The 121896-nt window shown below is 42.4% G+C and overlaps 1 protein-coding gene and 1 long non-coding RNA gene across 2 annotated transcripts; both read left to right on the forward strand.

The window, feature by feature from the left end:
- Nucleotides 1–44462: 44462 nt before the first annotated feature.
- On the forward strand, nt 44463–118168 carry LOC128360053 (NLR family CARD domain-containing protein 3-like; the record flags this gene model as incomplete). Its single annotated transcript, XM_053320366.1, has 7 exons — nt 44463–44498; nt 47047–47112; nt 47304–47529; nt 47780–49577; nt 49678–49843; nt 50046–50227; nt 118111–118168. Coding segments are annotated over exons 1-7 (2532 nt in total), but the record flags the coding sequence as incomplete, so codon positions are not given.
- Nucleotides 86247–88989, forward strand: LOC128361035 (uncharacterized). The gene is made up of 3 exons (XR_008321542.1): nt 86247–86363; nt 86812–86874; nt 88890–88989. It is a non-coding gene; the product is annotated as an uncharacterized LOC128361035 (long non-coding RNA).
- Nucleotides 118169–121896: the final 3728 nt, after the last annotated feature.

Genomic DNA, 121896 nt, shown 5'->3' on the forward strand with positions numbered 1-121896 from the left:
ACACACCCAACAACCATTTTTCTTTGTTCCTAAAACAAATAAAGAATTCAGTAGACGGGCTTTTAAATTTAAAGCCCCATCGGACTGGAACATTTTACCCAACAATATACGAATTATCAACTCATTTTGCATTTTCAAGAATTCACTATTTTATTTTCTTAAAAAATCATGCAATTGCTTTTAATGGTAATGTCTTCTTCACCCCTATTATTAACATTGCTATTTTATGTATTTATACATAATGTATGTATAATGATGATCATTACTATTGTTACTATTGCTACTATTATTATTGTTATTGTTGTCCATAGTACATTATTATTACTGTTACTGTACTGTGGATAATAATGGTATGATATAGTGGTGCTGCATTTGTTATATGGTGACATATATTGTATCATGTTGTATATATTAAGATTGATAACATTACTTAGTACTACTACTGTTATTACTCAAATTATTATTACTATTGTAACTGTTATTGATATTAATATCACTATGATTGGCATTACATGATATGCTTTGTGGTATTTAGTTTGTGTGGGTACTGTGGGTTTACAGGGATGATATGTGGGTTGGTTGGTAATTGAGAGCCTTATGCATGCTGTATGTGATTGTGATTGCGTTGTTGTGTTGTAATATATGTTTTATGTTGGACCCCCTTGAAAACGAGATGGTTCATCTCAAGGGGCTATCCATTAATAAATTTAATTTTTTTATTTCTTGTTTTGTTTTTCTTCATATTTCCAGGTTGAGTGGCTGTAACCTCTCACAGAGAAGCTGTGCAGCTCTGTCTTCAGTTCTCAGCTCCCAGTCCTCTCGTCTGAGAGATCTGGACCTGAGTAACAACAAACTGCAGGATTCAGGAGTGAAGCAGCTTTCTGCTGGACTGGAGAGTCCACACTGTGGACTGGACACCCTCGGGTCAGAATTCAACTGTCTATAAAAGATAACCCACCAGGCTTTTATTGTCTTTATATATTGGATCTGTGAATTGACTTATTAAAATTCTTCTCCAGGTTGAGTGACTGTAACCTCTCAGAGAGAAGCTGTGCAGCTCTGTCCTCAGTTCTCAGCTCCCAGTCCTCTTGTCTGAGAGATCTGGACCTGAGTAACAACAACCTGCAGGATTCAGGAGTGAAGCAGCTTTCTGCTGGACTGGACAGTCCACACTGTGGACTGGACACCCTCGGGTCAGAATTCAACTGTCTATAAAAGTTTACCCACCAAGCTTTTATTGTCTTTATATATTGGATCTGTGAATTGACTTATTAAAATTCTTCTCCAGGTTGAGTGGCTGTAACCTCTCAGAGAGAAGTTGTGCAACTCTGTCCTCAGTTCTCAGCTCCCAGTCCTCTAGTCTGAGAGATCTGGACCTGAGTAACAACAACCTGCCAGATTCAGGAGTGAAGCAGCTGTGTGCTGCACTAGAGAGTCCACACTGTACACTTGAAACTCTCCTATTGCCATCAGAAAAAGATCTGGACGTGTTTGACCTGAAAAAATACTCTGCTTCAGAGGCGGCTCTTCTGAGGCTGTTGCCAATGGTCAAAGCCTCCAACAAAGCTCTGTAAGTACTCAGATAGTTTGCTTTATTTATTATTATTTAGATACTCTGCTGTCTTTTTAAAATGAATTAAATAAGTAACCTATGTCTTGTTTTGTTTTTCTTCATATTTCCAGGTTGAGTGGCTGTAACCTCTCAGAGAGAAGCTGTGTAGCTCTGTCCTCAGTTCTTAGCTCCCAGTCCTCTCGTCTGAGAGATCTGGACCTGAGTAACAACAACCTGCAGGTATCAGGAGTGAAGCAGCTTTCTGCTGGACTGGAGAGTCCACACTGTGGATTGGAAACTTTCAGGTCAGGAGTCAACTGTTTGTTTAACTACCAAGCTTTTATTGTCTTTATACACTGCCTGGCGAAAAAAAAGCCACAGAAGAAAAAAGTCACACGCCAATATTTTGTTGGACCACCTTTAGCTTTGATTATAGCAGCATTCACTGTAGATTTGTTTCGGTAAGGTTTTGCAATGTCACAAGATTTATTTCCGTCTTGTTTTGCATTAATTTTTCACCAAGATCTTGTATTGATGATGGGAGAGTCGGACCACTGCGCAAAGCCTTCTCCAGCACATCCCAAAGATTCTTTATGGGGTTCAGGTCTGGACTCTGTCTCATGCTCCCTGAACCACTCTGTCACAGTTTGAGCCCGATGAATCCTGGCATTGTTATCTTGGAATATGCCCATGCAATCAGGGAAGAAACAATCCATTGATGGAATAACCTGGACATTCAGTATATTCAGGTAGTCAGCTGATAATTTGATTTGGGATGTGCTGGAGAAGGCTTTGTGCAGTGGTCAGACTCTCCCATCAATACAAGATCCTGGTGAAAAATAAATGCAACACTAGATGGAAATAAATCTTGTGACATTGCAGAAGCTTATCGAAACAAAGCTACAGTGAATGCTGCTGTAATCAAAGCTAAAGGTGGTACAATGAAATATTAGCGTGTGTGACCTTTTTTTTGGGTAGCGACTTTTTTTTTTGGCCAGGCCGCGTACATTTGATCTTTGAATTAACTTATTAAAATTCTTCTCCAGGTTGAGTGGCTGTAACCTCTCAGAGAGAAGCTGTGCAGCTTTGTCCTCAGTTCTCAGCTCCCAGTCCTCTAGTCTGAGAGATCTGGACCTGAGTAACAACAACCTGCATGATTCAGAACTGAAGCACCTGTGTGCTGGACTGGAGAGTCCACAGTGTGAACTGGAAACTCTCAGGTCAGTTTTATTACTGTGTCTATAAAGTAATATTTAAGTATATTTAAGTTGCCTAATTAAATTATTGTGATCACACAGTGAACATTGTTGGAATGAAAAATAAGAACTAAGTTAAAACATCAGTACATTTCTCTGAAATATTTAACTTTAAAGGCATTTCTTCTGCCAACATACATCAGAATGCAGCCTCCACGAGGAACATGTGCTTTCTCTCCTTCTACTAACTTAAAATGTATCTGCATGACACCAACATACAGCAGGGGGCGCTGAGTGTGAACATAGAGGACAAAATCCTGTTTATTGAGTTGTTGAATGTTTTTAAGGTCATTAGATGAACTGTTGTGTGTGTTCAGTCTGTCAGGATGTCTGATCACAGAGGAAGGCTGTGCTTCTCTGGCCTCAGCTCTGAGCCACAACCCCTCCCATCTGAGAGAGCTGGACCTGAGCTACAATCATCCAGGAGTCTCAGGAGAGAAGCTACTGTCTGCTGTACTGGAGGATCCACACTGGAGATTGGACACTCTCAGGTATGGACAGACAGATGGACACTCTCAGGTATGGACAGACAGGTGGACACTCTCAGGTATGGACAGACAGGTGGACACTCTTAGGTATGGACAGACACTCTGACTAACTGAGGGACTCTGGTTCATGTTTAATGGTGGATATGAGTGAAGGTGTATGAAGCTGATTGTGTCTTTGTCTCTTCCTCCAGGATGGACCATGGTGGACTGCAGAGACTGAAACCTGGTCTGAGGAAGTGTGAGTGTGTTTTCAGTTCGATTCATGAGAACTTTTAGAAAAACTGGATGAAAAATGTAAAAGAAGTGAAAAAAATCAGAAATGGGCGTGGCCTAAACTGACATTTATCTTGAACCAATGAATCCATGAAACAGAAATGTCCTTCTGTTGGTCACAGTTCAGGAGTTAAAAGAGAAATGTCTTATAAATGTCCACATGGTGGCGCTACCTGCTCCAAAATGTGCCTCATGTCTCTCCTGCAGATAAAGTTCATTCATTCATACTGACTTCAGCTGTTTGGAGCATTTGGACTAAAATGTGTTTGTAACAGACGAAAGTTTGAGATGAAAATAATCAGTGGCGGGGGGGCAGTTTGGTGGGGTGGGGGGGGGTTCCTAGGTATAGTGTCAAACAAACCGTTGCTCAGTGCAATGTTCAAACCTGTCCCCCAGCAGCAAGGTGGCACTAACTAGGTAGTTTATAAAGGAGAAGTGTTCCCTGGTGTGTCCCTGTATGGTATCTCTGACCCACAGAGACAGGAATAAAACATTATAATCAGACATGACAAACTTTCCATTTCACTCACATCACCTAAAGTTACCCACAGTTAAAGTAAATAAGTTAATGTGCTTAAAAAGAGACATCACCAAATATATTTTAGTTAAATTAAAATGTTATCCAAAACTCATCTAGTTTTAAGATCTGTAAGAGGACAAACTTTGATTACAAGAATTGTTAATTTTGGACATTTTTCTGACATGCGTTGAACGAATGTAATTTCCACCTCATCTCAATATACAATTATTTAATTATAAATAATTTTACCACTCTAGAATTTTCTGAGAGCCTTTTTTGTAACTATTTTTACAAGTTTTTCTATAATGTACAATAATCATACATCTGTCCAATCACAGTAGATTAAAAACATAAAACAACAACAATTTGCTGCCAATAAAAGTGGGCGTGTCCTGGAAAACTGAAGGAAGCCAATCAGAGAGCAGCCTCAGGTCACGTGCTTGTGAAGGGTTTACATTGACTCTCATTGGAATCAATTAATAATGAATGCTGACAGGTGCTGAGAGACTAACAGGTGCATTTTACAAGCTAATACGTTTGATTTCAGCATTTTATGTTTTTTATGTTAATGTTTATTTCAGACATAAACGAACAATTTCAATTCCAAAAGGAAAAAAGAAAATCAACCAAGAATGAAACAAATAAAAGAAGCAAACAATGACATTCTTCTGGCAGTAACTGTGCCTGAAAAGGAGCAGGATGAAGTTTACACTTATTTAATTCCTGCCCCTAATTCACAATCAACTTACATTTCTGTACCTGTGTTCCTGTGTAGTATATAGAAATATATTATCATTAATATTATTATCACTATCATTACCGTCTATATCACCATTATTATTTTTACTATTATTATGTAGTCGTAGTATTATATCTTTATCATCATTATTACCATCATCATCATCATCACTACATTGCCACCATTGTCACTATCATAAATATTATCAGCATTAACTCAAAGTAATACAAATAATAGTACACAAAGTACCAAGTCCAATGTCATCCACTCATTTTTGGACACAACCAAATCACATATAATACACATACATATAATATAAATACATATATAATAATAGCATCTTAACCACTTAACACACGCCCCTGTTTTTTATGCTGTTAGCCTAAACGACATGCCCAAGTTGTGAGCAGCACAGATCCCACATAGTTTGAGACTCAGAGATGTGTCTGGTATCATTGGAAAGGAAACACTCTCAGGATTCTTGTAAAAGTGTCTGTGTGATTCTGTGACTTACTGACAAAGAGTGGCAGAGGTTACAATGATGGGGTTGTTTACTCGCCCATAGGTTTGCCTTTACAATGACATGTGTACAGACATTCAGGGACCTCTCAGCAGGATATAGACACAATGAGGCCACAGCCACATGTCTTGGCTTCATGCAGTCCAAATTTGGAGTCAAAAGACCAAAAGATGAATTTTTCAGAATTATTTTTCAACAGGTATGTCCATGCGTTTTCCTCAGGTCCTTTTTGGAGACTCCAAATGGACACTTGGTTACCAAAGCTGTAAAACCACAATCAAACACCTATAACGTCACATCCCCTTTGCCTACAATCAAAATCTTGGTCTCTAATGAAAGCTGACGCCATATTATTATTATTATTAATATTATTATTATTATTATTATTACATATAACCATATATTTTTTGTTTGGCCATATCTATCTATCTATCTATCTGTTTATTTTGCTATAAGTCATATGTTAAGTCGAAGAAGAACCAACCGTGTACCAAAATGCCGAGTGCGTAATGATATATGGTTCAACTCTTTTACGCACAGGGCGCACGCCGGTTACGCTTGGAGTTTGTTTATGGACAGCCAAACCTGATAGCTTAGTGTCATACACCGTTGGAAACCTCAGACTATTGGCTAAAAGGTTATCAACTTCATTTCACCGAATATTTCCATAGGCTGGAACAGCTGTCAATCAAAGCCATGTCGTCATTGTTGTCGGTCACATGTCCTCATTGGCTTTGGAGACATGTACTGCCTAATCCTAAACACCGATTGGCTTGTGTGTGGTGTCGTCAGAAGCAGGAGGAGCTCACGGTCGTAAACATCTAGTCACGTGTACTCTGAGATGGACGTGCAGGTCAGGAAATGACGTAAACGGACCGCATATGGTTTGTTATTTGTGTTATTACGTTAAGTGTTGGACTAAATTCATGGACATATTGAGGAAAATATTTCGGTTTTATGGAAACGGATTTCATATTTCACAAGAATGGATACTTGGCGAGCTGTACAGAAAGTCCTGAGTCATAAGATGATCGTTGTGGATAAAGGGAAGACTTTGAAGGTATGTAGGCATTATAGCTTTTCTTACTTAGCTCAGGGGCTAGCCGAGCTAATCGCTAATACTATTACGGCTGTGAGCAACCATATAAGTCGTGAGTGGTCTTGAATGAATCAGGAGAATCTAAGCTTTCCAACAATGTACGGCATGAATATATATGTTTAAGGGTTGGTGTTTAAAACATTCAGAAGAATGTGTGGCTACCTCCTAACTTCCGTCCCGTCCCGTAGGAGGAACAGCGTGCGTTAAGTGGTTAATTCCTATACCTACTGAAGATCATTTCTTTGTACCTCTTTATAAAAAACGTAATGTAATGATCTCAGGCGGAAAGATGAGTTTCTGGTCTAGGTCAACCTGCATCCTCCAGTCCCGGGCTGAGTCCAGAAGGGTTGCCTCCACTCTTGCAGGTGGTTTTGCTGGGAGTTGTCCTGCTCTTACGAACGGGGTGGTGTTTGAGCGTCTAGGCATTGGGGGAGGGAGGGCATTGTTGGTAGTTCTCCTTCTTTCCAGGGTGATCGCCAGTTGTCTTAGGACCTGGTTATGTCTCCAGGTGTAGCGGCCTTGAGACAAACTGGTTTTGCAGCCGGTGAGGATGTGCCTCAGTGTTGCAGGGGTTTGACAGAGTCCACAAGAAGGATCTTCTCCAAACCATTGGTTTAGGTTCTTGGGCGTGGGAAGAACATCGTAGGTGGCTTTGATGATGAAGCTGATTTGGCTTCCTTCCATTTCCCAAAGATCCTTCCATGTGAGTTTACGATGCTCCAGGTTTTCCCAGCTAGTCCACTGTCCCTGTTTGGACTGTGCCACTGCTGTCGCGCATCTCTCTGCCTCCTCTTGTTGCCGAACCTGAGCCACCACCAGCTTTCTCCTCTGGTTTAAAGTTGCCTTGTGCCATGTGGGTCGGCTTGTCCCAAGTCCAAACCCACCTCTCCCATGCTGCACCTGTCCCACAATGTCTCCATGCCTGAGAGCAGATTTGGCTTGCTGTACAGCCTCAGATGGGATCCATTTCCTCCCAGTTGCTAGTCTGGGAGCAGCCGCTCGGATCACTTCATCTTGAGACTCAGTCAGGGTCATGTTCAGCCTCACCTTGGTGCATTTAAACTCCTCTGTGAGGCTAGAGATGGGCAGTTCCAGGGCACCATGTCCATACAGGCCGATGTTGCTGAGGCTACGCGGGATGCCAAGCCACTTCTTGATGTAAAAACTGACTGTTCTCTCCAGCTTCTCGACTTTAGTCATGGGGATCTCGTAAACTGTTAGAGGCCACATCAGGTGGGGGAGCAATCCAAACTGCAGGCACCACAGTTTCAACTTGCCAGGAAGCAAGGTCTTGTCTATGCTGACAAGGCCTTTGATGGTTTCTTCCCTCAGCTGCTCACTCTGGTCTGAGTCTTTGAGACGTGCGTTGTACGATCTAGACTTTTGACTGGCAGTTCTGACACCAACGGGATGGGTGTATCCTTGATGTGGAACCTCTGGTCTGTGAGTTTCCCCTTGACGATGGATATACTCCTGGATTTGCTGGGTTTGAACTTCATCCGTGCCCATGTAATGGTTGCATGAAGCTTTCCTAGCAGATGTTTGGTGCATGCAATGGTTGAGGTCAAGGTGGTCATGTCATCCATGTAGGCGCGGATGGGTGGTAGCCGCTGCCCACACTTCAGACGTTCTCCACCCACAACCCATTTGGAAGCTCGAATGATCACTTCCATTGCCATGGTGAAGGCTAGTGGGGAGATCGTACATCCTGCCATTATTCCCACTTCCAAAGATTGCCATGATGTTGTGTATTCTGTTGTTTTGACACAGAATTGCAAGTCTCGGAAGTAGTTTCTCACCAGGTTTGTGATGGTATTTGGGATGTGGAAGAAGTTGAAGGCTGTCCAGATGAGAGAATGAGGGACGGATCCGAAAGCGTTGGCTAGGTCTAGCAATAAGACGTGCAGGTCTCTTCCTTCCCTTTTGGCAGATTGGATTTGGTGCCATATCATGCTTGTATGTTCCAAGCACCCTGAAAAACCAGGAATTCCAGCTTTCTGCACGGATGTATTAATCAAGTTGTTTTGCTTCAGGTACACCGTCATCCTTTTAGCAATGATGCTAAAGAAGACCTTTCCTTCAACGTTCAACAGGTTGATCTGCCGGAATTGGTCGATGTTCGAGGCATCCTTCTCCTTAGGGATTACCACTCCCCCTGCTCTTCGCCATGCTTTTGGGATGGTTTGCTTTGTCCACATCACCTTCATTTGCCTCCACAGAAAGCGTAAGATGTTTGGGGAGTTTTTATACAGCCGATATGGAACTCCATTTGGTCCTGGAGCAGAAGCTGCCCTTGCCTTCCTCACGATTTCCTCAACCTCGCTCAACCTTGGAGGACTGTCATCCAGCTGGTGTTCTGGTTGAGGAATTGGTGGCATGTCTGATGGTATTTCCCTCTGTTCAAATCTTTGGCTGTCTGTGTGAGTGGTTTTCAGGTGATCTTCCAACTCCCTCTTTGGCACCTTAAGCGACCCGCTCTTTTCCTTTGTGAAGAGTCCTTTCACAAATCTGAAGGGGTCCTTGTAGAAGGATGTTCTCGCCCTTTCCTTCCTCTTGCGTCGAGTCGTGAGGTTTTCAGTCTTCCCAAGCGTCCCTTCAGGTCTGATTGCAGGAGGTCAATGCCCACTCTTTCCTCCAGTGTGACTTTCTTCCATTGCTTCCTCAAGTCCCTTCTCTCTTTGACCAGGCGCTCAATTTCTTTCTGCCTTCTGGACTTGGGAGGAGTTGTTGGTGGCATGTCCTTTTTCCCTGTCTCTTTTGTTCCAAATCTTTCTGCTCCATAGGAGTAGATCAGATCTCCCATTTTCTCCAGTTTCTTCTCCACTGTTCCTTTGAGTCCGTCCAGGATCTTGATCAGGTCTGCATCAATTGTTTCCCACTCTTTTTTGCTGCTGGACTTCACTCGCCTGACTTGACCTTTCTCTCAGAAGATAATGATCAATGCGAGGTCCTGGCCTCATTTTCTTCAAGCACTTCATCCGCCCTTGATGTATTTTTAGGCCTCTGGTGGATGTTACTTTGGACCAGCCACAGCTACATACTTGGAGCTCTTGTCCAGCTGATGTTGCTTGTTCTGTGCCGATTATCTGGTTCGTCGTCGTGTTCATTCCAGGGTCAGTTACCGGGTTGTCAGCCGATGAGTCATCTTCCGCCCCCGCTCTCGCAGACTCTAGGGGTGTTTTCCTCTTTGGACTTTTCGTAGCAATGAGGGGTGGCCTTTGTCTACTTGTCAAGTGACGGAGCCTGCCATCATGGATAGCTAGTCCATGACAGCCCCGTTGGGGTCTTTTCCTCCTGTCAGCTGTCTTTCCAAGCCGTCACATGGTCTTTCCCTAGTTGTCAGCTGCCCTTTCACAGCAGTCACTGGATTTCTCCAGCTTATCAGTTGAGCTCATAGGACTAGATAGTACAATCCCTTAGATAGATCAGCACTTGGTATTGAGTGGGGAGGGGGGAATGTTTGGACATTCCCTCAGTTCCACATTTAGACTGATCCATAGCCTCACACCACAAACACAAATACTAAAGTTCCTCCTCATCGTTGGCACGCTAACACTTTTGAAATAAGTATGACCTCTTAGATTGTAGCCCTCCTCTCTTACACTGAACATTTGTTGGATATTTGCAGGTAGTTGGTTGTTTTTTGCTTTGTACATAGTTTGAGCTATTTGAAATTCCACCAGATCAGCAAACTTCAGTAAATGAAACCGTAAGAATAATGGATTTGAATGATCCCTGTACTCTGGATTAACATTATGGATGTTACAAATTGCTCTTTTCTGAAGAATAAACAATGACGTTTATCCCTAGGGACATTTTGCAGCCCAGTTGGGGTCCTTTCTCTTGATCCATAGCCATCTGCTGCTTCGTTCGGCAGCCTCTGACAGTGATTTGACGGCTTGTCGGAATGCCTGTCCTCGCACTCCCATTCCCTTCAGAAGCTTGGTTGTGGACATGGCAACGAAGCCTCTACACCCGACCTCAACCGGAAGCACCCGGGCACGCCAGCCGTGTTGCTCTGCCTCAGCTGCTATTTCCGCATACTTCAGCCATTTGCGCTCATATGCTTCACCAACTGCTGCCTCCCATGGTACAGTTAATTCCACAATGAACACAGCCTTCTGGGAGGTTGACCACAAGACCAGGTCCGGCCTGAGGCTAGTTGTAATGATCTCAGGCGGAAAGATGAGTTTCTGGTCTAGGTCAACCTGCATCCTCCAGTCCCGGGCTGAGTCCAGAAGGGTTGCCTCCACTCTTGCAGGTGGTTAGATTTGTAATTATTGCCCCAAACTTCAGAGCAGTAACTTCAGTATGGTGAGCAAGGGCGTAGGAATGAGTTTAACATTGACACATATGGGAAACCTGACAGATTCGTTAATGGTTTGAACAGAAATATGTCATAAATTAACTACACTGCAAAACATTCACAAATATATTTTATTCTACTAAAAAGATAGATTAGTAAAGGTAAAGGAAAACACATTTTGAATGGAAGTAATGAACTGATAAATATCAAATATCAATTCTTTAATTGCAGGCCTAATCATCCAGTTTTGTAGATGAATAAATAACATGGGAAGAATATTGATCAAAGTTTGAATTCAAATGTTGTGAATAAATGTTCTTTTCCTAGTTGTATCTTATGGCTCAATGAACAGACACAGATACAGGTAAAGGTTCAAGTGAAAGGCAAAAACAGTATCAAAATGTTAACATATAAAGCAACTTGTTTTTACTCCCGAGTGTGATATCCTTCCACATTTCCACTAACTGGCTGATATGACTCTGTCCTCTGTCCCCTGACTTCAGTGTCTCTCAGCTGTCTGTCCCTGCTCTGAACACCCTAAAAGGAAAACAGTCACAATGTCACATGATTTACATGTGTTTCCTATGTATTTTATTAGTATACAGAAATATATAAAGTAGCACAGATCTTATAGTCCCATACAGGTACAGATCAGTGATAAATACTAAAGACTGACACTAAAAATATTCACTGATCTAAAAGTATGAATGCATGTATTCAAATACATGACTTCCACTCTTATCTATATGCACAACATACAAACATATTTTATAAATGATACTGAGATTTGGTGGTTTATTTCTACCAATGACTCCTTTTATATCTCCCTCTTAATTCATTACAAAATGTAAAAGAAAATACTTTGACTTTTCATCATCAATGACGATGATGTCACTGATCACTTTCAAATGGATTCATTTATTTAACAAGTCACTGACAATAACATAAGTTTTTAATATATCACCTAGCTAGTGCAATATTAAAATCATGTTTGTTATATTATTATTTAAATTCAAGCGTGTTCAAACCTTCCTCTCATTATCAACAAAGTAAAATGAGCTGAGCTACCTGCAGCTCTGCAGTGCTGCCTCTCCCTGCATCACCACTGTTAGCTTCCAGCTCAACTTCATCTCATCTCTAATATGAAAGCAGTGGACATGAATAAGAAACATACTGATGGGAATGTCAAGAACAAGCCAAGAACACACAGACAGACTAACTCCTTTCTAGATGTGGAACGTTACTGGTTTAAGTTACATGAGTTAAGTTGATAGAAAAATCCTGTTCTTTAACCATCTTAAATACTTCATTAATTACATTCAGACAAACATCAGACGCAGCTGGAATCAAGTTTCACTTTGAAAAACATTCTCATCTAAAGGTCCACTTACTCTGTATGTCCAAAGCTTTCAGTCACATCTCATGGTCTTCCTCAGTGATGGAGTGTCTCAGTTGTCATGGAGATGGTTTAAGTTTGAATGGTTTCAGTAAAGTAGTTAATAAATCAACAGATGATAAACTGCAGCTGTATTGTGTCTTGTTCTCTCCATCAGATGCCTGTGAACTGGAACTGGATCCAAACACAATGAACAGAAAACTCAAACTGTCTGATAACAACAGGAAGGTGACATATGTGGAGGAGGTTCAGTCATATCCTGATCATCCAGACAGATTTGATTACTGGCCTCAGCTGCTGTGTAGAAATGATCTGACTGGTCGCTGTTACTGGGAGGTCGAGTGGAGAGGAAACATTGATATATCAGTGAGTTACAGAAGAATCAGAAGGAAAGGAGGCAGTGATGACTGTGTGTTTGGATGGAATGATCAGTCCTGGAGACTGAGATGCTCTGATGGTCGTTACTCTGTCTGGCACAATAAGAGAGAAACACCCATCTACATCTCTGTCTCTAACAGAGTAGCAGTGTATGTGGACTGTTCTGCTGGCACTCTGTCCTTCTACAGAGTCTCCTCTCACACACTGATCCACCTCCACACCTTCAACACCACATTCACTGAACCTCTGTATGCTGGGTTTAGAGTGTGTCCTGGTTCCTCAGTGTCTCTGTAGGAGGAGCAGTGAGGAGCAGAGAGGAGCAAAGAGTAGCAGAGAGGAACAAATGTACTTTTTTAAAACTTTATATCATATCAATTATTCCTGAAACATTTGGACTAATAAAGTATTTTCAGTGTTTAATAAACACCCTGATCATATTCTGGGTTATTAAATAAAGCATTCACAATCAGAATATCAATGAATACAGACGTTAATAATCAATAAATAACATTGTGCCAGCAGGAATGCTTCATATTTCCTTGTTAATGATTTTCAACCCTCGTCTCTGAATGGAAGTGATTTCATGTCATAAAACAATAAACAATAATAACAATAACAAACACGGTCATTTTTAACTGACAGTGTGAGATTATCAGCTTCAGAGGGAACACAAGGAATAACAATTCAAATATATCCTTAAAATAAGATAAATAATATAACATACAAGGGGAATACAGCATTAATTCAGCTTTATAAATCATCAGGAAGATTTCTCATAATATCATCATTTCTGGGCTTTAGATCCATTAACACCTTTTAAAGATTTTAAATATCATTTGAATTCATTTCTAAACTAAACAAAGTTGGAGGAAACATTTTTTATATTTTTCTAATTTTGTGTTTAAAAACCTTTAAAGCCAGAAACAACATGAACAGAATTCATTGTTATGTTTGATGTTAAAACTTGGTGTCAGTAATTCTTTAGAGGGATAAATGTTATTCATTTAGGGAGTGTAGGGAATTTAATATATATAGTTCTGAGTTTATCATATTTATTTAATATATCACTTTTATTTTGGCGTCCAGAGAATCATTTTCCTGTTAAACATTTTCTAAAAAAAATAGTTTTTGCATTTCTTGTCCAGATTTAAAGTTCCTTGGATTGATAGTGGGGACAGTTGCTGTATAATTTGGTGTGTCGTTATGTTTTTGGTCAGAAATACAAATTCTTGGGGAAGTGTGTTTCATAAGTTCATGAAATCTGAAATGAAAGCGTTAAAACTGACGTTAGCTTCCATTAAGTCAGTTATAGACCAAATATTTCTCTAAAACCAGTCTTTATAAAATAAGGATTTGTTGCATATCTGTTGTTCCATTACAGTAGAATAGGGTGAGATGTTATGTATATAGAACATTTTCCAATATAATAATATTAGTTTAGTGAACTCTGATAATAACACAGGAAGCTTATTAACATCAAAACCAGTAATAAGCAGAGACTGAATGTTACTGTACAACTGTATGTGTGACTAATAAAAACAACCTTTACCTTTAGTTTGTATGGTTTGATGTGAGAATGTTAAAATATCTTTAAAGGGGTTATAGAATGTAAAACTGTCAACCTGTCTCCACCATCCTTGCACTAAAATGTTTTCTATAGATGTCAGGAGTAATTGTGGGGTCGCCAGCAGGGGGCAGTGTGGCGCTTATTGTGCTCCGGGGGGGCTTTACGTCAGTTTGGTCTGCTTTGCAGCTTTCCTCTTTCTGCTGAGCGAGATGAAAAAGGGACGCAGAGTTTGTCTCACTTATTTCTCTGTTTCCAGGTTGGTGGAATAGTAAATGAAGCTAAGTAACTGAAGTGTAATATGTTGACATGTCGCTGAATGTTTTAATGTCCGCTAATAAGGCTGTTTTATGAATATGCGGACATATATGCCAGAAAAAAGACATTAGGTGTGCTCCAGCAAATAATGGGTGTGCCAAATTTATTTTCAACAGAGTGCTACACCTCCACAGACATTCAAAAGAATGTATCTCTCTTGAATACAACATTATTAACACAAAACATATCCACAAGTTGTGTGCGTTCTATCAGTAAAAGTCAACAGTAGTTCACAGCAGGTCTAAACATTGCGCATACGTATTCATCCACTCTCATAGCGCTATAACGTATCCACATTACACATGGTCAACAAAGCTATTTAACCATCTGAACACAACTATTGGGCTTAGCAGCAAAGTAAAGGACACAACGATATTGCTGCTTACCTGTGCGCACTGCGCAGCTCTCAATTTAAAGGGCAAGACGCTGTGGCTTGGCCTTGAACGCATTTATTATTTCATCAGAGTCCAGTTTCTGCGCAAGCTCTTTTTCAAACATGAGCAGCGACATACTATTCAGTCTCTCTGTGAGCATTGTAGCTCTGCTGGTGGATTTTATCCTGTTCACAAGTGATATCAGAATATGCAGTAAACAGTTCATGTTGGGAAAAACATCTTTGTCACATGAGTCCAACACTTCAATAATGGACAGGAACTGATGTCCCCTGTCCACTTTCCGTTTGATCAGTTGCCCAAACACAGTGAATTACACAGCAGTTAGCGCTCCCGCAATGCTTGCTGGGCGAGGGGTCACAGTCAGGTCAGTAGGTTGCCAGGTGCAGGTGTCACAACGCATTGTCGACCGCAATTTTTTTGGGTGTGCCAGCTGCCTCTGTGGGTGGCACCAGCACACCCTGGCACACCCGTGGCTACGCCATTGGTATGTACATAGAGCAGCAGCTGCATTTTCGCGCCTGATGACGTCACGTGTTGCTGAGTCACGTCGGGCAGAGTTTTATTTTTAGCTGCTTGAACATTTTTGTAAAGTCTACTAGTTTTGAAATGTATGATATTGTGTAAAAAGGTTAAAAGCTAATGTTAAAAACAAATTTTATATATTTTAAAAGTGTTTAAAAACAAGTTAAAAATCTGTCAGCTCTTTTGAAAGAGTAAAATAATTTGAGTTGGAAATGGAAAATGCATTTAGGAACCAGATGTAAGTGGTAACAAGCTATGTTTTATATGTAAGTGGTAACAAGCTATGTTTTATATGTAAGTGGTAACAAGCTATGTTTTATATGTAAGTGGTAACAAGCTATGTTTTATTTGAAGTTGAAAAGAGACAACTTACAGGGTAACAGTGGTTATTGTCATTTTGATTTATTTAATCACACAAAACTTGTAACTCAGTATTTGCTGAAAGATGAGAAAAGACATAGTATTTTATTTTCAAGTGGTGTTTATTTCATAGAGAACATTGAGTGTTTGTAACAGAGGAGGATTTAAATAGTGAATGTTTTAATAAATCCTCTCCCTCTTTCTGCTGAGCCAGATGAAAAACGGACGCAGAGTTTGCCCCGTCTCACTTCTTTCTCCTGTTTCCAGAGAGAGCATATAAGCTGTTTACGTGGTGCCAGCCGGTACCTGTAACATGGTCATAGTGCTTCATTTTAGATACACCCCCAAAATGTGCACACACCAGCCGTGATACCAGCCCACTTTCTGGACCGGCAAGTACGGAGCGAGAGCGCTGAGAAAACAGCCAGGAAGAGGGAAAGGATGAAATCTAGCAGAAACATGGCGATGGCTCCATCATCCCCCAGCCGCAGAGGACAGGAGAGCTGACTGGACTATGTTTATTTTTGATGGCAACGTCCCAGCTACAGTTAAAACCTGAAAGATGAGAAAAGACAAATTGGAGGAAGGAAGTAGGAAGTCTTCAAAATAAAATCTCACTATTTAAAAACGGAACCATTATCTCCAAAACGGGTAAAAGTATATATAAAAGCAGATGAAATGACATTTTCTTAGAAGCAACCCAAATCATGAAATGTATACATGGGGAAATCATGTCAGAAATGCATCTAAAGCAGATATTTGTTTTTTCAGATGAACCTGCAAACAATGCAAGCTGCCCTCTGGTGGACAAAACCAGAAACAGCAAGCACAAAAAACCAAATGGGTTTGCTCCGCTGTGTGTTTCCTTTGCTGTTTAGCACTGGCTAAAAAGGTCAACAGGAAGTGTGAGTAAGCAGCAGGTGTGTTTGTCATATACAAGTTAAAATATGATCACATTACTCCTCTTTTTTATAATTGCTAATCAGAAATATTGTAGAAAAGGCCCCAAAGTGAAAAGTATTAGTAGTGTTGCCCATACAGGGCTTCTGTTCATTCAGTGCTGGTCATTTAGGGGCCGACCCATGTGATGGTGTTATATTGTGATGTCACACAGTCGGTAAGTTGATGTGCTTCAATAACTTTATTACAAGTGATCTGTGTGTGAATGAAAGGGTTTTGATTACTTCCTCTGTTTCTAATTATTGTTTACATTAGGTTGGTAATATTATGCATATATTTTTCTACCTTATTTAGTTATTGATGATTGATGTATGACATGTTATTATCACACAACACAAGCAATGTAAAGCAAGATTGCATAAAATCTTACATATTTGACTCAGAATCATTAGCTCTAATCATACAGATGCAATTATAATCACACTGCTCTAATCTCCTCAGGTGTAAAGACCCATAGTCAGCTTTGTAAACAGGATGGTCTACATACATGAAGCTGCTGCAGCAGTCCTGTAACCTAGTGAGCATTATATACAGTAAGTATCAAGGTATGTGGCAAATGTTATCTGCAGTCAGATGAATTAGAGTAGCTAATGAAGAAAAACAAGAATAAACAATATATAAAACAAGAAACCTGACAGACTGTGTCAGGCTGAGGTGGAGGAGCAGTGAGTTTCAAACAGGATGAAAAAGTCACTTGTTGCACGTTATGTGGACATGGAGCAAAATATAGTTTACAAAACACTGAAAATGAATTTGCATTTAAAGCTACAAACACAGAAACAGCCTGTTCTGAAATAGACTGAAACAGAGGGGTAATAGAGGTGCAAAATGTGTCATCTGAGGAGTATTCTCAGCAAGCAGCTTCAAACACATGCTTTATGGACCTAGGAAACCTAGATTAACTTGTTGAAAAAAAGCATATGGGCCCTTTAATTCCTCCACTAACACACTAAATAATAATAATAATAATATGTGCTTCTGTTGATCTATTTGTGAGAGCAGGACCTCAGTCTGAGAGCTCATAAAGCTTTTCTTCTTAGTCTTTAGTGTCATTCTCATGAATGGAGCTTCTCTACAACCTACCGGATTTCTGACCTCATGGTATTTTGAGAGCGTCGATCATGTTCATTTATTATATTAGGGATGGAACGGTTCACAAATTCCACAGTTCAGTTCATCAATCTCAAGCAATCAGTCTTTATTTGTATAGCACCAAATCACAACAAAGTCATCTCAAGGCACTTTCCACATAGAGCAGGTCTAAACTGAACTCTTCAGGTTTAATATAAAGAGACCCAACATTCCCACATGAGCAGCACCTTTTAACAGGAAGTAACCTCAGAACCAGACTCAAAGTGTGAGAACACCTTTTAACAGGAAGTAACCTCAGAACCAGACTGAGTGGGAGAACATCTGCCTCGACTGGTTGGTTCAGTTTACGTAGTTTTTTTTCATTTCACATTTTCTGAAACCAAATATCGTCATGAAGGCAAGAGTGCAATAAAAAAATTAAAAAATCCAGGGAAAAGCAGTCAAACCCTAATCGACAGACTGTCATGTGTCTCTATCAAAGAGAACGGCTGCAGGTGGTGCCAAATCATGAACATACAAAACAAAACACACTTCCTAACCCAACAGATCCCCACTGACTCACTATAGCTGAAATAAACAAAATAAAAACCTAATCTTACCTGAAATAAAACATACTCTGACCAGGCAGTCTAATTACTGGCCAGCAGAGATGGGAGTAAGTCCCATACATGCAAGTCTCAAGTAAGTCACAAGTCTTAGCCCTCAAGTCTCAAGCAAGTCCAAGTCATCTCTATAGGAGGATCAAGTAAGTCAAGTCCAAGCAGAGCTTTAGTCAAGCAAGTCAAGTCGAGTCATGAAGTCACTCGAGTCAAGTCGAGTCAAGTCATTCGTTTTTTCAAATGCCTGTATTCACCAAACCTGTTTTTCAGAGTCAATATCTTTTTTTTAATGAATCAGCTCACAATGAATGAATCTATAACAGCTTTTTATTACTTACACCACATGAATGAGTGAAGCATGTGTGTGTGAATGAGTGAAGCACTGTAGCTAAATGTGCACACATACTGAAATACTGGATTGCTCATTGCTCATTGTGTGGGTATCTGTGGCATTTATCACAAACTGTATATGAAAAGAAACATAGGAACAGTTGAAATGTGCTTAATTCAACAAAAGTGTGTGTTTGTGTGTGTGTGAGAGAGAGAGAGCAATGTGAAAAACAATGTGAGCCTACAGTAACAAAGCATCAGAATATCTTGAGTTGTGAGCCATTACCAGTGGCCATTACACTTGCAAAAAATCAAACTAGTTAAAACCTTTGCACTGAGTTGTGACCGATGGGGTCTCATGATTACACCACCATGGCTAAACACACGTTCAACCGGGGCACTGGATGCAGGGATATGCAACAGTCTTACCACAACCTTGAAGAGAGAAGGAAGGGTGTGTCTGTTCAGTGTCCAGAATTGGAGGCAGTCCTGTCCACTACAAATGTCCAGGAAGTGTGTGAGCTGCATATGAGGTGTTGATGCTGAGTCCTTCTTTTGTCTCTTGTTCTGGTAGGATGCAAAGAGGCTTGACTGCGGCTCTGTTGCCTGGGCCTCTTCTATGCGTGGGTTCGTTGGAGTGACTTTCACTGCTTCTTCCAGAATCAAGTCTTGAGCAAAAGCAAAAACAATATCACTCAATCACCAAATAATATCATAATGTGTATACCGCAATACTTTTTATACATGGATTAACTTGACATGTATTTACAATAAAGCTGTAACATACCTTTAATCATCTTTGACACCTCCTCCTTAGTGTTGTCAGGGACCAAAACATCATGTATGACCCACATGCTGCCAAAAGAAGGATCCAGCAGTTCACATTTTGTTTGCAGTTGTTTTTCTTCCCCTCTTGGCCTTATGTCATGTTAAATCTAATTTCGTGCCTCAACTAGCTCTTTCTTTGACCATAACTGTTTGCATCAATGAGCTTAAACACCAAAACTGCCATAACGTCTGAAAATAAAGTTCTGGTGTTACAGATAACTTAGTTAGCACTAACGTTAGCGCTGCTTGCAGCTATTTAGCCTACTGTTTTTTTAGCTATAGTAAAAAATCATTGATAAGAAAAATATTAACGTATCAAGCCACTAGCCTAGTAGTCTCTGTTGTAGTAGTCAGATGTCAGCAGCCAAGCAGCAAAATAATAATCATTAATCCATCTAGTTTTAACCTAAGTTACATCATGTTAACTTACTCACCTTTCTTTATGAGCTGTCCTGAAATGTCTGACGAAATTCGACGTAGTGCTTGCAGTATCAGAAACTGTAGCGTTGCAGATGTTGCATGTTGCTCCTCTTTTATGTAGTGTTGTCTGGTAGTTTTTAAATCCAAAATGTATAATTTTAGGGATGGTGGTGTTGGTCTGAGAGCTCTCCATCTCTCCTGCTGTCCTGCAGATGATCACACACCTAACTCGCGCAGGCACGTAGCGTTGGGAGGAGGAAGGGTTGCCAGGTTTGCTGATATGCAGCAGGTCAGGAGCACCCGCGCACAGTAAAGAAATATCGATCTAATAATTTATTTGTTCATTAAAAAAAAAAAAAAAACAAGACATGTTTTAATAAGACAGGTTTTTGTGACTTGCCAAGTCACATGACAAAAGTCAAGTCAAGTCGCAGGTCAGGAAAAGCAAGTCAAAGTCAAGTCAAGTCTTTTCTTAATGTTGATCAAGTAAGTCACAAGTCACAAATCTGGCGACTCGAGTCGGACTCGAGTCAAGTCATCGACTCGAGTCCCCCCATGTCTGCTGGCCAGGACCTGGAACCACTAAATTAGTGCCTCAAAATAATTCACATGATTTTACACTCACTGACGGAGGAAAAGACCATAACAATATAAAGAGCTGTTACCTGAAGACCAGAATGCATGCACCATAATACATTCATTAGTTTGATGAAGCTACTAAAAATGTCCTGTGTCATATCAAACACACATATTCAGGTAAAGTCATGGACTGAAAAGCTTCTAGTTTTTGTTTAAACTGAGTTATTAACATTATAAAAACTCAGTCTGTCAGACAGTTGTGGCGGTTCTAGTATTAAACTACTCCCCCTTCTTATGCTTTTACCTTGATGACGACATCCAGTCTCAGAATATGAAAAAAAATTGTCTTTTTTTTTGTCTATTTGCCAGTGATTATATTTTATTTTTCTGTTATTATATATGAAAATAAAATAAAACCAACTTTAAACATTCTGCTCGTCCCTTTTTGACCAGGACAAAGACAAACAGCTGGTTCATTTAGAACAGGTGGGATTCATCATGTTCACACAGCTCATTTACAACTGTTTCCAGGTGATACAAGTGTTTGGTGAATCCAACGTGACACACTCAGACAGATCCACCTCATGAATAAAATAGAAATAATAATAGGAACATGTTCTTGCATCTGGCCCAATGAGAGCTGTAAGGGGCATTAACGGGTTCTGCCACAAGAGGGAGGCATTGAGCTGTGATCTGGAGGGAGATAGAAACAGTCTGACTCAGCAGTATCTCTCCCACTACTGTTGAGCCTCTTTTATCTGAAGCAGCAACAGGTGGAAAGGAATGACAGGGCTGACCACAGTACCAGCAACTCTTAGCATTTATTCAGCTACACTGCAGACACAGGCATGACTTGATGAACTCTGGTTTATTCCTGCAGTGTAACCAGAGAGAGCAAAACACTGTTACATGCAGACTGCTGATGCACTTGAACTCAAAACATGTAACTGAAATAAAAATAAATAAAATATAAGTGAAAAACAAATGTTATTGCTTTGTTTTTCTAAATACATGACATCAAAGTACATTACACTATTAACTTTAGTACTCAAAACTCATTTTACAACTAATTTACACAACAGAAAACACCACAGTCACATCACTGAACCATATTAGAATGATTTTAGCCCTTCATTCAACATTCAAACTTAAAAATCTCATTTTTCAATCAGTCTTAAATAGTCTACAAACCTCTGCAGTCAAGTTCAGAGACTGAGAGACAGGAGCTACCACCACATATTCTCTAGCCTTCACAATAAAAACAAAACTACACAAATATTTTTATTTAAAAAATAATAATAAGAGCACAAAAATGCAAAGTTATAAAGGAACACTGGCCATAACTGTTACATGAGCTTGGCTCGACCAAGTTGCATAGGCTCGGTGTGGAAGAGACAGATGCAGTCGGGGAAGATAAAGGAGGTCAAGTAGAAGGTGTGATGAGGTTATCTAACCAGTTTTCTCCCTCTGACGCTCACGGTGGCTGTTGACGACACGGATGGAGGTCGATGAGCTGGTCCAACCTGTCCGGCTCCTCCTTTGACACCAGCTCATCTTTCACACCTTGGAGTGTTACCACATTCCAGACACTCCCAGCAGAGAGACTCCGTAACAAACTCTGCAGCAGTCTTTCAGGCAGATCAAACATCTTCCTCGTCTCACTCTGAAATCAGAAACGATCAGAGATTGCTTCTCCCACACCACCAGAGCCCATCTGCTGCAGACCACCAGAGGCCCCCATCAGGTAATCTACTTTAACCTCATCAGATAATCTACTTTAACCCCATCAGATAATCTACTTTCACCCCATCAGGTAAGATACATTAACTCAATGTTTGTTCTTTTGGTGTGTGCTCTGTGCCGTCCTGGGTGTCATATCAAAATCTGCTACTGGAAAGAAAGTCCAACAATGTGCAGACAGACTGTTAGACATCTTGCATTGGTTTAACTTGAGAATAAAAGTTCACCTGTTGTCTTGAAAATGCAAGTTAACTCAATTTTACAATTACGTTTGTTTCAACTAAGTAATGAAATGTATTAGAGTTGATTAGTTTAAGATATTATTACACTAGTATAGGTATGGGAGAGGAGGAGGAGGAGGAGAGAGATTTAGGAAGTGACTATTAAACACTGAATGTAGAGGGAGTGTCATCAGAGGCAGATATAACACTGTTAGTGGCTGCAGTGTAGATGTCATTCATTTCAATAGAACTAACATGTTGGTTTCATCCTCATGTTTTTACACATTTAAATCTATTTGCAACTAAGGTCTAATAATGGTCTAATTTCTGATTACTTCAGACAGCAGTGCAGACCTGTGTGATGTGCAGCTGGTTGTAATGAATGAGCATGTTGTTGTGTTTGTGTGAAGGTGTTTCTCTGCTATGGATCAGTGTGAGGACAGAGAGGAGGGAGTCCCTCCCTCTAAAAGCTCTCTGTGTGGGGAACATGACAGCCAGACCAAAGCTCAGAGGTGAGATGAGGATCTCTAACTGTCCATCACTGTTCTCCACTCACATCACTCCACCATCATTATTCACACTCACTGTCACATCTGACACTCAACTACTGAATAATAAGTCACAATAACTCAGAATGAACTACTAACTTTGTGAGTTAACAAAGACCTCAACCACTGATTAGTCAACTAATCAACTAAGATGAGACAGCATCTTTCATCAGATGACATTTTGATGAACAGGAGAACGTTTCTCATCCACTGTCTTATTACTGATTTTCATTCTGCTTCTAAAACTTCAGCTGCTGACAGTCTGCTCAAAATTCATCTTTTTAAACTCTTTGATTTGTTAATTGTTTGTTTGTATCAGGATGCAGCAGCAGAGAGCAGACTCTCCTGAACCCAGCTGTGTGTCCATGAAGAGTGACTTCTCTATGGATTATCCTATTAAGTTTAAAGATGGACAACCTGCTGATGGAAGGTAAGAAGTTAACATCCAGTAATCACATAAAGCACCAGGGCCAGTCTTTAAAAAGATGTTTGGATCACCTTGTAGCTGCTCTAACAGAGTCTGTACAGAGTAAAAGCTGCTTGATGCTGTGTTCATCCATCTGAAGGTGAACTGGGATGTTTATATTTCCATCTTTAGTTATTGAGGTTAACACAGATTGTTACTGAGCCATAGAACTGCTGTGGAACATCCTCACTTCCTTCTTCTTCTGTTGGCTCATGACCAAGTCGCTGCCATCCTCTTTTCATCACTGCAGCAATGCAATATGAACTCATCAGTCACTCTTTTCTGAAACATTTCTATTTAATTCTGACATTTAAACTGATGATTGATCCTTCAGTTCTTTGGTTTAAACTCCATGCTTTTGTCTGTTTTATTAGTATCAGGATGCAGCAGCAGAGAGCAGACTCTCCTGAACCCAGCTGTGTGTCCATGAAGAGTGACTGGTCTATAGATCGTCCTATTAAGTTTAAAGATGGACAACCTGCTGATGGAAGGTAAGAATTTAACATCCAGTAATCAGAGCAGAATTTACAGGAGTTCATTTAGTCATGGGAGAGGGGTGGGGGGGTGGGGGACTGGGGCACAGTCCGTTACTTACAGCAGCTTGGTCAGGGTCCTCTTTTCCACCACTGATGTGAGCGACTCAAAAGAGCCTGCCTCCCTCACCAGCCTGTCCAGTCTCCCAGCGTCCCTCTTCCTAGAGGTGTGCCCCCAGCACACCACAGCATAGGAGAGGACACTGGCCCCCAGCACACCACAGCATAGGAGAGGACACTGGCCCCCAGCACACCACAGCATAGGAGAGGACGCTGGCCCCCAGCACACCACAGCATAGGAGAGGACGCTGGCCCCCAGCTGTGGCCCCAGTTTTTTCTGTGTTTCCATCAGAGATAGTACCTGGTACCTGGTACTTTTTTAATATCTGCTCTGCCGAAGTTCAAAGCGAGCCGAGCCGATACTAAATGTGATGTCATCAGACTGCCGGCCTCTGATTGGACAGAGAGTCACTGGAAGAGAGTTCTTTGGCATTACTGTCCGTGTTATTGTCTACGTGAATGTTAAAATCCCCTGTTATGATAAAAAAGTTGTAGTTAGTGCAGATACCTGATGGCAGTTCAGCAAACTCATCAATGAATTTTCCTGAGTATCTTGGTCTATAAATGATAAAGGGAAAGTAGTTCAAATAAGGTTGAAACCAGCAGGAACAGGTAACAAGAGGAACAGGAACAGACAGGAACAGCATCACAATCTAGTGTCTAGAATGAAAGAAAATGAGTGAGAGCAGTATATGTAGTGAGGAGCTGATGAGGGAATTACACAGTGGCAGCAGGTGGGCAGGTGGGTTTGAAACTGAAGGCAGGGACAGAAACAGACAGGACAACACAAACAGAGCTTAAACAGGAATCATGACAGTCGCCCCCTCAAGGGACAGCTCCCAAATGTCCCTCCAGGCTGGTCAGGAGAGAGAAGACAAAGAGGAGAAAGAAGGCAGGACAGATGGGCAGGACCACTCTGGAGGCTGAAAGAGCTGCTCAGGACAGAAACTTTGGAGACCAAGGTGTCAACAAAACCACGTAGAAAGGAGACCAAGAGACATGAGGACCTCAACAGGGGAGCTGATGTTTTGGGAGCTGGCTGGGTGTCTGTGGAGGCACTGAGCATCAGAGACTCAGTGAAGCTGGACAGCAGAGACTCAGTGAAGCTGGGCAGCGGAGACTCAGTGAAGCTGGACAGCAGAGACTCAGTGAAGCTGAGCAGCAGAGACTCACTGAAGCTGAGCAGCAGCTTTTTTACTTCTTTATTCATATCAGGATGCAGCAGCAGAGAGCAGACTCTCCTGAACCCAGCTGTGTGTCCATGAAGAGTGACTTCTCTATGGATTGTCCTATTAAGTTTAAAGATGGACAACCTGCTGATGGAAGGTAAGAATTGAACATCCAGTAATTGACACTGGCCCCCAGTACAACACCGCATAGGAGAGGACACTGGCCATGACAGACTGATAAAACATCAGGAGGAGTTTGCTTCAGATGTTAAAGGACCCCAGCCTCCTGAGGAAATAGAGCCAGAGAGACTAGTCCAGTTTACTGTCCAGATGCAGCCCCAGGTTATTGTAGGTCCTGACTACCTCCACAGTAGCCCCCTCAATGGAGACTGGTAGCAAAGGGGGGCTGGACCTCCTGAAGTCCACAACCATCTCCTTAGTCTTGGTGGTGTTCAGCTGCAGGTGTACTCACCCTCCTGTCCGTCCCTGATACACCCCACTATTGTAGTATTATCAGAAAACTCAGAGTTGTACTTGAAGTCAGCAGTGTAGAGGTTGAACAACAGAGGGGAGAGCACAGTTCCCTGAGGTGTACAGGTGTACAGGTTCGGACGTTCAGTTCCTCAGTCTGACGAACTGAGCTCTTCCTGTGAGATAGTCTGTAATCCAGGACACCAGGAGAGGATCCACTCTCATCTGCAGTTTTTCTTACAATTTGTCTCTCAGTAGAAGGGGTTGGATGGTGTTGAAGGCGCTCACAGCTCTGCTCTCTTTTTCCAGGTGAGAGTATGGCCTGTGTAGCAGATAGAGGATGGCATCCTCCACGCCTGCATCCTCCTGGTAGACAAACTGCAGTGGGTCCGACCTGGACTCTGGATGGAGCAGCAGCTGTTCCAAGGTCTTCATTAGATGTGATGTGAGGGAAACAGGCCTGAAGTCGTTGAGCTTGAGTTTGGGTGTGCCTTCTTTGGGACCGGTATGAGGCATGATGTCTTCCACAGTGTTGGTACCCTCCGACAGTCGCAGACTCAAGTTGAAGACTTGCTGAAGTGGCTCCCTCAGTTCCAGAGCACAGGCCTTAACCATTGAGCATACTCTGTCATGGCCAGCTGCTTCCTGGGGCAAACTCTCCTCAACTCTCCTCTGACCTGGTCTGTGGTGATGGTTGGTGGTGGGGAAGCCCCAGCTGTGTCTGATGACTGAGGTGAGGAGGAGGAGGAGGAGGAGGAGGAGGAGGAGGAGGAGGAGGAGGAGGAGGAGGAGATGTGCAAAGTGGACAGTCACCAGCAGTTGGCAGGGGAGATGTGGGGGTCATAATAACTGTGCAGGCAGCAGTGGTGGTGATGGCAGAGGTAGCAGTAGCAGGGCGATAGAACCTGTTGTAATGAGCTGGTTTGTGACGCTACGCCTCCTGCAGCCCATAATAGTCTTCATACCAATCTCAGATCTCTCTCGGGTTACTCTACCTCTTCCAGTCTGACCCTGAGTTCCCCCTGTACACTTAAACTCTATCTGGTCTCCATCCTTGAACACCCTCTTCTTCTTAAACATGTCCTTGACGTCACTGGTAATCCAAGGTTTGTTATTTGGAAAGCAGTGTACAGTTTTTGTGGGAAGCACCACATCTAAACTGAAGTTGAGTCAGTGATGCAGTGTGTGACCCCTCAATGTCCTCACCTTGTGAATCTTGCAGCATGCTACAGTTAGTAGACTCCAAACAGTCCCTCAAAGCCTCCTCTGACTCAGGAGTCCACTTCCTGAAGGTGTGTGGTTGTGGGTTGCTTTTGCACTCGTGGTTTGTACTTTGGCTAGAGGCAGAGGGGTGGCACTGTATGCATCTCTCACATTTGCATACATAAGGTCTGTTGTCCTGTTTTTCCTTGTGGGACAGTCCGTAAATTGGTGAAAGTCAGAGAGGGTGAACTCCAGTGTGACATGATTGAAATCACCAGAGATTGCAGTGAAAGCCTCAGGATGTTGAATTTGAAGCCTTGCAACTGTAGAGTGACTGACATCACAAGCAGTTACTGCCAGCGCTCGTAGTGGGATGTAACACGTTCAGAGACCCACCATCAGTAACTCAATGTCCCTGCTGCATATAGTCTCCTTAACTGTGACATGCCCCGGATTACACCACCTGTTGTTGATGAAGAGTGTGAGTCCTCCACCCCTGCACTTTCCACTCAGTTTGCTGTCTCTGTCTGCTCTTATGGTAGCATTTCAATAAAGCACAACATGCTACACTCCCTGTAGATCTTTAGGTTCCTCATCAGGGCAGCCAGCTCATCAGTCTTGTTAGTCAGTGAGTTCACATTCTCCATCACCACCGAAGGAACAGAGGGCTTGTACCTCAGGTAAAGAGTAAACATCGCCAGCATTCCTTCTCAGTGCAGCTGATCTCTTCATTAATTGAAAAGAAAAAGTCATATCTTTAAGATACAGTCAATAAAATAAACAACGTGATGTCAGAAAGTAGAAAAAGGAGTAAGAAAAAAAAGATGCTGGACAGCAAAGACTCTGTGAAGCTGAGCATCAGAGACTCAGTGAATCTGGACAGCAGAGACTCAGTGAAGCTGGACAGCAGACACTCAGTGAAGCTGGACAGCAGAGACTCAGTGAAGATGGACAGCAGTTCTTTGGTGTTAACTACATGGTTTTTTCACTTCTTGATTCATATACCCAGCTGTGTGTCCATGAAGAGTGACGCGTCTATGGATCGTCCTATTAAGTTTAAAGACGGACAACCTGCTGATGGAAGGTAAGAATTTAACATCCAGTAGTCAGAGCAGCATTTACAGGAGTTCATTTAGTCATCATGACAGAACATCTTTAATAAGCTGAGTGCAGATTTGAGTCATTAAATGTCCTTAAACGTGATGTTTTCTCCACAGAGTTCAGCAGCAGAGCTCAGAGGTTCCCAGTGATCAGTCTGCACAGCAGCATCAAACACAGCTGGACTCCATATTTATGGTGTGTACATGTACAAACACACCTTTTACTATTAACTCCATCAACCACAGATGAAATAGTAAAGTAGCATTCAGGTCCTAACAGTGTCCATGCTGCTCTGTTTAGACCAGCAGGCCTTCAGACTGACACATGAATCACATGTTGTGTTCTACCAGTTTAAATGAAATGTTCACTTTATCTTTCTGTTCCAGCTGCTGGAGGAGAACATCCTCACTTTTGTGAAGAACGAGCTGAATAGAGTCCAGAGGGGTCTGAGTCCAGATGACCCAGAATGCTTAGAGAGTCAGAGTGAGGTTGAGGAGGTGTTGGACGGTGAGGAGGAAGAGCAGAGGAGGAGCAGCAGAGACGCATTTCTGAAGATCACACTGCACTTCCTGAGGAGAATGAAGCAGGAGGAGCTGGCTGAGCGTCTGCAGAGCAGTAAGAGGATTTTAACAGATTTAACATGATGGAGAGGAAATGGAGGCAACATGGGAGAGGTTTATATTTCAAACTCTGCTGTAAATATGCTGCACACATCTGCATCAGATCAGAGGCTGTTTGTCCTCCACTGATGAGCTGAATAAAACTGATGGAGGAGGACAAACTACACAGACACACTTACATGTTCAGATTTCTAGACTTTCTGTAGGATCCACTCATTGATTTCATTTGTTGTTTGTTCATTCAGGAAGTCGTGCTGGCAGGTGTCAACGTAAACTCAAGTCTAACCTGGAGAAGAAGTTCCAGTGTCTGTTTGAGGGGATCGCTAAAGCAGGAAACCCAACCCTTCTGAATCAGATCTACACACCGCTCTACATCACAGAGGCAGGGACTGCAGAGGTCAATGATGAACATGAGGTCAGACAGATTGAAACAGCATCCAGGAAACCAGACAGACCAGAAACAACAATCAGACAAGAAGACATCTTTAAAGCCTCACCTGGAAGAGATGAACCAATCAGAACAGTGATGACAAAGGGAGTGGCTGGCATTGGGAAAACAGTCTTAACACAGAAGTTCACTCTGGACTGGGCTGAAGACAAAGCCAACCAGGACATAGACTTCACATTTCCATTCACTTTCAGAGAGCTGAATGTGGTGAAAGAGAAAAAGTACAGCTTGGTGGAACTTGTTCATCACTTCTTTACTGAAACCAAAGAAGCAGGAATCTGCAGGTTTGAAGAGTTCCAGGTTGTGTTCATCTTTGACGGTCTGGATGAGTGTCGACTTCCTCTGGACTTCCACAACAATGAGATCCTGTCTGATGTTACAGAGTCCACCTCCGTGGATGTGCTGCTGACAAACCTCATCAGCGGGAAACTGCTTCCCTCTGCTCACCTCTGGATAACCACACGACCTGCAGCAGCCAATCAGATCCCTCCTGAGTGTGTCGGTATGGTGACAGAGGTCAGAGGGTTCACTGACCCACAGAAGGAGGAGTACTTCAGGAAGAGATTCAGAGATGAGGAGCAGGCCAGCACCATCATCTCCCACATCAAGACATCACGAAGCCTCCACATCATGTGCCACATCCCAGTCTTCTGCTGGATCACTGCTACAGTTCTGGAAGATAAGTTGAAAAGCAGAGAGGGAGGAGAGCTGCCCAAGACCCTGACTGAGATGTACATTCACTTCCTGGTGCTTCAGGTCAAACTGAAGAACATCAAGTATGATGGAGGAGCTGAGACAGATCCACACTGGAGTCCAGAGAGCAGGAAGATGATTGAGTCTCTGGGAAAACTGGCTTTTGAGCAGCTGCAGAAAGGCAACCTGATCTTCTATGAATCAGACCTGACAGAGTGTGGCATCAATATCAGAGCAGCCTCAGTGTGCTCAGGAGTGTTCACACAGGTCTTTAAAGAGGAGAGAGGGCTGTACCAGGACAAGGTGTTCTGCTTCGTCCATCTGAGCCTTCAGGAGTTTCTGGCTGCTCTTCATGTCCATCTGACATTCATCAAGTCTGGAGTCAATCTGCTGGAAGAACAACAAACAACAGCCCAGAAGCGACGTTTCTACCAGAGTGCTGTAGACGAGGCCTTAAAGAGTCCAAATGGACACCTGGACTTGTTCCTCCGCTTCCTCCTGGGTCTTTCACTGCAGACCAATCAGACTCTCCTACGAGGTCTGTTGACACAGACAGGAAGTAGCTCACCGACCAATCAGACTCTCATACAAGGTCTCATGAGACAGACTGGAAGTATCTCACCGATCAATCAGATTCTCTTACGAGGTCTGCTGACACATACAGGAAGTAGCTCACCGATCAGTCAGATTCTCCTACAAGGTCTGCTGACACAGACAGGAAGTAGCTCACTGACCAATCAGAAAACAGTCAAGTACATCAAGAAGAAGATCAGTGAGAATCTGTCTGCAGAGAGAAGCATCAATCTGTTCCACTGTCTGAATGAACTGAATGATCGTTCTCTAGAGGAGGAGATCCAATGGTACCTGAGATCAGGACGTCTCTCCACAGATAAACTTTCTTCTGGTCAGTGGTCAGCTCTGGTCTTCATCTTACTGTCATCAGAAAAAGATCTGGACGTGTTTGACCTGAAGAAATACTCTGCTTCAGAGGAGGCTCTTCTGAGGCTGCTGCCAGTGGTCAAAGCCTCCAACAAAGCTCTGTAGGTGCACACAGAACTATCCAGATTAATGTAGTTTCATCTTTGCTCAATGAAGAAAAGTAATGTTTGCTATTCTTTTGTTCTGCTGATTCTTCTCCAGGTTGAGTGGCTGCAACCTCTCAGAGATAAGCTGTGAAGCTCTGTCCTCAGTTCTCAGCTCCCAGTCCTCTAGTCTGAGAGATCTGGACCTGAGTAACAACAACCTGCAGGATTCAGGAGTGAAGCAGCTTTCTGCTGGACTGGAGAGTCCACACTGTGGACTGGAAACTCTCAGGTCAGTTTTATTAGTGTGTATATAAAGTCATATTTTTGGCTTCTCCTCAGTTTCTAATTTACATGAAGAATTTATGATACCAAAAAGATTTAGTGTACTGTCTGAGCTGAAGTGATGTAACATCAAATATACAGTAAGTAAAACTCCTTCCACACCAACATGTGAGTCAGGATTTATGTTTCTGTCATTTCATCTTCAATAAAGACTTGATGTGCATTAATTCATGAAAGTCTAATATAACTGAATTAATAACAGAAAATATACAACACTGAATTACTGTCATGTTCTCTACATGCAGGTTGTTGTGGATTTTTAATTAATTCATCTGTGAATAGCGAACAGGAGTTCAGGATGTCTTACGTGTTTGAGGCCAAGCACAATAACTTCAGTGTTTTCTGAGTTTAGTAACAGGAATTTGAGGTCATCCAGGCCTTTATGTCCTTAAGGCATGTTTGTTGCAGTAGTTAACTGGTTGCATTCATCTGCTTTTATTCAAAGATATAATTGAGTATCGTCTGCATTGTTTCTCATAGTATGACGGTAAATGAAGCATATATAAGGTGAATAGTATTGGTCCAAGCACTGAACCCTGAGGAACACCGTGTCTAACTTATGTTTACAGTGTGAGACAGCTGCCGAGAGAGACAGCTGCAAAGAGAGACAGCTTTAGAGTGAGACAGTTTTAGAGTGAGACAGCTACAGAGTGAGACAGCTGCAGAGTGAGACAGCTGTAGAGTGAGACAGCTGCAGAGTGAGACACCTGTAGAGAGAGACAGCTGCAGAGTGAGACAGATGACAGAATTAGAATTATTAGTTGATGAGCTACGTTCATAAGTCTTAAGTTTTGCTCTTGTATGGAGCAAAGACCTTGAGCGTTATATATGTTGATGGTTGATGAAATGGCTTGTTACCGCATAATAACCTCAGGTTATGCCATAGTGGTGTATTCTGGCAGAATTTAGAAGGGGCGCCCATCCAAATAAGTGTAAAGTTTGATGTCTCACTGCTCACTGTTACTGAATGATACCCAGTGTGATGTGTTACTACCTCCTCTGATTCTATCTGTTATTGTGACCAGTGTTCATGATGGAAGTTCTCCAGTTGGAGGTGCAACTAAGTTCACTCTTTTGGTCATATATTTAGACTCTCTTTCTGATTACACAGGTAATGTAAATCCCTACTTTGGGAATAAGGGGGTGGTGTGTTGTTCTGTGGATGCACAACATATCAGCAGTTTGGACAAATGCCTATACTGATGTCAATCCCCATTTAGATTTCCTTCTAATGCATTTCATTTTGACTCTCTGGCTAGAAGTATACTTTGTTTAACTGATAAATTAGAGTCAAAATGATACTGGATCAACACTGAGAATGATCTCTGCTCAGGAGATAGGTGTGTGTGTGTGTGTGTGTGTGTGTGTGTGTGTGTGTGTGTGTGTGTGTGATATTACTATGGAACTTCATCTAATCACTTATTCTTATCTTCATTAAGACTACTTAACCTTTCTAGAATCAGGCCATCAGAAGGTTTGGGAGGGACAGGAAGACTTTCCACCCTAGTGTTGCTATGGATACTATACTGGTCAGAAATAGCTGATGCATGATAATATAAATAATGATAGTAGAGTGATGAAAGGTTTCACATTCTCCAATTGGAATGTATGTGGAGTAAATAACCCAGTCAAGAGAGGGAAGGCTGTGACCCTCCTAAAGTCATCGGCCTCAGACATTATGTTCCTGCAGGAGACTGACTTGAAGAACAGCTGGCATGGCAAGTTAAGAGCAAAGTGAATAGGGGAAGTGTATCATTCCACCTTTTCATCCATAGTGAGAGATGCAGTCACTTTATGAAGTAAAGGTGCATCCTTCTAACAGGAAAAACAGCCACTGACAGAGACGGCTGTTACGTCATAGTAACTGGTGAATAATATATATGACCCCAACATAGATAATCCCTTTATTTTAGAATATATTTATTTATTTATTTGGGATGATTGTGTACCTTTTATATTCAGGCACAGCAAATTTAGTTGTAGTTCTTGTGCAATGACAATAAAGTCTATTCTATTCAGTCTGTCAGGATGTCTGATCACAGAGGAAGGCTGTGCTTCTCTGGCCTCAGCTCTGAGCTGCAACCCCTCCCATCTGAGAGAGCTGGACCTGAGCTACAATCATCCAGGAGACTCAGGAGAGAAGATCCTGTCTGCTGGACTGAAGGATCCACACTGGAGACTGGACACTCTCAGGTATGGATAGACAGGTGGACACTCTCAGGTATGGACAGACAGGTGGACACTCTCAGGTATGGACAGACAGATAGACACTCTCAGGTATGGACAAACAGGTGGACACTCTCAGGTATGGACAGACAGATGGACACTCTTAGGTACAGACAGACAGATGGACACTCTCAGGTATGGACAGACAGGTGGACACTCTCAGGTATGGGCACACAGATGGACACTCTCAGGTATGGACAGACAGGTGGACACTCTCAGATATGGACAGATGGACACTCTCAGGTATGGACAGACAGGTGGACACTCAGGTATGGGCACACAGATGGACACTCTCAGGTATGGACAGACAGGTGGACACTCATGTATGGACAGACAGGTGGACACTCTCAGGTATGGACAGACAGGTGGACACTCACAGATATGGACAGATGGACACTCTCAGGTATGGGCAGACAGGTGGACACTCTCAGGTGTGGACAGATAGGTGGACACTCTCAGGTATGGACAGACAGGTGGACACTCATGTATGGACAGACAGGTGGACACTCTCAGGTATGGACAGACAGGTGGACACTCTCAGGTATGGACAGACAGGTAGACACTCTCAGGTATGGACAGATTGACAGACACTCTGACTAACTGAGGGACTGTGGTTCATGTTTAATGGTGGATATGAGTGAAGGTGTATGAAGCTGATTGTGGTCTTTGTCTCTTCCTCCAGGATGGACCATGGTGGGCTGCAGACACTGAAACCTGGTCTGAGGAAGTGTGAGTGTGTTTTCAGTTTGATTCATGAGAACTTTGAGAAAAACTGGATGAAATATGTAAAAGAAGTGAAAAAAGTTCAAAATGATGGAAAATGTGTTTAGTCAGAAATGGGCGTGGCCTAAACTGACATTTATCTTGAACCAATAAATCCATGAAACAGAAATTTCCTTCTGTTGGTCACAGTTCAGGAGTTAAAAGAGAAATGTTTTATAAATGTCCACATGGTGGCGCTACCTGCTCCAAAATGTCCCTCATGTCTCTCCTGTAGATAAAGTTCATTCATTCATACTGACTTCAGCTGTTTGGAGCATTTGGACTAAAATGTGTTTTTAACAGACGACAGTTTGAGATGAAAATAACAGACTTGATGTGCAAAGACCTTCACTTTACACCAAACCTGATGAACAAACATGAATATTACTGAATATCACTGTCATGTTGACTGTTCATGTTCTGACTGAACTGTTAAAGGTTCACTTACTCTATATGTCCAAAGCTTTCAGTCACATCTCATGGTCTTCCTCAGTGATGGAGGGTCTCAGTTGTCTTGGAGATGGTTTAAGTTTGAATGGATTCAGTAAAGTAGTTAAAGCTAGGGTTGGTAATGTTGGAAAGCTAGCAAGATTTGAAAATAGCACCTCCTCCTGCCTCCACTAAGTTCAACCCCGCTGCTCCCCCTCCCATCAGTGAGTCTGTCCAAGCCACGCTCCCACAAACTGGAACGCGCACACTGCTGCAGGGAGGAGAGGAGAGCTAACCTAACGATCTAGCCATTTCGAAGTATTTTGGACAACAACCAAACAGACTCATGTCTCATTTACCTGTAAGTAAACTATATTATTATGGTTTTTTGGTTTGGTTTGTTTTATAGCACATCAGTCTGTGCAGATTCAGATTTGTTGGTCAAAGTCATATTCATAGCAGCAGCAGCAGCAGGTTGAACTCACCGGTCGGACAGAGACTCAGAAACAATAGTTGTGTAGCGGCTTTCTAGTACCTTTTAAAAAAGTCGCTGGTGAGGCGGAATAGGTTTTGTATGACACGCTGCTGCTGTTCCATGAGAAGCACACTGAGTCCAAAAGAAGTTTCAGAGTTTTAATGAGTGAAATGAATACTACAGCGGCTTTACACGCGCCCATAGGATGTTATATGTGTATCAAAGCAAACAAACAACAATAATAAAAATGCGGTCAACAAAAATTGTTGAATTTGCCTCCTTCCCCAGTGCAGGTGAAGCAGGTACTGATATAACCTACCGGCTGTGGCTACAGTGCCCACGTGACCCCAAACACTACTTATCACCATGGCAACAAGACAAAGCTAATTAAACACAGAATCACTAATAAACAAATCAATATATGGCTCCTACAAGTTGAACTGGCGGGAGAGGGGGTCTCATCAATCCGTGTTTAGACGGCGTTGAGGTTGATCGGTCGTTCTCATGGCTATGAAAACATAAATGAGCTACATCACCACAGTTGTAACGTGTAAAAGCCAATACACGTAGGTCTTTTTATCACAATAATAATGCAGACACTGACGACTAGGGTAGAGTAATATCTTTAAAAATGAATATACTATAATCTATTCAATACTAGGGTCACCGACCCACAGCAAAGCTAATATTAACATTACGCTAATACAAGCTACAAAAGTAGCTACGTTAGCATAACTTACATATATAACAAATCCTCCCCGAAGCAAAACAAATAATTACCTGTCCAACAGAAAGAGAGCAACCTCGGCATCACTTTTCAGGCCCTTCAGATCCCTCAGTTGTCTCCACCGCTCAAATGCTACTCCGATGTTTACTCTGGTTTGACCTCTTGCTTTATCCAGAGCCTTATTATTAGCAGTCGTTTCATTCTCCGGCTTTCTCTTTCTTGCCTTTTTCTCTGGACGAGCCGTTACAAGTAACCGTGGAAGTGGTAATTTCTGAGCCATTGCTCAGAAATGAGTATTAAATCTGTTCTTCTGTAACTCTGTAGTTCTGCAGAGAGGTGTGCTGTTTTTTTCCGGCAACAGCGACAGGTGTAGACTGCACGCGCGCAGTAGGCAGGGAGAGAGGGGGGCGGATGCAGAACTAGACATGAAGGCACCTGATTGGTTTTTGCTGTTCGCACCGAACAGCATGGATTGGTCGGAGTATCAGTGCTGTGGCTGCTACAGAGCTCTGATTTTTTCCGTTCCTTTTTCTAAAGACATAATGTATTAATACCTCTGATAATAGAAGGACCATTTCACCCAGTATAACAAAAAGTGCTTCTCAACAGGATTACCAACCCTACCTTTAATAAATCAACAGATGATAAACTGCAGCTGTATTGTGTCTCGTTCTCTACATCAGATGCCTGTGAACTGGAACTGGATCCAAACACAATGCACACAAACCTCAAACTGTCTGATAACAACAGGAAGGTGACACATGTGATGAAGGATCAGTCATATTCTGATCATCCAGACAGATTTGATTACCATCCTCAGCTGCTGTGTAGAAATGTTCTGACTGGTCGCTGTTACTGGGAGGTCGAGTGGAGAGGAAGCGTTTATATATCAGTGAGTTACAGAAGAATCAGCAGGAAAGGAGGCAGTAATGACTGTAGGTTTGGATATAATGATCAGTCCTGGAGTCTGAGCTGCTCTGATGATGGTTACTCTGTCTGGCACAATAACAGAGTAACACCCATCTCCTCCTCCTCCTCCTCCTCCTCCTCCTCCTCCTCTGTCTCTAACAGAGTAGCAGTGTATGTGGACTGTCCTGATGGCACTCTGTCCTTCTACAGAGTCTCCTCTGACACACTGATCCACCTCCACACCTTCAACACCACATTCACTGAACCTCTGTGTGCTGGGTTTTGGGTCTGCTATGGTTCCTCAATGGAGAGGAGCAGTGAGGAGACTCCTACCTGTTGAACATCATAACACTGATAATATTGTTTAACACATTTGATTTGAATCATAATAAAGAAACTTGAATTATGATATTAACTTCTTCTCATCAAACTCTAATCTACTCCTCCGTCATCTCCTCAAACCCTCACCCGAAAAATGTAATATTTCATGGTTTGTGAAAATGTGTGTTGTAAAATGGCTCAATAGCGCCCCCTAGGCACATGAAAGAGATGGAGCCCCTCACCCCAGATTGATGTAGATAAAGGAAATTTGGTACACATATAAAACATGTCAAGACAAACAAAAAAGTCTCTTGGACCCATACCCGTAAGCCTAACAGGAAGTCAGGGCGGGATCTTGAAAATGCGTTGCGGCTTTAATTATCATTATTATAATGACTGATGTTTTTACTTATTTACTTACTTACTTATTTTGTTTTATTACAGTGAAAATAACCCAACACACATACACACACATAAAGACACACACACAGACCTATAAACACACACAGACATATAAAATACACCTGTTTATCCGGGTCCCAGAAACTTAGACCTCCTTCTGTCCAGCCACACTCATCAGCTCCTCCTGAAGGATCCCAAGCTATTCCCAGACCAGCAGAGAAATGTAATCCCTCCAGTGTTGTCTGGGTCTCCTCCCAGTTGGACGTACCTGGAACTCCTCTAAAGGGGGGCGTCCAGGAGGATCCTGACCAGGAGCCCAAACCACCTCAGCTGGCTCCTTTCCATGTGAAGGAGCAGCGGCTCTACTCCTAGCCTCCCCCAGATGTCTGAACTCCTGACCCGATCTCTAAGGCTGAGCCCAGACTCTCTCTGCTTGGATCCAGCATCTCATTGTTTGGGTCACTACCCAAAGCTGGTGAACATAGGTGAGGGTTGGGACGTAGACTGACTGCTGAACTGAGAGCTTCACCTTCAGATTCAGCTCTTTCTCCACCAGGACGGTCATCACTGCTGATGCTGCACCCATCCACCTGCTGCTGCACCCTTCCACCTGATGCTGCACCCATCCACCTGTCGATCTCACGCTCTATCTTACCCTCACTGTGAACAAGACCCCCAGATACTTCAATTCCTCCACTTGGAGCAGCACCCCCCCCTCCCCCCCCCAATCCTGAGGGGGCAGTACACCTTGTTCCAGCAGAGCACCATGGTCTCAGATGTGGAGGTGCTGACTCTCATCCCGACCGCTTCACATTCAGCTGGAAACCGTCCCAGAGCCTGTTGGAGGACTTCACCTGTAGAGTCCAACAGAACAACATCAACCACAAAAAGCAGAGAGGTGATTCTGAGGTCCCCAAACTGGACTCTCCTCCCCCCAGGTGCACCTTGAGACTCAGCTCTCACAGCGGTTGTATAGGGACCCAATGGCTCGCAGCAGATCCTGGTACCCCAAACTCCCACAACACCTCCCACAAGGTGCCCCGAGGGACACGGTTGTACTGTCCCTGACCCCCATGACAGCCCCACAATGTCCAGAGCCTTAAGCATCTCAGGTTGAATTCCCCAGTCGCCCCCCTCCAGGTTTCTCCATCATGGCCCACTTGGGCGTTGAAGTTCCCCAGCAGGACTATGGACTCAGTGGGCCATTCGCTGCAGACACACAGACCTCAGTCGGAGCCTTTAGAGGGGGTCGGTTCCTACCAAATGTTTGTTGTACATTTTTAGGTCAAATTCATCGTTCTGGTTTCACTCTGAGAACAGTAAGAGGTTAGAACTATTAATGACCTTTAAGCTCTTAGTGGACTATTTAAACTAAACATCTGTTTCTACTTTGTGTTTCTATAATAACTAAACTAACTGTCACTCTGGATGAGGTCACTGCATGCTGCGTTTAAAGACACTGGGACACACCTGTATTTCACCTGTTTACTGTGATTGTACTGGTGAGTCTACAGTAGCACCTCTGTAGCCTGAGACCAGCTATGACATCACACAGTCCACCTCTGACACCAGCTATGGCATTGTTACTCATTGTTAAAAAGAAGAAGTAATAATCAGTCTATGCACACATGGATGAAACAGGTGAAGCCCACAAACCTCAGGGCAGTGGGCTCTTAATAAGGGCAGTGGGCTCCTAATAAGGGCAGTGGGCTCCTAATAAGGGCAGAGGGCTCCTAATAAGGGCAGTGGGCACCTAATAAGGGCAGGGGGGTCCTAATAAGGACACAGGGCTACTAATAAGGGCAGATGGCTCCTAATATGGGCAGTGGGCTCCTAATAAGGGCAGAGGGCTCTTAATAAGGGCAGATGGGTCTTGATAAGGGCAGAGGACTCCTAATAAGGGCAGAGGGCTCCTAATAAGGGCGTGGGCTCCTAATAAGGGCATAGGGCATCTAATATGGGCAGGGGGGTCCTAATAAGGACAGTTTGATCCTAATAAGAGCAAGGGGCTCCTAATAAGGGCAGGTGTTAGGTGTATTTTTAAAATGACAGTATGTATAGTTGTGTGATTTATTTGTATAAATATGTTTCGCTGTTACTTGTTGTATTGATCTTGTTTAACTTGAGTTTCCGTCTTCAGAAGCAGAGGAGCGTCACATCTCTCTCTCTTCCTGTCTGCAAACACGGAGGAGAGACGTTCAGGTGCTGTGGGACAAACTGATACTGGAGCTGTGTTTAAATGTTGATGGTGGACGAAGTCATTAAATGATCTCTGAGCTGAATTTATGTGTAAAAACTGTCGACTCTGATATTCACATAGCTAAATAAAGTTTTCTTGGAGCAGCATCTTATAGCTGTTAGTGTAGTAGTAGTTAGTTAGTACTATAATATAATATATGATATGATATACTAAAATATATAATATAATAATCATGAAAAGGAAAGGACTCTAACACACTTGTTTCTAATGACGAACTAGTAATGAAGCAGCTGAAGCTCGTTAAGACGTTTGATAATGAGTTTTAATAATATATAATAATTAGAATCAGTGGTTTATAGTCTCTCTCTGAGTCCATGGTGGGCGGGACTAAAACACAGGTGAGTGCTCTCTCTCTCTCTCACTTGTCTGCAAACACGGAAGAGAAGCAGCGCGAGGAAGAGGTAGACAGTATATTAATACAAATATGATGAATATGATGTAAAGTGAGAAATGTATTGAACCCTGTAGAAAGCAGAGAAATCTCTCCGTATCACTGTAATGAAGGTTTCCAGACAACTGATCGCAGATATAATGATCAGTCATTCACGATCGATATCTAAATATACATATTTCCATCCTAATGGTTCATCTTTAAATAATAATTACATCAGATTATTAAATGTAATATAACTTTCAGAGACCGGATGCAGTTAAACACACAGGAACAAACTCAGTGCTGGTTGCAGAAATGTACGACGGAGTATTATTGTTCCTTTTTTTATGATTTAAAGTTTTTAAGAAGTCTCCATATTGATGTCAGGACACTAAACTTACTGATTATAGCCTCATTTTATATTTATTGTTATAGGACCATCTCCAAGTGGAATATAGTTAGTCCCAGTTTGGTTAGAGTACGGGCCTTTGTTTCTAATCCTTTTTCTTTACTTTCACTTTGTTTTTCTTTTCTTGTCATTATTTAAAGCTGCTTGGTGCAGTTCTTGAGCTCTATCTAAATCATCCAGGAGTTATGAGCTCCATATAAATTCAGCTTCATTCAGATGATTTTCAGCATCTAAAGGAAACGTAGCCGACAGTTTTCATCATGTTTGTGTCAGCAGCTGTTAAAATGATCTGACAACAGTAGCGATGGTAGTTATAGTGATAAATATATATAATGATGAAATGAGTTATATGAGTATGAACATGTAATATACAGTATGCACTCCATATAATATAAAGACTAGACTCATCTTTTATGGTTCAGCACCCTACCCAACAACTGAACCTGTTTCAACAAACAGGTTCAGTTGGGTTTGAGAAGGATGAGTCATTTAATTGGTCGTATCAAAGGTCACCTCATTCAAGGCAAGGCAAGGCAAGGCAGTTTTATTTATATAGCGCATTTCATACACAATGGCAATTCAATGTGCTTTACATAAAACAGAAAAACTTAAAACATACAATTAACCCCCCCCCCCACCCCCCCATAATAAAAACAAAGTACAGAAAAATAGAAAGACATAAATAAAATGATTGCAGCATAAAATAATAAATTAGCTTTAAAATCATTAAAAGGACAAAGAGTGCAAATGAAAGATTAAAATGTAAGTGCTTTAAAAGAGCTCAATCGTAAGCACAGGAGAAGAGAAATGTTTTTAACCTGGATTTAAAAGTGTTCACTGTTGGGGCTGATTTCAATTCTGCTGGTAGTTTGTTCCAGTTGTGTGCAGCATAACAGCTAAAAGCTGCTTCACCATGTTTAGTTTGAACTCTGGGCTCAACTATCTGACCAGAGTCAGTTGATCTCAGAGCTCTACTGGGTTTATATTCTACTAACATGTCATTCATGTATTCTGGACCTAAACCATTCAGTGATTTGTAGACCAGTAGCAGAACTTTAAAATCTATTCTATAGCTGACTGGGAGCCAGTGTAAAGACTGTAGAACTGGAGTAATGTGCTCTGATCTCTTTGTTCTGGTCAAAACTCGAGCTGCAGCGTTCTGAATGAGCTGCAGCTGTTTAATGCTTTTTTGTGGGAGTCCAGTCAGAAGACCGTTACAGTAGTCGAGTCTACTTGAGATGAAAGCATGAATCAACTTCTCTTGGTCTGTTTGAGACATAAAACCCTTCACTCTGGATATGTTCTTAAGCTGATAGAAGGCTGTTTTGGTGACTGATTTGATGTGACTGCTGAAAGTCAGATCTGAGTCAATCAGCACGCCAAGGTTTCGGACTTGGTCCCTAGTTTTTAGAGAGAGTGACTCGAGATGTTTACTGACAGCAATCCTCTTCTCTTTATTGCCAAAAACAATGACCTCAGTTTTGTCCTGATTTAATTGAAGGAAATTTTGGTTCATCCAATTAGTTACTTGCTCTAAACAGTGACACAATGACTGTATTGGACTGTAGTCATCTGGGGACAGTGCCAGGTATATCTGTGTGTCATCTGCATAACTGTGATAGTCTACATTAGAGTTCTGCAGAATTTGACCCAAGGGCAGCATATATAGACTGAACAGTAGGGGTCCAAGAACTGACCCCTGAGGAACTCCACATGTCATAGCCACTCGATCAGATTCATAACTTCCAATGGTCACAAAATAACTCCGCTCTTCCAAGTAGGACCTGAACCAGTCTAGGACTGTTCCGCTGAGTCCTGCCCAAGTTTCCAACCTGTTCAACAGTATACTGTGGTCCACAGTGTCAAACGCAGCACTGAGATCCAACAGGACCAGAACTGACACCTTGCCTGAGTCAGTGTTCAACCTTATGTCATTTAACACTCTAATAAGAGCTGTTTCTGTACTGTGGTTAGGTCGGAAACCTGATTGAAATTTGTCAAAAAGGCCACTGGAGTTCAAGAAATGACTGAGTTGATTAAAAACCACTTTCTCAACGATCTTGGCTATAAAAGGAAGATTTGAGATAGGTCTGTAGTTGGTTAACATGGAAGCATCCAGCGTTCTCTTTTTTAAGAGTGGCTTAATGGCAGCTACTTTTAGGAGTTTAGGAAACACACCTGATTTAAGTGAGCTATTTATTACTTGTCGCAAATCTGTTTGGACAGAGTTCACAATAGTTTTAAAGAAATCTGATGGCATTGTGTCAAGACAGCATGTTGATGGTTTTAGATGCTGCACTGTTTCCTCAATGGTTTTTTGGTCAACTGTTTTAAATTCTGACATTGCAGTTGAGTTATTCCTGGGAGGTCTGAGGGATTGCATCATTTTATTGTTGTGTTGATTTGTGTTGATATTTAACCTTATGGACTGGATTTTTTCACTGAAAAAGCAAGCAAATTCATTGCATTTTTCTGTGGAAAGGAGTTCTGGAGCTATCTGTTGAGGGGGGTTTGTAAGCTTATCAACTGTAGCAAACAAAGTACGAGTGTTGTTGATGTTCTTATTAATTATTTCAGAAAAATGTTGCTGTCTAGCTTTGAGTAACTCATATTTAAAATTACAAAGACTTTGTTTGTAGAGGTCAAGGTGAATTTGAAGTTTAGTTTTTCTCCACTTACGCTCTGCCTTCCTGCATGCTGTTTTTAAAGCCTTTATCATCATAGTGTTCCTCCATGGTGTTTTCTTTCTGCTCAAGGTTGTCTTAGTTTTAATAGGTGCAACAGCATCCATGACATTTGAGATTTTCCAGTTAAATTTATCCAGGAGTTCATCAACTGACTCTGCACTCACAGTTGGTGACATAGCTATAGCCTCCATAAACTTTGCACTGGTATTCTCATTTATGTACCTTCTCCTAACAGACACAGAGGTTAACTGAACATTTGGACTGATCTGTAAGTCAAAGAACACACAGAAATGATCTGAAAGAGCCAAGTCCTTAACATCAACAGAAGAAATATCAACACCTTTAGAGATAACCAGATCCAGAGTGTGGCCTCGAGTGTGTGTGGGTCCTTTCACATGTTGCAAGAGGCCAAAAGTGTCAAGTAGAGCAGAGAGTTCTTTGGCGTTACTGTCCATGTTATTGTCTATATGAATGTTAAAATCCCCTGTTATGATAAAAAAGTTGTAGTCAGTGCAGATAACTGACAGCAGTTCAGCAAACTCATCAATGAATTTTCCTGAGTATCTTGGAGGTCTATAAATGATTAAAAAAAGAACTTTTGGATCACTTTTTAATAAAAAACAGAGATGTTCAAAAGAGCTAAAATCACCTAATGTAATTTCCTTGCACTGAAATACAGATTTAAAGATGGCAGCAACTCCTCCGCCTTTCTTACCAGTTCGACACTTGTTCATAAAACTAAAATTTGTTGGTGCTGCCTCATTGAGAATAGCACAACAGCTACATTCAGTCAGCCATGTTTCACTAAGAAGTAAAAAATCAAGATCATAGGTCATAATGACGTCATTAACTAGCAGTGATTTGTTGGCTAGCGATCTGATATTGAGTAGAGCTAACCTTGTGGAGATAACAGGAGACACTGGTATATTTTGAGGTTGACATGCTATACTTAGTAAATTAGCAGATTTAATTGAACTCTTGTTATTTCTCACCAGTTTAACCATTCTTCTGTTACCTGTCATCACAGGGATTGAGAAAACTACCTGAACTCCATAGGGCCCTGACTTTTCCTGGGGGAGAACATAATTGGTATCAGTATTGCAGCCTGGACCCGGCACATATCAGTCAGACTCACAGATGATCTGAGTCAAAGGAGGTGGGGGGGCTCTGTGACTCTTGGATGATGGTTGTTTCCAGCGTGGTGGAATGGGAGGGGCTTGACGATGGGGGAAGTTGAGGGGAGAAAAAATGGGATTTGTGCGTGGTGTGAGTTGGATTCCAACATTGACAAGGTCATTCATCCTGTCGGTGAAATCCAGAAGTGGGGAGTCCTGACTGAGTGGAGAGAATGAAAGGCTGGTGGGTGAAAGTTGGGAGTCTCCAGGTGGGGCTAGGGGAGACTCCACTTGTCGGGTTGTTGGGGCTGGGGGAGACTCCACTTGTCGGGTTGTCGGGGCTGGGGGAGACTCCACTTGTCGGGTTGTCAGGGCTGGGGGAGACTCCTTCTGGTGGGTTGTTGGGGCTGGGGGAGACTCCTCCTGTTGGGCTGTTGGGGCTGGGGGAGACTCCTCCTGTCGGGTTGTTGGGGCTGGGGGACACTCCTCCTGTCGGGTTGTTGGGGCTGGGGGAGACTCCTCCTGTTGGGCTGTTGGGGCTGGGGGAGACTCCTCCTGTTGGGTTGTTGGGGCTGGGGGAGACTCCTCCTGTTGGGCTGTTGGGGCTGGGGGAGACTCCTTGTGTTGGGGCAAGGATGATGACATTAAATCCTCTCTCTGGGTGTGTTGACTTTCATGGTCAGTCCTTATCTCAGGCGGTAACAATTCTTCTCCAGAACGCTGTCTTATCTGTTGTTTTGGATTGTCTCGCCTCTTGTCCTTGGCAGGGACTGCTGGTGACTGACGCACAAAATCAAAAATGTTGTAGCTTAACAGCTGTACTCCTGACTTGTTAAGGCAAAATCCATCTGCCTTAACAAGTCATCTTGAACCTGACAAACATTATGACAGTTATTATAATAACTAATCCACAGTTACAACAGAAAGAGTTTGTTTCACAGGTGGGACGGTTAGTGATGAACAGGTAATAAAAGCCATATAATAATATACTATGAAATGTGTTAAAAGAAGGTGACAGAAATACTGTTGAAAACATCTTTTCATTCATGATATTCAGTTATTTAATCAGGCAAATGAAAAGTCAGTGGAACATTCAGAAACTAAGTTATTAAACATTAAAGCTGAGTGAAAGTCTTTAGATAGTTTGTTAGTTTGGCTCCATCTGGTGGTGGAATGAATAATGACAGGATGTTAGACAGCAGTGCTGACCTGTGTGATGTGCAGCTGGTTGTAATGAATGAGCATGTTGTTGTGTTTGTGTGAAGGTGTTTCTCTGCTATGGATCAGTGTGAGGACAGAGAGGAGAGAGTCCCTCCCTCTAAAAGCTCTCTGTGTGGGGAACATGACAGCCAGACCAAAGCTCAGAGGTGAGATGAGGATCTCTAACTGTCCATCACTGTTCTCCACTCACATCACTCCACCATCATTATTCACACTCACTGTCACATCTGATACTCAACTACTGAATAATAAGTCACAATAACTCAGAATGAACTACTAACTTTGTGAGTTAACAAAGAGCTCAACCACTCATTAGTCAACTAATCAACTAAGATGAGACAGCATCTTTCATCAGATGACATTTTGATGAACAGGAGAACGTTTCTCATCCACTGTCTTCTTACTGATTTTCATTCTGCTTCTAAAACTTCAGCTGCTGACAGTCTGCTCAAAATTCATCTTTTTAAACTCTTTGATTTGTTGTTGGTTTGTATCAGGATGCAGCAGCAGAGAGCAGACTCTCCTGAACCCAGCTGTGTGTCCATGAAGAGTGACCGGTCTATGGATAAGCCTATGACGTTTAAAGATGGACAACCTGCTGATGGAAGGTAAGAATGTAAAAATGTTTGGTTGGCTGTTGGTGGGCTGAATAAACCTCCTGTGTTATGTGGGGCGGAGCAGGTGAACCAGGCACAAACACCACAGACAGGTTAAATGGAAACAGCTTTAATGCTCAGAAACCAACAGACAGGCTTACAGACCATGAAGGGAAAGCAGTTCAAATGAGGTTGAAGCCAGCAGGAACAGGTAAGAAGAGGAACAGGAACAGACAGGAACAGCATCACAATCTAGTGTCTAGAAAGAAAGAAAATGAGTGAGAGCAGTATATGTAGTGAGGAGCTGATGAGGGAATTACACAGTGGCAGCAGGTGAGCAGGTGGGTTTGAAACTGAAGGCAGGGACAGAAACAGACAGGACAACACAAACAGAGCTTAAACAGGAATCATGACAGTCGCCCCCTCAAGGGACAGCTCCCAAATGTCCCTCCAGGCTGGTCAGGAGGGAGAAAACAAAGAGGAGAAAGAAGGCAGGACAGATGGGCAGGACCACTCTGGAGGCTGAAAGAGCTGCTCAGGGCAGAAACAGGACAAAACCGTGTAGAAAGGAGACCAAGAGACAGGAGGACCTCAGCAGGGGCGCTGATGTTTTGGGATCTGGCTGGGTGTCTGTGGAGGCAGCAGAGACTTAATGAAGCTGGACAGCAGAGACTAAGTGAAGCTGGGCAGCAGTTCTTTGGTGTTAACTACATCGACTTTTTTCACTTCTTTATTCATATCAGGATGCAGCAGCAGAGAGCAGACTCTCCTGAACCCAGCTGTGTGTCCATGAAGAGTGACCAGTCTATGGTTCAGCCTATTACATTTAAAGATGAACTACCTGCTGATGGAAGGTAAGAATTTAACAGCCAATAATTAGAGCAGCATTTACAGGAGTTCATTTAGTCATCATGACAGAACATCTTTAATAAGCTGAGTGTAGATTTGAGTCATTAAATGTCCTTAAACGTGATGTTTTCTCCACAGAGTTCAGCAGCAGAGCTCAGAGGTTCCCAGTGATCAGTCTGCACAGCAGCATCAAACACAGCTGGACTCCATATTTATGGTGTGTATATGTACAAACACACCTTTTACTATTAACTCCATCAACCACAGATGAAATAGTGAAGTAGCATTCAGGTCCTAACAGTGTCCATGCTGCTCTGTTTAGACCAGCAGGCCTTCAGACTGACACATGAATCACATGTTGTGTTCTACCAGTTTAAATGAAATGTTCAATTTATCTTTCTGTTCCAGCTGCTGGAGGAGAACATCGTCACTTTTGTGAAGAATGAGCTGAAGAGAGTCCAGAGGGATCTGAGTCCAGATGACCCAGAATGCTTAGAGAGTCAGAGTGAGGATGAGGAGGTGTTGGATCGTGAGGAGGAAGAGCAGAGGAGGAGCAGCAGAGAGGCATTTCTGAAGATCACAGTGCACTTCCTGAGGAGAATGAAGCAGGAGGAGCTGGCTGAGCGTCTGCAGGGTAAGAGGATTTTAACAGATTTAACATGATGGGGAGGAAATGGAGGCAACATGGGAGAGGTTTATATTTCAAACGCTGCTGTAAATATGATGCACACATCTGCATCAGATCAGAGGCTGTTTGTCCTCCACTGATGAGCTGAATAAAACTGATGGAGGAGGAAAAACTACACAGACACACTTACATGTTCAGATTTCTAGACTTTCTGTAGGATCCACTCACTGATTTCATTTGTTGTTTGTTCATTTAGGAGCTCATGCTGCAAAGTGTCGACGTACACTCAAGTCTAACCTACAGAAGAAGTTCCAGTGTCTGTTTGAGGGGATCGCTAAAGCAGGAAACCCAACCCTTCTGAATCAGATCTACACACCGCTCTACATCACAGAGGCAGGGACTGCAGAGGTCAATGATGAACATGAGGTCAGACAGATTGAAACAGCATCCAGGAAACCAGACAGACCAGAAACAACAATCAGACAAGAAGACATCTTTAAAGCCTCACCTGGAAGAGATGAACCAATCAGAACAGTGATGACAAAGGGAGTGGCTGGCATTGGGAAAACAGTCTTAACACAGAAGTTCACTTTGGACTGGGCTGAAGACAAAGCCAACCAGGACATACACTTCACATTTCCATTCACTTTCAGAGAGCTGAATGTGGTGAAAGAGAAAAAGTACAGCTTGGTGGAACTTGTTCATCACTTCTTTACTGAAACCAAAGAAGCAGGAATCTGCAGGTTTGAAGAGTTCCAGGTTGTGTTCATCTTTGACGGTCTGGATGAGTGTCGACTTCCTCTGGACTTCCACAACACTGAGATCCTGACTGATGTTACAGAGTCCACCTCAGTGGATGTGCTGCTGACAAACCTCATCAGGGGGAAACTGCTTCCCTCTGCTCGTCTCTGGATAACCACACGACCTGCAGCAGCCAATCAGATCCCTCCTGAGTGTGTCGGCATGGTGACAGAGGTCAGAGGGTTCACTGACCCACAGAAGGAGGAGTACTTCAGGAAGAGATTCAGAGAAGAGGAGCAGGCCAGCACCATCATCTCCCACATCAAGACATCACGAAGCCTCCACATCATGTGCCACATCCCAGTCTTCTGCTGGATCACTGCTACAGTTCTGGAGGATGTGTTGAAAGGCAGAGAGGGAGGAGAGCTGCCCAAGACCCTGACTGAGATGTACATCCACTTCCTGGTGCTTCAGTCCAAACTGAAGAACATCAAGTATGATGGGGGAACTGAGACAGATCCACACTGGAGTCCAGAGAGCAGGAAGATGATTGAGTCTCTGGGAAAACTGGCTTTTGAGCAGCTGCAGAAAGGCAACCTGATCTTCTATGAATCAGACCTGACAGAGTGTGGCATTGATATCAGAGCAGCCTCAGTGTGCTCAGGAGTGTTCACACAGGTCTTTAAAGAGGAGAGAGGGCTGTACCAGCACAAGGTATTCTGCTTCGTCCATCTGAGCCTTCAGGAGTTTCTGGCTGCTCTTCATGTCCATCTGACATTCATCAAGTCTGGAGTCAATCTGCTGGAAGAAGAACAAACAACATCCAGGTGGTCCGAAGCCTTTGGAGACAAATCAACACGTTTCTACCAGAGTGCTGTGGACGAGGCCTTAAAGAGTCCAAATGGACACCTGGACTTGTTCCTCCGCTTCCTCCTGGGTCTTTCACTGCAGACCAATCAGACTCTCCTACGAGGTCTGCTGACACAGACAGGAAGTAGCTCACAGACCAATCAGAAAACAGTCAAGTACATCAAGAAAAAGATCAGTGAGAATGTGTCTGCAGAGAGAAGCATCAATCTGTTCCACTGTCTGAATGAACTGAATGATGGTTCTCTAGTGGAGGAGATCCAACAGTACCTGAGATCAGGAAGTCTCTCCACAGATAAACTGTCTCCTGCTCAGTGGTCAGCTCTGGTCTTCATCTTACTGTCATCAGAAAAAGATCTGGACGTGTTTGACCTGAAGAAATACTCTGCTTCAGAGGAGGCTCTTCTGAGGCTGCTGCCAGTGGTGAAAGCCTCCAACAAAGCTCTGTAGGTGCACACAGAACTATCCAGATGAATGTATTTTCATCTTTACTCAATGAAGACAAATAATGTTTGCAATTCTTTTGTTCTGCTGATTCTTCTCCAGGTTGAGTGGCTGTAATCTCTCAGAGAGAAGCTGTGCAGCTTTGTCCTCAGTTCTCAGCTCCCAGTCCTCTAGTCTGAGAGATCTGGACCTGAGTAACAACAACCTACCAGATTCAGGAGTGAAGCAGCTGTGTGCTGCACTGGAGAGTCCACACTGTACACTTGAAACTCTCCTACTACCATCAGAAAAAGATCTGGATGTGTTTGACCTGAAGAAATACTCTGCTTCAGAGGCGGTTCTTCTGAAGCTGCTGCCAATGGTCAAAGCCTCCAACAAAGCTCTGTAAGTACTCAGATTGATGGCTTTATTTATTATTATTTAAATGCTATGCTGTATTTTTTAAATAATTAAAAAAAAATGTTCTTCCTATTTCCAGACTGAGTCGCTGTAATCTCTCAGAGAGAAGTTGCTCAGCTCTGTCCTCAGTTCTCAGCTCCCAGTCCTCTAGTCTGAGAGATCTGGACCTGAGTAACAACAACCTGCAGGATTCAGGAGTGAAGCAGCTTTCTGCTGGACTGGAGAGTCCACACTGTGGACTGGAAACTCTCAGGTCAGTTTTATTACTGTGTATATAAAGTCATATTTTTGGCTTCTCCTCAGTTTCTAGTTTACATGAAGAGTTTATGATACCAAAAAGATGTAGTGTACTGTCTGAGCTGAAGTGATGTAACATCAAGTATACAGTAAGTAAAACTCCTTCCACACCAACATGTGAGTCAGGATTTATGTTTCTGTCATTTAATCTTCAATAAAACTTGATGTGCATTAAGTCATGAAAATCTAATCAAATTGAAGTAATAACAGAAAATATACAACACAGAATTACTGTCATGTTCTCTACATGCAGGTTGTTGTGGAGTTTTAATTAAGGAGCCCAATCATCAGTGAACAGAGAACAGGAGTTCAGGATGTCTTACGTGTTTGAGGCCAAGCACAATAACTTTAGAGTTTAGTAGCAGGAAGTTGCAGGTCATCCAGGCCTTTATGTCCTTAAGGCATGTTTGTTGTTTAGTTAACTGGTTGCATTCATCTGCTTTTATTGAAAGACTTAATTGAGTATCGTCTGCATTGTTTCTCATATTATGACGGTAAATGAAGCATATATAAGGTGAATAGTATTGGTCCAAGCACTGAACCCTGAGGAACACTGTGTCTAACTTATGTTTGCATGGAGGATTTATCATAAACGTATAAACTGAAATCGATCTGATAGATAGGACTTAAACCAGTTTAATACAGTTCCTTTGATTCCAACTGAATATTCAAGTCTCTGTAACAGGAAGGCTGTGTCCCTGTTCACCATTTGCTCAAATTTCTCATGTCTGACGCTGTCCTGTGCACATGAATGCATCATGCTCACTGCATGCCTGTACCTGCATAGTGAGACAGCTGCAGAGAGAGACAGCTGCAGAGTGAGACAGCTGCAGGGAGAGACAACTGTAGAGTGAGACAGCTGCAGAGTGAGACAGCTGCAGAGAGAGAGCTGCAGAATGAGACAGTTGCAGAGTGAGAGCTGCAGAGTGAGACAGTTGCAGATTGAGACAGTTGCAGAGTGAGACAACTGCAGAGAGAGGCAACTGCAGAGTGAGACAGCTGCAGGGTGAGACAGCTGCAGAGTGAGACAGCTGCAGAGTGAGACAACTGCAGAGTGAGACAGCTGCAGACAGAGACAGCTGCAGAGTGAGACAGCTGCAGAGTGAGACAGCTGCAGAGTGAGACAGTTGCAGAGAGAGACAGTTGCAGAGAGAGACAGCTGCAGAGTGAGACAGCTGCAGAGATAAACAGCTGTAGAGTGAGACAGCTGCAGAGTGAGACAACTGTAGAGTGAGACAGCTGCAGAGAGAGACAGCTGCAGAGAGAGACAGCTGCAGAGTGAGACAGCTGCAGAGAGAGACAGCTGCAGATTGAGACAGTTGCAGAGTGAGACAACTGCAGAGAGAGGCAACTGCAGAGTGAGACAGCTGCAGGGTGAGACAGCTGCAGAGTGAGACAGCTGCAGAGTGAGACAACTGCAGAGTGAGACAACTGCAGAGTGAGACAGCTGCAGACAGAGACAGCTGCAGAGTGAGACAGCTGCAGAGTGAGACAGCTGCAGAGAGAGACAGCTACAGAGAGAGACAGCTACAGAGTGAGACAGTTGCAGAGAGCAGGGGTAGATTGGCCATTGGGAGTACCGGGATTTTTCCCGGTGGGCTGATCAATAATGGGCTGATGGCTGCCCGTTTTTATGTTTTATTTGTTCATTTAGTTTTTGCTGTGTCTTGCCATGGTAACTCTCCTGACCCAGGGGCAGAGACATGCACCGGCCCACAGAGCTCCGCTGCAGCCTGCAGACACAGCAGAGGCCCATTGGCTTGTCTGTCTAAAGAATACCTGGCCCAATGGCCCTATGATAGGCTACAGAGACCCAGGAGTCCCACCCAAGCTCTCATGCGACCGACGCTGCTAAGAGCAAAAAACTGTAAGTGGGGGCCAGCGTGGCCAGAGCTAGCAGCAATGATGCTGCTGCTTCAGCAGCAGGTGTGTCAGAGTGAGGCTCCCGCTGTCATGGTGGTGCAGGAGCAGGTTGAGGAAGACTCTCCATGTGGAAATGGTGATACAGTCTTAAGCAGGTGTGAGCCTGCCAGCATGGTGTGAATAAACACTCATTAAATGTTCAGAACGGTTACTTAACTGTCTATGAACTTTACTTGACATAATAAACAGCAAACTCTGCATACCACTATTTTCATCAAAGGATGCCACATAATTGCAAATCTGCAAGCTTACAACTCACATGTTGCAATGTGATGTGGTTTGAGCATATCGATCTGCTATTTTCACAATTTTTGATCATTTCTACCTATAATGACATCCCCCTGTTTTAAGTGTCAACATGCACCTTTCTTTGTGCCCACAGTCCAATGTGTTCATGAAGGACATTGCTCTAACAACATAACACATATGTAGTCTATGATGCTTTACATATTTTTTTCAGTCAGTGTTTATGGTTCATTGCTCGTTCAACAGATTCACATTATACAGTTAAAACTAATTAAAGCCTGTTCAAGTCTCCAGAATATAATGGATATTGTTCAGTATACTACTGTTATTAAGGGCTTGTGTGTTTATATGTACATCAACGTGAGTTGGCACAGTATCTGCACACGGATTGTAGTGGGCCGATCTGGACCAAAAAGTCCAGGGCCGAAGTTTTGTCCCAGTCCAGGCCTGGTGGTGAGAGACAGCTGTGGAGAGAGACAGCAGCAGAGTGAGACAGTTGCAGAGAGAGACAGCTGCAGAGTGAGACAGCTGTAGAGTGAGACAGCTGCAGAGAGAGACAGCTGCAGAGAGCAGGGTGGCCGCGGGTCCTTAAAAAGTCTTAAAAAGTCGTAAATCAATTTTCATGAAAATAAGGCCTTAAAAAGTATTAAATTGTCTTAAATTCAGATTGCTTGGGTCTTAAATATGTGAGTCTCGTCGCCGCGAAAATGCGGGCAATCTGTTTTGTTAGGTCGAATATTTTTTCTCCGGTGCTGCGTTGTGCTGCGTTGTCTATGGTTAGGTCAGAGCGTAGTCTACTGCGCAGCTCGTATTGCGCAGCTCTTGATGGCGTAGGGTAAAGCATCTACAGGTGGGCCTAATTCAGCACTGATAGCCACTCGACTTAAACATGGGGAAATGCAAGTTCAATCACAAATGGCTAGACAGGAATGAATACTCTTGGTTACGATCGGTGCCTGGCAGTGTGTATGAAGCAGCTTCATACACACTGCCAGGCACCGATCAGGGCCTGAATTTCAGCGCGGGATTGCGGGTATTGCGCACAATTTAATTGATTCCCGCAAATCCAACACTTATAATGTGGGAAATTCCCGCACACATTTACAGCGATGTATTAATGTTCAACCAACGTCTGCAGCGGGCCAGAACCGCTGTGTCCGACTGTCTGACTGCGACCCTGAACACACCTGTAGCTCTCTGTACCTCCCGCTAGCATAACACAGACAAGCTAACAGTGATATTAAGTTTAAGGAAACAAACACAGACCGCTGGTTAAAACATAAATCTACATCATCTGAGGAAGAACCTGCTCAGAAAAAAACAGCGGAGTCCGCAAAACTAATGAAAACAGCTCCATGTGATGTCACCATTAACAACGTTAATCCTCAGACAGGTAACTGTGACGTTACTATAGCAACAAGCTTCAGGCTAACCGTGACGTTACTATACACTATGCTGTGATGCTGCGCGTTTTATCAGCTGATGTTACACAACATCAATTTTAAGTCACTCAGATGTTTCTCATTCAACAGACCTTAAGAGAGAGAGTGAGGCATTCAACAAGAACATGACGCTACTGAAGCTGAATATAACTACTTAACTGTATAATACTAGATAACTTGTAATTACTATAAAATATAGTTCAGAGAATAAGTTAACTACATAAAATAGACTCACTGGCTTCCAATCTAATTTAATCCAATACAGCAGCTCTGCTATAAATTCTACATTTATGAAGTTTATACATTTTTTGACAAGAAGGTGAAAATTCAGCTTTATGTTCATTATTGAGAGATTAGGGTGCATTATATTGAAAGGTGTTCCTAATATTTTGTCCACTCCATTAACATACATGAGGAGGTACACCACCACCACTTAGTACAGCCGCAGTAATTTAATTTAGGACAGTGATGACATTTTTGTGATCTTTTTGCATGACACACATTTAGCCGATGTTCTTAAACTCAACCGTCATTTGTCATTTTACCATACTGTCAGTGTGTTTACTTGGAAATATTACTGTATTTCCATTGTACGTTTGGTCTTAAATTTCATTTAGAAGTGGTATTAAAAGGTCTTAAAAAGTCTTAAATTTAACTTGTTTATACCTGTATACACCCTGAGAGAGAGACAGCTGCACAGTGAGACAGCTGCAGAGAGAGACAGCTACAGAGTGAGACAGCTGCACAGTGAGACAGCTGTAGAGAGAGACAGCTGTAGAGTGAGACATCTGTAGAGAGAGACAGCTGCAGAGTGAGACAGCTGTAGAGTGAGACAGCTGTAGAGTGAGACAGCTGCAGAGAGAGACAGCTGTAGATTGAGACAGCTGTAGAGAGACACAGCTGCAGAGAGACACAGCTGCAGAGTGAGACATCTGTAGAGTGAGACATCTGTAGATTGATATAGCTGCAGAGTGAGACATCTGCAGAGTGAGACAGCTGCAGAGAGAGACAGCTGCAGAGTGAGACAGCTGCATAGAGAGACAGCTGCAGAGTGAGACAGCTACAGAGTGAGACAGCTGCATAGAGAGACAGCTGCAGGGTGAGACAGCTGCAGAGTGAGACAGCTGTAGTGTGAGACAGATGACGGCAGAATGTTTAATGGACATTTCTTTTAGTGTGTGTTCATAAATATGAGTTAGTTGTGTTCTGTTAGAGTTTATATGTCTCCATGAGAGCTAGCTGCAATACTTTATGAATGTTAAGTTATTGTATCATGCTAGTTAACGCTTCTCTACAATCCTGTTTGCTTTTTTTTATTTTGCACATTTCTTCTACTCAGTAACGGATGTGATTTAAAATGTAACGTAGTACAATACTTCAAACTAAACATACTTAAGAAAAAGTAAAGTTACAGATTTTTAAAACTACTTTAAAAAGTACAAGTACACAAAAAACAACTCAATTACAGTAAAGTGAGTAAATGTAATGAGTTACTTTCCACCTCTGCTGTCACCTACAGAGTTACACACAGCTGGTGTCTTAGTACTTGACTGTAGAATGGCTCCTCTCAGAACATAAATAAGTGTAAAGTTTGATGTCCTGCCTTATACAGCATGAGGTCTGCACTGTTCATGTTTTTCACGTATCTTATTAGGGCCTTATTAGTTGTTCAGTTCTTTAAGGTGTAGAAGTGGCTCACTGTTACTGAATGATACCCAGTGTGACGTGTACTACCTCCTCTGATTCTATCTGTTATTGTGACCAGTGTTCATGATGGAAGTTCTCCAGTTGGAGGTGCAACTAAGTTCACTCTTTTGGTCATATATATTTAGACTCTCTTTCTTATTACACAGGTAATGTAAATCCCTACTTTGGGAATAAGGGGGTGGTGTGTTGTTCTGTGGATGCACAACATATCAGCAGTTTGGCCAAATGCCTATACTGATGTCAATCCCCATTTAGATTTCCTTCTAATGCATTTCATTTTGACTCTCTGGCTAGAAGTACACTTTGTTTAACTGGTAAATGAGAGTCAAAATGATACTGGATCAACACTGAGAATGATCTCTGCTCAGGAGATAGAAAACAAAAAACAAGAAATGTCAGCTTGGAATGTATGTGGAGTAAATAAGCCAGTCAAGAGAGGGAAGGTTGTGACCCTCCTAAAGTCATCGGCCTCAGACATTATGTTCCTGCAGGAGACTCACTTGAAGAACAGCTAGCATGGCAGCTTAAGAGCAAAGTGGATAGGGGAAGTGTATCATTCCACCTTTTCATCCATAGTGAGAGATGCAGTCATTTTATTAAGTAAAGGTGCGTCCTTCTAACAGGAAAAACAGTCACTGACAGAGACGGCTGTTATCTTATAGTAACTGATGAATAATATATGTGACCCCAACATAGATTATCCCTTTATTTTAGAAGGTTTTTGCACTAATAGTGGATATTCGCCTGTACACAGCAAATTTATTTGTACTTCTTGTGCAATAACCATGAAGTCTATTCTATTCAGTCTGTCAGCATGTCTGATCACAGAGGAAGGCTGTGCTTCTCTGGCCTCAGCTCTGAGCGCCAACCCCTCCCATTTGAGAGAGCTGGACCTGAGCTACAATCATCCAGGAGACTCAGGAGAGAAGCTGTTGTCTGCTGGACTGAAGGATCCACACTGGAGACTGGACACTCTCAGGTATGGACAGACAGGTAGACACTCAGGTATGGACAGACAGATGGACACTCTCAGGTATGGCCAGACAGGTGGACACTCTCAGGTATGGACAGATGGACAGACACTCTGACTAACTGAGGGACTCTGGTTCATGTTTAATGGTGGATATGACTGAAGGTGTATGAAGCTGATTGTGTCTTTGTCTCTTCCTCCAGGATGGACCATGGTGGACCACAGAGACTGAAACCTGGTCTGAGGAAGTGTGAGTGTGTTTTCAGTTTGATTCATGAGAACTTTGAGAAAAACTGGATGAAATATGTAAAAGAAGTGAAAAAAGTTCAAAATGATGGAAAATGTGTTTAGTCAGAAATGGGCGTGGCCTAAACTGACATTTATCTTGAACCAATGAATCCATGAAACAGAAATTTCCTTCTGTTGGTCACAGTTCAGGAGTTAAAAGAGAAATGTTTCATAAATGTCCACATGGTGGCGCTACCTGCTCCAAAATGTCCCTCATGTCTCTCATGCAGATAAAGTTCATTCATACTCACTTCAGCTGTTTGGAGCATTTTGGGGAGGGGGGGTTCCTAGGGTTAGTGTCAAACAAACCGTAGCACCACTTCATACCGCAGCAAAAAAAAAAGAAAAAAAGAAAGAAAGGAAAGCCAATCTAAAAATAACACAACACACTGTAATGGTGCCTAAACACAGCCGGTAGTACTACTTGAACAGAACTTGTCAATGACTCTCTGGTTAAACTCAGTCACCAGTCTCTTTTCCATTGACAGCATGGCCAGTGCCTCTCCTGGGTCATGCTGTTTCTGAGAAAAGTTTGAATTCTTTTCATGGTTGAGAAGCACTTCTCAGCTTCCGCTGTGGTCATGGGTGATGAGGATCTTTAGGAAAGTGACAGTCTCTGAGAAGACTTCTTCAACATTGTTCTCTCCATAAACAACTGGAATAGATCCACAGCACCACAACAGGCTCTGAACTCGTCCTGCTGTAGATGAGACTAAACTCTGTCTTCAGCTTGCTTCCATTGAGCATCGGGTCAGCCTTCAAGGTGTTGCTCAGTACATCCTCAGGAAAGGTTCAAACCTGTCCCCCAGCAGCAAGGTGGCACTAACTAGGTAGTTTATAAAGGAGAAGTGTTCCCTGGTGTGTCCCAGTATGGTATCTCTGACCCACAGAGACAGGAATAAAACATTATAATCAGACATCACAAAATGTCCATTTCACTCACATCACCTAAAGTTACCAACAGTTAAAGTAAAGTTACCAATAAGTTAATGTGCTTAAAAAGAGACACCACCATATATGTTTTAGTTGTGTCATCAACTAGATGCACTTTTAGCCTTGTGAACTTGAATTAAAAGAGTTATTCAAAACTCATCTAGTTTTAAGATCTATTTTTTACCAGTTTTTCTATAATGTACAATAATCATACATCTGTCCAATCACAGTAGATTAAAAACATAAAACAACAACAATTTGCTGCCAATAAAAGTGGGCGTGTCCTGGAAAACTGAAGGAAGCCAATCAGAGAGCAGCCTCAGGTCACATGCTTGTGAAGGGTTTACATTGACTCTCATTGGAATCAATTTATAATGAATGCTGACAGGTGCTGAGAGACTAACAGGTGCATTTTACAAGCTAATACGTTTGATTTCATCATTTTATGTTTTTTATGTTAATGTTTATTTCAAACATAAACGAACAATTTCAATTCCAAAAGGAAAAAAGAAAATCAACCAAGAATGAAACAAATAAAAGAAACAAACAATGACATTCTTCTGGCAGTAACTGTGCCTGAAAAGGAGCAGGATGAAGTTTACACTTATTTAATTCCTGCCCCTAATTCACAATCAACTTACATTTCTGTACCTGTGTTCCTGTGTAGTATATAGAAATATATTATCATTAATATTATTATCACTATCATTACCGTCTATATCACCATTATTATTTTTACTATTATTATCTAGTCGTAGTATTATATCTTTATCATCATTATTACCACCGTTATTGTCTTTATTATCATCATCATCATCATCATCATCATCATCATCATCATCATCATCATCACTGCATTGCCACCATTGTCACTATCATAAATATGATCAGCATTAACTCAAAGTAATACAAATAATAGTACACAAAGTACCAAGTCCAATGTCATCCACTCATTTTTGGACACAACCAAATCACATATAATACACATACATATAATATAAATACATATATAATAATAGCATCTTAATTCCTATACCTACTGAAGATCATTTCTTTGTACCTCTTTATAAAAAACGTAATGTTTGGACATTCCCTCAGTTCCACATTTAGACTGATCCATAGCCTCACACCACAAACATAAATACTACAGTTCCTCCTCATCGTTGGCACGCTAACACTTTTGAAATAAGTATGACCTCTTAGATTGTAGCCCTCCTCTCTTACACTGAACATTTGTTGGATATTTGCAGGCAGTTGGTTGTTTTTTGCTTTGTACATAGTTTGAGCTATTTGAAATTCCACCAGATCAGCAAACTTCAGTAAATGAGACAGTAAGAATAATGGATTTGAATGATCACTGTACTCTGCATTATGGATGTTACAAATTGCTCTTTTCTGAAGAATAAACAATGACTGTACATTAGATTTGTAATTATTGGCCCAAACTTCAGCGCAGTAACTTCAGTATGGTGAGCAAGGGCGTAGGAATGAGTTTACCATTGACACATATGGGAAACCTGACAGATCCGTTAATGGTTTGAACGGAAATATGTCATAATTGAACTACACTGCAAAACATTCACAAATATATTTTATTCTACTAAAAAGATAGATTAGTAAAGGTAAAGGAAAACACATTTTGAATGGAAGTAATGAACTGATAAATATCAAATATCAATTCTTTAATTGCAGGCCTAATCATCCAGTTTTGTAGATGAATAAATAACATGGGAAGAATATTGATCAAAGTTTGAATTCAAATGTTGTGAATAAATGTTCTTTTCCTAGTTGTATCTTATGGCTCAATGAACAGACACAGATACAGGTAAAGGTTCAAGTGAAAGGCAAAAACAGCATCAAAATGTTAACATATAAAGCAACTTGTTTTTACTCCCGAGTGTGATATCCTTCCACATTTCCACTAACTGGCTGATATGACTCTGTCCTCTGTCCCCTGACTTCAGTGTCTCTCAGCTGTCTGTCCCTGCTCTGAACACCCTAAAAGGAAAACAGTCACAATGTCACATGATTTACATGTTTCCTATGTATTTTATTAGTATACAGAAATATATAAAGTAGCACAGATCTTATAGTCCCATACAGGTACAGATCAGTGATAAATACTAAAGACTGACACTAAAACTATTCACAGATCTAAAAGTATGAATGCATGTATTCAAATACATGACTTCCACTCTTATCTATATGCACAACATACAAACATATTTTATAAATGATACTGAGATTTGGTGGTTTATTTTTACCAATGACTCCTTTTATATCTCCCTCTTAATTCATTACAAAATGTAAAAGAAAATACTTTGACTTTTCATCATCAATGACGATGATGTCACTGATCACTTTCAAATGGATTCATTTATTTAACAAGTCACTGACAATAACATAAGTTTTGAATATATCACCTAACCCTTTAAAAGGTAGAAACATACTGATGGAGAGCTAGTGCAATATTAAAATCATGTTTGTTATATTATTATTTAAATTCAAGCGTGTTCAAACCTTCCTCTCATTATCAACAAAGTAAAATGAGCTGAGCTACCTGCAGCTCTGCAGTGCTGAACTCTCCCTGCATCACCACTGTTAGCTTCCAGCTCAACTTCATCTCATCTCTAATATGAAAGCAGTGGACATGAATAAGAAACATACTGATGGGAATGTCAAGAACAAGCCAAGAACACACAGACAGACTAACTCCTTTCTAGATGTGGAACGTTACTGGTTTAAGTTACATGAGTTAAGTTGATAGAAAAATCCTGTTCTTTAACCATCTTAAATACTTCATTCATTACATTCAGACAAACATCAGACGCAGCTGGAATCAAGTTTCACTTTGAAAAACATTCTCATCTAAAGGTCCACTTACTCTGTATGTCCAAAGCTTTCAGTCACATCTCATGGTCTTCCTCAGTGATGGAGTGTCTCAGTTGTCATGGAGATGGTTTAAGTTTGAATGGTTTCAGTAAAGTAGTTAATAAATCAACAGATGATAAACTGCAGCTGTATTGTGTCTCGTTCTCTCCATCAGATGCCTGTGAACTGGAACTGGATCCAAACTCAATGCACAGAAACCTCAAACTGTCTGATAACAACAGGACGGTGACACATGTGACGAAGATTCAGTCATATCCTGATCATCCAGACAGATTTGACTCCTGTGCTCAGCTGCTGTGTAGAAATGATCTGACTGGTCGCTGTTACTGGGAGGTCGAGTGGAGAGGAGAAGTTGATATATCAGTGAGTTACAGAAGAATCAGAAGGAAAGGAGACAGTGATGACTGTTGGTTTGGATATAATGATCAGTCCTGGAGTCTGGAGTGCTCTGCTGATGGTTACTCTGTCTGGCACAGTGACAGCAGAACATCCATCTCCTCCTCCTCCTCCTCCTCCTCCTCTGTCTCTAACAGAGTAGCAGTGTATGTGGACTGTCCTGCTGGCACTCTGTCCTTCTACAGAGTCTCCTCTGACACACTGATCCACCTCCACACCTTCAACACCACATTCACTGAACCTCTGTGTGCTGGGTTCTGGGTCGGGCGTGGTTCCTCAGTGTCTCTGTAGGAGGAGCAGAGAGGAGCAGTGAGGAGCAGTGAGGAGTAATGAGGAGCAATGGGGAACAGTGAGGAGCAGTGAGGAGTAGTGAGGAGCAGAGAGGACCAATGAGGAGCAGAGAGGAGTAATGAGGAGCAGTGAGGAGCAGTGAGGAGTAATGAGGAGCAGAGAGGAGCAGTGAGGAGTAATGAGGAGTAGAGATGAGTAATGTGGAGCAGTGAGGAGTAATGAGGGGCAGTGAGGAGCAGAGAGGAGTGGTGAGGAACAGTGAGGAGCAGTGAGGAGTAATGAGGAGCAGAGAGGAGCAGTGAGGAGAAATGAGGAGCAGTGAGGACAAATGAGGAGCAGAGAGGAGAAATGAGGAGCAGAGAGGAGTAATGAGGAGCAGTGAGGAGCAGAGGAGCAGAGAGGAGTAATGAGGAGCAGTGAGGAGCAGAGAGGAGTAATGAGGAGCAGAGAAGAGCAGTGAGGAGTAATGAGGAGCAGTGAGGAGTATCCAGTAACAATCTGTTGGATTCATTTTGTATTGCAAGTTTATCATTACATGTATTGATTCATCATTTATTAGTAGTGTGTGTAAATCACCTTTAGTCTGGGAAGAATATCTCTAAAATGTCTTATTTTTATGTTTATTTATTCCTTTTCTGAGCATTCTTTAAGGCCAGGTTATTATTTCCTCAATTATAACAGACCTTCAAAGTGTCTCACCGGAAAAAAGGGCATGTGGAGTTTTTAACGTCAGTGTGTGTGTATAGTTTAAAGTGTGTCTACCTGACGGGAGGAAAGCAGATAATGTTTAATTAGCACCTGGCTGATAAGGGCACAAGGTTTGTGCTCATTTCTTTTATGTCATGTTTAATGTCTAGCTCAAACTGTGTCTGTCATAGTTTGATGCACTTTTATCATTATGTGTTTTAGCTAGCAGGAATGTCAATTAGCATCTTATTGGTTTAGATTAAAGGAGATAAAAGCAGTTATTTCATTGATTTGTTTATTGATGCAAAGATGTATTTAGTGTTTTTATATTAGCTTTAAAATACATATAGTTAAAACTGCATATTTGACACAAAATGACAGATTAAAACTTAAGTAACTTAAGTAAAATATGATTGTACATACAGTGCTCTATTAGAGGTTGTCTTTAGGTTAAAATGGGTTAAAAGGTAATTAACAGTTAAAAATACATCATTTCATTTGGGTGAATCTTGTAAGGCTATGATATGATAAGTTCATCGTTATAAAGAAAGTTCCAAAGTGTCCAAGGTTGGTAAAAATAAACCCAATGAAGCATCAGTTAAAGAGTGTGAGCATCATTCAGCCGGGGATGCTACAGTGTGTAGTTAATCACATCCAGTCAGTTGTGTGTGTGTCTATTCTTTGAAGTGATACAGGGATCTATTGAACCGCAGAGACACCAATTCACAAAGTTGACTGATTGATCAAAATGTATTGATTTATTCAACTTCATTCATTCATTCAATAGTTTTCACCAGAGGGAGGAAGGAAGGAAGGAAGGAAAGGAGTAAGGAGGGAGGGAGGGAGGCAGGAAGGAAGGAAAGGAGTAAGGAGGGAGGGAGGAAGGGAGGAAGGAAGGAAAGGAGTAAGGAGGGAGGGAGGGAGGAAGGAAGGAAGGACCTTTAGGAAAGTGCTGCCCCTGATTATAGAGCTTCTACATTTAAACATCCTAAACTGCTAAACATTAGAAGAACATCTGTTGGACACTTTTGATTTTCATTCTGTTTCATTTCCTGTTTTCAGCTTTTACTTCTTTACTTTTAGTTTTATTCTTTCATTTTTTCTTTTAATACCCCTCCCTCTTTATTTGACACTGACTTTAATTTATGACTTCCTTATTATATTTGATTCATCTTTTATTGCCTTTGATTTGATTTGGGTATTGTTCATTTTTGACATGTTTTAAAATCCTACCTCTGATGTTTCCTCACTGATTGATTGATTGATTCCTCACTTCCTTCCATCCTTCCTTGCTTCCTACCTCTGATGTTTCCTCACTGATTGATTAATATCAAATAAAAGCAGTTCAAGCAGAAATGTGAGGTAGATTATTAAAAGGTCAAAACAAATATTAACACTAGAATAAAAGAATGAAATAGCAAAAATAGAGCAGACATAAACAGCAGGTTAACAGAATAAAAGCATCAAACAGCCTCAAACATAGAAATAAAAGACAGATGAATACATCAATAAAAGGTGTGAAGTTAATGAATGTATGACGTAACTGTAAATGTGAATAAAGTGAATGAATTGAGTGTTAACTAACTAATCTAACAGTGACTTTGATCTTAATGCTGAGAAACAGGAAGTGATGATAATTCATGCATTAAATCAGGCGTGTGGGCCGGACCACTAACAGGAAGGAAGGAAGGAAGGAAGGACGGAAGGGAGCAAGGATAGATGGAAGGAAGAGGTGAGAAGACAAGAAGGAAGGAAAAGAAGGATTCCTTTCCTTCCTTCCATCCTTCCTTGCTTCCTTCCTCCCTCCCTCCTTACTCTTTCCTTCCTTCCATCCTTCCTTGCTTCCTTCCTCCCTCCCTTCTTACTCCTCTCCTTCCTTCCATCCTTCCGTGCTTCCTTCCTCCCTCCCTCCTTACTCCTTTCCTTCCTCCCTCCCTCCTTCCTTCCATCCTTCTTCCTTCCTTCCTTCCTCCCTCCCTCCCTCCCTCCTTTCCTCACTTCCTTCCATCCTTCTTGCTTCCTTCCTTCCTTACTCCCTCCTTACTCCTTTCCTTCCTTCCATCCTTCCTTCCTCCCTCCCTCCTTACTCCTTTCCTTCCTTCCATCCTTCCTTCCTTCCTCCCTCCTTACTCCTTTCCTTCCGCCCATCCTTCCGTGCTTCCTTCCTCCCTCCCTCCTTACTCCTTTCCTTCCTCCCTCCCTCCTTCTTTCCATCCTTCTTCCTTCCTTCCTTCCTCCCTCCCTCCCTCCTTTCCTCACTTCCTTCCATCCTTCTTGCTTCCTTCCTTCCTTCCTTCCTCCCTCCTTACTCCTTTCCTTCCATCCTTCCTTCCTTCCTCCCTCCCTCCTTACTCCTTCCATCCTTACTCCTTTCCTTCCATCCTTCTTCCTTCCTCCCTCCCTCCTTTCCTCACTTCCTTCCTCCCTCCCTCCTCCCTCCCTCCCTGCTGCAGGGTGGAGCTAACAGCAACAACCTCTTCTAGCAGCTCAAACGGCGGTCGGCGGACCAGCTTACAGACTCATTACTGACACCTACTGGACTAAAACTGGAACTGCAGCTTGGACCAAAAACCCCAAAACAGATCAATAGTGTGTGTTCTTCCTGTTACTCTTCATTTATTAATAAGAAGATTTCCATGATGACTGATGTCTTTCTCCCCACATGATTATTACCTCCCTCCCTCCTTACTCCTTTCCTTCCACCCATCCTTCCTTGCTTCCTTCCTCCCTTCCTCCCTTCCTCCTTTCCTTCCTTACATCCTTCCTTCCTCCCTTACTACCTCCCTCCCTCCTTACTCCTTTCCTTCCTTCCTTCCTCCCTCCCTCCCTCCCTCTAATTTAATTGTTCCTTCTTTCCTCACTTCCTTCCATACTTCTTTCCTCACTTCCTTCCATACTTCTTTCCTCACTTCCTTCCATCCTTCTTTCCTCACTTCCTTCCATCCTTCCTTGCTTGCTTCTTTCCTTCCTTCCTTCAGCTCAGCGAACCAAATATTTATATGAATAAATAAAATAAAACTTTTACAAAATAAGAAGAAATGTTAAATATTTTGACACAAAACTATTTTTTTATTTGCAGTGAAGTTGATTGTTATTCAAGTTATTATAAAAACTGTTCCATATATTATAATGACGTCATGTTTTACATTTTTGATGCTTTTCTTTTTTGTGAAAGGAGAAAAATCCACAGACACACAAAGTTTCCTGTGGTCACGTGTGACTGACAGCTCTACACTCCCTCTGCTGGAGCCCTGCAGTAACTACAACAACACTACAGCTGCTGTTAGATTAACATTAGAAACAGAAAACATGAGGAAACACACAAAGAAGTCTTCTCACAGTGCTGCAGCTGACTAAACTACATTTAAAACACAAGATCAAACTATAACCTTACAATGCTAACAATGTACATTATTCAATCTGTCACTTTTCATTTGATTTAGCTCAATTATTGCTTGATCTCATTCTTTGGCAGTGTTCAAAGAAAATCAAAGTAAAGTAAGTCTCAGTATCTCCTTGAGCATTAATTGTGAATAAAAAGTAAATGAGCACAAATATACAGAATATAGGATAAAGTGTGAAAATGCAGCTTAAATAAAAGCTAATGTGTCTTTACTTGTATGTTAAGTAACAAACTTCACTCTGGACTTATTTCACATATAATAGTGTGTTATGGTGTTACAGTAAATCAGAGGCAAGCAGACCATCATTTCATATTGATTTACACAAACCCAGGAAGAGGAAGACAAAAGAGGAAGAGCTGAGACAAACACTGATGATTGGTCTTTGGTACTTATGTTTGATTTCAATAATAATAATAATAATAATAATAAATGTTAGGTGTATTTTTAAAATGATAGTATGTATAGTTGTGTGATTTATTAGTATAAATATGTTTCGCTGTTACTTGTTGTATTGATCTTGTTTAACTTGAGTTTCCGTCTTCAGAAGCAGAGGAGCGTCTCATCTCTCTCTCTTCCTGTCTGCAAACACGGAAGAGAAGCAGCACGAGGAAGAGGTAGGCAGTGTATTAATACAAATATGATGAATATGATGTAAAGTGAGAAATGTATTGAACCCTGTAGAAAGCAGAGAAATCTCTCCGTATCACTGTAATGAAGGTTTCCAGACAACTGATCGCAGATATAATGACGTCATCACGACATTAAGCAGGCCGCTGGTTTGGCTGCTAGTTATTAGTGATGGCGGATCGATACCTAAATATACATATTTCCATCCTAATATAACTTTCAGAGACCGGATGTAGTTAAACGCACAGGAACAAACTCAGTATGAAGCACTATGTAAACTTTCACTGAGCGCTAATACTCGTGCTGCGTTCAGGTTCTGTGGGACATCCCTAGTTATGTTAAAATGTTCATATTTCGGGGTTCTGGACTCCTGTATCCATATCGGTATCAGGACACTAAACTTACTGATTATAGCCTCATGTTATATTTATTGTTATAGGACCATCTCCAAGTGGAATATAGTTAGTCCCAGTTTGGTTAGAGTACGGGCCTTTGTTTCTAATCCTTTTTCTTTACTTTCACTTTGTTTTTCTTTTCTTGTCATTATTTAAAGCGGGCTTGGTGCAGTTCTTGAGCTCTATCTAAATCATCCAGGAGTTATGAGCTCCATATAAATTCAGAGATGTCCTTTTTGTGTGTTTCTAGTATAACACTGGTTGCCTGTATTTCAGTGGATACTTGCTGATGATGTGTGATCTTCTGAGAGTGTACTGCTGTTTTCTTTTCTCTAGTTTTGGGTTCAAAGCTTTATTAGGAGCCTCCATTCCTGCCTGTGTATTTCAGCTGCATGTTTTTAAAGTGTTACTGAGCAGTTAGCTGTTCATGTGTGAACTCTGTCACACTATTACTAATAATAATGTACATTGATATTAATATTACTACTGTACTGCCCATTGTTCCACTATGACAGCACTATGTAAACTTTCACTGATGCTAATACTATAAAATGAGTTATATGAGTATGAACATGTAATATACAGTATGTACTCCATATAATATAAAAATTAGACTCATCTTTTTGGTCATTTTCAAATGGTACAGCACCCTGCCCAACAACTGAACCTGGCTGTTAAAGGGTTTGGGTATGATGACATTCATTGTACTAAACTTTAGATAAATAGGCGAAAGTGATTGACTGTTGTTTTTGTAAAACTGTTTCTTGAAGTCAGTAATTGTGTGTTTGATTCATTTAATTGGTCGTATCAAAGGTAACCTCATTCAGTCATCTTGAACCTGACAAACATTATGACAGTTATTATAATAACTAATCCACAGTTACAACAGAAAGAGTTTGTTTCACAGGTGGGACGGTTAGTGATGAACAGGTAATAAAAGCCATATAATAATATACTATGAAATGTGTTAAAAGAAGGTGACAGAAATACTGTTGAAAACATCTTTTCATTCATGATATTCAGTTATTTAATCAGGCAAATGAAAAGTCAGTGGAACATTCAGAAACTAAGTTATTAAACATTAAAGCTGAGTGAAAGTCTTTAAGTAATTTGTTACTTTGGCTCCATCTGGTGGTGGAATGAATAATGACAGGATGTTAGACAGCAGTGCAGACCTGTGTGATGTGCAGCTGGTTGTAATGAATGAGCATGTTGTTGTGTTTGTGTGAAGGTGTTTCTCTGCTATGGATCAGTGTGAGGACAGAGAGGAGGGAGTCCCTCCCTCTAAAAGCTCTCTGTGTGGGGAACATGACAGCCAGACCAAAGCTCAGAGGTGAGATGAGGATCTCTAACTGTCCATCACTGTTCTCCACTCACATCACTCCACCATCATTATTCACACTCACTGTCACATCTGACACTCAACTACTGAATAATAAGTCACAATAACTCAGAATGAACTACTAACTTTGTGAGTTAACAAAGAGCTCAACCACTGATTAGTCAACTAATCAACTAAGATGAGACAGCATCTTTCATCAGATGACATTTTGATGAACAGGAGAACGTTTCTCATCCACTGTCTTCTTACTGATTTTCATTCTGCTTCTAAAACTTCAGCTGCTGACAGTCTGCTCAAAATTCATCTTTTTAAACTCTTTGATTTGTTCATTGTTTGTTTGTATCAGGATGCAGCAGCAGAGAGCAGACTCTCCTGAACCCAGCTGTGTGTCCATGAAGAGTGACTGGTCTATGGATCGTCCTACTAAGTTTAAAGATGGACAACCTGCTGATGGAAGGTAAGAAATTAAAAATGTTTGGTTGTCTGTTTGGGCTGAATAAACCTCCTGTGTTATGTGGGGTGGAGCAGGTGAACCAGGCACAAACACCACAGACAGGTTAAATGGAAACAGCTTTAATGCTCAGAAACCAACAGACAGGCTCACAGACCATAAAGGGAAAGCAGTTCAAATAAGGTTGAAACCAGCAGGAACAGGTAACAAGAGGAAGAGGAACAGACAGGAACAGCATCACAATCTATTGTCTAGAATGAAAGAAAATGAGTGAGAGCAGTATATGTAGTGAGAAGCTGATGAGGGAATTACACAGTGGCAGCAGGTGAGCAGGTGGGTTTGAAACTGAAGGCAGGGACAGAAACAGACAGGACAACACAAACAGAGCTTAAACAGGAATCATGACAGTCGCCCCTCAAGGGACAGCTCCCAAATGTCCCTCCAGGCTGGTCAGGAGGGAGAAAACAGAGAGGAGAAAGAAGGCGGGACAGATGGACAGGACCACCCTGGAGGCTGAAAGAGCTGCTCAGGACAGAAACTTTGGAGACCAAGGTGTCAACGAAACCATGTAGAAAATAGATCAAGAGACAGAAGGACTTCAGCAGGGGGGGCTGATGTTTTGGATTGTTTCTGGAGGCACTTGGCAGCAGAGACTCAGTGAAGCTGGACAGCAGAGACTCCGTGAAGCTGGACAGCAGAGACTCCGTGAAGTTGGACAGCAAAGACTCAGTGAAGCTGGGCAGCAGTTCTTTGATGTTAACTACATACTTTTTTCACTTCTTTATTCATATCAGGATGCAGCAGCAGAGAGCAGACTCTCTTGAACCCAGCTGTGTGTCCATGAAGAGTGACCAGTCTATGGATTATCCTATGACGTTTAAAGATGGACAACCTGCTGATGGAAGGTAAGAATTTAACATCCAGTAATCAGAGCAGCATTTACAGGAGTTCATGTAGTCATCATGACAGAACATCTTTAATAAGCTGAGTGCAGATTTGAGTCATTAAATGTCCTTAAACATGATGTTTTCTCCACAGAGTTCAGCAGCAGAGCTCAGAGGTTCCCAGTGATCAGTCTGCACAGCAGCATCAAACACAGCTGGACTCCATATTTATGGTGTGTACATGTACAAACACACCTTTTACTATTAACTCCATCAACAACAGATGAAATAGTAAAGTAGCATTCAGGTCCTAACAGTGTCCATGCTGCTCTGTTTAGACCAGCAGGCCTTCAAACTGACACATGAATCACATGTTGTGTTCTACCAGTTTAAATGAAATGTTCACTTTATCTTTCTGTTCCAGCTGCTGGAGGAGAACATCGTCACTTTTGTGAAGAACGAGCTGAAGAGAGTCCAGAGGGGTCTGAGTCCAGATGACCCAGAATGCTTACAGAGTCAGAGTGAGGATGAGGAGGTGTTGAACGGTGAGGAGGAAGAGCAGAGGAGGAGCAGCAGAGAGGCATTTCTGAAGATCACAGTGCACTTCCTGAGGAGAATGAAGCAGGAGGAGCTGGCTGAGCGTCTGCAGAGCAGTAAGAGGATTTTAACAGATTTAACATGATGGAGAGGAAATGGAGGCAACATGGGAGAGGTTTATATTTCAAACTCTGCTGTAAATATGCTGCACACATCTGCATCAGATCAGAGGCTGTTTGTCCTCCACTGATGAGCTGAATAAAACTGATGGAGGAGGAAAAACTACACAGACACACTTACATGTTCAGATATCTAGACTTTCTGTAGGATCCACTCACTGATTTCATTTGTTGTTTGTTCATTCAGGAACTGGTGCTGCAAAGTGTCGACGTAAACTGAAGTCTAACCTGGAGAAGAAGTTCCAGTGTCTGTTTGAGGGGATCGCTAAAGCAGGAAACCCAACCCTTCTGAATCAGATCTACACACCGCTCTACATCACAGAGGGAGGGACTGCAGAGGTCAATGATGAACATGAGGTCAGACAGATTGAAACAGCATCCAGGAAACCAGACAGACCAGAAACAACAATCAGACAAGAAGACTTCTTTAAAGCCTCACCTGGAAGACATGAACCAATCAGAACAGTGATGACAAAGGGAGTGGCTGGCATTGGGAAAACAGTCTTAACACAGAAGTTCACTCTGGACTGGGCCAAAGACAAAGCCAACCAGGACTTCACATTTCCATTTACTTTCAAAGAGCTGAATGTGGTGAAAGAGAAAAAGTACAGCTTGGTGGAACTTGTTCATCACTTCTTTACTGAAACCAAAGAAGCAGGAATCTGCAGGTTTGAAGAGTTCCAGGTTGTGTTCATCTTTGACGGTCTGGATGAGTGTTGACTTCCTCTGGACTTCCACAACACTGAGATCCTGACTGATGTTACAGAGTCCACCTCAGTGGATGTGCTGCTGACAAACCTCATCAGGGGGAAACTGCTTCCCTCTGCTCGCCTCTGGATAACCACACGACCTGCAGCAGCCAATCAGATCCCTCCTGAGTGTGTCGGCATGGTGACAGAGGTCAGAGGGTTCACTGACCCACAGAAGGAGGAGTACTTCAGGAAGAGATTCAAAGAAGAGGAGCAGGCCAGCACCATCATCTCCCACATCAAGACATCACGAAGCCTCCACATCATGTGCCACATCCCAGTCTTCTGCTGGATCACTGCTACAGTTCTGGAGAATGTGTTGAAAAGCAGAGAGGGAGGAGAGCTACCCAAGACCCTGACTGAGATGTACATCCACTTCCTGGTGCTTCAGTCCAAAGTGAAGAACATCAAGTATGATGGAGGAACTGAGACAGATCCACACTGGAGTCCAGAGAGCAGGAAGATGATTGAGTCTCTGGGAAAACTGGCTTTTGAGCAGCTACAGAAAGGCAACCTGATCTTCTATGAATCAGACCTGACAGAGTGTGGCATTGATATCAGAGCAGCCTCAGTGTACTCAGGAGTGTTCACACAGGTCTTTAAAGAGGAGAGAGGGCTGTACCAGGACAAGGTATTTTGCTTCGTCCATCTGAGCCTTCAGGAGTTTCTGGCTGCTCTTCATGTCCATCTGACATTCATCAAGTCTGGAGTCAATCTGCTGGAAGAACAACAAACAACATCCTGGTGGACTGAAGCATTCGGAGGCAAATCAACACGTTTCTACCAGAGTGCTGTGGAGGAGGCCTTAAAGAGTCCAAATGGACACCTGGACTTGTTCCTCCGCTTCCTCCTGGGCCTTTCACTGCAGACCAATCAGATTTGCCTACGGGGTCTGCTAACACAGACAGGAAGTAGCTCAAAGACCAATCAGAAAACAGTGGAGTACATCAAGAAGAAGCTCAGTGAGAATGTGTCTGCAGAGAGAAGCATCAATCTGTTCCACTGTCTGAATGAACTGAATGATGGCTCTCTAGTGGAGGAGATCCAACAGTACCTGAGATCAGGAAGTCTCTCCACAGATAAACTGTCTCCTGCTCAGTGGTCAGCTCTGGTCTTCATCTTACTGTCATCAGAAAAAGATCTGGACGTGTTTGACCTGAAGAAATACTCTGCTTCAGAGGAGGTTCTTCTGAGGCTGCTGCCACTGGTCAAAGCCTCCAACAAAGCTCTGTAGGTGCACACAGAACTATCCAGATTAATGTAGTTTAATCTTTGCTCAATGAAGAAAAGTAATGTTTGCAATTCTTTTGTTCTGCTGATTCTTCTCCAGGTTGAGTGACTGTAACCTCTCAGAGAGAAGCTGTGCAGCTCTGTCCTCAGTTCTCAGTTCCCAGTCCTCTAATCTGAGAGATCTGGACCTGAGTAACAACAACCTGCAGGACTCAGGAGTGAAGCAGCTGTCTGCTAGACTAGAGAATCCACACTTTGGACTGGAAGCTCTCAGGTCAGGAGTCAACTGTTTGTAAAAGTTGAATTACCAAGCTTTTATTGTCTTTATACACTGGCTGGCAAAAAAATGGTCACACAGTCTAATATGTCGTTGGACCACCGTTAGCTTTGATTACAGCAGCATTCACTGTAGATTTGTTTCGATAAGCTTCTGCAATGTCACAAGATTTATTTCCATCCAGTGTTACATTCATTTTTCACCAGGATCTTGTATGGATGATGGGAGAGTCGGACCACTGCGCAAAGCTTTCTCCAGCACATCCCAAAGATTCTCAATGGGGTTCAGGTCTGGACTCTGTCTCATGCTCCCTGAACCACTCTGTCACAGTTTGAGCCCAATGAATACTGGCATTGTCATCTTGGAATATGCCTGTGCCATTAGGGAAGAAACAATCCATTGATGTAATAACCCGGTCATTCAGTATATTCAGGTAGTCAGCTCATAATCTTGCTAAACCTAGACCTGACCAACTGCAGCAACCCCAGAAAATAGCACTGCCCCCACAGGCTTGTACAGTAGGCACTAGGCATGATGGGCGCATCACTTCATCTGCCTCTCCTCTTACCCTGATGTGCCCATCACTCTGGAACAGGGTCAATCTGGACTCATCAGACCACATGACCTTCTTCCATTGCTCCAGGGTCCAATCTTTATGCTCCCTAGAAAATTGAAGCCTATTTTTCGATTAGCCTCACTGATTAGTGGTTTTCTTATTCTACACAGCTGTTCTGTTTTTCTACCATTTGATTTCACCAAACGTTTAAGTTTGGTTCACAACATTATGAAAGAATGAGGTCAGCTGACTACCTGAATATACTGAATGACCAGGTTATTACATCAATGGATTTTTTCTTCCCTGATGGCACAGGCATATTCCAAGATGACAATGCCAGGATTCATCGTGCTCAAACTGTGACAGAGTGGTTCAGGGAGCATTAGACGTCATTTTCACACATGGATTGGCCCCCACAGAGTCCAGACCTGAACCCCATTGAGAATCTTTGGGATGTGCTGGAGAAGGCTTTGCACAGTGGTCCGACTCTCCCATCATCAATACAAGATCTTGGTGAAAAATGAATGCAAAACTGAACGGAAATTGATCTTGTGACATTGGTGATGTAATCAAACCTAAAGGTGGTCCAACGAAATATTAGACTGTGTGACCTTTTTCCATGGTGGCAACTTTTATTTTGGCCAGGCAGTGTATATTTGATCTTTGAATTAACCTATTTAATTCTTCTCCAGGTTGAGTGGCTGTAACCTCTCAGAGAGAAGCTGTGCAGTTCTGTCCTCAGTTCTCAGCTCCCAGTCCTCTAGTCTGAGAGATCTGGACCTGAGTAACAACAACCTGCAGGATTCAGGATTGAAGCGGCTTTCTGCTGGACTGGAGAGTCCACACTGTGGACTGGAAACTTTCAGGTCAGGATTCAACTGTTTGTAAGAGTTCAACCACCAAGGTTTTATTGTCTTTATGTATTGGATCAGTGAATTGACTTATTAAAATTCTTCTCCAGGTTGAGTGGCTGTAACCTCTCAGAGAGAAGCTGTGCAGCTCTGTCCTCAGTTCTCAGCTCCCAGTCCTCTAGTCTGAGAGATCTGGACCTGAGTAACAACAACCTGCAGGATTCGGGAGTGGAGCAGCTGTCTGGTGGACTGGAGAGTCCACACTGTGGACTGGAAACTTTCAGGTCAGGATTCAACTGTTTGTAAGAGTTCAACCACCAAGGTTTTATTGTCTTTATATATTGGATCAGTGAATTGACTTATTAAAATTCTTCTCCAGGTTGAGTGACTGTAACCTCTCAGAGAGAAGCTGTGCAGCTCTGTCCTCAGTTCTCAGCTCCCAGTCCTCTAGTCTGAGAGATCTGGACCTGAGTAAGAACAACCTGCAGGATTCAGGAGTGAAGCAGCTGTCTCCTGGACTGGAAAGCCCACACTGTGGACTGGAAACTTTCAGGTCAGGATTCAACTGTTTGTAAGAGTTCAACCACCAAGGTGTTATTGTCTTTATATATTGGATCAGTGAATTGACTTATTAAAATTATTCTCCAGGTTGAGTGACTGTAACCTCTCAGAGAGAAGCTGTGCAGCTCTGTCCTCAGTTCTCAGCTCCCAGTCCTCTAGTCTGAGAGATCTGGACCTGAGTAACAACAACCTGCAGGATTCAGGATTGAAGCGGCTTTCTGCTGGACTGGAGAGTCCACACTGTGGACTGGAAACTTTCAGGTCAGGATTCAACTGTTTGTAAGAGTTCAACCACCAAGGTGTTATTGTCTTTATATATTGGATCAGTGAATTGACTTATTAAAATTCTTCTCCAGGTTGAGTGGCTGTAACCTCTCAGAGAGAAGCTGTGCAGCTCTGTCCTCAGTTCTCAGCTCCCAGTCCTCTAGTCTGAGAGATCTGGACCTGAGTAACAACAACCCGCAGGATTCAGGAGTGGAGCAGCTGTCTGGTGGACTGGAAAGTCCACACTGTGGACTGGAAACTTTCAGGTCAGGATTCAACTGTTTGTAAGAGTTCAACCACCAAGGTTTTATTGTCTTTATATATTGGATCAGTGAATTGACTTATTAAAATTCTTCTCCAGGTTGAGTGGCTGTAACCTCTCAGAGAGAAGCTGTGCAGCTCTGTCCTCAGTTCTCAGCTCCCAGGCCTCTAGTCTGAGAGATCTGGACCTGAGTAAGAACAACCTGCAGGATTCAGGAGTGAAGCAGCTGTCTCCTGGACTGGAAAGCCCACACTGTGGACTGGAAACTTTCAGGTCAGGATTCAACTGTTTGTAAGAGTTCAACCACCAAGCTTTTATTGTCTTTATATATAGGATCTGTGAATTGACTTATTTAAATTCTTCTCCAGGTTGAGTGGCTGTAACCTCTCAGAGAGAAGCTGTGCAGCTCTGTCCTCAGTTCTCAGCTCCCAGTCCTCTAGTCTGAGAGATCTGGACCTGAGTCACAACAACCTGCAGGATTCAGGAGTGAAGCAGCTTTCTACTGGACTGGAGAGTCCACACTGTGGACTGGAAACTCTCAGGTCAGTTTTATTAATGTGTATATAAAATAATATTTTGGTTTATCCTCAGTTTCTAGTTTACATGAAGAGTTTATGATACCAAAAATATTTAGTGTACTGTCTGAGCTGAAGTGATGTAACATCAAGTATACATTAAGCAAAACTCCTTCCACACCAACATGAGTCAGGATTTATGTTTCTGTCATTTAATCTTCAATAAAGACTTGATGTGCATTAAGTCATGAAAATCTAATAAAATTTAATTAATAACAGAAAATATACAACACAGAATTACTGTCATGTTCTCTATATGCAGGTTGTTGTGGATTTTTAATTAAGGAGCCCATTCATCAGTGAATAGAGAACAGGAGTTCAGGATGCCAAGCACAATAACTTCAGTGTTTTCTGAGTTTAGTAGCAGGAAGTTGCAGGTCATTCAGGCCTTTATGTCCTTAAGGCATGTTTGTAGTTGAGTTAACTGGTTGCATTCATCTGCCTTTATTGAAAGATATAATTGAGTATCGTCTGCATAACAATGAAAATTGTATAGATTGTTTCTCATAGTATGACGGTAAATGAAGCATATATAAGGTGAATAGTTTTGGTCCAAGCACTGAACCCTGAGGAACACTGTGTCTGACTTCTGTTTGCATGGAGGATTTATCATTAACGTACAAACTGAAATCGATCTGATAGATAGGACTTAAACCAGTTTAATGCAGTTCCTTTGATTCCAACTGAATGTTCAAGTCTCTGTAACAGGAAGGCTGTGCCCCTGTGTTCCATTTGCTCAAATCTCTCATGTCCGACGCTGTACTGTGCACATGAATGCATCATGCTCACTGCCTGCCTGTTCCTGCAGAGAGAGTCAGCTGTAGAGTGAGACAGATACAGAGAGAGACAGCTGCAGAGAGAGACAGCTGCAGGGATGGAAGTTCTCCAGTTGGAGGTGCAACTAAGTTCACTTTTTTGGTCATATATTTAGACTCTCTTTCTGATTACACAGGTAATGTAGATCCCTACTTTGAGAATAAGGGGGTGGTGTGTTGTTCTGTGGATGCACAACATATCAGCAGTTTGTCCAAATGCCTATACTGATGTCAATCCCCATTTAGATTTCCTTCTAATGCATTTCATGTTGACACTCTGGCTAGAAATACACTTTGTTTAACTGATAAACTAGAGTCAAAATGATACTGGATCAACACAGAGAATGATCTCTGCTCAGGCGATAGAAAACAAAAAACAGGAGACTCACTTGAAGAACAGCTGGCATGGCAGGTTAAGAGCAAAGTGGATAGGGGAAGTGTATCATTCCACCTTTTCATCCATAGTGAGAGATGCAATCATTTTATGAAGTAAAGGTGCGTCCTTCTAACAGAAAAACAGTCACTGACAGAGACGGCTGTTACATTATAGTAACTGGTGAAATTCACAACATTTCTCTCACTCTAGTAAATATATATGACCCCAACATAGATAAATGCAAATTTATTTGTACTTCTTGTGCAATAACCATGAAGTCTGTTCTATTCTATTCAGTCTGTCAGGATGTCTGATCACAGAGGAAGGCTGTGCTTCTCTGGCCTCAGCTCTGAGGTCCAACCCCTCCCATCTGAGAGAGCTGGACCTGAGCTACAATCATCCAGGAGACTCAGGAGAGAAGCTGCTGTCTGCTGGACTGAAGGATCCACACTGGAGACTGGACACTCTCAGGTATGGACAGACAGGTGGACACTCTCAGGTATGGACAGACAGATGGACACTCTCAGGTATGGACAGAGGGACACTCTCAGGTATGGACAGACAGATGGACACTCTCAGGTATGGACAGGTGGACACTCTCAGGTATGGACAGACAGATGGACACTCTCAGGTATGGACAGATGGACAGACACTCTGAATAACTGAGGGACTCTGGTTCATGTTTAATGGTGGATATGAGTGAAGGTGTATGAAGCTGATTGTGTCTTTGTCTCTTCCTCCAGGATGGACCATGGTGGACCGCAGAGACTGAAACCTGGTCTGAGGAAGTGTGAGTGTGTTTTCAGTTTGATTCATGAGAATTTTGAGAAAAACAGGATGAAATATGTAAAAGAAGTGAAAAAAGTTCAAAATGATGGAAAATGTATTTAGTCAGAAATGGGCGTGGCCTAAACTGACATGGGGGGGGGTACAGTTTGGTGGGCGGGGGGGGGGGGGGTCCTAGCGTCAAACAAACTGTAGCACCACTTCATACCGCAGCAAAAAAAAAAAAAAAAGATAAAGAGAGGAAAGCCAATCTAAAAACACACAACACACTGTAATGGTGTACTACTTGAACAGAACTTCTCAATGACTCTCTGGTTAAAGTCAGTCACCAGTCTCTTTTCCATTGACAGCATGCCCAGTGCCTCTCCTGGGTCATGCTGTTTCTGAGAAAAGTTTGAATTCTTTTCACGGTTGAGAAGCACTTCTCAGCTTCCGCTGTGGTCATGGGTGATGAGGATCTTTAGGAAAGTGACAGTCTCTGAGAAGACTTCTTCAATAAATTAACTACACTGCAAAACATTCACAAATATATTTTATTCTACTAAAAATATAGATTAGTAAAGGTAAAGGAAAACACATTTTGAATGGAAGTAATGAACTGATAAATATCAAATATCAATTCTTTAATTGCAGGCCTAATCATCCAGTTTTGTAGATGAATAAATAACATGGGAAGAATATTGGAATATTGATCAAAGTTTGAATTCAAATGTTGTGAATAAATGTTCTTTTCCTAGTTGTATCTTATGGCTCAATGAACAGACACAGATACAGGTAAAGGTTCGAGTGAAAGGCAAAAACAGCATCAAAATGTTAACATATAAAGCAACTTGTTTTTACTCCCGAGTGTGATATCCTTCCACATTTCCACTAACTGGCTGATATGACTCTGTCCTCTGTCCCCTGACTTCAGTGTCTCTCAGCTGTCTGTCCCTGCTCTGAACACCCTAAAAGGAAAACAGTCACAATGTCACATGATTTACATGTTTCCTATGTATTTTATTAGTATACAGAAATATATAAAGTAGCACAGATCTTATAGTCCCATACAGGTACAGATCAGTGATAAATGGGTCAAAGACGTATGAGGTTTTCAAAGTAGTAAAAAAATAAAAGAGCTAGTAGAGTTCCCTAAAACGTTTCTGTCATTCAGTGTAACGTTTCTGTCATTCAGTGTAACGTTTCTGTCATTCAGTGTAACATGTTTAACACTGAAGGACAGATCTCATACATAAACACATTTATCAGGCAGTTCCTTTGCTACCTATATAAAGTTATGACCTTCACCTATAGACATTATCATTAATTATCATATTTAATTTAGCTTTTTAAAAAATCATAATATTTCATGTTTGTTTTTTGAGTCGCACTGAAGGACATTTTTGGACCAAGGGTTACAAGCTGAAATTATCAAATATTACAGAGAGATGTAGTCACCTGACCACATGGACAGAGGGTCCTCTAAGTTAATTACATTCAGACAAACATCAGACGCAGCTGGAATCAAGTTTCACTTTGAAAAACATTCTCATCTAAAGGTCCACTTACTCTGTATGTCCAAAGCTTTCAGTCACATCTCATGGTCTTCCTCAGTGATGGAGTGTCTCAGTTGTCATGGAGATGGTTTAAGTTTGAATGGTTTCAGTAAAGTAGTTAATAAATCAACAGATGATAAACTGCAGCTGTATTGTGTCTCGTTCTCTCCATCAGATGCCTGTGAACTGGAACTGGATCCAAACACAATGCACACAAACCTCAAACTGTCTGATAACAACAGGAAGGTGACATATGTGGAGGAGGTTCAGTCATATCCTGATCATCCAGACAGATTTGATTACTGGGCTCAGCTGCTGTGTATAAATGATCTGACTGGTCGCTGTTACTGGGAGGTCGAGTGGAGAGGAGACGTTTATATATCAGTGAGTTACAGAAGAATCAGCAGGAAAGGAGACAGTTATGACTGTTGGTTTGGAAGAAATGATCAGTCCTGGAGTCTGAGCTGCTCTGATCGTTATGGTTACTCTGTCCGTCACAATAACAACTATACCTCCATCTCCTCCTCCTCCTCCTCCTCCTCCTCCTCCTCTGTCTCTAACAGAGTAGCAGTGTATGTGGACTGTCCTGCTGGCACTCTGTCCTTCTACAGAGTCTCCTCTGACACACTGATCCACCTCCACACCTTCAACACCACATTCACTCAACCTCTGTGTGCTGGGTTTGCAGTCGACTATGGTTCCTCAGTGTCTCTGTAGGAGGAGCAAAGAGGAGCAGAGAGGAGCAGAGAGGAGTAATGACGAGCAGTGAGGAGCAGTGAGGAGCAGAAAGCAGCAGTGAGGAGCAGAGAGGAGAAATGAGGAGCAGAGAGGAGTAGTGCGGAGCAGAGAAGAGCAGAGAGCAGCAGAGAGGAGTAATGAGGAGCAGAGAGCAGCAGAGAGGAGCAGTGAGGAGTAATGAGGAGCAAAAAACTTGTTCTCAGTAATTCTTTAGAGGGATAAATGTTATTCATTTAGGGAGTGTATGGAATTTAATATATATTCTGAGTTTATCATATTTATTTAAAATATCACTTTTATTTTGGCGTCCAGAGAATCATTTTCCTGTTAAACATTTTCTAATAAAACAGTTTTTGTGCTATACCTGATATTTGTGTTAAATGTGAGAAGGAATAATGAACATTTTTCCACTGTATCTGGCAATGTACAAAAATACAAACATTCTGGTAAGAAATAAAACAATGTATTCAAAATATTTTACAGATTCAAATACCCTTAATCCCACATGTGTTTATACTTGGTCTATATCCAGATAATTTGAAGTTTAAAAAACATCAACGGATATTTGTAGACTTAAGTGTGCTAATGGCAAAGAGAGTAAAACCTTCTCATGGACAAATACCAGTAGCCCAAGTGTAAAGAGGTGGTTGTCTGAACTGTCTTCAACTCTCACTTTAGAAAAAATGACATATACAATAAAACACCAACAACATCATTTCCACCAGATGTGGGATCCCTTTATTTGCTTTGTATTGAGGACAGACTTGTCTCATGTGATGGAAGAGCCTGGGGACGCTTTGCAGTACCTAATATTACACAAATATGCTTGTTTTAATATAGTTTATCTTTTCTTGTATATAATGAACTCACTAACCTGATTCCCAACCAAGAATTTGAAATGTTGTAAGGGTCGGGGGTCGGGGGTTGACGTGTTTGTTTAATAGTTAGTAAGTTAATAAGTTGTATTTCTTCTTTTTTTGTAATATTGTGAAAATAATAAAAAAGAATGTTGGCAAAAAAAAAAGAAGAATAGTTTTAGCATTTCTTGTCCAGAATTAAAGTTCCTTGGATTGATAGTGGGGACAGTTGCTGTATAATTTGGTGTGTTGTTATGTTTTTGGTTAGAAATACAAATTCTTGGAGAAGTGTGTTTCATAAGTTCATGAAATCTGAAATGAAAGGGTTAAAACTGCCGTTAGCTTCCATTAAGTCAGTTATAGACCAAATATTTCTCTAAAACCAGTCTTTATAAAATAAGGATTTGTTGCATATCTGTTGTTCCATTACAGTAGAATAGGGTGAGATGTTATGTATATAGAACATTTTCCAATATAATAATATTAGTTTAGTGAACTCTGATAATGATCAACCTGTCTCCACCATCCTTGCACTAAAATATTTTCTATAGATGTCAGGAGTAATCGTGGGGTCGCCAGCAGGGGGCAGTGTGGCGCTTATTGTGCTCCGGGGGGCTTTACGTCAGTTTGGTCTGCTTTGCAGCTTTCCTCTTTCTGCTGAGCGAGATGAAAAACGGAGTTTGTCTGACTTATTTCTCCTGTTTCCAGGTTGGTGGAATAGTAAATGAAGCTAAGTAACTGAAGTGTAATATGTTGACATGTCGCTGAATGTTTTAATGTCCGCTAATAAGGCTGTTTTATGAATATGCGGACATATATGTACAAAGAGCAGCAGCCGCATTTTCGCGCCTGATGACGTCACCTGTTGCTGAGTCACGTCGGGCAGAGTTTTATTTTTAGCTCCTTCGCCTGATGACGTCACCTGTTGCTAAGTCACGTCGGGCAGAGTTTTATTTTGAGCTCCTTGAACATTTTTGTAAAGTCTAATAGTTTTGAAATGTATGATATTGTGTAAAAAGGTTAAAAGCTAATGTTAAACACGAATTTTATATATTTTAAAAGTGTTTAATGACAAGTTAAAAATCTGTCAGCTCATGCATTTTGAAAGAGTAAAATAATTTGAGTTGGAAATGGAAAATGCATTTAGGAACCAGATGTAAGTGGTAACAAGCTATGTTTTATATGTAAGTGGTAACAAGCTATGTTTTATATGTAAGTGGTAACAAGCTATGTTTTATATGAAGTTGAAAAGAGACAACTTACAGGGTAACAGTGGTTATTGTCATTTTGATTTATTTAATCACACAAAACTTGTAACTCAGTATTTGCTGAAAGATGAGAAAAGACAAATAGTATTTTATTTTCAAGTGGTGTTTATTTCATAGAGAACATTGAGTGTTTGTAACAGAGGAGGATTTAAATAGTGAATGTTTTAATAAATCCTCTCCCTCTTTCTGCTGAGCCAGATGAAAAACGGACGCAGAGTTTGCCCCGTCTCACTTATTTCTCCTGTTTCCAGAGAGAGCATATAAGCTGTTTACGTGGTGCCAGCCGGTACCTGTAACATGGTCATAGTGCTTCATTTTAGATACACCCCCAAAATGTGCACACACCAGCCGTGATACCAGCCCACTTTCTGGACCGGCAAGTACGGAGCGAGAGCGCTGAGAAAACAGCCAGGAAGAGGGAAAGGATGAAATCTAGCAGAAACATGGCGATGGCTCCATCATCCCCCAGCCTCAGAGGACAGGAGAGCTGACTGGACTATGTTTATTTTTGATGGCAACGTCCCAGCTACAGTTAAAACCTGAACCTGCACCTGTGGGACTGCTTCACCAGCCTGGGTCAGTACACCTCAGGACTGGATACCAAACCTTTCCTGACAGAAGGATCCATGCCAGCTGTCTGTGACAAACCTGCAGCAAGAGAGATGGAAGGATTTACAATAAAGTTGTGTGTGTAGCAAACCCTCCCAAAGATGGTAAGAGACTAGACATTAACCACAGCTTCCTTCCGCTTTTCCTTCCTTCCTTCCTTTCCTCTGTCCTTCTTTCCGTCCTTCTTCCCTTTTTCTTTTCCTTTCTCCCTCCCTCCTAATTTCCTTCTTCCTCCCTCCCTTCCTTTCCTCTGTACTTCCTTCCTTCTTCCTCCCTCCCTTCCTTCCTTCCTTCCTTCCTTTCCTCTGTCCTTCCTTCCTCCTTCCTCCCTAATTCTCTCTTTCCTCCCTTCCTTCTGTCCTCCCTTCCTCCCTCCCTCCTTCCTTTCTTCTGTCCTTCTTTCCTTCCTTCCTCCCTTTTTCTTTTCCTTTCTCCCTCCCTCCTACCTTCCTTCTTCCTCCCTCCCTTCCTTTCCTCTGTACTTCCTTCCTTCTTCCTCCCTCCCTTCCTTCCTTCCTTTCCTCTGTCCTTCCTTCCTCCTTCCTCCCTAATTCTCTCTTTCCTCCCTTCCTTCTGTCCTCCCTTTTTCCCTCCCTCCTTCTTTCCTTCCTCCCTTCCTTTCCTCTGTCCTTTTTCCGTCCCTCCCTTCCTCTTTTCCTTCCTCCCTCCCTCCTTTCCTTCCTTCTTCCTCCCAGCCTTCCACGTTGTTATCATTAAGTTGCCGTTTCTGCTTTGTTGCCTTATTTTCCTTTTTACCTTCAACTTTTACTGTTTTACCTTTAGCTCATTCATTCTGTAGTCAAGTGGCTTTGTTTTGTTCAGTAATAGGACACAGGAAGGAAATAGGAAGTCTTCAAAATAAAATCTCACTATTTAAAAACGGAACCATTATCTCCAAAATTGGCAAAAAATATATAAAAGCAGATGAAATGACATTTTCTTAGAAGCAACCCAAATCATGAAATGTATACATGGGGAAATCATGTCAAAAATGCATCTAAAGCAGATATTTGTTTTTCCAGATGAACCTGCAAACAATGCAAGCTGCCCTCTGGTGGACAAAACCAGAAACAGCAAGCACAAAAAACCAAATGGGTTTGCTCCACTGTGTGTTTCCTTTGCTGTTTAGCACTGGCTAAAAAAGGTCAACAGGAAGTGTGAGTAAGCAGCAGGTGTGTTTGTCATATACAAGTTAAAATATGATCACATTACTCCTCTTTTTTATAATTGCTAATCAGAAATATTGTATAAAAGACCTGTAGAAAATATAGATAAAAATGTGTAGAAAAGCACAAGTGTAATATCCTGCTGTTATTGCATGAGCACTGGAATATATGTATGTGTTGCTGCAAAGGAGAAGTAAAGAAAGGAGTGAACAGCATATCCACGTCTCTCAGCCCTTTATTCCTCTATACTCTGGACAACGTGGCCTTAAGTAGTGTTCTGGCCACCGACACCCCTGGGTGAACCTAGTGATCAACTCTGAACTAGCTCCCAGTCTGAGCACATTATTGTTGTCTCCACTACAAGACAGGTCATCACTTGTACTCATTCAACTACTAGGTTATACGAATGAATGACTAATACTGTCATTACTAGTTTGGGAATCAGTCCCCACCACCAGACTCCATCTGTGGAGCTTTCCACAGTGTCATCCTTCACTTTGCTCCTAAAAACAATGCTGTGCAGCTCAATTCAACTGTGCTTACTTAGATCTTATGAACATTTGTACAGTTTGTGCAGTTACTTCCATGTTTGATTGTCTCTTTACTGTACAGGTCTCTACCTGGCTACCAGCAATCCTCCCTCCCTCCTTACTCCTCTCCTTTCCTTCCATCCTTCCTTCCTCCCTCCCTCCCTCCCTCTTTATTCCTCCCTTCCTTCCTCCCTCCCTCCCTCCTTCCTCACTTCCTTCCTTCTTTCCTCCCTCCCTCCCTCCTCTCCTTCCATCCGTCCTTCCTTCCTCCCTCCCTCCCTCCATCCTCCCACCCTCCCTCCCTCCCTCCTTCCATCCTTCCTTGCTCCCTCCCTCCCTCCCTCCTTCCTTCCATCCTCCCTTCCTACCTCCCTCCCTCCTTTCCTCACTTCCTTCCATCCTTCCTTGCTTCCTTCCTCCCTCCCTCCTTCCTCTCATCCTCCCTACCTACCTCCCTCCCTCCCTCCCTCCCTCCATACTCCTTTCCTTCCATCCGTCCTTCCTTGCTTCCTTCCTCCCTCCCTCCCTCCATCCTCCCACCCTCCCTCCTTCCATCCTTCCTTGCTCCCTCCCTCCCTCCCTCCTTCCTTCCATCCTCCCTTCCTCCCTCCCTCCCTCCCTCCTTCCTCCCTCCCTCCCTCCTCCCTCCCTCCCTTCTTCCTTCCTTCCTTCCTCCCTCCCTCCTTTCCTCACTTCCTTCTATCCTTCCTTGCTTCCTTACTCCTCCCTCCTTACTCCTCTCCTTCCTTCCTCCCTCCCTCCCGCCCTCGTTTCCTCACTTCCTTCCATCCTTCCTAGCTTCCTCCCTCCTTACTCCTTTCCTCGCTCCCTCCCTCCTTTCCTCCCTCTCTTCCTTCCATCCTTCCTCCCTCCCTCCCTCCTCCCTTCCTTCCTCCCTCCCTCCCTCCCTCCCTCCTCCCTCCTCCCTCCCTGCTGCAGGGTGGAGCTAACAGCAACAACCTCTTCTAGCAGCTCAAACGGCGGTCGGCGGACCAGCTTACAGACTCATTACTGACACCTACTGGACTAAAACTGGAACTGCAGCTTGGACCAAAAACCCCAAAACAGATCAATAGTGTGTGTTCTTCCTGTTACTCTTCATTTATTAATAAGAAGATTTCCATGATGACTGATGTCTTTCTCCCCACATGATTATTACCTCCCTCCCTCCTTACTCCTTTCCTTACAACCATCCTTCCTTGCTTCCTTCCTACCTTACTCCTTTCCTTACATCCTTCCTTGCTTCCTTCCTCCCTCCCTCCTTACTCCTCTCCTTCTTCCATCCTTCCTTGCTTCCTTCCTCCCTTACTCCTTTCCTTCCATCCATCCTGCCTTGCTTCCTTCCTCCCTCCCTCCTTTCCTCACTTCCTTCCTTCCTTCCTCCCTTCTTCCTTACTCCTCTCCTTCCATCCTTCTTACTTCCTTCCTTTCTTCCTCCCTCTCTCCTTTCCTTCCTCCCTTCCTCCCTCCTTTCTTCACTTCCTTGCATCCTTCCTTGCTTCCTTCCTAGCTCCCTCCTTACTCCTTTCCTTCCATCCTTCCTTGCTTCCTTCCATTTACAAAATAAGAAGAAATGTTAAATATTTTGACACAAAACTATTTTTTTATTTCCAGTGAAGTTGATTGTTATTCAAGTTTACTATAAAAACTGTTCCATATATTATAATGAAGTCATGTTTTACATTTTTGATGCTTTTCTTTTTTGTGAAAGGAGAAAAATCCCCAGACACACAAAGTTTCCTGTGGTCACGTGTGACTGACAGCTCTACACTCCCTCTGCTGGAGCCCTGCAGTAACTACAACAACACTACAGCTGCTGTTAGATTAACATTAGAAACAGAAAACATGAGGAAACACACAAAGAAGTCTTCTCACAGTGCTGCAGCTGACTAAACTACATTTAAAACACAAGATCAAACTATAACCTTACAATGCTAACAATGAACATTATTCAATCTGTCACTTTTCATTTGATTTAGCTCAATTATTGCTTGATCTCATTCTTTGGCAGTGTTCAAAGAAAATCAAAGTAAAGTAAGTCTCAGTATCTCCTTGAGCATTAATTGTGAATAAAAAGTAAATGAGCACAAATATACAGAATATAGGATAAAGTGTGAAAATGCAGCTTAAATAAAAGCTAATGTGTCTTTACTTGTATGTTAAGTAACAAACTTCACTCTGGACTTATTTCACATATAATAGTGTGTTATGGTGTTACAGTAAATCAGAGGCAAGCAGACCATCATTTCATATTGATTTACACAAACCCAGGAAGAGGAAGACAAAAGAGGAAGAGCTGAGACAGACACTGATGATTGGTCTTTGGTACTTATGTTTGATTTCAATAATGATAATAATAATAATAAATGTTAGGTGTATTTTTAAAATGATAGTATGTATAGTTGTGTGATTTATTAGTATAAATATGTTTCGCTGTTACTTGTTGTATTGATCTTGTTTAACTTGAGTTTCCGTCTTCAGAAGCAGAGGAGCGTCACATCTCTCTCTCTTCCTGTCTGCAAACACGGAGGAGAGACGTTCAGGTGCTGTGGGACAAACTGCTACTGGAGCTGTGTTTAAATGTTGATGGTGGACGAAGTCATTAAATGATCTCTGAGCTGAATTTATGTGTAAAAACTGTCGACTCTGATATTCACATAGCTAAATAAAGTTTTCTTGGAGTAGCATCTTATAGCTGTTAGTGTAGTAGTAGTTAGTTAGTACTATAATATAATATATGATATGATATACTAAAATATATAATATAATAATCATAAAAAGGAAAGGACTGTAACACACCTGTTTCTAATGATGAACTAGTAATGAAGCAGCTGAAGCTCGTTAAGACGTTTGATAATGAGTTTTAATAATATATAATAATTAGAATCAGTGGTTTATAGTCTCTCTCTCTGAGTCCATGGTGGGCGGGACTAAAACACAGGTGAGTGCTCTCTCTCTCTTTCACCTGTCTGCAAACACGGAAGAGAAGCAGCGCGAGGAAGAGGTAGGCAGTGTATTAATACAAATATGATGAATATGATGTAAAGTGAGAAATGTATTGAACCCTGTAGAAAGCAGAGAAATCTCTCCGTATCACTGTAATGAAGGTTTCCAGACAACTGATCGCAGATATAATGACGTCATCACGACATTAAGCAGGCCGCTGGTTTGGCTGCTAGTTATTAGTGATGGCGGATCGATACCTAAATGTACATACTTCGATCCTAATAGTTCATCTTTAAAAATCCATACAAATTATTAATTTAATCAGATTATTAGGTCTATATAGATCCGAATGTTCCTTCCGCGTTCTCTCTCAGTTCAGAGACGGATGTCGTTAGACAAATAGGAACAAAGTCAGGTGCTGGTTGCAGAAATGTTTGACGGAGTATTAGGAACACATGACGAGATTAAAGTCTAACATGTGGACTTTCTTCATTTGTGGGACTGTGTACATGAGAATAGAGCGACCTCCAGTCTCACCTGCCTTTGCGGTTATCAAGTTCATCCTACATAAAAACAAAATACCAGACATAAGTGATCTTCTTTATTGTAGTGTTTCAATACTTAAAGTGGAAGTTAAACTCATTTAGATTTTGAATTGGAAACATGATATATATGTTAGAAAACATGTCAAACTTGTAGTGGAGTACTGTGTTGTAGAATTTCACAGGATTGTGTGATTTGATCAGTTTTAGGTTTCTTGGTTTAAGTATTATAGGAGCCGGTTTCACTGACACAGGCAGGATATTTCAACTTTATTCTCCACATTTCATTGTAATGTTTAAAAGTTTTTTTTCCTAATGTGGCCCGAATACTCCGTGGTAAATGGCAGAGCGTAAACGTTGTGTGGAGTTATTTTGAAATGGTCAATAGCACCGAATCAAACACACATCTAGTAAAGCATTTTAAAAACTTTGTTTTTCTTTTCTTGTCATTATTTAAAGCGGGCTTGGTGCAGTTCTTGAGCTCTATCTAAATCATCCAGGAGTTATGAGCTCCATATAAATTCAGAGATGTCCTTTTTGTGTGTTTCTAGTATAACACTGGTTGCCTGTATTTCAGTGGATACTTGCTGATGATGTGTGATCTTCTGAGAGTGTACTGCTGTTTTCTTTTCTCTAGTTTTGGGTTCAAAACTTTATTAGGAGCCTCCATTCCTGCCTGTGTATTTCAGCTGCATGTTTTTAAAGTGTTACTGAGCAGTTAGCTGTTCATGTGTGAACTCTGTCTCACTATTATTAATAATAATGTACATTGATATTAATATTACTACTGTACTGCCCATTGTTCCACTATGACAACACTATGTAAACTTTCACTGATGCTAATACTATAAAATGAGTTATATGAGTATGAACATGTAATATACAGTATGTACTCCATATAATATAAAGATGAGACTCATCTTTTGGGTCATTTTCAAATGGTACAGCACCCTGCCCAACAACTGAACCTGGCTGTTAAAGGGTTTGGGTACGATCACATTCATTGTACTAAACTTTAGATAAATAGGCTAAAGTGATTGACTGTTGTTTTTGTAAAACTGTTTCTTGAAGTCAGTAATTGTGTGTTTGATTCATTTAATTGGTCGTATCAAAGGTCACCTCATTCAGTCATCTTGAACCTGACAAACATTATGCGAGTTATTATAATAACTAATCCACAGTCCAACAGAAAGAGTTTGTTTCACAGGTGGGACGGTTAGTGATGAACAGGTAATAAAAGCCATATAATAATATACTATGAAATGTGTTAAAAGAAGGTGACAGAAATACTGTTGAAAACATCTTTTCATTCATGATATTCAGTTATTTAATCAGGCAAATGAAAAGTCAGTGGAACATTCAGAAACTAAGTTATTAAACATTAAAGCTGAGTGAAAGTCTTTAAATAGTTTGTTACTTTGGCTCCATCTGGTGGTGGAATGAATAATGACAGGATGTTAGACAGCAGTGCACACCTGTGTGATGTGCAGCTGGTTGTAATAAATGAGCATGTTGTTGTGTTTGTGTGAAGGTGTTTCTCTGCTATGGATCAGTGTGAGGACAGAGAGGAGGGAGTCCCTCCCTCTAAAAGCTCTCTGTGTGGGGAACATGACAGCCAGACCAAAGCTCAGAGGTGAGATGAGGATCTCTAACTGTCCATCACTGTTCTCCACTCACATCACTCCACCATCATTATTCACACTCACTGTCACATCTGACACTCAACTACTGAATAATAAGTCACAATAACTCAGAATGAACTACTAGCTTTGTGAGTTAACAAAGAGCTCAACCACTGATTAGTCAACTAATCAACTAAGATGAGACAGCATCTTTCATCAGATGACATTTTGATGAACAGGAGAACGTTTCTCATCCACTGTCTTCTTACTGATTTTCATTCTGCTTCTAAAACTTCAGCTGCTGACAGTCTGCTCAAAATTCATCTTTTTAAACTCTTTGATTTGTTAATTCTTTGTTTGTATCAGGATGCAGCAGCAGAGAGCAGACTCTCCTGAACCCAGCTGTGTGTCCATGAAGAGTGACTGGTCTATGGAGCAGCCTATTTGGTTTAAAGATGGACAACCTGCTGATGGAAGGTAAGAATTTAGAAATGGTTGGTTGGCTGTTTGAGCTGAATAAACCTCCTGTGTTATGTGGTACGGAGCAGGTGAACCAGGCACAAACACCACAGACAGGTGAAAATGGAAACAGCTTTAATGCTCAGAAACCAACAGACAGGCTTACAGACCATAAAGGGAAAGCAGTTCAAATAAGGTTGAAACCAGCAGGAACAGGTAACAAGAGGAACAGGAACAGACAGGAACAGCATCACAAACTAGTGTCTGGAATGAAAGAAAATGAGTGAGGAGCTGATGAGGGAATTACACAGTGGCAGCAGGTGAGCAGGTGGGTTTGAAACTGAAGGCAGGGACAGAAACAGACAGGACAACACAAACAGAGCTTAAACAGGAATCATGACAGTCGCCCCCTCAAGGGACAGCTCCCAAATGTCACAAATGCTGCTCAGGGCAGAAACTTTGGAGACCAAGGTATCAACAAAACCACGTAGATAGGAGACCAAGGGACAGGAGGACCTCAACAGGGGGGCTGATGTTTTGGGAGCTGGCTGGGTGTCTGTGGAGGCAGCAGAGACTCGGTGAAGCTGGGCAGCAGAGACTCAGTGAAGCTGGACAGCAGTTTTTTGGTGTTAACTACAGCACTCTCCTGCTGTGTGTCCATGAAGAGTGACTGGTCTATGGGTTGTCCTATTAAGTCGTCCTAATCAGAGCAGCATTTACAGGAGTTATAGAATAGAATATAGAATATGCCTTTATTGTCATTGTATAAGTAGTACAACGAAATTGCAGGGGGCTCATCACAGTGGCATAGCAACATGTAACGGGTGGAGGTAGTAGGACCCAGTTGCAGCACAGAACACCAGTGAGCAGTTGTAAATTATCTTTATTACAGTCCTCAAGGTAACTGAACAGGTATAGACAGCATGTGTAGGGCAACAGGCAGGGCTCAGGGTCACTGAAGACAGAGTTGGCAGCAGGTAAGACAATGCCAGTAGCACTCATGGACATGAGGTTGACCAAGCTGGAAGTTCTGGGCTCTCCTGACAGGATCGAGGCCGGAGGACACCACACAGCCACAGGCAAACAGGAACAAGCGATACTCAGGGTCAAGGACAGAAGGCTGGTACGTTTAACGGGGAAGACACAAGGAGAGGAGGTCAAAAGCAATACTTGCCCACCATAATCAAGTAGGAGGCTGGTAGCCATGGTGAAGCATGGCGGAACATCTTTGAAGACGGGACCCCTCTGGAGGCTGGACAGGAGGCCAAATAGCAGAGACAGGAATCTGAGCGAGAACCCCCGGTGGCCAGCGACGGAGGCGGAACCTGAGGCTGGACCCCTCTGGAGACCGTCGACGGAGGCACAGGCAGAAACGGGACCTCTCCGGATGAAGGTGACCAAGGCAGAGAAGGGAGTCCACCAGAGGCTGGTGTCCAAGACCACCTGTGCTCACACTGGGCCCAAGAGGATTAGGGAGTTGGTAGTAGGCGAGGCAGAATCCAAGGCAGGCTGCACGTCAGCAGAGTCCGAAGCAGAGTCTGGAGCCAGGGGTAGCCGTTCGTCAGCAGAGAGGAAGGGGTTGCTCAGTGAAGCTGGACAGCAGAGACTCAGTGAAGCTGGACAGCAGAGACTCAGTGAAGCTGGGCAGCAGAGACTCAGTGAAGCTGGACAGCAATTCTTTGGTGTAAACTACATGATTTTTTCACTTCGTTATTCTTATCAGGATGCAGCAGCAGAGAGCAGACTCTCCTGAACCCAGCTGTGTGTCCACGAAGAGTGACCGGTCTATGGGTAATCCTATTAACTTTAAAGATGGACAACCTGCTGATGGAAGGTAAGAATTTCACATCCAGTAATCAGAGCAGCATTTACAGGAGTTCATTTAGTCATCATGATAGAACATCTTTAATAAGCTGAGTGCAGATTTGAGTCATTAAATGTCCTTAAACGTGATGTTTTCTCCACAGAGTTCAGCAGCAGAGCTCAGAGGTTCCCAGTGATCAGTCTGCACAGCAGCATCAAACACAGCTGGACTCCATATTTATGGTGTGTACATGTACAAACACACCTCTTACTATTAACTCCATCAACCACAGATGAAATAGTAAAGTAGCATTCAGGTCCTAACAGTGTCCATGCTGCTCTGTTTAGACCAGCAGGCCTTCAGACTGACACATGAATCACATGTTGTGTTCTACCAGTTTAAATGAAATGTTCACTTTATCTTTCTGTTCCAGCTGCTGGAGGAGAACATCGTCACTTTTGTAAAGAATGAGCTGAAGAGAGTCCAGAGGGGTCTGAGTCCAAATGACCCAGAATGCTTAAAGAGTCAGAGTGAGGATGAGGAGGTGTTGGACGGTGAGGAGGAAGAGCATAGGAGGAGCAGCAGAGACGCATTTCTGATGATCACACTGCACTTCCTGAGGAGAATGAAGCAGGAGGAGCTGGCTGAGCATCTGCAGAGCAGTAAGAGGATTTTAACAGATTTAACATGATAGAGAGGAAATGGAGGCAACATGGGAGAGGTTTATATTTCAAACTCTGCTGTAAATATGCTGCACACATCTGCATCAGATCAGAGGCTGTTTGTCCTCCACTGATGAGCTGAATAAATCCGATGGAGGAGGACAACCTACACAGACACACTTACATGTTCAGATTTCTAGACTTTCTGTAGGATCCACTCACTGATTTCATTTGTTGTTTGTTCATTCAGGAGCTCGTGCTGCAAAGTGTCGATGTAAACTCAAGTTTAACCTGGAGAAGAAGTTCCAGTGTGTGTTTGAGGGGATCGCTAAAGCAGGAAAACCAACCCTTCTGAATCAGATCTACACACCGCTCTACATCACAGAGGGAGGGACTGCAGAGGTCAGTGATGAACATGAGGTCAGACAGATTGAAACAGCATCCAGGAAACCAGACAGACCAGAAACAACAATCAGACAAGAAGACTTCTTTAAAGCCTCTCCTGGAAGAGATGAACCAATCAGAACAGTGATGACAAAGGGAGTGGCTGGCATTGGGAAAACAGTCTTAACACAGAAGTTCACTCTGGACTGGGCTGAAGACAAAGCCAACCAGGACATACACTTCACATTTCCATTCACTTTCAGAGAGCTGAATGTGTTGAAAAAGAAAAAGTACAGCTTGGTGGAACTTGTTCATCATTTCTTTACTGAAACCAAAGAAGCAGGAATCTGCAGGTTTGAAGAGTTCCAGGTTGTGTTCATCTTTGACGGTCTGGATGAGTGTCGACTTCCTCTGGACTTCCACAACACTGAGATCCTGACTGATGTTACAGAGTCCACCTCAGTGGATGTGCTGCTGACAAACCTCATCAGGGGGAAACTGCTTCCCTCTGCTCGCCTCTGGATAACCACACGACCTGCAGCAGCCAATCAGATCCCTCCTGAGTGTGTCGGCATGGTGACAGAGGTCAGAGGGTTCACTGACCCACAGAAGGAGGAGTACTTCAGGAAGAGATTCAGAGATGAGGAGCAGGCCAGCAACATCATCTCCCACATCAAGACATCACAAAGCCTCCACATCATGTGCCACATCCCAGTCTTCTGCTGGATCACTGCTACAGTTCTGGAGGATGTGTTGAAAAGCAGAGAGGGAGGAGTGCTGCCCAAGACCCTGACTGAGATGTACATCCACTTCCTGGTGCTTCAGACCAAACTGAAGAACATCAAGTATGATGGAGGAGCTGAGACTGATCCACACTGGAGTCCAGAGAGCAGGAAGATGATTGAGTCTCTGGGAAAGCTGGCTTTTGAGCAGCTGCAGAAAGGCAACCTGATCTTCTATGAATCAGACCTGACAGAGTGTGGCGTCGATATCAGAGCAGCCTCAGTGTGCTCAGGAGTGTTCACACAGGTCTTTAAAGAGGAGAGAGGGCTGTACCAGGACAAGGTGTTCTGTTTCGTCCATCTGAGCGTTCAGGAGTTTCTGGCTGCTCTTCATGTCCATCTGACATTCATCAAGTCTGGAGTCAATCTGCTGGCAGAAGAACAAACAACATCTCGGTGGTCTAAAGTGTTCAAAGACAAATCAACACATTTCTACCAGAGTGCTGTGGACGAGGCCTTAAAGAGTCCAAATGGACACCTGGACTTATTCCTCCGCTTCATCCTGGGTCTTTCACTGCAGATCAATCAGACTCTCCTACAAGGTCTGTTGAAACAGACAGGAAGTACCTCAAAGACCAATCAGAAAACAGTCAAGTACATCAAGAAGAAGATCAGTGAGAATGTGTCTGCAGAGAGAAGCATCAATCTGTTCCACTGTCTGAATGAACTGAATGATCGTTCTCTAGTGGAGGAGATCCAACAGTACCTCAGATCAGGAAGACTCTCCACAGATAAACTGTCCCCTGCTCAGTGGTCAGCTCTGGTCTTCATCTTACTGTCATCAGAAAAAGATCTGGATGTGTTTGACCTGAAGAAATACTCTGCTTCAGAGGAGGCTCTTCTGAGGCTGCTGCCAGTGGTCAAAGCCTCCAACAAAGCTCTGTAGGTGCACACAGAACTGTCCAGATTAATGTAGTTTAATCTTTGCTCAATGAAGAAAAGTAATGTTTGCAATTCTTTTGTTCTGCTGATTCTTCTCCAGGTTGAGTGGCTGTAACCTCTCAGAGAGAAGCTGTGCAGCTCTGTCCTCAGTTCTCAGCTCCCAGTCCTCTTGTCTGAGAGATCTGGACCTGAGTAACAACAACCTGCAGGATTCAGGAGTGAAGCAGCTGTCTGCAGGATTGGAGAGTCCACACTGTGGACTGGAAACTTTCAGGTCAGGAGTCAACTGTTTGTAAAAGTTGAACTACCAAGCTTTTACCAGTTTAATATTTCTTTGGAAATTGTGAAAGAGTGGTTCAGGGAGCGTCTCCCTGAGCTACTACCTTACCTTGGTGGAGTGGTTTGCGTGTCCCAATGACCCCAGGAGCTCAGTTGTCGGGGGCTTTATGCCCCTGGTAGGGTCTCCCGTGGCAAACAGGTCCGGGGGGAGGGGCCAGACAAAAGGTAGCTCAGAAAACCTCAATGATGAGCAAGATAATTGGTTTTTGGTGTCCCTTGCCCGGACGTGGGCCCCCCCCCCTGGAGCTAGGCCTGGGTGTGGGGCTCGGAGGCGAGCGCCTGGTGGCTGGGCTTTCGCCCATGTGGCCCGGCCGGGCACAGTCCGAATAAGGGACATGGGACTCCGCTTCTACAGACCCACCATCAGTGAGAGGGGCCAAAGGGGTCGGGTGCAGTGTGAGGTGGACGGCAGCCGAAGGTGGGGACCTTGGCGGTCCGATCCTCGGCTGCAGAAGCTAGCTCTAGGGACGTGGAACGTCACCTCTCTGGTGGGGAAGGAGCCTGAGCTGGTGCGCGAGGTTGAGAAGTTCCGGCTAGATATAGTCGGCCTCACCTCGACGCACAGCAAGGGCTATGGAAATAGTCTCCTTGAGAGGGGTTGGACTCTCGTCCACTCTGGAGCTGCCACTGGTGAGAGGCGCCGGGCAGGGGTGGCAATACTTATTGCCCCCCGGCTTGGTGCCTGTATGTTGGAGTTTACCCCGGTAGACGAGAGGGTAGCCTCCCTCCGCCTTCGGGTGGGGGGACGGATCCTGACTGTTGTTTGTGCCTATGGTCCAAACAGCAGCTCAGAGTATCCAGCCTTTTTGGACTCCTTGGAGGGGGTGCTGGAAAACACTCCCCCTGGGGATTCCCTCGTTCTGCTGGGAGACTTCAACGCCCATGTTGGTAGCGACAGTGAGACCTGGAAGGGTGTGATTGGGAGGAACGGCCCCCCCGATCTAAACCCGAGCGGTGTTCTGTTATTGGACTTCTGTGCTCGTCACAGGTTGTCCATAACAAACACCATGTTCAAGCATAAGGGTCCATATGTGCACTTCGCACCAGGACACCGTAGGCCGCAGTTCGATGATTGACTTTGTTGTCGTGTCGTCGGACTTGCGGCTGCATGTCTTGGACACTCGGGTGAAGAGAGGGGCGGAGCTGTCAACCGAACACCACCTGGTGGTGAGTTGGCTCCGATGGTGGGGGAGGATGCCGGTCAAACCTGGCAGACCCAAACGCATTGTGAGGGTCTGCTGGGAATGTCTGGCAGAGTCTCCTGTCAGAGAGAGTTTCAACTCCCACCTCCGGGAGAGCTTCGACCACGTACCGGGGTAGGCGGGGGACATTGAGTCCGAGTGGGCCATGTTCCATGCCTCCATTGTTAAGGCGGCTGACCGGAGCTGTGGCCGCAAGGTGGTCGGTGCCTGTCGGGGCGGCAATCCCCGAACCCGCTGGTGGACACCGGCGGTGAGGGATGCTGTCAAGAGTCCTATAGGGCCTTTTTGGCCTGTAGGATTCCGGAGGCAGCAGACAGGTACTGGCAGACCAAGCGAAGCGCAGCTAGGGCGGTCGCAGGGCCGGGGGACTCGGGTGTGGGCTCTGGGATCTCTGGGGTGGTGGTCGCCGAGGTGGTTAAAAAGCTCCTCAAGGCCCTGGATGGTGTGGGACTGTCATGGTTGACACGACTCTGCAGCACCGTTTGGACATCGGGGGCAGTGCCTCTGGATTGGCAGACTGGGGTGGTGGTCCCTCTTTTTAAGAAGGGGGACCGGAGGGTGTGTTCCAATTACAGGGGAATCACACTCCTCAGCCTCCCTGGTAAGGTCTATTCGGGGGTGCTGGAGAGGAGGGTCCGTCGGATAGTCGAACCTCGGATTCAGGAGGAGCAATGTGGTTTTCGTCCAGGCCGTGGAACAGTGGACCAGCTCTACACCCTCTGCAGGATCCTTGAGGGCGCATGGGAGTTTGCCCAACCAGTCCACATGTGTTTTGTGGACTTGGAGAAGGCATTCGACCATGTCCCTCGGGGAATCCTGTGGGGGGTTCTCCGGGAATACGGGGTATCGGACCCCCTGATAATGGCTGTCCGTTCCCTGTATGACCGGTGTCAGAGCTTGGTCCGCATTGCCGACAATAAGTCGGACTTGTTTCCAGTGAGGGTTGGACTCCAAGGGTTGCCCTTTGTCACCGATCCTGTTCATAATTTTTATGGACAGGATTTCTAGGCGCAGCCAGGGTGTGGAGGGGGTCCGGTTTGGTGACCTCAGGATTGGGTCACTGCTTTTTGCGGTTGATGTGGTCCTGTTGGCTTCATCAGACCGTGACCTCCAGCTCTCACTGGATCGGTTCGCAGCCGAGTGTGAAGCGGCCGGGATCAGCACCTCCAAATCCGAGGCCATGGTCCTCAACCGGAAAAGGGTGGAGTGCACTCTTCGGGTCGGGGATGAGATTCTGCCTCAAGTGGAGGAGTTCAAGTACCTCGGGGTCTTATTCACGAGTGAGGGAAGGATGGAGCGTGTGATCGACAGGCAGATCGGTGCGGCGTCTGCAGTGAAGCGGACTCTGCACAGATCCGTCTTGGTGAAGAGAGAGCTGAAAGGCGAAGCTCTCGATTTACCAGTCGATCTTCGTTCCTACCCTCACCTTTGGTCATGAGCTTTAGGTAGTGACCGAAAGAACAAGATCGCGGGTACAAGCGGCCGAAATGAGCTTCCTCCGTAGGCTGGCTGGGCTCTCCCTTAGAGATAGGGTGAGAAGCTCAGTTATCCGGAGGGAGCTCGGAGTAGACCCGCTGCTCCTCCGCATCGAGAGGAGCCAGATGAGGTGGCTCGGGCATCTAATCAGGATGCCTCCCGGACGCCTCCCTGGTGAGGTGTTCAGGGCACGTCCCACCGGTAGGAGACCCCGAGGAAGACCCAGGACACGCTGGAGAGACTATGTCTCTCGGCTGGCCTGGGAACGCCTCGGGATCCCCCGGGAAGAGCTGGACGAAGTGGCTGGGGAGAAGGAAGTCTGGGCTTCCCTGCTTAGGCTGCTGCCCCCGCGACCCGACCCCAGATAAGCGGAAGAGAATGGATGGAAGGATGGATGGTTCAGGGAGCATGAGACTTAATTTTCACACGTGGATTGGCCACCACAGAGTCCAGTTCTGAACCCCATTGAAAATCTTTCGGATGTGCTGTAGAAGACTTTGCACAGTGGTCAGACTCTCCCATCATCAATACAAGATCTTGGTGACAAATTAATGCAACACTACACGGAAATATATCTTGTGACATTGCTCTGCCCCTGTGCACGATTTGCTCAAATATCTCATGTCCGACGCTGTCCTGTGCACATGAATGCATCATGCTCACTGCGTGCCTGTACCTGCAGAGAGAGACAGCTGCAGAGAGAGAGACAGCTGCTGAGTGAGACAGCTGCAGGGTGAGACAGATGCAGAGAGAGACAGCTGCAGGGTGAGACAGCTGCCGAGTGAGGCAGCTGCAGGGATAGACAGCTGCAGGGAGAGACAGCTGCAGAGAGAAACAGCTGCAGAGTGAGGCAGCTGCAGAGAGAGGCATCTAAAGAGAGAGACAGATGACGGCAGAACGTTGAATGGACATTTCTTTTAGTATGTGTCCATAAATATGAGTTAGTTGTGTTCTGTTAGAGTTTATATGTCTCCATGAGAGCTAGCTGCAATACTTTATGAATGTTAAGTTATTGTATCATGCTAGTTAACGCTTCTGTACAATCCTGTTCGCTTTTTATTGTTTATTATTTAAAAAACAAAACATACTTAAGTAAAAGTAAAGTTACAGATTTTTAAAACTACTTTAAAAAGTACAAGTACACAAAAAAAATGACTCAATTACAGTAAAGTGAGTAAATGTAATTAGTTACTCCACCTCTGCTGTCACCTACAGAGTTACACACAGCTGGTGTCTTAGTACTTGTTCAGGGCACGTCCCACCGGTAGGAGACCCCGAGGAAGACCCAGGACACGCTGGAGAGACTATGTCTCTCGGCTGGCCTGGGAACGCCTCAGGATCCCCCGGGAAGAGCTGGACGAAGTGGCTGGGGAGAAGGAAGTCTGGGCTTCCCTGCTTAGGCTGCTGCCCCCGCGACCCGACCCCAGATAAGCGGAAGAGGATGGATGGAAGGATGGATGGTTCAGGGAGCATGAGACTTAATTTTCACACGTGGATTGGCCACCACAGAGTCCAGTTCTGAACCCCATTGAAAATCTTTCGGATGTGCTGTAGAAGACTTTGCACAGTGGTCAGACTCTCCCATCATCAATACAAGATCTTGGTGACAAATTAATGCAACACTACACGGAAATATATCTTGTGACATTGCTCTGCCCCTGTGCACGATTTGCTCAAATATCTCATGTCCGACGCTGTCCTGTGCACATGAATGCATCATGCTCACTGCGTGCCTGTACCTGCAGGGAGAGACAGCTGCAGAGAGAGACAGCTGCAGAGAGAGAGACAGCTGCAGAGTGAGACAGCTGCAGAGAGAGAGACAGCTGCTGAGTGAGACAGCTGCAGGGTGTAGTACTTGACTATAGAACGGCTCCTCTCAGAACATAAATAAGTGTAAAGTTTGATGTCCTGCCTTATGCAGCATGAGGTCTGCACTGTTGGTGTTTTTCAGGTATCTTATTTAGAGCCTTAATAGTTGTTCAGTTCTTTAAGGTGTAGAAGTGGCTCACTGTTACTGAATGATACCCAGTGTGACGTGTTACTACCTCCTCTGACTCTAATCTGTTATTGTGACCAGTGTTCATGATGGAAGTTCTCCAGTTGGAGGTGCAACTAAGTTCACTCTTTTGGTCATATATTTAGACTCTTTCTTATTACACAGGTAATGTAAATCTCTACTTTGGGAATAAGGGGGTGGTGTGTTGTTCTGTGGATGCACAACATATCAGCAGTTTGTCCCAGAGATGGGGGACTCGAGTCTAGTGACTTGACTCGAGTCAGACTTAAGTCACCAGATTGAGGACTTGTGACTTGCTTGATCAACAGTGAGAAAAGACTTGACTTGACTTGGACTTGCTACTCATGACTTGAGACTTGACTTAGACTTGCATGCAATGACTCGACAAGTCATTGCTGTCTTGGTTAATTGGTGAATAATTCTAAAAATATATATATATATTCGATTGGATGTTTCGTGTTGCATGTGGGCGAACCTGGCAACCAGTAATCTCTCTACTAGGTGATGCGCCCGCCATCTACAGTAGAGCGGTCGGGGTTTGGAAGATGGAAAGTGCTACCAGTACTGCTGCTACTGCAGCCAGTGTTCCCAAAATCATAAAATTTGGATTTAAAGACTATTCAACTCAACAAAAGAAACGATTCGCCGTGTGCAGCGCAAAAATATCCAGCACCACGTCAAATTTCATCCGCCATTTCCGACTACACAAAGAAAAGTAAGTAATGTCTCTAACGTTAGCTAATTTCACATTATTTTTTAATATAACGTTAGCTGGCAGCTAACATCCCATCTCCATCAGTCAAACGTGACAAGAGCTTACTGTTTGCATCACATTAAGTTTTAATCATGTTGACTTAGCTTCACATTGATCCACCGTATCAAATAACAGACAATTTGACTGAAATACGGTAGCCTATCTGAATAATTATATATATATATATATATATATATATATCCCCTCCCTCTATTTGTTAGCCCTTTTGTGCAAAGGAGGGCTACATAAAACTTAAGCTGCAGTCTCTTAAAGTTTTAAGACGGTTGTCTTCCAGCTTATTATATTTCTATGACTTGACTTGTGACTTGCTTGACCTAAGCTATGACTTGACTTGACTTGACTCGACTCTCACAAAAATGACTTGGGACTTGCTTGAGACTTGAAGGTTAAGACTTGAGAATTGCTTGAGACTTGCATATGTGTGACTTACTCCCATCTCTGGTTTGTCCAAATGCCTATACTGATGTCAATCCCCATTTAGATTTCCTTCTAATGCATTTCATTTTGACACTCTGGCTAGAAGTACACTTTGTTTAACTGATAAATTAAAGTCAAAATGATACTGGATCAACACTGAGAATGATCTCTGCTCAGGAGATAGAAAACAAAAAACAAGAAATGTCAGCTTGGGATATATGTGGAGTAAATAACCCAGTCAAGAGGGGGAAGGTTGTGACCCTCCTAAAGTCATCGGCCTCAGACATTCCTGCAGGAGACTCACTTGAAGAACAGCTGGCATGGCAGGTTTGAGCAAAGTGGGTAGGGGAAGTGTATTATTCCACCTTTTCATCCATAGTGAGAGATGCAGTCATTTTATTAACTCATTGGCTGCCAGCCATTTTCAGAGCAGAGCCCCATACTGCCAGCATTTTGACCGATCTTTCAAGACCCACAGAATATTGTGTTCTATGACTATGTAAACACCGAAGGTACCAAAAGAAAGAGAGAAAAACATAATTGACGTCAATGGCAGTGAACGGTTGTAATCAGATTGAAGTCTATAGACGTCAATGGTAGCCAATGAGTTAAGTAAAGGTGCGTCCTTCTAACAGAAAAAACAGTCACTGACAGAGACGGCTGTTACATTACAGTAACTGGTGAAATTCACAACATTTCTCTCACTCTAGTAAATATATATAACCCCAACATAGATAATCCCTTTATTTTAGAAGGTTTTTGCAGTGGATATTCGCCTGTACACAGCAAATTTAGTTGTAATTCTTGCAATGACCATAAAGTCTATTCTATTCTATTCTATTCAGTCTGTCAGGATGTCTGATCACAGAGGAAGGCTGTGCTTCTCTGGCCTCAGCTCTGAGCTCCAACCCCTCCCATCTGAGAGAGCTGGACCTGAGCTATAATCATCCAGGAGACTCAGGAGAGAAGATCCTGTCTGCTGGACTGGAGGATCCACACAGGAGACTGGACACTCTCAGGTATGGACAGACAGGTGGACACTCTCAGGTATGTACAGACAGGTGGACACTCTCAGGTATGGACAAATGGACAGACACTTTGACTAAATGAGGGACCGTGGTTCATGTTTAATGGTGGATATGAGTGAAGGTGTATGAAGCTGATTGTGTCTTTGTCTCTTCCTCCAGGATGGACCATGGTGGACTGCAGAGACTGAAACCTGGTCTGAATAAGTGTGAGTGTGTTTTCAGTTTGATTCATGAGAACTTTGAGAAAAACTGGATGAAATATGTAAAAGAAGTGAAAAAAGTTCAAAATGATGGAAAATGTGTTTTGGCAGAAATGGGCGTGGCCTAAACTGACATTTATCTTGAACCAATGAATCCATGAAACAGAAATTTCCTTCTGTTGGTCACAGTTCAGGAGTTAAAAGAGAATCTAAAACAACACAACACACTGTAATGGTGCCTAAACACAGTAGTACTACTTGAACAGAACTTGTCAATGACTCTCTGGTTAAAGTCAGTCAGCAGTCTCTTTTCCATTGACAGCATGGCCAGTGCCTCTCCTGGGTCATGCTGTTTCTGAGAAAAGTTTGAATTCTTTTCATGGTTGAGAAGCACTTCTCAGCTTCCGCTGTGGTCATGGGTGATGAGGATCTTTAGGAAAGTGACAGTCTCTGAGAAGACTTCTTCAACATTGTTCTCTCCATAAACAACTGGAATAGATCCACAGCACCACAACAGGCTCTGAACTCGTCCTGCTGTAGATGAGACTAAACTCCATTGAGCATCGGGTCGGCCTTCAAGGTGTTGCTCAGTGCATCCTCAGGAAATTTTCAAACCTGTCCCCCAGCAGCAAGGTGGCACTAACTAGGTAGTTTATAAAGGAGAAGTGTTCCCTGGTGTGTCCCAGTATAGTATCTCTGACCCACAGAGACAGGAATAAAACATTATAATAAGACATGACAAAATGTCCATTTCCCTCACATCACCTAAAGTTACCAACAGTTAAAGTCAAGTTACCAATAAGTTAATGTGCTTAAAAAGAGACACCACCACATATATTTTTGTTGTGTCATCAACAAGGTGCACTTTTAGCCTTGTGAACTTGAATTAAAAATGTCTTTAAGATCTATAAGAGGACAAACTTAGATTACAAGACAATTTGTTAATTTTGGACATTTTTCCTACCTGCGTTGAACAAATGTAATGTCCACCACATCTCAATATACAAATGTTATTTAATTATAAATAACTTTACCACTCTAGAATTTTCTGAGAGCCTTTTTTGTAACTATTTTTACCAGTTTTTCTATAATGTACAATAATCATACATCTGTTCAATCACAGTAGATTAAAAACATAAAACAACAATTTGCTGCCAATAAAAGTGGGCGTGTCCTGGAAAACTGAAGGAAGCCAATCAGAGAGCAGCCTCAGGTCATGTGCTTGTGAAGGGTTTACATTGACTCTCATTGGAATCAATTTATAATGAATCCTGACATATGTTTGATTTCATAATTATTTAGCATTATCTAATTAATTTACATTTAATATGTTTAAGTAGACTTTCTCTACATATTTGGAGGGGACCCCGCATTAACCAGCCGCCACTGAAAATAACAGACTTGATGTGCAAAGACCTTCACTTTACACCAAACTGGATGAAAAAACATGAATATTACTGAATATCACTGTCATGTTGACTGTTCATGTTCTAACTGAACTGTTGAATTTTCATTCAGACAAACATCAGACGCAGCTGGAATCAAGTTTCACTTTGAAAAACATTCTCATCTAAAGGTCCACTTACTCTGTATGTCCAAAGCTTTCAGTCACATCTCATGGTCTTATTCAGTGATGGAGTGTCTCAGTTGTCATGGAGATGGTTTAAGTTTGAATGGTTTCAGTAAAGTAGTTCATAAATCAACAGATGATAAACTGCAGCTGTATTGTGTCTCGTTCTCTCCATCAGATGCCTGTGAACTGGAACTGGATCCAAACACAATGAACAGAAGACTCAAACTGTCTGATAACAAGAGGAAGGTGACACATGTGCATGAGGATCAGTCATATCCTGATCATCCAGACAGATTTGACTACTGTCCTCAGCTGCTGTGTAGAAATGTTCTGATTGGTCGCTGTTACTGGGAGGTTGAGTGGAGAGGAAACGTTTATATATCAGTGAGTTCCAGAAGAATCAGCAGGAAAGGAGTCAGTGATGACTGTGTGTTTGGAAGGAATGATCAGTCCTGGAGTCTGATCTGCTCTGCTGGTCGTTACTCTGTCTGTCACAATAAGAGAGAAACACACATCTCCTCCTCCTCCTCCTCCTCCTCCTCCTCTGTCTCTAACAGAGTAGGGGTGTATGTGGACTGTCCTGCTGGCACTCTGTCCTTCTACAGAGTCTCCTCTGACACACTGATCCACCTCCACACCTTCAACACCACATTCACTCAACCTCTGTGTGCTGGGTTTATAGTCAGCTCTGGTTCCTCAGTGTCTCTGTAGGAGGAGCAGTGAGGAGCTGAGAGGAGCAGTGAGGAGTAATGAGGAGCAGAGAGGAGCAAATGTACTTTTTTTAACTTTATATCATATCAATTATTCCTGAAACATTTGGACTAATAAAGTATTTTCAGTGTTTAATAAACATCCTGATCATATTCTGGGTTATTAAATAAAGCATTCACAATCAGAATATCAATGAATACAGACGTTAATAATCAATAAATAACATTGTGCCAGCAGGAATGCTTCATATTTCCTTGTTAATGATTTTCAACCCTCGTCTCTGAATGGAAGTGATTTCATGTCATAAAACAATAAACAATAATAACAATAACAAACATGGTCATTTTTAACTGACAGTGTGAGATTATCAGCTTCAGAGGGAACACAAGGAATAATAATTCAAATATATCATTAAAATAAGATCAATAATATAACAACAGGGGAATACAGCATTAATTCAGCTTTATAAATCATCAGATAGATTACTCAATATCATTTCTGGGCTTTAGATCCATTAACACCTTTTCAACATTTTAAATATCATTTGAATTAATTTCTAAAGAAGACAAATTTGGAGGTAACATTTTAAATTTTTCTAATTTTGTATTTAAAAACATTTAAAACCAAAAACAAAACAACATGAACAGAATTCATTGTTATGTTTGATGTTAAAACTTGGTCTCAGTAATTCTTTAGAGGGATAAATGTTATTCATTTAGGGAGTGTAGGGAATTTAATATATATACTTCTGAGTTTATCATATTTATTTAATATATCACTTTTATTTTGGCGTCCAGAGAATCATTTTCCTGTTAAACATTTTCTAATAAAACAGTTTTTGCATTTCTTGTCCAGAATTAAAGTTCCTTGGATTGATAGTGGGGACAGTTGCTGTATAATTTGGTGTGTTGTTATGTTTTTGGTTAGAAATACAAATTCTTGGGGAAGTGTGTTTCATAAGTTCATGAAATCTGAAATGAAAGAGTTAAAACTGCCGCTAGCTTCCATTAAGTCAGTTATAGACCAAATATTTCTCTAAAACCAGTCTTTATAAAATAAGGATTTGTTGCATATCTGTTGTTCCATTACAGTAGAATAGGGTGAGATGTTATGTATATAGAACATTTTCCAATATAATAATATTAGTTTAGTGAACTTTGATAATGACACAGGAAGCTTATTAACATCAAAACCAGTAATAAGCAGAGACTGAATGTTACTGTACAACTATATGTGTGACTAAAAAAAAACATCTTTACCTTTAGTTTGTATGGTTTGATGTGAGGATGTTAAAATATCTTTAAAGGGGTTATAGAATGTAAAACTGTATTTACCATGGCGTTTTTGAATAAGGACAGTTGGATATGCACAATGGACATACTGTGCACCTCACATCCCGTTGCTGCCTCCTTCATATGCAAATCCCACAGCTAGCAAAGGCTGCTGTAAAACGTCCCAGTCCCAGCAAGCCTCAGTCGTTGTGATGCCCACAAAAGTGTTATCACATTTGTGGTAGTTTCTGTCATGTTGTAATTCATGTTTTGAATATTTGTTCAGGGGTAATCTCCACCATCCTTGCACTAAAATATTTTCTATAGATGTCAGGAGTAATCGTGGGGTCGCCAGCAGGGGGCAGTGTGGCGCTTAGTGTGCTCTGAGGGGCTTTACGTCAGGTTGGTCTGCTTTGCAGCTTTCCTCTTTCTGCTGAGCGAGATGAAAACGGACGCAGAGTTTGTCTCACTTATTTCTCCTGTTTCCAGGTTGGTGGAATAGTAAATGAAGCTAAGTAACTGAAGTGTAATATGTTGACATGTCGCTGAATGTTTTAATGTCTGCTAATAAGGCTGTTTTATGAATATGTGGACATATATGTACATAGAGCAGCAGCCGCATTTTCGCGCCTGATGACGTCACCTGTTGCTGAGTCACGTCGGGCAGAGTTTTATTTTTAGCTCCTTCGCCTGATGACGTCACCTGTTGCTAAGTCACGTCGGGCAGAGTTTAATTTTTAGCTCCTTGAACATTTTTGTAAAGTCTAATAGTTTTGAAATGTATGATATTGTGTAAAAAGTTTAAAAGCTGTAGTCAAGTAGCTTTGTTTTGTTCGGCACTACGACACAGGAAGGAAGTAGGAAGTCTTCAAAATAAAATATCTATTTAAAAACTGAACCATTATCTCCATAACGGGCAAAAATATATATAAAAGCAGATGAAATGACATTTTCCTAGAAGCAACCCAAATCATGAAATGTATACATGGGGAAATCATGTCAAAAATGCATCTAAAGCAGATATTTGTTTTTCCAGATGAACCTGCAAACAATGCAAGCTGCCCTCTGGTGGACAAAACCAGAAACAGCAAGCACAAAAAACCAAATGGGTTTGCTCCACTGTGTGTTTCCTTTGCTGTTTAGCACTGGCTAAAAAAGGTCAACAGTAAGTGTGAGTAAGCAGCCGGTGTGTTTGTCATATACAAGTTAAAATATGATCACATTACTCCTCTTTTTTATAATTGCTAATCAGAAATATTGTATAAAAGACCTGTAGAAAATATAGATAAAAATGTGTAGAAAAGCACAAGTGTAATATCCTGCTGTTATTGCATGAGCACTGGAATATATGTATGTGTTGCTGCAAAGGAGAAGTAAAGAAAGGAGTGAACAGCATATCCACGTCTCTCAGCCTTTTATTCCTCTATACTCTGGACAACGTGGCCTTAAGTAGTGTTCTGGCCACCGACACCCCTGGGTGAACCTAGTGATCAACTCTGAACTAGCCTTCGAAAAAAAAGCATAAAAATTAACTGAATCAAATATTTAAATAAAAAAATAAAATAAAAGTTTTTCAAAATAAGAAGAAAATTTAAATATATTGACACAAAACTTTTATTTTTTATTTTCAGTTAAGTTGATTGTTATTCAAGTTTACTATAAAAACTGTTCCATGTATTATTATTATTATTTTTTTTTAAAGATTTTGTTGGCATAGACGCCTTTATTTAACAGTAGACGGTAGGGCTGAACGATTTTAGGAAAAGATCTAATTGCGATTTTTCTGGCAGATATTGCGATTTCGATTTGATTCACGATTTCCTTCAAATCAAGCTTCAGTGCAATATTCACAATGTACAGTAACATTAAAACATTAAATGCTATTACTCCAATGCAAGGATACAAACTAAAGACCAATGGCAGTTATTACAAATGAAGAACTAAAAGAGTACTTAAAAAAAGTATGGCAAAAAATCCTTAATTGTATTAATTTAAAAAAAAAAAAAAAAAGCTAAATACAATACAAAACAATTCCAAAAAAACTAAACAATGTTAAATAAGTAATAAGAAAAACTAAATTCAACAACTCTTTACTTTATTCAACCCTACTGTATATTAAGAAACCTGGACTATCTTTTTAAGTGAATTTGACAAGTAATGGTAATAAAATAAAACTCAAATATCTTTTTTTAAACAAAGGCTGACACCACACGTCAGGGTGAAGTGCAGAACAAATAAAATCCCAAAAATACTTAAATCAACAATAATACTCTCTTCCCTGACATCTTTACATCACTCAGCATTTACACTCTGCGTACAGCTGTGGGATGGCAACCTGGTTGAAGTAGGTGCGGGAGGGAATCATATATCTTCTGTCCAGCGTGCGGAGGAGGTTTTTAAATCTCTCTGTGTCTCCGCTGCTCTTATCATACGGAGTTACACTGGCAGAACATGCTGTAATTGTAGTCTGTTTGCTACAGTGGGCCTGAGTATCATTTTCACCGGACTTTTCACCGGACTTTTTCGTCATGCAAATGCTTGTGTTGATTTTTCAAATGCAGGTACAAATTGGTTGTATTTCCGCTGGATGTTGCAACTTTAGCGTGACAGATTTTGCACAGTACCTGTTTCAGGTGCACGTCTGCAGCCTCAAACCCGAAACACTCCCAAATGACCGACGTGCTGGTTTTCTTGGGGGTTATATCCCCTAACTCCACTTCAGGTCCAGCTGAAGCTATTTCTGAATAATTATAATTAAGGAGCCGGTTAATACTGATTGGTTAGCGTGACCTGTCCACGAGTAGCATGCCGCTTCTGATTGGTGAGCTTGGCAGGATGGTAGGGAGACGGCATGTACGTGTAAAATAGTTGACACAACAGATCCTGGGTCAGTCAGGAGCGCTGCAAAAACCGCAGCTTTGGCGATCACATGATCGCGCTGTCTGAAATCGCAATTTCGATCAGAAAACGATAAATCGTTCAGCCCTAGTAGACGGACAGGAAACATGGGAGAGAGAGGGGGTGTGACATGCAGCAAAGGACCTCCAAATGGGATTCAAACCGGGGTCGGCTGCGTATATGGCATGCGCTCTAACCATTCGACCACCTGCGCGCCGTTCCATGTATTATAATGAACTCATGTTTTATCATATATCTCTTGATGTTGCATTATTGTCGCTTTCATGTGAAGAAAATCAAGTTTCATGATCGATTGTTTCATTTCTCATTTTAACGGCTGCTCACAATCCTCTGAGGTTAGTTGGCATCATTTGGTTTTGGGTGAAAAATGATCACTCAGCAGAAAATGAGCAGTACCAGCTGTAACCTAGAGACCAATGGGGAAGTCAAAACAAAGAAAAAAGGAACAGAAAGAAACGGCTGCAATTAAAAAAAGTCCCGTGAATAAAGTCATATTTACGGTGAAGAGGCTTTCTGTGTTCTTTCTCTCTGATGACTCGAGTCTGTGAAGGAGCTGAACTGTTAACACCTGATCTCTGACTCTGCAAAGAGAAAGAAAGAAGAACCTTTAATGGTAAGAACCATTATTCTATGTGTGCATTCAGTAATATGATCTGTTGTGATTGAGCAGATATAAACATATATAATATGCTGTTTGTTTATCATGTGTTTTATATCAGTGTGGTGTGATGCTGCTGTAGGCCTGTGTAGCAGCTACATTATATGTTGGCTTTTACAGTGTGTGAAGTTGCCTCACTCACTTACTGACTCTTATTTTGAAACCTCATTTTTGTTGTCATATGTATCAGTAATAACTGCTGTGCTGTCTGCTTGGATGGTTTTTAGTGAACACTAATATTACCATCATCTTCAGCCATACACTGCTTTCAGGTGATTTCATCCACTGTATCATTGTCTGTTAAAAACTCAAATTTGACGTGCTCTGCAAAAAATGCATAATTAATTGAGACATTTTGTTTATTGGTTCATCATTCACAAAGCTTTGAGTGTATATGTAATATAAAGATTAGACTCATCCTTTGGGTCATTTTCAAATTGACAGCACCCTGCCCCACTAACTGAACTAAAAGAAGGTGACAGAAATACTGTTGAACATCTTTTCATTCATGATATTCAGTTATTTAATCAGGCAAATGAAAAGTCAGTGGAACATTCAGAAACTAAGTTATTAAACACTAAAGCTGAGTGAAAGTCTTTAAATAGTTTGTTACTTTGGCTCCATCTGGTGGTGGAATGAATAATGACAGGATGTTAGACAGCACGGCAGACCTGTGTGATGAGCAGCTGGTTGTAATGTGTTACAACCAGCTGCTCATCACAAGGAAATATAACATAAAAAACAGATGTTAAAGGTTTAAACAAAATTATTTATTAACCAAGGATTTACAACAATAAACAAAGGCCGGGTGATGCTGCTCAAATACACAAAGAAATAGAACCAAAAGAGGACTCCCAAAAACAGAGCTGACAACAAAACAGAAAGAAATGCAAAAGGTGAGCAGCACCCCTACTCCTAGTGAGCTAACACAAAATATAGAGCTAATGATGGTGTGTGTCAGTACAACTAAGCCTTGGCCAATAGATAACAATTCACGGTATCAAAACCTAACAGAGTGCAGCAGCAAAGCGAGGCGGACTGGCCACAATGATCCAGCCGCCCTGAGTGTCGGGCTGCAGAGCATTTAAAAGATCATGTGCTCTAATTGGAGCTAGGGATTGGAGCAGTATCACCGACGCCGCACCAATCAGGAACCTGAGTTGGAACCGGAGGAATTGGAGGAGCCAGGACAGGAGATTGGCTAGGCTGAAGAGGAGAGAACCAAACAAAAAGAAGAACACACAGAGAACCCCCCCCCCCCCACACACACAGCATACACACTTCTAGAGGGCCGTAACATAATGAATGAGCATGTTGTTGTGTTTTTGTGAAGGTGTTTCTCTGCTATGGATCAGTGTGAGGACAGAGAGGAGGGAGTCCCTCCCTCTAAAAGCTCTCTGTGTGGGGAACATGACAGCCAGACCAAAGCTCAGAGGTGAGATGAGGATCTCTAACTGTCCATCACTGTTCTCCACTCACATCACTCCACCATCATTATTCACACTCACTGTCACATCTGACACTCAACTACTGAATAATAAGTCACAATAACTCAGAATGAACTACTAACTTTGTGAGTTAACAAAGAGCTCAACCACTCATTAGTCAACTGATCAACTAAGATGAGACAGCATCTTTCATCAGATGACATTTTGATGAACAGGAGAATGTTTCTCATCCACTGTCTTCTCACTGATTTTCATTCTGCTTCTAAAACTTCAGCTGCTGGCAGTCTGCTCAAAATTCTTCTTTTTAAACTCTTTGATTTGTTCATTGTTTGTATCAGGATGCAGCAGCAGAGAGCAGACTCTCCTGAACCCAGCTGTGTGTCCATGAAGAGTGATCGGTCTATCGAGCCTCCGCTTCTGTTTAAAGATGGACAACCTGCTGATGGAAGGTAAGAATGTAAAAATGGTTGGTTGGCTGTTTGGGCTGAATAAACCTCCTGTGTTATGTGGGGCGGAGCAGGTGAACCAGGCACAAACACCACAGACAGGTTAAATGGAAACAGCTTTAATGCTCAGAAACCAACCGGCTTACAGACCCTAAAGGGAAAGCAGTTCAAATGAGGTTGAAACCAGCAGGAACAGGTAAGAAGAGGAACAAGAACAGACAGGCACAGCATCACAATCTAGTGTCTAGAATGAAAGAAAATGAGTGAGAGCAGTATATGTAGTGAGGAGCTGATGAGGGAATTACACAGTGTGCAGCAGGTGAGCAGGTGGGTTTGAAACTGAAGGCAGGGACAGAAACAGACAGGACAACACAAACAGAGCTTAAACAGGAATCATGACAGTCGCCCCCTCAAGGGACAGCTCCCAAATGTCACAAATGCTGCTCAGGGCAGAAACTTTGGAGACCAAGGTATCAACAAAACCACGTAGATAGGAGACCAAGGGACAGGAGGACCTCAACAGGGGGGCTGATGTTTTGGGAGCTGGCTGGGTGTCTGTGGAGGCACTGGACAGCAGAGACTCAGTGAAGCTGGACAGCAGAGACTCAGTGAAGCTTGACAGCAGTTCTTTGGTGTAAACTACATGCTTTTATCACTTCTTTATTCATATCAGGATGCAGCAGCAGAGAGCAGACTCTCCTGAACCCAGCTGTGTGTCCATGAAGAGTGACTGGTCTATGGAGCCTCCTCTTGTGTTTAAAGATGGACAACCTGCTGATGGACGGTAACAATTTAACATCCAGTAATCAGAGCAGCATTTACAGGAGTTAATTTTGTCATAATGACAGAACATCTTTAATGAGCTGAGTGCAGATTTGAGTCATTAAATGTCCTTAAATGTGATGTTTTCTCGACAGAGTTCAGCAGCAGAGCTCAGAGGTTCCCAGTGATCAGTCTGCACAGCAGCATCAAACACAGCTGGACTCCATATTTATGGTGTGTACATGTACAAACACACCTTTTACTATTAACTCCACTAACCACAAATAGTAAAGTAGCACTCAGGTCCTAATAGTGTCCATGCTGCTCTGTTTAGACCAGCAGGCCTTCAGACTGACACATGAATCACATGTTGTGTTCTACCAGTTTAAGTGAAATGTTCACTTTATCTTTCTGTTCCAGCTGCTGGAGGAGAACATCCTCACTTTTGTGAAGAACGAGCTGAAGAGAGTCCAGAGGGGTCTGAGTCCAGATGACCCAGAATGCTTAGAGAGTCAGAGTGAGGATGAGGAGGAGTTGGACAGTGATGAGGAAGAACAGAGGAGGAGCAGCAGAGAGGCATTTCTGAAGATCACAGTGCACTTCCTGAGGAGAATGAAGCAGGAGGAGCTGGCTGACTGTCTGCTGAGCAGTAAGAAAATTTTAACAGATTTTACATGATGGAGAGGAAATGGAGGCAACATGGCAGAGGTTTATATTTCAAACTCTGCTGTAAATATGCTGCACACATCTGCATCAGATCAGAGGCTGTTTGTCCTCCACTGATGAGCTGAATAAAACTGATGGAGGAGGAAAAACTACACAGACACACATGTTCAGATTTCTAGACTTTCTGTAGGATCCACTCACTGATTTCATTTGTTCTTTGGTCACTCAGGAACTCGTGTTGCAAAGTGTCGACGTAAACTCAAGTCTAACCTGCAGAAGAAGTTCCAGTGTCTGTTTGAGGGGATCGCTAAAGCAGGAAACCCAACCCTTCTGAATCAGATCTACACACCGCTCTACATCACAGAGGGAGGGTCTGCAGAGGTCAATGATGAACATGAGGTCAGACAGATTGAAACAGCATTCAGGAAACCAGACAGACCAGAAACAACAATCAGACAAGAAGACATCTTTAAAGCCTCACCTGGAAGAGATGAACCAATCAGAACAGTGATGACAAAGGGAGTGGCTGGCATTGGGAAAACAGTCTTAACACAGAAGTTCACTCTGGACTGGGCTGAAGACAAAGCCAACCAGGACATACACTTCACATTTCCATTCACTTTCAGAGAGCTGAATGTGGTGAAAGAGAAAAGGTACAGCTTGGTGGAACTTGTTCATCACTTCTATACTGAAACCAAAGAAGCAGGAATCTGCAGGTTTGAAGAGTTCCAGGTTGTGTTCATCTTTGACGGTCTGGATGAATGTCGACTTCCTCTGGACTTCCACAACACTGAGATCCTGACTGATGTTACAGAGTCCACCTCAGTGGATGTGCTGCTGACAAACCTCATCAGGGGGAAACTGCTTCCCTCTGCTCGCCTCTGGATAACCACACGACCTGCAGCAGTCAATCAGATCCCTCCTGAGTGTGTCGGCATGGTGACAGAGGTCAGAGGGTTCACTGACCCACAGAAGGAGGAGTACGTCAGGAAGAGATTCAGAGATGAGGAGCAGGCCAACACTATCATCTCCCACATCAAGACATCACGAAGCCTCCACATCATGTGCCACATCCCAGTCTTCTGCTGGATCACTGCTACAGTTCTGGAGGATGAGATGAAAAGCAGAAAGAGTGGAGAGCTGCCGAAGACCCTGACTGAGATGTACATCCACTTCCTGGTGCTTCAGTCCAATGTGAAGAACGTCAAATATGAAGTAGGAGCTGAGACAGATCCACACCGGAGTCCAGAGAGCAGGAAGATGATTGAGTCTCTGGGAAAACTGGCTTTTGAGCAACTGCAGAAAGGCAACCTGATCTTCTATGAATCAGACCTGACAGAGTGTGGCATCGATATCAGAGCAGCCTCAGTGTACTCAGGAGTGTTCACACAGGTCTTTAAAGAGGAGAGAGGGCTCTACCAGGACAAGGTGTTCTGCTTCGTCCATCTGAGTGTTCAGGAGTTTCTGGCTGCTCTTCATGTCCATCTGACATTCATCAAGTCTGGAGTCAATCTGCTGTCAGACGAACAAACAACATCCAGGTGGTCTGAAGCGTTCGGAGGAAAATCAACACGTTTCTACCAGAGTGCTGTGGACGAGGCCTTAAAGAGTCCAAATGGACACCTGGACTTGTTCCTCCGCTTCCTCCTGGGTCTTTCACTGCAGACCAATCAGACTAACCTACGAGGTCTGCTGAAACAGACAGGAAGTAGGTCAAAGACCAATCAGAAAACAGTCGAGTACATCAAGAAGAAGATCAGTGAGAATGTGTCTGCAGAGAGAAGCATCAATCTGTTCCACTGTCTGAATGAACTGAATGATCGTTCTCTGGTGGAGGACATCCAACAATACCTGAGATCAGGAAGTCTCTCCGCAGATAAACTGTCTCCTGCTCAGTGGTCAGCTCTGGTCTTCATCTTACTGTCATCAGAAAAAGATCTGGACGTGTTTGACCTGAAGAAATACTCTGCTTCAGAGGAGGCTCTTCTGAGGCTTCTGCCAGTGGTCAAAGCCTCCAACAAAGCTCTGTAGGTTTACACAGAACTATCCAGATTAATGTAGTTTCATCTTTGCTCAATGAATATTAGTAATGTTTGCAATTCTTTTGTTGTGCTGATTCTTTCTGGATCTGTGAATTGACTTATGAAAATTCTTGTCCAGGTTGAGTGGCTGTAACCTCTCAGAGAGAAGCTGTGCAGCTCTGTCCTCAGTTCTCAGCTCCCAGTCCTCTAGTCTGAGAGATCTGGACTTGAGTAACAACAACCTGCAGGATTCAGGAGTGAAGCAGCTGTCTGCTGGACTGGAGAGCCCACACTGTGGACTGGAAACTTTCAGGTCAGGAGTCTACTGTTTGTAAAAGTTGAACTACCAAGCTTTTATTGTCTTTATACACTACCTGGCAAGGAAATTGTGAAAGAGTGGTTCATGGAGCATGAGACTTCATTTTCACGCATGGATTGGCCACCACAGAGTCCAGACCTGAACCCCATTGAGAATCTTTGGGATGTGCTAGAGAAGGCTTTGCGCAGTGGTCCGACTCTCCCATCATCAATACAAGGTCTTGGTGACAAATTAATGCAACACTAGACGGAAATAAATCTTGTGACATTGCGAAAGATTATTGAAACAAAGCTACAGTGAATGCTGCGGTAATCAAAGCTAAAGGCGGTCCAACAAAATATTAGACTGTGTGAACTTTTTTTTGGCCAGGCAGTGTGTATTGGCTATTTGAATTAACTTATTAAAATTCTTCTGCAGGTTGAGTGGCTGTAACCTCTCAGAGAGAAGCTGTGCAGCTCTGTACTCAGTTTTCAGCTCCCAGTCCTCTCGTCTGAGAGATCTGGACCTGAGTCACAACCACCTGCAGGATTCAGGAGTGAAGCAGCTGTCTGCTGGACTGGAGAGTCCACACTGTGGACTGGACAACCTCGGGTCAGGATTCAACTCTCTATAAAAGTTCAACCACCAAGCTTTTGTTGTCTTTAAATGTTGGATCTGTGAATTGACTTATGAAAATTCTTGTCCAGGTTGAGTGGCTGTAACCTCTCAGAGAGAAGCTGTGCAGCTCTGTCCTCAGTTCTCAGCTCCCAGTCCTCTAGTCTGAGAGATCTGGACCTGAGTAACAACAACCTGCAGGACTCAGGAGTGAAGAAGCTTTCTGCTGGACTGGAGAGTCCACACTGTGGCCTGGAAACTCTCAGGTCAGTTTTATTAATGTGTATATAAAGTAATATTTTGGTTTCTCCTCAGTTTCTAGTTTACATGAAGAGTTTATGATACCAAAAAGATTTAGTGTACTGTCTCAACTGAAGTGATGTAACATCAAGTATACAGTAAGTAAAACTCCTTCCAAACCAACATGTGAGTCAGGATTTATGTTTCTGTCATTTAATCTTCAATAAAGTCTCAATGTGCATTAAGTCATGAAAATCTAATATAATTGAATTAATAACAGAAAATATACAACTCAGAATTGCTGTCATGTTCTCTACATGCAGGTTGTTGTGGAGTTTTAATTAAGGAGCCAATTTATCAGTGAATAGAGAACAGGAGTTAAGGATGTCTTACGTGTTTGAGGCCAAGCACAATAACTTTAGTTTTTTCTGAGTTTAGTAGCAGGAAGTTGCAGTTCATCCAGGCCTTTATGTCCTTAAGGCATGTTTGTTGATGAGTTAACTGGTTGCATTCATCTGCCTTTATTGAAAGATATAATTGAGTATTGTCTGCATAACAATGAATAATGTATAGATTGATTGTTTCTCATAGTATGACGATAAATGAAGCATATATAAGGTGAATAGGTATATAATTAGGTAGGTAATATTGGTCCAAGCACTAAACCCTGAGGAACACTGTGTCTAACTTATGTTTGCATGGAGGGTTTATCATTAACGTACAAACTGAAATCGATCTGATCGATTGGACTTAAACCAGTTTAATGCAGTTCCTTTGATTCCAACTGAATGTTCAAGTCAAGGCTTTGCCCCTGTGCACCATTTGCTCAAATCTCTCATGTCCAATGCTGTCCTGTGCACATGAATGCATCATGCTCACTGTACCTGCAGAGTGAGATAGCTGCAGAGAGAGACAGCTGCAGAGTGAAACAGCTGCAGAGAGAGACAGCTGCAAAGCAAGACAGCTGCAGAGTGAGACAGCTGCAGAGTAAGACAGCTGCAGAGTGAGACAGATGATGGCAGAACGTTTAATGTACATTTCTTTAAGTGTGTGTCCATAAATATGAGTGAGTTGTGTTCTGTTAGAGTTTATATGTCTCCATGAGAGCTAGCTGCAATACTTTATGAATGTTAAGTTATTGTATCCTGCTAGTTAACGCTTCTCTACAATCCTGTTTGCTTTTTTAATTTCTGACATTTCTTCTACTCAGTAACGGATGTGTTTTAAAATGTAACGTAGTACAATACTTCAAACTAAACATACTTAAGTAAAAGTAAAATTACAGATTTTTAAAACTACTTTAAAAAGTACAAGTACACAAAAAAATGACTCAATTACAACAAAGTGAGTAAATGTAATGAGTTACTTTCCACCTCTGCTGTCACCTACAGAGTTACACACAGCTGGTGTCTTAGTACTTGACTGTAGAACGGCTCCTCTCAGAACATAAATAAGTGCAAATTTTGATGTCCTGCCTTTTACAGCATGAGGTCTGCACTGTTCATGTTTTTCAGGTATCTTATTTAGAGCCTTAATAGTTGTTCAGTTCTTTAAGGTGTAGAAGTGGCTCACTGTTACTGAATGATACCCAGTGTGACGTGTTTCTACCTCCTCTGATTCTATCTGTTATTGTGATCAGTGTTCATGTTGGAAGTTCTCCAGTTGGAGGTGCAACTAAGTTCAAGTTCTTTTGGTCATATATTTAGACTCTCTTTCTGATTACACAGGTAATGTAAATCCCTACTTTGGGAATAAGGGGGTGGTGTGTTGGTCTGTGGATGCACAACATATCAGCAGTTTGGCTAGAAGTACACTTTGTTTCACAGATAAATTAAGAGTCAAAATGATATTGGATGTCATGTCCAAAAATATTACACAATGGTTCAAAGAATTGTCTTTATGTTTACCATTGGAATGATCTCTGCTCAGGTGATAGAAAACAAAGAAACAAGAAATGGCAGCTTGGAATGTATGTGGAGTAAATAACCCAGTCAAGAGAGGGAAGGTTGTGACTAGTGGTGGGCTGTTATCGGCGTTAACGTGAGACTCTTATCGGGCAATAAAAAAAAAATCGCCGTTAATCTATTCTCAAAGTTGGGTTGGCAGCTGGGTCTATACAAGGCAAGCTTTTTATTCTTGACTGTTACACAGGCCACAGTGGGCCGTAGCCAACGCCAAAAAACAAAAACCTAACATCAGTAGCTCACTAGCCACACACGTGCTGCCATCTTCTAATGCAGAGGCTAACAACAACAAACACACCTACACGCTAGCTGCAAGTCTCATTCTCAAGACGCGTTCACAGACACTCGGAAAAACCAGCACTTTAACTGAACAGAACAGAATCTGGCTTAAACTTTCAAATTTATAAAACACAAAACAGTAACATGCCCAATTCGTTACAATATTTTAGCGCGGATGTAGTGGTAGTGTGGAGATCTAGTTTGTCACCAAAAAATGTGAATAAGCTGGTCTGCCTGAGTGACTGGTGCTGGTCTGCCTGAGTGACTGGTGCTGGTCTGCCTGAGTGACTGGTGGAAGACAGGAGAAATAGAGCTTGGACTGCTTGACACAAAGCTACTGACTGTAAACAGTTCATCACGACCTCTTATGGAGGCCTACAGTTCAAAATTCGTGTTTAACTGTATAATCAGTTAGTAAACATAAGCACATCTTATTTAATATGATTTATTTTCGTCACCAATTATCATGGTAGAACAGCATTCTCAAGCAGTTTGTGATGCATTTTGGGTAGCAGACATTCTGAATGCCTTCGGCAGAATTCAAATGAGCCATTTTAATCTTGATTAATCTAGATTAATTCCAAGATTACAGTGAAATTAATCTAGATTAAAAAAATCTATGCAGTCATTTTATGAAGTAAAGGTGCCTCCTGTTACATTATAGTAACTGGTGAATAATATATATGACCCCAACATAGATGATCCCTTTATTTTAAAATATATGTATTTATTCATTTAGGATGATTGTGTACGTGTTTGTGTATTTATTAATGTCTATTTTCTAGCTTTTATATTCAGGCAATGACCATAAAGTCTATTCTATTGTATTCAGTCTGTCAGGATGTTTGATCACAGAGGAAGGCTGTGCTTCTCTGGCCTCAGCTCTGAGCTGCAACCCCTCCCATCTGAGAGAGCTGGACCTGAGCTACAATCATCCAGGAGACTCAGGAGAGAAGCTGCTGTCAGCTGGACTGGAGGATCCACACTGGAGACTGGACACTCTCAGGTATGGACAGACAGGTGGACACTCTCAGGTATGGACAGACAGATAGACACTCTCAGGTATGGACAGACAGGTGGACACTCTCAGGTATGGACAGACAGGTGGACACTCTCAGGTAGGGATGTCCCGATATGACTTTTTCACTTCCGATACGATACCGATATTGTAGCCTTGAGTATTGGCCGATACCGATATCAATACGATACGATATAGGCACGAATCATACATATATTTATTCCTTATTTTGTTGTGTGGAATGTTAGAAAAGGCTTGATAAAGTGATGTTACTGTTACTGTTACTGATGTTGTAGTGATATAACAGAAAACAATAGTCAGCAACAGTAGGTATAGGAAAAACTGACCCATTTATTATTAACCAATTGGTTACATAAATTTTAACCTTCAACATAAGAGTATTACCTCAAGTTCGCCTTGCTGCTCACGCGAAAATCCTCATGTTCTTTTTTGTGGTGTTTTTTCAAATGTGCGATGAGGTTGGTTGTATTGAACCTTCCCGGTTCTGTCCCTCCACGGGACACTTGCGCCTGACAAATGTTGCATTTAGCTGCAGCGTCTTTGTCCGAGTTTACAGTAAAATACTTCCACACAGCCGACATCACTACACCTTGCTGCAGGCACACACTTGTCGTTGTTGTGATCACGTGGGCTGTGCATGCTGGATCAGAGACGCTCTTCTTCCGCGGCCGGCACCAACGTTAATTAAGGGGCATTACCGCCACCTACTGTGTTGGAGTGTGATCAAACCAGAGTCACCTATTATTATAGAAGTGCTGGAGCGGTAAATGGACAGCTTATATCGGAGCGTTTATATCGGAGTTTTTAGATTCAGTCCGATAAAATCCAATATTCACTTTTTTGGCTGATATCGGACTGATTTCCGATATCAATATCGGATCGGGACATCCCTACTCTCAGGTATGGACAGACAGATGGACACTCTCAGGTAAGGATAGAAAGGTGGACACTCTCAGGTATGGACAGACAGGTGGACACTCTCAGGTATAGACAGATGGACACTCTCAGGTATGGACAGACAGATGTACACTCTCAGGTATGGTTCATGTTTAATGATGGAAATGAGTGAAGGTGTATGAAGCTGATTGTGTCTTTGTCTCTGCCTCAAGGATGGACCATGGTGGACTGCAGAGACTGAAACCTGGTCTGAGGAAGTGTGAGTGTGCTTTCAGTTTGATTCATGAGAACTTTGAGAAAAACTGGATGACAAATGTAAAAGAAGTGAAAAAAGTTCAAAATGATGGAAAAAGTGTTTAGTCAGAAATGGGTGTGGCCTAAACTGACATTTATCTTGAACCAATGAATCCATGAAACAGAAATTTCCTAGGGTTAGTGTCAAACCACTTCATACCGCAGCAACAAAAAGAAAGAAGGGAAAGCCAATCTAAAAACACACAACACACTGTAATGGTGCCTAAACACAGCCGGTAGTACTACTTGAACAGAACTTGTCAATGACTCTCTGGTTAAAGTCAGTCACCAGTCTCCTTTCCATTGACAGCATGGCCAGTGCCTCTCCTGGGTCATGCTGTTTCTGAGAAAAGTTTGAAATTTTTTTCATGGTTGAGAAGCACTTCTTGACTGTAATCTGTTAGTTGTTGCAATGCCTGAACAGGACAATAGATGGTGCAGTAAGCACTATACACTGCTGTGATTAAACACAACTTCTTTAACTTCTTATTTTAATAATGAACTGTTCCCCAAATTAACTGTAATGGATGAAGTTTACAATTGTTTAATTCCTGCCCCTAATTCACAATCAACTTACATTTCTGTACCTGTGTTTCCTGCCCTGTATATAGAAATATATTATCATTAATATTTATATTATCAATATCATTACCGTCTATATCACCATTATTATTTTTAATATTATTATCTAGTCGTAGTGTTATATCTTTATCATCATTATTACCATCATCATCATCATCATCATCATCATCATCATCATCATCATCATCATCATCACTACATTGCCACCATTGTCACTATCATAAATATTATCAGCATTAACTCAAAGTAATACAAATAATAGTACACAAAGTACCAAGTCCAATGTCATCCACTCATTTTTGGACACAACCAAATCACATTTAATACACATACATATAATATAAATACATATATAATAATACCATCTTAATTCCTATACCTACTGAAGATCATTTCTTTGTACCTCTTTATAAAAAACGTAATGTTTGGACCTTCCCTCAGTTCCACATTTAGACTGATCCATAGCCTCACACCACAAACACAAATACTAAAGTTCCTCGTCATCGTTGGCACGCTAACACTTTTGAAATAAGTATGACCTCTTAGATTGTAGCCCTCCTCTCTTACACTGAACATTTGTTGGATATTTGCAGGCAGTTGGTTGTTTTTTGCTTTGTACATAGTTTGAGCTATTTGAAATTCCACCAGATCAGCAAACTTCAGTTTAACTTTCACTTTCGAAAACATTCTCATCTAAAGGTCCACTTACTCTGTATGTCCAAAGCTTTCGGTCACATCTCATGGTCTTCCTCAGTGATGGAGTGTCTCAGTTGTCATGGAGATGGTTTAAGTTTGAATGGTTTCAGTAAAGTAGTTAATAAATCAACAGATGATAAACTGCAGCTGTATTGTGTCTCGTTCTCTCCATCAGATGCCTGTGAACTGGAACTGGATCCAAACACAATGAGCAGATTCCTCAAACTGTCTGATAACAACAGGAAGGTGACACATGTGGAGGAGGAACAGTCATATCCTGATCATCCAGACAGATTTGACTACTGGCCTCAGGTGCTGTGTAGAAATGTTCTGACTGGTCGCTGTTACTGGGAGGTCGAGTGGAGAGGAAACATTGATATATCAGTGAGTTACAGAAGAATCAGAAGGAAAGGAGACAGTGATGACTGTAGGTTTGGATGGAATGATCAGTCCTGGAGTCTGGAGTGCTCTGCTGCTGGTCCTTACTCTGTCTGGCACAATAACAGGGAAACACTCATCTCCTCCTCCTCCTCCTCCTCCTCCTCCTCCTCTGTCTCTAACAGAGTAGCAGTGTATGTGGACTGTCCTGCTGGCACTCTGTCCTTCTACAGAGTCTCCTCTGACACACTGATCCACCTCCACACCTTCAACACCACATTCACTCAACCTCTGTGTGCTGTGTTTGCAGTCTGGATGTTTGGTTCCTCAGTGTCTCTGTAGGAGGAGCACAGAGGAGCAGTGAGGAGCAGAGAGGAGCAGTGAGGAGCAGATAGGAGCAGTGAGGAGCAGAGAAGAGAAGTGAGGAGCAGAGAGAGGAGCAGTGAGAAGCAGAGAGGAGTAATGAGGAGCAGTGAGGAGCAGAAAGCAGCAGAGAGGAGCTATGAGGAGCAGAGAGCAGTAATGAGGAAGAGAGAGGAGCAGAGAGGAGCAGTGAGGAGCAGAGAGGAGCAATGAGGAGTAATGAGGAACAGTGAGGAGCAGTGAGGAGCAGTGAAGAGCAAATGTACTTTTTTAAAACTTTATATCATATCAATTATTCCTGAAACATTTGGACTAATAAAGAATTTCAGTGTTTAATAAACGTCCTGATCATATTCTGGGTTATTAAAT

The sequence above is a fragment of the Scomber japonicus genome, chromosome 6 (genome assembly GCF_027409825.1).
Source record: "Scomber japonicus isolate fScoJap1 chromosome 6, fScoJap1.pri, whole genome shotgun sequence".
Lineage (NCBI taxonomy): Eukaryota > Metazoa > Chordata > Actinopteri > Scombriformes > Scombridae > Scomber > Scomber japonicus.